Source organism: Oncorhynchus nerka, linkage group LG11 (assembly GCF_034236695.1).
Source record: "Oncorhynchus nerka isolate Pitt River linkage group LG11, Oner_Uvic_2.0, whole genome shotgun sequence".
Taxonomy (NCBI): Eukaryota; Metazoa; Chordata; class Actinopteri; order Salmoniformes; family Salmonidae; genus Oncorhynchus; species Oncorhynchus nerka.
Genome location: NC_088406.1, coordinates 65,735,676 through 65,877,660, shown reverse-complemented (window position 1 = coordinate 65,877,660; position 141,985 = coordinate 65,735,676). Strand labels below are relative to the sequence as shown.

General features: G+C 43.9%; 10 protein-coding genes, 1 long non-coding RNA gene and 1 pseudogene across 19 annotated transcripts in view; 6 read left to right on the top strand and 6 right to left on the bottom strand.

Moving 5' to 3' along the window:
* LOC115137543 (vacuolar protein sorting-associated protein 37C-like) overlaps positions 1 to 1,983 on the bottom strand; it is a 10,899-nt gene extending 8,916 nt beyond the window's left edge. Inside the window, exon 1 of one of the 3 annotated variants that reach the window (XM_065024785.1) lies at positions 1,820 to 1,983. The gene's annotated coding sequence lies outside the window, so the exon portion shown is untranslated. Of the gene's footprint in view, positions 1 to 1,535; positions 1,779 to 1,819 lie in introns of those variants that run through there. The other 2 variants (XM_065024783.1, XM_065024784.1) reach the window with 2 other exon arrangements.
* Positions 1,984 to 2,313: 330 nt separating this feature from the next.
* Positions 2,314 to 9,385, bottom strand: si:dkey-9i23.16 (uncharacterized protein LOC571915 homolog). The gene is made up of 6 exons (XM_065024782.1): positions 9,234 to 9,385; positions 5,610 to 5,691; positions 5,096 to 5,209; positions 3,270 to 3,326; positions 2,806 to 2,976; positions 2,314 to 2,645 (listed from the first exon to the last, which is right to left on the bottom strand). Exons 2-6 carry the CDS (start codon positions 5,688 to 5,690, stop codon positions 2,520 to 2,522), a joined length of 549 nt encoding a protein of 182 aa, XP_064880854.1. The 5' UTR covers position 5,691; positions 9,234 to 9,385; the 3' UTR covers positions 2,314 to 2,519.
* An 84-nt stretch (positions 9,386 to 9,469) lies between these two features.
* On the top strand, positions 9,470 to 18,420 carry tmem176 (transmembrane protein 176). The gene is made up of 7 exons (XM_029673645.2): positions 9,470 to 9,597; positions 9,774 to 9,914; positions 10,350 to 10,460; positions 10,683 to 10,739; positions 14,151 to 14,321; positions 16,767 to 16,883; positions 18,059 to 18,420. Exons 2-7 carry the CDS (start codon positions 9,789 to 9,791, stop codon positions 18,116 to 18,118), a joined length of 642 nt encoding a protein of 213 aa, XP_029529505.1. The 5' UTR covers positions 9,470 to 9,597; positions 9,774 to 9,788; the 3' UTR covers positions 18,119 to 18,420.
* Positions 18,421 to 19,839: 1,419 nt separating this feature from the next.
* Positions 19,840 to 22,335, top strand: LOC115137721 (L-asparaginase-like). Its single transcript, XM_029674045.2, has 6 exons — positions 19,840 to 20,310; positions 20,440 to 20,535; positions 20,646 to 20,806; positions 20,949 to 21,028; positions 21,218 to 21,380; positions 22,048 to 22,335. Exons 4-6 carry the CDS (start codon positions 20,994 to 20,996, stop codon positions 22,198 to 22,200), a joined length of 351 nt encoding a protein of 116 aa, XP_029529905.2. The 5' UTR covers positions 19,840 to 20,310; positions 20,440 to 20,535; positions 20,646 to 20,806; positions 20,949 to 20,993; the 3' UTR covers positions 22,201 to 22,335.
* A 1,467-nt stretch (positions 22,336 to 23,802) lies between these two features.
* Positions 23,803 to 26,158, top strand: tmem109 (transmembrane protein 109). The gene is made up of 3 exons (XM_065024780.1): positions 23,803 to 24,266; positions 24,484 to 24,586; positions 25,382 to 26,158. Exons 1-3 carry the CDS (start codon positions 24,066 to 24,068, stop codon positions 25,759 to 25,761), a joined length of 684 nt encoding a protein of 227 aa, XP_064880852.1. The 5' UTR covers positions 23,803 to 24,065; the 3' UTR covers positions 25,762 to 26,158.
* A 17,171-nt stretch (positions 26,159 to 43,329) lies between these two features.
* On the top strand, positions 43,330 to 52,036 carry LOC115137357 (pre-mRNA-processing factor 19-like). Of its 3 annotated transcripts, XM_029673642.2 has the most exons (17): positions 43,330 to 43,556; positions 43,710 to 43,775; positions 43,877 to 44,026; positions 44,244 to 44,320; positions 44,413 to 44,554; positions 44,868 to 44,938; positions 45,170 to 45,238; positions 45,441 to 45,482; positions 45,731 to 45,805; positions 45,996 to 46,071; positions 46,302 to 46,411; positions 46,564 to 46,719; positions 46,858 to 46,927; positions 47,566 to 47,739; positions 50,332 to 50,414; positions 50,762 to 50,867; positions 51,132 to 52,036. In XM_029673642.2, exons 3-17 carry the CDS (start codon positions 43,981 to 43,983, stop codon positions 51,227 to 51,229), a joined length of 1,395 nt encoding a protein of 464 aa, XP_029529502.1. In that variant the 5' UTR covers positions 43,330 to 43,556; positions 43,710 to 43,775; positions 43,877 to 43,980; the 3' UTR covers positions 51,230 to 52,036. The 3 variants fall into 3 exon arrangements, with proteins under 3 accessions (XP_029529502.1, XP_029529500.1, XP_029529501.1); XM_029673640.2 differs by lacking the exon at positions 43,710 to 43,775; XM_029673641.2 differs by having other exon boundaries at positions 43,330 to 43,775.
* Positions 52,037 to 54,948: 2,912 nt separating this feature from the next.
* Positions 54,949 to 59,939, top strand: LOC135559570 (V-type proton ATPase 116 kDa subunit a 3-like). The gene is made up of 5 exons (XM_065024779.1): positions 54,949 to 55,161; positions 58,363 to 58,485; positions 59,127 to 59,205; positions 59,451 to 59,599; positions 59,850 to 59,939. The coding sequence occupies exons 3-5, from the start codon at positions 59,190 to 59,192 to the stop codon at positions 59,913 to 59,915; spliced, it is 231 nt and encodes a 76-aa protein (XP_064880851.1). The 5' UTR covers positions 54,949 to 55,161; positions 58,363 to 58,485; positions 59,127 to 59,189; the 3' UTR covers positions 59,916 to 59,939.
* Positions 59,940 to 64,312: 4,373 nt separating this feature from the next.
* LOC115137542 (V-type proton ATPase 116 kDa subunit a 2-like) lies at positions 64,313 to 78,079 on the top strand (annotated as a pseudogene).
* kdm2aa (lysine (K)-specific demethylase 2Aa) lies at positions 77,172 to 103,794 on the bottom strand. 4 transcript variants are annotated; one of them, XM_065024775.1, is made up of 21 exons: positions 103,627 to 103,794; positions 95,224 to 95,362; positions 94,931 to 95,009; positions 94,746 to 94,792; positions 91,630 to 91,808; positions 89,510 to 89,616; positions 89,253 to 89,346; positions 88,967 to 89,120; positions 88,676 to 88,791; positions 88,391 to 88,517; positions 86,756 to 86,985; positions 86,492 to 86,569; positions 84,083 to 84,334; positions 83,590 to 83,724; positions 83,216 to 83,299; positions 82,298 to 82,330; positions 80,968 to 82,136; positions 80,078 to 80,241; positions 79,774 to 79,920; positions 79,293 to 79,508; positions 77,172 to 79,115 (listed from the first exon to the last, which is right to left on the bottom strand). In XM_065024775.1, the coding sequence occupies exons 1-21, from the start codon at positions 103,777 to 103,779 to the stop codon at positions 78,934 to 78,936; spliced, it is 3,885 nt and encodes a 1,294-aa protein (XP_064880847.1). In that variant the 5' UTR covers positions 103,780 to 103,794; the 3' UTR covers positions 77,172 to 78,933. The 4 variants fall into 4 exon arrangements, with proteins under 4 accessions (XP_064880847.1, XP_029529497.2, XP_064880848.1 ...); XM_029673637.2 differs by lacking the exon at positions 103,627 to 103,794 and adding an exon at positions 102,248 to 103,249; XM_065024776.1 differs by lacking the exon at positions 103,627 to 103,794 and adding an exon at positions 96,509 to 96,866.
* Positions 103,795 to 105,299: 1,505 nt separating this feature from the next.
* On the bottom strand, positions 105,300 to 111,561 carry LOC115137355 (syntaxin-3-like). Of its 2 annotated transcripts, none has more exons than XM_029673639.2 (10): positions 111,481 to 111,561; positions 109,090 to 109,164; positions 108,907 to 109,006; positions 108,380 to 108,454; positions 108,076 to 108,146; positions 107,796 to 107,904; positions 107,224 to 107,297; positions 106,595 to 106,729; positions 106,365 to 106,475; positions 105,300 to 105,808 (listed from the first exon to the last, which is right to left on the bottom strand). In XM_029673639.2, exons 2-10 carry the CDS (start codon positions 109,108 to 109,110, stop codon positions 105,731 to 105,733), a joined length of 774 nt encoding a protein of 257 aa, XP_029529499.1. In that variant the 5' UTR covers positions 109,111 to 109,164; positions 111,481 to 111,561; the 3' UTR covers positions 105,300 to 105,730. The 2 variants fall into 2 exon arrangements, with proteins under 2 accessions (XP_029529499.1, XP_029529498.1); XM_029673638.2 differs by lacking the exon at positions 111,481 to 111,561 and adding an exon at positions 109,794 to 110,120.
* Positions 111,562 to 114,738: 3,177 nt separating this feature from the next.
* On the bottom strand, positions 114,739 to 130,172 carry LOC115137353 (GTP-binding nuclear protein Ran-like). The gene is made up of 7 exons (XM_029673636.2): positions 129,940 to 130,172; positions 128,225 to 128,283; positions 120,283 to 120,367; positions 119,646 to 119,771; positions 119,252 to 119,439; positions 116,462 to 116,632; positions 114,739 to 115,070 (listed from the first exon to the last, which is right to left on the bottom strand). Exons 2-7 carry the CDS (start codon positions 128,249 to 128,251, stop codon positions 115,026 to 115,028), a joined length of 642 nt encoding a protein of 213 aa, XP_029529496.1. The 5' UTR covers positions 128,252 to 128,283; positions 129,940 to 130,172; the 3' UTR covers positions 114,739 to 115,025.
* Positions 130,173 to 139,797: 9,625 nt separating this feature from the next.
* LOC115137720 (uncharacterized) lies at positions 139,798 to 140,158 on the bottom strand. Its single transcript, XR_003864847.2, has 2 exons — positions 140,125 to 140,158; positions 139,798 to 140,019 (listed from the first exon to the last, which is right to left on the bottom strand). It is a non-coding gene; the product is annotated as an uncharacterized LOC115137720 (long non-coding RNA).
* Positions 140,159 to 141,985: the final 1,827 nt, after the last annotated feature.

The window sequence follows — 141,985 nt, the reverse complement described above, 5'->3', positions numbered from 1 at the left end:
CTGAACATAGATCATTTGAGAATTTGTTTTACTTGAAACTGACAGGATACAAAATAGATCCACACAAAATGATAAATGAACAGGCAGGCTGATCAAATATTAAATGGGAAATCATTTTCTAGACTATAATCTAGCGTTATCATACAAGACAGAATTGACAGTTATATGTGAGCACTAACATAGCATTGTTCCGCCATGATACTACATACTAGATCTGGGAGATGGGGACACAAATCCATATCGCAATACATTGCCTGAATTGATGCGATAACGATGAATAGAACAATAAGTTTATAACATTGTGCACCACAGTTTTTATTTAAAACTATCCTTTCAACTACTACTAGTTCAATGATTGTAGCCATCAATTGTCCCATTATATTCAGCCATATTAGCAAACGTATGTAATTTCTAATTTCACATTCCTCTAGAATAGGCTACTTATCGTAATGAACGGTATCAGCAAAATGCCTGCGATAAGTGATCGGTACGGTCGGTGTTAAAATGTGATATGTCTCCGATTATTGGCCGAGGTCTACTACATACATTTTAGGCTTTGATAAACCAGACTCGAGCTAAATTCCGATCAGGCCTAAATTACTTCAGTTGCTTGCTATCTTGGCTACATCATTGCCAAGTCATTAAACATGGGCCACATTCAGTAGGCAAACGTTGTGGAACGTTGCAGTTAGAAATATCAATAGATCTATTCATTTTTTAAAAATTTTAGTCATTTTGCAGATGCTCTTATCCAGAGAGACTTACAATTATCTTAAGATAGTTAGCTTGAGACAACACACCACAGTCATAGTAAGTACATTTTCCCCTCAATAAAGTAGTTATAAAACAAAGTCAGTGCTAGTAGAAAAAGACTATTGCAGGGAATTGTTTTCTTATTTAAGATACTCTTGATGAGGTAGGGTTTCAAATAAATTTACAGAAAATGGGCAGGGACTCCGCTGTCCTGACATTAGGGGGAAGCTTGTTCCACCAGTGTGGTCCCAGGACAGAGAGAGCTTTGACTGGGCTGAGTGGGAGCTGACCCCCTGTTGATATCTGTCGTCGGGGTTCCTTATTCTACATGTCAGAGAGGCATGTTTGTAACGTTCCACAACATTGTGCCCTGCTGAACGAACCCTAGCTATCTTGATTGATGGCTTGCCATCAGCTAACCAACACTAATACTGTTGTCAACCAGCTATAGTTAGCCACAGCACGCAGACTGGCTATCACATTATAAAGCAAGTTAGCGGGCAAAATTAATTACATTATGCTGCTAGCAAATCAAGAAATTCGTTGCGACACGGCACACAACATTGACGGGCATCAACCTATGTATGGATGACGTAAAACGGGCACGGGATCCCTGACCCCAATATACAAACAAGGCAATCTGGTTGAGTGAAAATAGCCGGTAAAAGAAGAATCCAACGTAATTTTACGGGCTGGCTAGCCTTAACGGGTTGTTCAAGTTCCGTGTAGAGATGACAACAACAATCGTTATGATCACATTCAATGAAAGGCACTCTTGCTACCGTCAACTTTGAGGAAAGCCCACCGTTCGCGATCTCCAAATCCTCAAAAAATAAACGTCATTCGATCGTGTTGCTTGGCGTCGGGTACAGCAGTAGTCCAACAATAATTTCTTCAATATCTGTTCGACGATAATCCTCAAAATGGATTAAAGAATAGCTATGTTTTATCAGCAATATTTGGAAAGTTTCACTTCACACTACCAGAAACCGCTGCCATTTTTGGAATTACCCATTTTCTGCTTCCGTGTGGGGGTTAGTAAATGCAGTGTCAATAATTGAATTACCTTTCTAACTAAAGAAAATGAAAATATATTGTGATCAAGTTGCTGCTTTCACAAGAGAAATGTTCATTTCTTGAACCTGAAAGCAAATCTTTAGATAGCATGAACAGTTTTCTTTGACAGTTGATCCACTTCTTCCACAATGGTTTCATCCAGCGCGCATCTGATTTGAAGGGAAACCCACCCCTACGTGACACGATTATTCCATGAATGCGAGCAGGGACAGGCCGACAGGGAGGTACCCAGTAAAGTACACGAAGTCTGGTTGGAAAAAGTGGAACATTATGTCAATGGCCAATATCTGTCATCATGACTCTCACTATAAACGCTTACTAATAAAACATATTGGCAGCATTATATGTATCCAAAAGTAATGACTAACCACAAGTGAAACAGTACGGAAAGAATATGTTTTCCTGATATTTATAGGTTATTATGGAAAGCCAGCTTACACTGAACACACAACACTTAATCTAAATAAGCATCAGAAGTCCACAGAGTTTATACAAATTATTTTATTAGGTTTATCAAAAAATGGTAAGCCTGTAAAGCTGGAAAGGAATAAACAAACCCATGAAAAACATGAACTTGAACAAGTTAAAGGAAATGTGGTCACTGATAAAAATATGATAAAACAGATTAATATTTTACTAAAATAGGTTTTTCAACTAGCATCAATTGGTTAATCAGTTTGACTAATTGATCAATTGATCATTCGGCACAGTCCCACTCTGAGTCCCTTGAGTGCGGACAAAGAGAGGAGAGAGTGGAGGATAAGAGCCCCCAGGTCATAAACGATGAGTAGGACTGTGACACTCCTGAAGAACCCCTGGGACCGAGAAAAAGACAAGGAAGGATAAACAACAACACACAAAAAACACAGTGCCACACACAATACAGGGCACTAAAATAGCATAGCGGCAAACAAGACAAACTGTCCACAGACACACCCACACTCATCAACCACCCACCCACAAATCAGTCCTTACCTCCAGGTACTCTCCTGGGCACTTTTGTGCAGCCCCTGCATACAGGTCGATGCTTGGCAGAGTGCAGGGTTCAGCAGTGCCCTGGACGGAGTGTAGGGAGACGCTGTACATACACAGAGCCAGTAGGCCCGCCAACAGGCTGGCCACGTTAGTGTAGGCACAGCCCGTCAGCTGGGGAGAAAGACACAACATGGAAGATAAAGTAAGTAGAGACCCCAAAGATGAAACTGTTCCTAAGAGAAAAAAGGTATTGGACCTAAATGTTGCTATATAATGGATGTATCTTCTCATGCACGTAATAGGGTATATACATTGCACAGTAGCCCATGGGCAACATGTTCAGCCCAATATGTGGACTACTGTACAGGTAGACCCAGGTGGACATTTGAATAATGGAATCGATTACACCCGTTTAGAGCAGTGTATATTCCAATGCAACACTGTTGACTGTTGTAATGTCTTACTAGCTGTCTGCTGGGAGACTTCTCACAGGCGAAGGCGAACGACCCTGCAGTCACAAACTTTAAAAGAAAGTAGAAACAATATATGTTGTTTCAATTGCTACAGATGTGAAAAAAGAAAACCAAACCCTCCAATGATGCACACAATATAACATATAGCCTATGCATATAAACAGAAGCCAGAGGAAGCTTGGCACCTTAATTGGGGAGGACGGGTTCATGGTAATGGCTGGAGCAGAATTGGTAGAATGGTATCAAATATATCAAACACATGGTCACCCTTCAATGTTGTGATGCAAAAATAACCACGACTCTGTGAAACATAAGATATTACAGTTTTTAACGTCCCGTTAGTAGGATAGTCTTGATCGTATATCATCCATTTTGTTTTCCAATGATTGCACGTTGGCAAATAGAACAGATGGTAGTGGGGGTTTACTCACTCGCCTACGAATTCACAGAAGGCAGCCTGACCTCCGCCCCGTTTTTCTTTGTCTGTTCTTCACGCAAATGACGGGGATTTGGGCTCATTCCCGAGGAAGCAGTATATCCTTTGCATTGGACTCGTTAAAGAAAAAATCTTTGCCCAGTTTGAGGTGAGTAATCGCTGTTCTGATGTCCAGAAGTTATTTTCGGTCATAAGAGATGGTAGCAGCAACATTATGTACAAAATAAGTTCAAATATAAGTTATAAGCAATGCGCAAAAAATGAACAAAATAGCACAGTTGGTTAGGAGGCCGTAAAACAGCAACCCTCCGGGCGCCATTCAAAGCTGTCATCAAGGCAAAGGGTGGCTACTTTTAAGAATCTCAAATATAAAAAATATTTTGATTTGTTTGACACTTTTTTGGACACTGCATGATTCCCTATGTGTTATTTTATAGTTTCGTCATTGTGTCACTTCTAATCCAAAGTGCTGGAGTACAGAGCCAAAACAACAACAAAAACATGTCACCGCCCCAATACTTTTGGAGCTCACTGTATTGCCTAGTTAAATAAAGGTTCAATAAAATAAATGTAAAAACGTATGTAAAACCACAATTGACACATCAATCCCTTTGCTTCAATTTAAGCTATTATATAAATACTTGCTACAAAATGAATGCTCAATACAGTATATGGGGCATTGAACAGTCAGCCTTGTTCAGATTCTGCCACGAGGAAACAGAATCAATAGAATATATTTTCTGGTACTGTCCATCGTGGCTCACTTTTTTAATCAGGTCCAGGAATGGTTGTTATGTCATAATATCAGGGTTCAGATGGAACTACAAAATGTATTGTTATGGAATCTGAAAAAAAAACGATCAGTCAATGGGAAATATCATTATACTCTTGAGTAAAGTATGTATTTTTAGGGCAATATCGGTAGAAATGTAACAAATAGATAGGTTCAGGACCCTCGTAAGACCCTCATAGTCAAATGGAGCGATGTATTGCAAAAGAAAATAGCAAAATGGCATTATACTGAGAAAGATGGGTTAATCTGTGGATATCGGAGGGTTGGAGTTAAGATCAGAATAAATGGTGGATTGGCCAATGTGGGTGGAATATGTGTATCATTTTTCAACGACAGGTACTGTAAATGTGAGTGAAATAGCTTTAAGTAGCAGTAGAACTATTGTTGTCCACTAGTTTACTCCAATTAGAGTAGAGATGGTATGGCAAGGGGGAAAAAGTATAGAGAAAAATAAAACAACATGGTTTCCATGTCTTTGATGCCATTCCATTTGCTCTGTTCCAGACATTATTATGAACTGTCTTCCCCTCAGCAGCCTCCTGTGACAGAAACAAAGTTATTCATGGCTTTATTAAATTAGGATCTTACCAGGAAGCCAATAAATAAAGGGAGCATAAGTTGTAGTTTGGGTAAGCCAATGTCCATGTAGTACAGAGGCACAGCCAACAGCACCTGGAATAGACCCAGCAGTATCGACACCACCTGGTGGAGAAAAGAGAGAACTGCATCTAAAGGAACTGTGACGATGATTACATAACTCAGCTCTGTGATCCGATTCTAGCCTTCTCCCAGCTCCATTCATTCTTGCTCATGAGAAATGACTAGTGCAAAAAGTATGATGAGGACAATCGGTTCTTCTAGCCCTTGCTTTCACCAGTCCAATGTGTTTAAGTCCATGAGGAGGAAGTGAGCAAGTGCGTACTCCGTGGAGCAAGTGTCTGATGCATGATGACAAGAAAGATATATGAATTCCACTATTCAAAGACAATTGAATGGTACAATAAGGAGGGAAAGAGCAGTCTGGTAGATGTATTGACTATCTATATGTATGAGTGTTTAGTAATCATTCAATTCATGTCCATTACTCATTCAATTCTCTTACCGCTACAACCTCTGGGTCAAACTTGATGAAGAGGCGATGTAGTTTAGGACCACCTGTTCCTGACTCAGTGGATGACATCATCCTGAATTAAAGGGTTTGGTCCAGGAGAGAGGAGAGGAAAGAGAAAAGAGAGAGAAAAAAATGAAGAGGAGAGAAGAGAAAGGAGAGAGGAGAGGAAACATGCTTATCAGAATCAATCACAAAATGTAACCAATGCAAGGCCCAAAGAATTGTACATTGACTCTGTACCGGTACCCCGCCCTGTATATAGTCTCGCTATTGTTATTTTACTGTTGCTCTTTAATTACTTGTTACTTTTATTTCTTCTTCTTATCTGTATTTCTTAAAACTGCATTGGTGGTTAGGGGCTCGTAAAGTAACAATTTCACTGTATGGTCTACGACCTGTTGTATTTGGCGCATGTGACTAATAACATTTGATTTGATTTGACAAACACAAAATGTAATCACAGGCACTGGAACACAGATAAACGGTAGAATGTATGTTTGCAATTTTGGGTTCTCAAAGGTTTGATTGATGATTCACAGAGAGTTCTATGCTTCCAGCAGGATATTTGAACTCTGCTTAAATAAAGGGATACTTCGGGATTTTGGCAACGAGTACCTCTATTGATTGATTTAATTTATTTGACAATTTGTCAAATCAATACATACATACGGGCACTCCAGCTGGTGACGCCTCCACATACAATTTAAGAAAATCATCCAGGATAACACAATAAAGCTTAACAGCCTATTTCCAACGTGGTCCTTTTGAAGAGGTAAAGGGGAAGTGGGAATACAACAAGGTTAGGCAGCAATTGTAATGACAACAGACAATGACAGACACAATTGTAATGACTACAGACAATGACAGACACAATTGTTGTTTGTTTCACAACATCCGATAATTAATGACATTTCCGTTCCAAATATATGGACAGGTACATCTTCCTACACACACACACACACACACACACACACACAAAGACAATCACAATATAATTAACAACACTTTTGAGACATGCTACTATTTAGCCATTTTTTCCAGTGAGAACTTGAAACTACCTATGGAGGTTATACGTTTCCAATTCTTTGGAAGATTATTCCAAAGAATGGCAGCCGAGTATAAAAATGTTTCGTTCCCCATACCACTATTACATCTAAAAGGAACAGTGTCAGTTTCACTCCTTCTCGTTGAATAGCTATGGTTATCCCTTACTAAGTTAAAGTAGTTACATAAGTATCTGGGGACCAGACTGTGGACAATCTGATGTACAAGACACCATTTTCTCTGAGCGACTCTCTCCTCCACTTTTAAGCCGTCGAAGGCTTTCAAAGAGGGAAGAGTCGAGATGCTGGAAAGTTTAAGAATCATCCTGACTCATTTAGTTCTGAGATGCCTGCAATGTATTTTGCGATATCTTGGGGGCACTACTGTAACAGGAAGAGCATGCATAGTCGAAGTGTCACTGAACAAGAGCCCCTGCCAATGTCCCCATTGCATTCTTATCCAGATATTTGGAGGTTCTAGCCAGGAATCTAATTTTATGGTTCACTTCGGCGATAACATTTTGTGCCATGCTCTCTCCCCTTTTAGATCTAGCACACATCCAAGATACTTAACAGAGTATTTTGCTGCGACTACATGTCACCTACTTCCACCTTAAAATCTGGGGATTTCCTAAGTTTCACTTTGTACCCAAACAACATGGACTCTGTTTTTCCAAGGTGAAGTGACAGCTTATTGTCATATAGCCATTTACTGAGGGCTTTCTCAGCCACATTTTTTGTCTTTGTGCGAAACCAACAGTGCAGAATCTTCTGCATGTAGGAAAAGGTCACAGGTATGCAATAGAAATAAAAGTGGACCCAGTACCCTCCCTTGGGGTACTCTGCAGTTCAAGATTTTGGGTTTAGACAGGGTCTCATCCACATCCACCATCTGTTTTCTTTCTTGCAGGTAAGAGCTGACTCATTTTACTGCTAAGTTGTTAAAGTCCATGGCTCTTAGTTTGATTAACAGAATCTCATGATTCACTGTATCGAACGCCTTTTGGAGATCTAACATGACCATAACACAAAATGTCCCTCCGTCTACTTCCTTCCTTATGTCGTGAGTCAGATATAGTAGGCAGGTGTCAGTCGAATGGGATTTCATAAAGCCAGATTGGAGCTCATAGAATAGGTTATGTAAAGAAATATAACTGTCAATTTGCTTGAACATAATCTTTTCCATGACCTCCGAATAAAGCCCACATGATTGAGAGAGGCCGATAGTTTCCATGATCTAACTTATTCCCTTTTTTTAAATACAGGAATGACCCTTGCAAATTTTAGTCCACTGGGAAAACAGCCTAGTTCAATAGACAGATTCACAATGTGAGTTACACAGGGGGTGATAATTACCGCAGCATCCTATAGAAATATAGGATATAGCACAGTTGACTCAGACACCTTTTCAAATAAAAATTCACCTTCATGAATCCCCTGCTGTGAGTCAAACATCTGGACCTGACTCTCCCCATAGCAACCTTCCTCGAATGTCCAAGCTAAGATGATCTACTTCACCAGAGTCATTGCCAAAACCCCAAAGTATCCCTTTAAGCATGTGCATGTTTATGTTGAGCTGTAACTGCAAGAGGGGCGAGGTTCATTTGACCTAGCAAGGACTTGGATTGTGGTGATGAGTGGTGTGAATGACTGGATGAGAGAGAGAGAGAGAGAGAGAGAGAGAGAGAGAGAGACAGGAGGAGAGAGAAAAGAAGAGGGAGGGAGGGAGGGAGGGAGGGAGGGAGGGAGAAGGTGGAGAGGGAAAGAAGCATGGAGGGAGGGGGAGAGAGAGTCCAAGAGAGAATAAGAGAAAAAAGGAGAGGGGAGAGAGGCAGGGAGGGGGGGGGGCTGAGAGAGAGAATGAAAACCACATGTCTGAGTTGGCCTAGTCCCTATTGGATATAGTGGAATGTTGCTGCTAGATGAAAAACAGATGTGCACAGTGGGCTTGGGGAGAGACGGGGTGGGGGGAGATGTATTACAATGAAATCAAGATATGGGGGCATGGGAACATTTTATTTCCAGACCAGCTTCACCAAACATTATTCTAGAGCGTAGAACGCTGTTCAAACACAGACCTCACTGCATGCACTATGCACTCTACTGTATTCGAAGTGGGGAAGGGTTTGCTTGTTTAGGCCAAGCAAACGAAATAAGAGGAGGGGAGAGAGGGAAGAAAACAAAACAGGGGAAAGAGCAATGAACTACGGTACATTAACACGGTCCAGCCGACTGGTCTGAACTGTATTGACGCAACATGAAGTTCAAGGACAAGTGAATGTGAGGGGGGCTTGGGCAGAGCACCATGCACACATATCCGCCATAATAGAAAGATAGTCTTCTTTTATTTATTTAATTAGCCTACATTTTATTAAACCTTTATTTAAAGATACAGGTCAGTTAAAAACAAATCTAGAACGCCTATTTACCATTCTTATTTCTCAACCATCTTGTTCTGTTGCCTACACATCAGGACTAAACTGCCATGTTCTCTCGATTCCCCCTGAAGATCAGCGCAACTTCATCCACCATTTACGTAAATTCATCAGATATTTTTTTTAAACGGACTTACCTTGAGGAAAACGGCCCCTGTTGTATGCACACGGTCCTTTATTTTGTTGCAAAATGACCGTGTAGGTCCAGGCTGTCACAAAAACTCGGATCAACTCGGAATGTTTATATTGACTATTGTATCACTGTCTACCAAGACGAGGGGGTGACAGTGGGCTAGGGGTGGAGGCTTCGCACCAGTGAAAGTAAGCTAATCCTACTCATGTTTCGTTCGTGCCAAGAACGGGCGGAGACACAAAAAGTTAAGGGAACGGACTCGGACTGGCTATGTTGCGAAATCAATTTTTCTAATTCGTGGATTCGGCAACAAGAAGTTGAGTTTGTGGAATTAGGCATACTAGTGATTTTGTATCTGAAAGGAAAAGGTAAGATGCGTCGATTATCCTAATAGGTATTTTGATTGTTTAACGGTACACCCTGCGAGGTTTCACTATTGTTGTAAAATTAATCATCATTTAAATAAAAGTGTTGGTAAAGTGAATCTCTTTAATAGCATAACAATTGAACACACATTGCGTGTGTCCTTTTCCTGTACCCCCAGTGCCAGAGCGCAAGGATGGCTGTGTCGGTCTCAAGGGACCTGTCAGTGAGCGTGACCACGGACATCAACTCGGATAAACTGACCGACAAACAGCAGGCTCTGCGCGAGAGCATCCAGAAAGGCGAGCCGAAGGCTTTGGGGGTGAGCGTCAGATGTCAAAGACTATTTTTACTTATTTTTTTATAGATGGAGATGCTACAATAGGGGGTGGTTATTATTGCATGTTGTGTTCAGCCCTGTGCATTTAGTGTCCTGTTTTTTTCTTTTTTCTCATTATGTTTGACTGATGCGTTTAAGAATGAAATATGTATTTTGTACATGACTCATTATATTTACTGTCTCTATAAAGATGTCAGACATTGATTTGTGGTGAACGCCTGGAACCTAATGTGTTTGTGTCAATAAGACAATCATATTATAAAACCCTTTTTACATCAGCAGTTCCCACAAAGTGCATTTACAGTAAACCGGCCTGTGTGTGTGTGCTTGCATCTGTCTGTGTGTGTGATTGTGTGTGTTCTTTCTATCTATCTATCTATCTATCTATCTATCTATCTATCTATCTATCTGTGTCAGGTGTCCCAGATAATGATTGGGTTGATGGTGATGTCCTACTCCATCCCCCTCCTCTCCACTGAGTTCACAGAGGTCGTGACCTTTGGGGTGCCATGGTGGAGTGGCCTATCGGTAACCTAGTAACCTAGTAACCTAACCATCACTCATACTCACTCTCTGTACTGAATAGTTACATAAGTTATTCTATCAAATTTGTTATTGTGATTACCATTTTTTTTTAAGTGTTGCCATTCAATTTCATTATTGTTTTAACAGCTAATGCACTAATTATTTTAATCATTGTTTATGATATTTGATTGACAATTGGGAGTTGTTTATATCTGCTGTGTCTAGTTCATAGCAGCAGGAGTCGTTGCCATAGTGATGGAGAAACACAGCAGTATGAAATCGGTGAGTATGAATACCACCACACGGACACTAGTGATCTCATAACCCGCAATCCCCATGGTTATATCCGCGGGCCGTCCAGGTTTAGGGCAATGATGTATATAAACTCTGGATGGCTAATTCTATGTATTGGCCAATGAGAGGCTTTGAAGCCACTGGTCGGCAATATTAGCACTCCCCAGAAAATCTGTCCTCCATAGAGAGAAATAGTAATGGCGTCTTTTTGTAGGCACTAACTCCGCCATGGTTCATTGGACAAAGCCTATGGGGAAAATGAATGGCGTTTTTGTAGAGTTTTTTGTTTTAAACCTCTTAAGGGTTGCAGCCTTTTTTTCCAATTTCCACCTAAAATGAAATCGAATTGCCTGTAGCTCAGGACCTGAAGCAAGTATATGCATATTCTTGATACTTTTTGAATGTAAACACTTTGAAGTTTGTGGCAATATGAAATGAATGTAGGAGAATATAACACATTAGATCTGGTAAAAGATCATAGAAATAAAAAGTCAAGTCAGTTAAGAACAAATTCTTATTTTACAATGAAAGCGTACCACGGCCAAACCCTCCCCTAACCCGGATGACGCTGAGCCAATTGTGCGCCGCCCTATGGGACTCCCGATCACAGCCGGGTGTGATACAGCCCGGGATCGAACCAGGGTCTGTAATGACGCCTCTAGCACTGAGATGCAGTGCCTTAGACCGCTGCACAACTCGGGAGCCTAACATTACCTTACATAACTATAGAGAACATACAAAAATCCTATGGCAATAAAACATTTAAGTTTACACACTGCCAGAAATGTCATACATGATGGATCATTAGCTTCCCTACAGAAAAGACAGCAGGTGTGGGGTGTGTCAAACTGTAGAACCCAGTTCCTACATTTGAATATACAAATGGATGTTATCAAACAAAACTATCAAACAAAACTTTTATGGGACCCTTAGGATGACAAATCAGAAAAGATTACTGAGTGTAACTACATTATTTACCTTCAGAGGTGAATGTATCAAACCAGTTGCCATGATAAAAAGTGTTTTGTTGTTGTGCACTATCCTCAAACAATAGCATGGTCTTTTTTCACTGTAATAGCTACTGCAAATTGTACACTGCGGTTAGATTAACAATAAGACATGTCTATGTCCTGGAAAGTTGGCTGTTGTTTAAAACGTGATTCTAGTCACATTATTGCATATTGAGCAACAACTGTCCCGATTTAGGGACACCGATCCCATAGAGGTTAAACGCCCAAAATAAGGTTTGTAGTAAACACAGGCTTAGGAGATCTTATACGTTTAGTTCTATGAGATAATCTTCATCAGCTAACATCACCTTTTGTGAATTTTGAAGAATTTATGTAATTAAAAAAAGCACATTAAGCACTTCATAATAAAGGCTTCCTAATTCATAAAGGTCATGTTAACTGACTCCTATCATCTCATAGAACAAAACTTATAAGATCTCCTAAGCCTGTGTTAACCTTTGACCTTATTGTCGGTGTTCATTTTTCGCATAGGGATGGCTGAATGAACCAGCGGTAACTCATTTCCGGGTTTTAGGGCTACAAGCTGGCGCGTTCTATAGGATTGAATGGAATTCGACATTATTTCATTTAAATGTTTCAAGGACAAAATTGGATGTATTTAAGTATTTTTGTTGTTTTAGTGGGGACAGTAACATTAATACTTTCGAAAAATTATTCTTTAAGGAAAATGTTTTTAGATATTGCTTTATTTGTATGTTTAGCTCATATCGTATCATTTAAAAGTATGCATTAAGGTGTCTGTAATAGAATAAACATGGCAATAGCTTCCAAAATATATATTTTTTTACAATGGTGTTGTGGTGCCAAGATGGAGGCACGGTGGGTTCAAAACAGTGCCCCCTATCATCTAGTGTTTATATATACATCATTGGTTTAGGGTTATAAAATATTATGCAAATGCAGGGCGGGTAGGTGGCAGTTGGGTTGAATGAAGAGAAAATAATACATACAAAAATCTATACATGTATCATTGTTGTGCAATTTATATCTAGGTCTATAGACTACATTTAGGGGTTTCTTTCATGTTTTTGGCATTAGTGAGAAAGCCTAAACTTTGGGGCCTAACTTTACGCGCGCCAAATAGCCTACACGCCAAACGCTTTTGAGAACACACATCGAACCACTGAGGCAAAATGGACAATACTGGAGTTTAATTCAATAAGAAAAATCTGCGAAATAGAGAGTTGAAAATACAGAGACGGGAGGGCCATAAAGGTAATGTTGGGAAAGATTTGGTGAAGTGGTAAAAGAGGATGATAACAGTGCATATATTATGTGTGAAGATTACGAATCGCTATACGACAGTCACAAGATGGGGACTTCAAATAGGCATGTGACACGTCAAGGGAACTGTAGCCTACTGTTCAGGTGGGTTTAATTGAAACTGAAATCTGGTACACTAACCTCTCACATAGCCTTAATATTAACTCCTGCAGAATTAAGCATTTCTAGGGTAAAATTATACACCAAATGTACATTTTGACTCGGGAACAGGAGTAGAGAAATATGATTTATTTCAGAATCTTGAGAGGATGTGAATATGCACAGTTAGGGACCGGCTGTAGAGCTGCGATCTATCAGCGTCATAAAATCTGATAGTATTTCAACCACATAAATACGCAATCCAAGCCAAACTCAAATCTTATCAGAAACATGTTGGGCCATTTTCACAGCTTTCAATTTCCTTACAACTGGTCAAACAGATTCTGGTGAGCAAGGGTTTATTTCGTTTTCTAGGAAACATATAATGACAGAAGGGAAGCTGCATGTATCCAATAATAGACAAGTTGACTCACAAATAGCTCAATTATAAGCAGAAACATATCTAAAATAGGCCACAAAAAAATCCAGCACCCCCTGTCAAAAACATTCTGCCATCTCTGACTCTAGCCTACAGCGCATTTATTTATTTATTTGTGGGTCGGGTGCCGAGCCTCAGATTTTCACTTTATCACACACACACACACACACACACACACACACACACACACACACACACACACACACACACACACACACACACACACACACACACACACACACACACACACACACACACACAACACATTCTAAAAATGTACACTATAATCAATGAGGTCTGGCCCCTGACTCCCACCCCTATCAATTCAATTCAAGGGGATTTATTGACATGGGAAACATGTGTTAACATTGCCAAAGCATTTGAGGTAGATAATATACAGAAGTGAAATAAACTAAAATTAACAGCAAACATGACACATACAGAAGTTTCAAAACAATAAAGACATTACAAATGTCATATTACGTATATATACAGTGTTGTAACGATGTACACATCTCTTCCTCCCTCTCTCTCTCTCTCTCTTTCTCTCTCCCTCTGTCCCTCTAGCTGGGTGTGTGTATGGTGGTGACACTGGTGGCCATTTTGGTTTCTCTCCTGGCCCTCATCATCTACTTCATTGATCTCCACAACAACCCAGAGGCACCGTGTAACCACCCCCTGGTCCCCGCAATGCACGACAGGCAGGAGTATGAATGTAACCACCAGCACTATGCCACTGTTAGTACCTCTTTCATCATTGGTCTGTTTGTGTGTGTGTGTGTGTGTGTGTGTGTGTGTGTCGCCAGTATCCAGTATCAGTCAAAAGTTTGGACACACCTACTCATTCAAGGGTTTTTCTTTATTTTTACTATTTTCTACATTGTAGAATAATAGTGAAGACATCAAAACTATGAAATCACACATATGGATTCATGTAGTAACCAAACAAGTGTTAAACAAATCAAAATATATTTGAGATTCTTCAAAGTAGCCACCCTTTTCCTTGTTGACAGCTTTGCACACTCTTGGCATTCTCTCAACCAACTTCATGAGGTGAGCCTTGTTAAAAGTTAATTTGCAGAATTTCTTTCCTTCTTAAAGTGTTTGAGCCAATCAGTTGTGTTGTGATAAGGTAGGATTGGTATACAGAAGATAGCTCTATTTGGTAAAAGACCAATTCCATATTATGGCAAGAACAGCTCAAATAAGCAAAGAGAAACAACATTCCATCATTACTTTAAGACAAGGTCAGTCAATACAGAACATTTCTTCAAGTTCAGTCGCAAAAACCATCATGCGCTATGAAGAAATTGGCTCTCATGAGGACCGCCACAGGAAAGGAAGACTCAGAGTTACCTCTGCTACAGAGGTAATAAAAAGAAGAGACTTGTTTCAGTCAGGAAGTTAAAGCTTAAAGCTTGGTCGCAAATGGGTCTTGCAAATGGAAAGTGACCCCAAGCATACTTCCAAAGTTGTGGCAAAATGGCTTCTGGACAACAAAGTCAAGGTATTGGAGTGGCCATCACAAAGCCCTGACCTCAATTACACCAGCTCTGTGAGGAAGAATGGGCTAAAATTCACCCAAATTTATTGTGGGAAGGTTGTGGAAGGCTACCCGAAACGTTTGACCCAAGTTAAACAATTTAAAGGCAATGATAGCTACCAAATACTAATTGAGTGTATGTAAACTTCTGACCCACTGGGAATGTGATTAAATAAATAAAAGCTGAAATAAATCACTCTACTATTATTCTGACATTTCACATTCTTAAAATAAAGTGGTGATCCTAACTGACCTAAGATAGGGAATTTCTACTAGTATTAAATGTCAGGAATTGTGAAAAACTGAATTTAAATGTATTTGTCTAAGGTGTATGTAAACTTCCGACTTCAACTGTATATACTGTATTCTATTCTACTGTATCTTAGTCTATGCCGCTCTGACATTGCTCATCCATATATTTATATATATATTCTTAATTCCATTCCTTTACTTAGATTTGTGTGTATTGGATATATGTTGTGAAATTTTTAGATATTACTTGTTAGATATTACTGCACTGTTGTACTAGAAACACAAGCATTTCGCTACACCCGCAATAACATCTGCTAAACACATGTATGTGACCAATAATATTTGATTTGATGTGATGGTCGAATGTTTGCAAAGAAAACACTATTAAAGAACATCAATAAGAAGAAGAGACTTGCTTGGGCCAAGAAACACGAGCAATGGACATTATACCGGTTGAAATCTGTCCTTTGGTCTGATGATTCCAAATTTGAGATTTTTGGTTCCAACCGCCTTGTCTTTGTGAGACGCAGAGTAGGTGAACAAATGATCTCCACGTGTGTGGTTCCCACAGTGAAGCATGGAGGAGGAGGTGTGATGGTGCTTTGCGGGTGACACTGTCTGTGATTTATTTAGAATTCAAGGCACACTTACCCAGCATGGCTACCACAGCATTCACACAGGTTTGCGCTTAGTGGGACTATCATTTGTTTTTCAACAGGACAATGACCCAACAAACCTCCAGGCTGTGTAACGGCAATTTGACCAAGAAGGAGAGTGATGGAATGCTGCATCAGATGACCTGACCTCCACAATCACCTGACCTCAACCCAATTGAGATGGTTTGGGATGAGTTGGACTGCAGAGTGAAGGAAAAGCAGCCAACATGTGCTCAGCATATGTGGGAACTCCTTCAAGACTGTTGGAAAAGCATTCCTAATGAAGCTGGTTGAGAGAATGCCAACAGTGTGCAAAGCTGTTATCAAGGCAAAAAGGGTGGCTACGTTGAAGAATCTAGAATATAAAATATATTTGGATTTGTTTAACCCTTTTTTGGTTACTAGATGATTCCATATGTGTTATTGCATAGTTTTGATGTCTTCACTATTATTCTACAATGTAGAAAATAGTAAAAAATAAAGAAAAACCCTTGAATGAGTAGGTGTGTCCAAACGTTTAATTGGTACTGTATGTTGTTACCCCAATGTGTTTGTAATGCATCATGTCTATGACTCATTGAGAAATTATATTTAATCTGAAATGATAAATCTCTCATATTCAAATGATCTGTTTCGTCACAATGCAATGTTACAAACGATGTGTGACAAATGTTCTTACAAATTACTTGCTGTCAGTTTAACTTTAGCTCTCTCTCTCTCTCTTTATCTCAGGTGTTCAGTTATGGAGTAAAGTCGTCCCTCCTTCTCTTTACCATCATCCAGATCACCATCTCCTCAACGCTCTCTTACATCCTGTACAAAAAGAGGAGGAGTTTCGGACCATACTCAGTAAGACAGACAGGAAAATACATTAAAGGGGAACTTTAGTATTTGATTCAATTAACAGTTGTAGATTACAAGATTACCATGTACATTATATATTTAGTATTTATTAGGATCCCCATTCTGCAGCTACTCTTCCTGAGGTCCAAACAGGGTTTAAACAATTACATCACAGTAAAACACAACAGCCTACATCATAAATAAAACAATACATCATAAAATACATTATTACTCTATTATTGCAAATGTACAATATAAAGTCCACACTACCACAACATTCCAATGTGTATGTGTGTGTGTAGATTACAGATTGCAGTGTCTCCTGGCCCATAGACTACTTTCCGGGTTAGGAACCATCGAACCATCTCGGCCGTCATTGTAAATAAGAATTTGTTAGTAACTGACTTGCCTAGTTAAATAAAGGTTGAATAAAATAAAATGTAAAAAATGGTAAAATACTTCCCCTTTAATATTTAGTTGATCACTGTAATATTCGTTATTATCTGGGGTATTATTGCTGAATTACCATGATCATATTCATCACAGGATGTGGTGGGAATAGATAGTTACATTTTTTAACTTGGATTTATTTGCGGGTATGTTCAGTCTAAATGTTATTATTATATGTCTATTGTTTATGATCACAACATATGTTTGCCATATTGAAAACAAGAGTGCTGGCAATGAGGAATAATATTTCAAGACAGAATCCAAACAAAATGAAAGGGGGATAAAAACAACGGATATTTTTTCAGAGAGATTTTTACCGTACAAATAAAATATTTACAAGATTGTGTAAATACACAGAGGATGCCACAGGGCAGGCAATAGAGTAGTGACAATAGAGTAGTGACAATAGAGTAGTGACAATAGAGTAGTGGCAATAGAGTAGTGGCAATAGAGTAGTGGCAATAGAGTAGTGGCAATAGAGTAGTGACAATGGAGTAGTGGCAATAGAGTAGTGGCAATATAGTAGTGGCAATAGAGTAGTGGCAATAGAGTAGTGGCAATAGAGTAGTGACAATAGAGTAGTGGCAATAGAGTAGTGGCAATAGAGTAGTGGCAATAGAGTAGTGCTGTGGAATTTACCGCCAGGGACACCTGAAGTCAATGTAAAATGTTCCTTCACATTAGTTAATCTATTTTTTTACTCTCCCTTTTTCTTTCTTTCTCTCTTCCAGTCTCTCAATCAAGATGTTCCCTCGACTCCCATACTGGTCACTGCCCCCGACTTCAACTGACCAATAACAGCTGCAGAAAGACTTTAACTGACCAATCACATCTACAGACAGATTTCCACCAATTCCCCTGTTATGATACTGATGATTTGTCCGCCACTGATGGTTTGTTTAAGTTTCTACCATTGTGGCTTTATGTTAAGTCTTTGAATGTGTAACGTGAAGCTGTGGAATTGATTTGGATGTGATTCCATAGTATGCAGTGTTTTACTACCATGCAGTGTTAAATAATGGTTTCATTGTCCCTAAATTCCTCATTTGTTTTGTATATTATCACCTAAATAAAATCAATTTTATCAAAAATACTGTTCTTCAAAATGCATTTGTAAAATGACCTCCATCTGTTCTGATATTATGTCCCGTTCGTCTTCTCTCCGGATAGTCAGGACAAAGTGTTCTCTCTCTCTCTAGAACACAAGTAAGCCTTGTCCGAGCCAGAACGGCCCATAGGGGCTGGAGCCTATCGCCAGTTTCTGCAGCGTGCGGCACCGTGATGTACAAGTACACCTCATGGACAGGACGCTAGAATGCCTAGAATGACAGAACAACATGAAGAAGGTTTAGTCAGCAATGTCATCAAAAATGTCCTCTTAAGATTCTCCAGGAAGTGTTTCTGTAACTAGGTTTTGGATGTGCTCTGGGAGCCAGATGGAACCTCCAGTGAATGGATGGAACTGAATGGAACCATTTGGAACAGTTGACTTCATTTTGGTTGGCTCCCATGTACAGTACACTTCCTAGTATCGTTCGAATCAAAGCCTTTTCTCCCATTCTAGGCACTAGGCCAGAGAGATTCCACTCTCGTCTCTATCCATTCGAAACACACACACAGACACACACACACAATGTGACTGGGCCGTCCAGCTGCCGACCTCCTGACCTCCCTCATCTCTTCCTGTTCTGTTCCCTCACAGTCTCTTCTTTCAGAGACATGGAATGTGGCCCAAATGGCACCCTATTCCCTATATAGTGCACTACTGGTCAAAAGTAGTGCACTGTATAGGGTATAGGGTGCCATTTGGGAGGGGGCAGGGTTACAGGGTAGTGGAGTGGCTGAGCCGTTCACTGCTTTGATGGAGTCTGACTCCAGATTATTCAAAAAACTCTTTGTTTTGTTTCTCTCTGGCCCCCTCTTCCATTCCATCCCACACTCTCCCTCCCACACACAATCCACCCCTCTCTTTTTCCATCCACCCTTCCTCGCCTCCTTTTTTTCTATATCCTTCTTTCTCGCTCTTTACATTTACTTATTCACTGCATTATTACATTTGTTTTTTTTATTTAAGAGGGACAAATATTAAAAGCTCTTCATATATAAATATACATTATTATTTTCTCTCCCTCCCTCTTTTTCCCTCTCTCTGAACATATCCCTGGTATCAGAAGGGAAGACGTCTTTATTTGTAATTTGAGTAGCCTAGTTACATATCTCTGTTCTTTCTGCCAAGGAATTTTCAGTACACGGAAGACCACTGTCCAACGGCCACAAATATCCCATTGCTTTCACTGACAATTGACAGCAACAGGGTGAACTTTTGTTTTCTTGCCTAAACAACCCAAGATCTTTACAAATAGTGAATTGAATCTACTGTATCTGGTCGAAGAACAAGTGTATGCACATTTGTCATTTTGCGCCACCAAAATAGGTTTGTATTTAGATCAATATATGGCTTTGCTACCACCTAGTGGACATGACCAGTTGTAAAACAAAAGCAACAAAATAACCTGGCCATTCATCGCGCGCGCCCTCCAACGGTTGTGTTGGTTTGTTGACAAGCTCTAATACCTTGATGAGCAAACTAGTTTGCTTACATGAACTAACTGATAAATGTTTGTAAAGTAACGTGATACTATAGAAAGGTAGTAAGCTACTTTAGTTAGTTCACCACTTCAATGTGCAGGAGAGAGAAGATAGCTAAGTGCTGCAATTAGCTAGCTACCTGAACTTGATGTGCTAGCTACTAGTAACGTTAGCAGAGTAGCTAGATAGCTCGGTAGCTTTGATATTTGACCCATTCTGTGTTTATCGTAACACACACCACATGCTCTTTGTCACAGCTATGGAGAAAACCCAAGCTAGGGATCTCAGCCTAAAACCGATCGTGATTGCAGGCCCTGTGATCAGGGACAAGAAGTTTCTGCAATGGCTGGGCAAGGTCCTAGAGCTCAGCTGGCTGCGGAACAAGGACATAGAGGCAAGGCCATATGAGTTCACCAATAATTTGGATAGACCCATTTGTCCATTTATCAGTGATGTTACACCTGACTTGCACACCTACTCCATGATGATAAATACCTGGTTCAACTCTTTGTGTTTCCTTCAGGAGCGCAAGGGACTGTTGGGAGAGTTGCTTCCCTCCTTCGCTAACGGAGCTGTCGAGAGCAACGACTTCCTCTCCCTCCAGGAGATCCTAGAAAATGTCTGCAGTAGTGTGTGTGTGTGTGTGTCTGTGTTTTCTTTATTTGGGTACAGTTTCTTCTCTCTCACACACACACTTGTCTTGCATATATACCCCCCCCCCCCCCCCAGATGGATGTGAACTGTGGGGACTATGACGGCACCAAACCACTGCTGAAGGCCTGTGAGATCGGTAACCTGGACATGGTCAAGTACCTGCTGGCCAAAGGAGCCTCGCAGCATTTGAAAGACCGCTTCGGAAACACACCCCTACGCCTGGCCATTATCAACAGGTAGCCCACTAACCCTGCTCTGCTTTGTCAAAGCGTCGTTGTAAGTAGCCTACCTGGAATAAGTCTAGAAGTGGACTAATAAAGCAACATTGAAAGCACACACACTAAAGCCAGATAATGGTGGCTCACATTTGCATGTCAGGCATTATGACGTCATCAAGTTCCTGAGAATGAGGCGTCACTGGCTATGCCCTCAGTGAGGATCGGCGTGGAGCTGCTGCAGTGAGTAACTCCTTATTCATTAACATGAACCATTTTGAGTCATGCTTTCATTATTCAAAAATAAGATGCCACTCTTGTTATAGAAATATTGACCCATGTCTCTCTCTCCCCCTCCTCCCATTTCCCTCCCTCTCCCACCGCTCCCTCTCCCACCTCCCTCCCTCTCCCACCCCCCTCCCTTCCTCTCAGGACGGTGGCCAAGAAAGACTACCAGCTGCTTCATGCCTGGGCGCTGTCTGGAGTGGACATGGACTCTAAGGACTACAATGGACGCACGGCCATGCACCTGGCTGTCAAGATGAGGGACACAGTCATGGTCCGTAGGCTGCTGGAGTATGGGGCAACCCCGCTGGTAAGAACCAGGGTCATATTCATTAGTGAAAAATGCAGCAAAACTCTGAGCAACTGAAAAAACGAAAATAAGCATTTCTTATTGGACAAGTTCAGATAGCCCCTCCCAGTTCCTCAAAATTTCGACCCGTTTTCTTCCATTTCGTGCCTAGTGAATACAGCCCCTGATCTACCAAATGGGTTAGACGGAAGGGGAGATGTGAGGTATAAGAAGCCGTGGGGGCAGTATGGGGCCACCCTCTGGTAAGAACCAGGGTCATGTTCACTCACTTGACACTAAACGGAAGCAAACAGGCTGAAACAGGGAGGTACTATCTCAACTTGTCCTTTAAGAAACACGTTTTCCGTTGCACAATGTTTTGAAAGGTTTTGCTACAGTGCGACCCTGCTCATCTCAGGGTGGAGTAGGAGAGATAAAAGAGGTAGTAGTTTAATTCACCAAAGTAGCAACTGGGCCGTTATGCCACCTAAGTGTTTTTACTCTACAGTTAGAGTTTCAGCAGCATCCTCAACCAACCACCACTACATCTGACAATTGAAATGAATGTCCTTTTTCCAAATTCACCTTTGAAGTCCGATCCACTCCCCCACCTTACCTCACCTCTCTTCTCGTGTCCTTCCCTCTCCTGCCCTTCCTCCTCTCTTTCCTCTCCTCCCCTCCCACCCAGGAGATAGATATCTGGGGCCAGACTCCGGTAGACGAGGCCCGTAAAGGTAACATGTTGAGGATCATGCTGGCGTTCCACCCCCTCTTCACTGAGCAGCTCACCACCAAGCTGGCCTACCTGACCTGCAAGGCCCAAGCCCAGAGGAACAAGTAATGGAAGAAGACCCTGAAATGTGTCCCAAAGGGCACTCTATTGCCTATGTAGTGCACTACTTTTGACCAGGGCCATAGGGAATAAAATAAACACCGGGGCCCACGATAACACTTTAATAAATCAACTTTAATTTGACTTATTTTGTTCAGACTTTTATTTGAGCTATTTTGTGTATGATATATAGGCCTAGCTCTACTACATATTTTTAATTGGTCGAGCAAATAGACAACAACAGGAGATGAGGGTATGAAAATAAAGGTTGGTATAAAATAAAATACATTTGGGGCCGTCAACTGCCAAACGTTGTCGAACGTTGCAGATAGAAATGACATGACCAGAGCTAATGTGAATCCTTATGATTCATGTCAGAGGAGCATGTCTGTTCTACATGGCCTATTTCAATCGGGAACGTTCTAAAACGTTGCGACCTGCAGGGTAAGCTATTTAATGTCCACTTGACAGTAGGTGGCGAGCGTGCCCTGCTTCCTTTTTTCTACCAGGGGGGCGGGTTTTACGGCGTCTACGTTTCAGGAATTCCATCCAGTCTACGCAAACCCTCATTTAAATTGTCAATAGAAGGCTAGGGAAAGTTAACTCGATTTTAGCCTGATCGAAGAAAAATAAACAGTGGTGTGAAGAAGATAATGAGGGAATAATAGATCAATATATTAGTAATCAGTTGTATTATTGTATTGCAGTGTATACAGATGGTTCAAAGGATACGATGAATAGGAAGACGGGAGCAAGTGTATTTATTCTTGAGTTCGATGTTAATCTATGCAAGTCTAACAAATGGTTTGTATATTCAACAGAAATGTTTGCGATAATTGTTGGATTGCAATGGATAGAGGAGGTGCAACCAAGAAGAGTAGTAATATGTTCGAACTCTGCATCGGTTTTGTGTAGTTTAAGATCTGGAAAGTCAGAACGCGATGATTTATGGTTAGAAGTAATGATGCAGTTATTGGGATTACAAAGAAATTACATTGACATTTAGTTCGGTTGGATTCCGGCCCATGCAGGAGTTTATGGAAATAATATAGTAGATATAACAGCAAAAGGAGCGGTGAAAAGCACTATTGTGGATATACAGGTGCAGTTGGGTAGAGGAGATATTTAAAACATTCATTCGAAAAAATGGGTTAGATTGCTGGCAGAGACAATGGGATGAAAGTAGGAAGGGCAGACATTTTTATAGTACAAGGACATCTTTACGGGAGATAGTGTCATTGAATGAGAACAGAAGGGGGGGAAATGAGATTAGGGCATACGGGATTGAATTCATCTTTGAAATTGATAGGAAACATGGTACTAGAATGTGCAATGGCTGGAAACGGTTGAACATGTATTACTATTTTGTGAAATGTGTGTAGAAAGGGAAAGGTTGTTTGACAGGGTCAGAGGTTGGACGGGAGTGGGTGGCATTTTGGGTGGGGATGATGGGAGTGGTGAGGTTTGCACGGAGTTATTTTATTTGATTAGAAATCCAGGGTTAGTCAAGAGAATATACTGTAGTGGTATAGATAGGTCGTCACACTCCAGTACAGTAGGTGGCGGTGTATGCACTTGTCAGTTGATTGCGATTTGCCAATAAAACTTAAAGATGAAGAAGGGCAACGCAACTACTGTAGTACATTTTGTGTTGGCCTGCCTACTTTCTATATCCTGGAAACTGTAGTTAGACTGTTTTTTCTTCTTTCCATATGTAAGACATAGGCTACACTGTAGCCAATATGTTTCTGTCTGTAGAGTGACCAGTTTAGATTGTTGTAGCATATGGTTATGCAGTGAAACCATATTCAACTAAATCTAAAGACGTTGGATGTTTTTTTAATCTTTCGACTTTACATAAGGCATCTGAAACAATGAAAGTGTGTTTCGTCTTGTGTGTGCTGAGCACCGTGGTAGTTTCTTGTTCGGGAGAATATAGTCGCTTCGAGAAGTCATTTAACTATTCCCCGGGAATGATGCAAGTCCTCCGGGAGACGCTCACGGATTTGTCCCAGGAGGCGCACAGTTACCTGGTCCACCTTGTTGGGGCGCGGTCTGTTGAAACTGCACAGAAGGTGAGGCACAAAGAATATCCTGCTCTAAATTCAATTTAACAGTAGTATGTATCATAAAATCTTAGTCTAATGATGTCAGTTCTTCTATCGAATTAGGTAGGTGCGAGTAGCAACAAGTCGGCCTGTACGGGAACCCTTGCTTGTTTTATTTCCGTATTTAGGGACTCATGTGTTTGCCTCAAACAGAACCCTATATCAACTCTCTCTCTCTCGTCAGTGTTTCTTTCGGTTGGTCAAGTATCTGGCTGCGGTAGCGGCCAGTGGCGCGAATGTGGTTATGAAGTACCTCACCCAGTTCCTGAGGGCAGCAGGAGTTGATGGTAAACACCTGCTCTAGGATCATTCATTATTCATCATTATAATAGTAAAGGCAACACTGATGCTAAATCAGCACTCCTATGCCCACTTTATGAATACTAGGCCCAGAAAGCTAATGCAACACTCCAGTCAGTCACCGATACTGTTCCCAGAGAGCTAAAGCATGTCATGTGCAGACTTTTGTTTCAGCCCAGCACTAACACACCTAATCAATGTCTTGATGGGCAGTTGACTAGTTGGATCTGGTGTGTTAGAGCTGGGCTGGAGCAAAAAAAAACTGTACAACCTGTAGCTCTCCAGGACCAGGGCTGATAACCAGTGCACCATTCAATAATGGGACAGACAGTTGTCAATACAAAAATAATAATTTCAAGTAAATCATTCTTATGTCATCTGTTGATTGATCCCATATTGTGCAACATCTCAACACACAACCCATGTCCAGTACTAGACACACTCACGTTGTAATTTGCTGTAATTGTTCTCTGTAGACACACACACACACACAACACAACTGGATGAACGTCTGACCTGCTAAGGGAGCCCTTTATCCACTGACAGACATGCCCTGGATTAGGTGTGTGTGCCAGAAGAGCAAACCTTTTTTTCCACAATGCCAAAAGTAACCTACTAGGCTTTGTGACTATAACCTACCGGTACAATAATTACATAGCAACACACTGCTAAGACTTATGTTTTTGCCACATCTTAGAATGGAGACAAGGAAGCATTTTTAATAATACTAGGCTAGAAAATGCACTAATATCATGTTGTATCTCTCTCTTTCTCTCCTCCAGTTCAAATGCCTGTTAACAGTATCACCCCAGATGCTGTGGTCTATATCGGTCAGTGGCTTCTGCTGGCTTTCATTGGCTACTGGCTGCTGTCCCTGGCCTTCCGCTTGGTGGCATCCACTTTGAGGCGGGTCCTGTGGCTACTGAAGCTGGGTGTGGTTTTAGGACTGTTTGGCCTGATCCTAAGTGACCGCAGCGCTGAAACAGAGACTACGGCGCTGCGATTGGCCGGTCTGGTGAGCGTCTGCGTCCTACTGGGTATAGGGCATTCTGGCACCGGCGGTGACAAAACCGACCTGGAGGATCAAGTGAGGGTGCTAGAGAGACAAGTGAGAGAAATGGAGAGGAGGAGGAGGAGTGAGGGATGGATGGATGGGAATTGAAAGGCCTTGTTTTGAACATAATCTAGGTCTAGGATCGTAATCATGACATTGTACATAACGTTTTGTTTGCAAATGTTTTGGTATCGTTTTGCATAATAAAGCATTTGCCTTTTTTCTTAAAGATCCTATAGTTATGTTGTGTGTGAAACAGAACTGACAGCTGATTAGTTTGTTTTCAAGGAGACAGACAATGTCATTTCTGTTTATTAAGGTGGATATGTGCATTTCCCACGGACTATTCTGCTATAAATGCTATTGATATTTGTAGAATAGAAACATTCCATAAGGTCTGACGATATGGCGTTGGAAATCATTTCCTTCCTCACTCCTCCAGTTATGGTGGCACACAACACAAACAAATTCTCTAATAAAACAAATACATACTTCCTATTACCTACATTACAGATCTGTCCATTCCTTTAAAGTGTGTGTGTGTGTGTCATGGGATGAGACGGTGAGAAAAGCAGTTCTGGAAAAACGTTTTAAAAGTGACTCCAAGAGCTTGAGCAAGTGGCATCTGACCTTCTCCAATTGAGATTCTCCCCTTGACCAACTAGGGCCAGGAGTTTTTCCAGTTCTGGTTACATGGTCTGGAAATGCCCTGTCCCTGAATATAATCATGTAGAATTAATTTTCCTCACCCCTTGACCTGACCAGGGGTACATTCATTAGGAACCTAAAGGAAGTAACCAGGTTCAAACGGGTAGGGACTAACTGAATTTGTCCACAAAATACATGTTTCCATTGCAAAACTGTTTGCTTCATTGTGCACTTATGAATACACCCCCAAGACAATCTCCCTTTGGTAGAGGAGATGAAGGCACCGGGTGCGTTTGCGTGGTGAGGCTTAAGCAAACGACTAGACGAAATCCGAGGAGTGAAATCGGGGGAGGAGCAACTGCGACAGCCAAAAGTTGGACACGTGGTTTTACAACAAATAGCAGTGTGCCATTGTTATAAAAGTATTTCTTTGTCTCCAACTCTCATATCACACAATCATAATTTGTAATCAAATGTGTGTACTTTGTACAAACAATGAGAGAGACATATCACATTAATTTTGTATATATCCACTGTATATATAAATCGAGGCAAAGTTGGTTCCTGTTTCAGTCATGTCTTTGGTCATGTTCGTGTGGGTGAAACAAAAACAGCCTAATGATTGGTGGACAATAGAGCCTCCCGCAATGCAGGTGATGGGTGAAGTCGGTGAAGAGCAACTGCAGAAACGTGCAGTCAAAACTTCACGACCTTTGATCACATGATTTTTGTAAAGTTCACGCAGTCAACATGTCGGCACGAGTGGGATCATTTGTATCCCCATAATTCAACGCACTTTGAAAGGTGACCAACGGCGGTCACCGACTTGACAAAAGTGATCCGCTCGAATGCGTCCCACTGTCTGTAAAACCTTCAGGAGTGCATCATTATATAAAAGACATTAAATATGATAAATAGGATTTTATGCAGACGATACAACATCTTAATAAAATAGAACCCTCCCAATGTATTAATAAGCTGCCTAAAAGTTATTTAACTCTACAAACCCTGTTGAAACGACAGTAGTTTCATATGTAGTACTAAAATGGTGCACCATGCATATAATAACAAACAGCTATACTTTGGCATGGAAAGGCATTTCTGTTCATATTTGCATATATACTGTATACACTGTTTAAATATACACAACAGGAAGTAGCTACCGGCAATTAGCTACCTACCCGACAGGCGGAGAGGTTTGCTTGGTCTATCTTGAGTGGATGATGAGTTTTCCTAGTGGCTTCTGATTGTATGATTAGGTGTGATGTGGGTTCTGATTGGATAATGAAAATCGAAGGAAAAAAATGATTCCAAGAAGGTTCTTCAGCTGTCTCCATTTTTGGTTCCAGGTAGAGCCCTGAAAGGCAGTTATCGGTTGTGCTCCTCTCCTCAGACGTTGCTGACGAATGCCAGTTCTCACAACTCTTGGATAGCTATTTTACGTATCAGCTAACCATATGTTATAGCTATCGGGTGCCCGGCGGCAGAGTCGATGACGTGCCGCGCAACTATTGGTTGATTGCATGCAACGTCTCAGCAGGGGAACACGACCAGAGTGTTTGATCGATACCATCTTCACCTTTGAGTTTGAAAAAAGACACGTTACAAAAATGTAAGGCCACACCATAGAGATAGAGGACTCATCTTTGTATATGTGCCATTCGAGCATCCGTGACAGCATGGGCTGCGCCATTGAGGCAATTCCATTTTGAAGTAGTCAGTTCTATTCTTCACGATTGGCTGAATTGCAAACAGGCCCCATGGTTTAACAGGGGTAATCTAAATACGGCCTTGTAGAAGGTACAATACAATGTCTTATGTCAGAAAAATAACAGTGGATAGGTGATCTGAGGGGCAATGTCGTCTAGCTCACAGCTACATCAACAACATACTGCTTCCTCTCCAACCCATATAACAGTCACTGAGCCGTACCGGCCCGGAGCCGTGGCTACATTAACCGATTGGACCGATTCTACAGGAAGTTGGCGGGGGAGTTTTTTCCTGTGTCCATGTTGAACAGGAAGGCTCCGTCTGTGGAGTGCAGAGCGTCAGAGGCGGGCGGGGAGACGGGCACGATGGGGGAGGAGGGAGGAACAATGTCAGAGGGTGTGCGTATATGTGTGTGAGAGGGTGTGTGTGTGTGTATGAGAGGGTGAGTGAGGACTGACCTAGGGTGGTGGACGGGCAAGGAGGGGGATCAGCTGGAAACATGTTCTCCACCTCCTTCCCGGAGTGGGCGCTGTACATCACTGGAGCATACCCCTCACACACACACCCTTTCTGCAGAGGGCTGTACATGGAACACAAAAGGGTTCTACCTGAAACCAAAAAGGGCTCTCGTATAGGGACCTTCGAAGAACCCTTTTGGAACCCATTTTTCTAAGAGTGTAGAGTAGGGTAGAATAGAGTAGAGAAGAGTATAAAGCCCTACCATCGGAGGAGCCCCAGGATTGTCCTGTGGCTGGTTGGGCGGGAGGCAACTCCACTGTGGGGGCTGAAGCACTGAAACAAAACACTGTCACACACTTCTCTTCCTTGTTTCTTCTCCTGAGGATTTCCACACCTGACAGGAGGACTACGAGGGTTTCCTAACAAGAACCATACCAGACACTGATATAATGAACAGAAGGAGAGAGAGAGATACAGTGGGGCAAAAAAAGTATTTAGTTAGCCACCAATTGTGCAAGTTCTCCCACTTAAAAAGATGAGAGAGGCCTGTAATTTTCATCATAGGTACACTTCAACTATGACTATGATAAATTCATTAAAAATCCTACAATGTGATTTTCTGGATTTTTTTTCTAATTTTGTCTGTCATAGTTGAAGTGTACCTATGATGAAAATTACAGGCCTCTCTCATCTTTTTAAGTGGGAGAACTTGCACAATTGGTGGCTGACTAAATACTTCTTTGCCCCACTGTATACACACATCGCTATCGACTCCAATTACATACAAAACACAAGGCATGCAAAAACCAACACACCACAGTATGTAGTTAAATGAGTAATAATAAATTGTTCATATACCATGATAGAACGTCTGCAATAACCACAGAAAAACACGTCACGTTATCACCGTTCAACTACAGAACAGGCATCACCGTAACAATGTCATTACTATGGTAGTACAGCATGGGAGACGAGGGGAGACAGATTAGAGGGGGGAACCTAAAGGCAACTTCTACAAGGGATTTGTCCAAAATGGCACCATATTCCCAAGTGAACTCGTTTTGACCAGAGACCTACAGAATAGCGAGAATCGGGTGCCATTTGGTAGCCAAGCCACAATCTAACTATCCCTCACCGGGACACCAGGCCCAGGGGACACCCCTCCTCAGGGCATGTTGTAGCTGTCGGGCAACAGAAGCAGACACTGGCGGGGATACCGAGCAGGAGGAGGGCCAGGAGGGGTTTGCCTGCTTCATTCTCATGTTTGTCTGGAGGGGGATGGGGAGGCGACGGAGGGAGGTGGAGAGGAGAAAGAGGGAGGCGAGGGAGTTCATTTGGGAGACATTGCAGAGCAATAAGGGGAACAGGAGGGGGTCATTATCAGATGACATGTGTTTCACTCTTAGCATGTTGTGTTCTATCCCCCCTCACCCCACCCCCTTCCTTCCCACAGCTTACTGAGCAGCCCTGTCGTCCTACAAATATCCAACTAATTAGTGACAGACAGGTGTCCCAATGGCACCCTATTCCCCAATGGGCCCGGGTTAAAAGTAGTGCACTATATAGGGAATAGGGTGCCATTTGGAACAAAGGGCCGGTAAACCAACCCGCTGGGAAGGGATCCTGATGCTGTGTCTATTTCCATGACGTACTCACACTTCAACATGACCTAACAGAGGTAATTGAATTATATACAGCCAACACATATACAGCCAACACATATACAGCCAACACATATACAGCCTACACATATACAGCCAACACATATACAGCCTACACATATACAGCCTACACATATACAGCCTACACATATACAGCCAACACGACTTCTCTATGCAGCACCAGATTGTATCTCTGACTACTTACAAGGTGTTACTACTATGTAATAAGCATACTTGGATATTTATGGTCTATGTTTTGACCAGAGCCCAGTGTACTAAATAGGGTGTTTATTAGATACGCTGCGGCTACTGTTAATTATCTATCCTGTTTGCCTAGTCACTTTACCCCTACCTATACGTACAGTGCGTTCGGAAAATATTCAGACCATTTTACTTTTTCCACATTTTGTTACGTTACAGTCTTAGTCTAAAAATGATTCAATTGTCCCCCCATCAATCTACACACAATTCCCTATAATGACAAAGCAAAACAGCTTATTTGAAATTTGTGCAATTTTTTAATTTTTATTATTATTTTTTTTTACAAATATCTGAAATATCAGATTTACATAAGTATTCAGACCCTTTACTCAGTACTTTGTTGAAACACCTTTAGCAGCAATTACAGCCTTAAGTCTTCTTGGGTATGATGCTACATGCTTGGCACACCTGTATTTGGGGAGTTTCTCCCATTCTTCTCTGCAGATCCTCTCAAGCTCTGTCAGATTGGATGGGGAGCATCGCTGCACAGCTATTTTCAGGTCTCTCCAGAGATGTTCGATCGGATTCATGTCCGGGCTCTGGCTGGGCCACTCAAGGACATTCAGAGACTTGTCTCGAGCTACTGCGTTGTATTTGCTGTGTGCTTAGGGTCATTGTCATTGTTGGAGGTGAACCTTAGCCCCAGTGAGGTCTTGAGCACACGGTTGCAGGTTTTCATTAAGGAATTCTCTCTGTACTTTACTCTGTTCATCTTTCCTTCGATCCTGACTAGCCTCCCAGTCTCTGCCGCTGAAAAACATCCCCACAGCATGATGCTGCCACCACCATGCTTCACTGTAGGGATGGTGCCAGGTTTCCTCCAGATGTGACTCTTGGCATTCAGGCCAAAGAGTTCAATCTTGGTTTCATCAGACCAGAGAATCTTGTTTCTCAAAGTCTGAGAGTCCTTTCGGTGCCTTTTGGCAAACTCCAAGCCCGATGTCATATGCCTTTTACTGAAAAGTGGCTTCTGTTGTCAGCGATTAGATGAATGGATAAGGCGGAGTCAGGCGCAGGACACAGGTATGAGTAGTAATCCGAATTTACGGCAGAACTTTGTCGGAAGTCCTGACATCTGGCTTGCCACTCTACCATAAAGGCCTGATTGGTGGAGTGCTGCTGAGATGGTTGTCCTTCCGGAAGGTTCTCCCATCTCCACAGAGAAACTCTGGAGCTTTGTCAGAGTGACCATCGAGTTCTTGGTCACCTTCGCAACCAAGGACCTTCTCCCCTGATTGCTCAGTTTGGCCGGGCATTCAGCTCTAGGAAGAGTCTTGGTGGTTCCAAACTTCTTCCATTTAAGAACGGAGTCCACTGTGTTCTTGGGGACCTTCAATGTTGAAGACATGTTTTGGTACCCTTCCCCAGATCTGTGCCTCGACACAATATTGTCTCGGAGCTCTACGGACAATTCCTTCGACCTCATGGCCTAGTTTTTGCTCTGACATGCACTTTCAACTGTGAGACCTTAAATATACAAGTGTGTGCCTTTGCAAATCATGTCCAATCAATTTAATTTACTACAGGTGTACTCCAATCAAGTTGTAGAAACATCTCAAGGATGGTCAATGGAATCAGGATGCACCTGAGCTCAATTTCAAGTCTCATAGCAAAGGGTCTGAATACCTATGTAAATAAGGTATTTCTGTTTTTAATTTTTAATACATTTACAAAAATTAGCAAAAACCTGTTTTCGCATTGACATCATGGGGTTTTGTGTGTAAATTAATAAGAATTTTTATTTATTTAATCAATTTTAGACTAATGCTGTAACTGTTACATCTGCCCCTGTCTTTTTTAATGATTTGTGATGCAGACAGCGTCTGTGCAAACCAAGGAATGGAGTGAAGTGGTATCCCCCCCAACACGCACAAGGGAATTTGTGATTCAGAAGAAGTGAGTATGACAGTTGAGACTAACAACCCAGCAGTAAACAACTACAGGTGAAAATTCGAGTGACAACTCAACTTGAGCACAGCAAAGCAGACCCCACACGAAATGGGTTAAAATCGTTAACCCTAGTATAGCCAGTAGCATCTGTCCAGTGCACACGCTTTTGAAAAAAGTGATACCCAGATACCTGGGCTATATGATGTGAGACATTTGTGTAACTTTGATTTGAACTAATCCCTTTTTTCAATCCGGGATTCAGTAGAAGTGAGTGACACATAGCTAACTAACAACGTATGGCAACACAGCGAAATCACAACCTCTGAGTGTGGCAAAGCTAAGCAGTTAAACTCAATTACTTACACACACAACCCCTCACAATCACACTTGTGAGTTCCATACTGACATTTACATTACATTGACATTTAAGTCATTTAGCAGACGCTCTTATCCAGAGCGACTTACAAATTGGACGATGGAGACCACCCTGTCCCTCGTGTCCTTCAGCGTGTAGTAGCCCATGTCCAAGGTGTTGACCTACTGGATGCTGATCTTGGTGGAAAGGGTCTTGACCCGGTTCAAGTAGTCTGGGAGATCCTGGGCAACCACTGCCCCATCATGCACCAGGGTGACGTTGGCATTGACGCCTGAGAAAGAGAGCGTGGCGTCGGCCCGTTTGATGCCCTCCAATGAGATGTAGTAAAATTGGAAAACACTAAACAAACAACAACACAAAGAAGTATCTATCCAAAATGGAGATGTCTGGGTAAACCACTTCTCCAATCTTTTTGGCTCTATAACAAAGAATAAAGAGCAAAAACATATACATGATCAAATACAAATCTTAGAATCAACTAATAAATACTACCAGATGCCCACTGGATTCTCCAATTACCTTGAATGAGCTACAGGACAAAATAAAAACCCTCCAATACAAAAAGGGATGTGGTGTTGATGGTATCCTTAATGAAATGATCAAATATACAGACAACAAATTCCATTTGGCTATACTAAAACTCTTTAACATCATCCTTAGCTCTGGCATTTAATTTATTTTATTTTTATTTCACCTTTATTTAACCAGGTAGGCTAGTTGAGAACAAGTTCTCATTTGCAACTGCAACCTGGCCAAGATAAAGCGTAGCAATTCGACACATACAACAACACAGAGTTACACATGGAATCTTCCCCAATATTTGGAACCAAGGACTGATCACCCCAATCCACAAAAGTGGAGACAAATTTGACCACAATAACTACAGTGGGATATGCGTCAACAGCAACCTTGGTAAAATCCTCTGCATTATCATTAACAGCAGACCCGTACATTTACTCAATGAAAACAATGTACTGAGCAATTGTCAAATTGGCTTTTTACCAAATTACCGTACAACAGACCATGTATTCACCCTGCACACCCTAATTGACAACCAAACAAACCAAAACAAATGCAAAGTCTTCTCATGCTTTGTTGATTTAAAAAAGCCTTCGACTCAATTTGGCATGAGGGTCTGCTATACAAATTGATGGAAAGGGGTGTTGGGGATAAAACATACGACATAAAATCCATGTACACAAACAACAAGTGTGTGGTTAAAATTGGCAAAAAACACACACATTTCTTCCCACAGGGCTGTGGGGTGAGACAGGGATGCAGCTTAAGCCCCACCCTCTTCAACAAATATATCAACAAATTGGTGTGGGCATTAGAAAAGTCTGCAGCACCCGGCCTCACCCTACTAGAATCTGAAGTCAAATGTCTACTGTTTGATGATGATCTGGTGCTTCTGTCGCCAACCAAGGAGGGCCTACAGCAGCACCTAGATATTCTGCACAGATTCTGCCAGACCTGGGCCCTGCCAGTAAATCTCAGTAAGACCAAAATAATGGTGTTCCAAAAAAGGTCCAGTTGCCAGAACCACAAATACAAATTCCATCTAGACACCATTGTCCTAGAGCACACAAAAAATGATACATACCTTGGCCTAAACATCAGCGCCACAGGTAACTTCCACAAAGCTGTGAACGATCTGAGAGACAAGGCAAGAAGGGCATTTTATGCCATCAAAAGGAACATAAAATTCAACATACCAATTAGGATCTGGCTAAAAATACTTGAATCAGTCATAGAGCCCATCGCCCTTTATGGTTGTGAGGTCTAGGATCCGCTCACCAACCAAGACTTCACAAAATGGGACAAACACAAAATTGAGACTCTGCATGCAGAATTCTGCAAAAATATCCTCCGTGTACAACGTAGAACACCAAATAATGCATGCAGAGCAGAATTAAGCCGATACCCACTAATGATCAAAATCCAGAAAAGAGACGTTAAATTCTACAACCACCTAAGAGGAAGGGATTCCCAAACCTTCCATAACAAAGCCATCACTGTTCCTACAGAATGCACCAATTTGAGTCGCTCTGGATGAACCTGGAGAAGAGTCCCCTAAGCATGCTGGTCATGGGGCTCTGTTCACAAACACAAACACACCCCACAGAGCCCCAGGACAGCAGCACAATTAGACCCAACCAAATCATGAGAAAACAAAAAGATAATTACTTGACACATTGGAAAGAAGCAACAAAAAAAACAGAAAACTAGAATGCTATTTGGCCCTAAACAGAGAGTACATAGTGGCAGAATACCTGACCACTGTGACTGACCCAAACTTAAGGAAAGCTTTGACTATGTACAGACTCAGTGAGCATAGCCTTGCTATTGAGAAAGGCCGCCGTAGGCAGACATGGCTCTCAAGAGAAGACAGGCTATGTGCACACTGCCCACAAAATGAGGTGGAAACTGAGCTGCACTTCCTAACCTCCTGCCCAATGTATGACCATATTAGAGACACATATTTCCCTCAGGTTACACAGACCCACAAAGAATTTGAAAACAAATCCAATTTTGATAAACTCCCATATCTACTGGGTGAAATTCCACAGTGTGCCATCACAGCAGCAGGATTTGTGACCTGTTGCCACAAGAAAAGGGCAACCAGTGAAGAACAAAAACCCTTTTATGGGGCCTCCCGGGTGGCGCTGTGCCATCAGAGACTCTGGGATCGTGCCCAGGCTCTGTCGTAACCGGCCGCGACCGGGAGGTCCGCGGGGCGACGCACAATTGGCCTAGCGTCGTCCGGGTTAGGGAGGGCTTGGTCGGTAGGGATGTCCTTGTCTCATCGCGCACCAGCGACTCCTGTGGCGGGCCGGGCGCAGTGCACGCTAACCAACGTTGCCAGGTGCACAGCGTTTCCTCCGACACATTGGTGCGGCTGGCTTCTGGGTTGGATGCGAGCTGTGTTAAGAACCAGTGTGGCTTGGTTGGATTGTGTATCGGAGGACGCATGGCTTTCAACCTTCGTCTCTCCCGAGCCCGTACGGGAGTTGTAGCGATGAGACAAGATAGTAGCTACTAAAACAATTGGATACCACGAAATTGGGGAGAAAAAGTTTTAAAAATTGCTTATTTATTTTCCCTTGTGTACTTTACCCATTTGTACATTGTTACAACACTGTATATATATATATATATAAAATATGACATTTGTAATGTCTTTATTGTTATATCCTTCCTGTTTGGCCCTGTCCGGGGGTGTCCTCGGATGGGGCCACAGTGTTTCCTGACCCCTCCTGTCTCAGCCTCCAGTGTTTATGCTGCAGTAGTTTATGTGTCGGGGGGCTAGGGTCAGTTTGTTATATCTGGAGTACTTCTCCTGTCTTATTCGGTGTCCTGTGTGAATTTAAGTGTGCTCTCTCTCTCTTTCTTTCTCTCTGAGGACCTGAGCCCTAGGACCATGCCTCAGGACTACCTGACATGATGACTCCTTGCTGTCCCCAGTCCACCTGGCCGTGCTGCTGCTCCAGTTTCAACTGTTCTGCCTTATTATTTTTGGACCATGCTGGTCATTTATGAACATTTGAACATCTTGGCCATGTTCTGTTATAATCTCCACCCGGCACAGCCAGAAGAGGACTGGCCACCCCACATAGCCTGGTTCCTCTCTAGGTTTCTTCCTAGGTTTTGGCCTTTCTAGGGAGTTTTTCCTAGCCACCGTGCTTCTACACCTGCATTGCTTGCTGTTTGGGGTTTTAGGCTGGGTTTCTGTACAGCACTTTGAGATATCAGTTGATGTACGAAGGGCTATATAAATAAATTTGATTTGATTTTGATTTGAAACTTCTGTATGTGTAATGTTTACTGTTCATTTTTATTGTTTATTTCACTTTTGTATATTATCTACCTCACTTGCTTTGGCAATGTTAACACATGTTTCCCATGCAAATACATCCCCTTGAATTGAATTGATCCTTTCCCGCCACGCACTTCGTGTACACACGTCTGGCTGGAGGGGAGTGGAAAAAGAGAGAAGGAGAGATAGAAAGAGTAAAAGATGGCGCTAGCGAACGAGCTGCGCTTCGTTTCATTTGACCTTTTTTCAATTAACATTTCTTTATACATATCCATAAAAATGATGCCAGCTGATTCATGATTTCGACCGGCTGAGAAACACCTTTCTGTCTGGTCCGGTCCCGACACGTTCATTACTATGGGACAGCAGGAGATCGAATTTGAATATCGAAACAATGTTGCAGACAGACAGCGAGGTTTATACAAATCTCCGCTGTTGAAAACAAAATGTTAGTCTAAAACAAATGTGAGATAATGTCTAAGATTCTTTTTGTAGAGGAGATCAAGTTTATAACTTCCCTGCCTGGGCTGATGAGACAGTGGATTGCACAGTCAGATGGAACAGAGTCAGTAGGCATTTAAACGTCATAGATTTAGCCGGTGGTAACTTGTGAAATAGACACCGGTTGGAATGCGATTTTAACCAATCAGCATTCAGGATTAGACCCATCCGTTTTATAATAGTATATAGTTAGTAGATAGAAAACAAGAATTCATGTTGAATCAGAGAAAAGGAGGGAGAGAAAGAAAGGAGGAGGGGGGTACATGATGGGGCGGGTGTGAGAGAGGAGGTGGAAAGAGAGAGAGGGGTGAGTGAGAGAAAAAGAGATAAAAAGGCCAAGGCAAAAAAGGTTCTGTACACTAACCGACAACAACAAAGGGTAATAATTAAAGAGATAGCCGTAGTCCCAGAGTCAGATGAACTCGTGGATACCATTTTTATGTCTCTGTGTCCAGTATGAAGGAAGTCTAGATGTAGTTTCACGAGCCAATGCTAACTAGCTTTAGAGCCTACTAGCTGTTCCCATAGACTTCCAGTCATTGGCACACGCTAGTTAGCAATTGCTCTAGCACTAGTTAGAAACTTCCTTCAAACTTAAGCAGAGACATTAATATGCTCATGCACGAGTTCATCTGACTCTGGGGAAGTAGACGAAGGGCCTCATTGCCAAAACCCAGAAATACCCCTTTAAATAACTTGCAAAGCGCTCACTGGTTACGGACACTTTGAGCGAGGAGATCTCCTTGTTCCAGTAGTCACTCTGGACATAGGTCACTCACTTGGTCCAGATACCAGCTCCTGTCGGTTCCTGTCCCAGACACCTTTCCCCTGGCGGTCCAGGCCCCATGGTTCCAGTACAGGATTTTCTTCAGGGGCTGTGCAGCGGGTGTGAACTCCAGCTTCTCAGCACTCTTCGGGAGGTAGATCTTCAGCTGACGCCCGTGGGACAGACGCTTGTGCAGGTTGGGCACCAGGTAGCCATCTGAGAAAAAGAGAGAGAGAGAAAAAGAGATGGGGTTGGAGAGAGAGAAAGAGGATGAATAGGGATGAGAGCAAAAGAGGGGAGGGGGATGGAGAGAGAATAGAGAGAATAGAGAGTGAGAATAGAGAGAGAGAGAAAGAGAAAGAAATGGGGTTGGAGAGAGAGGGAGGGGAGGGAGGGGAGGGAGGGAGAAAGAGGAAGAATAGGGATGAGAGTGAAAGAGGGGAGGGGGATGGACAGAGAGAATAGAGAGAGAGAAAGAGGGAGTGAGGAAGTGGAGATTAACATTACCTGAAGAGGTAAATACGGATAATGTAGATTCAAACCCTTTTAAACAACTTTTATCAACAAATCCTTGACATCTGCTGACTTGGGTCTTTGTCCCAAATTGCATCTTATCTGATCTTATCTTATCACTATGGGTCCTGGTCAAAAGTAGTGCCCTAGATAGGGAATAGGGAGTCATTAGTGATGGGCCCTAGGTTTCTGCTGTTGACTAATGCAGTTGGTGGTGTAGGAAGGTGTGGTGCAGGAGCTATAACAGGTACAATAATGTTGGCGTAGTACTAGCAGCAGCAGGCCCTACTTACAAGATAGTTCCCTTTTAAACATTCATCTTGAAATGTCAACCAAATCCTCCTCCGGGATTCAATTTGTTCATCAATGCGTTTTCACACGTTTTTGTTTCTTCGTGACCTGTCAATGTGGTGTAGTGGTGACACTCCTGGCTCGCAACACACATGCAACTCCTGGCTGGGTTAAAATCATTGTCATTCTTTCCAGCTTTCTCCACTCTCCAACCCCTTTGTAATTTCTAAACTGTCTTTTCTTTCTTAAAAAGAATAGGGAACACAAAGTAAGCACCAACTCACCCACACTGAGAGCCCAGCAGGATCCAAACACTCCACATCATCTGTATTGGCATAAACATAGGCCCATACAAGAAATACGATCAATTATATTATGAACAGCTTGTGAGGGGTATAAGACAGACAAACAACAAATAATAAACAACAAATTAACTAAATAAACAAACGCCCCAATTTACAGTGACACTGATAATGTATACTGTACAACTACACCAAAAATGTCTTCGATGCAATTTAAATAATCACAACAAAAGGGGTGACACAGTCAATCAAGCAGGGGTAGCGCATGTTAGGACAGTTTCACACGGTATGGTCTTGGCTTAACCCTTTTGGTACTGGAGCGAGGAGACTTGAGACTGAGGTTGCATCCCAAATGGCACCGATTCCTATATAGTGCACTACTTTTGACCTTGGCTCTGGTCAAAAGTAGTCCATTTGATAGAGAATCGGGTGCCATTTTGGCCGCAGCCTGTCCAGACTAAATGCGGTCTCTAGTAGGTCAGGAGAAGATGTGAAAGGCAGTGAAAGAGAACAGGGATGGGCAACTGGAGGCCCGCGGCCCCCCTCGGATCAATCCCCCCCCAATTTTTTAAATCGTAATCAGTAAACTTCATGGAACACAAAGAGCGACTGCCTCAGGATCGATTTTCGCCTAAAATGACATACCTAAATCTAATTACCTGTAACTCAGGCCCTGAAGCAAGGATATGCATATTCTTGGTACCATTTGAAAGGAAACACTTTGAAGTTTGTGGAAATGTGAAAGGAATGTATGAGAATAACACAATATATATGGTAAAAGATAATAAAAATAAAACAACCGTTCTTTTGTATTTTTTTGGTACCATCATCTTTGAAATGCAATAGAAAGGCCATAATATATTATTCCAGCCCAGCTGCAATTTAGATTTTGGCCACTAGATGGCAGCAGTGTATGTGCAAAGTTTACGACGGATCCAATGAACCATTGCATTTCTGTTCAAACTTTTGTATCAAGACTGCCCAAATGTGCCTAATTTGTTTATTAATAACTTTTCATGTTCAAAACTGTATTTCACTGTAATAGCTACTGTAAATTGGACAGTGCAGTTAGATTTAACAAGAATTTAAGCTTTCTGCCAATATCAGATATGTCTATGTCCTGGGAAATGTTCTTGTTACTTACAACCTCATGCTAATCGCATTAGCCTACGTTAACTCAACCGTCCCGTGGAAGGGACACTTATCCCGAATACGTTTTTAATAGAAAATGACTCAAGTAAAAGTAAAAGTCACCCAGTAAAAATATTACTTGAGTAAAAGTATTTGGTTTTAAATGTACTTAAGTACCAAAAGTAAATGGAATTGCTAAAATGTACTTAAGTATCAAAAGTAAATGGACAAGTATAAACCATATCAAATTCCTTATATTAAGCAAACCAGACGGCATGGTATTCTTGTTTTCAAAATGTATGGATAGCCAGGGGCACGCTCCAACACAGACACAATTTACAAACAAAGCATTTGTGTTTAGTGAGTCCGCCAGATGACCAGAGATGTTCTCTTGATAAGTGTGTGAATTGGACCATTTTCCTGTCAAAATGTAACAAGTACTTTTGGATACCAGGGAAAATGTATGGAGTAAAAAGTACATTATTTTCTTTAGGAATGTAGTAAAGTAAAAGTTGTGAAAAAGTATAAATAGCAAAGTAAAGTAGAAAGACAGGGAATTGTTACTAGGATTAAATATCAGGAATTGTGAAAAACTGAGTTTAAATGTATTTGGCTAAGGTGTATGTAAACTTCCGACTTCAACTGTATATCCGCCTCACTCTCAAATAGAGTAGTACTGCTAGGTTTTACACAGTCAAATATAACAAATTACTAATTTTTACAAAGAACTATACAAATGAAACATTTGTGACAATATTTAAAAAATGTTTTACAAAAATAGTGTATGCAAAACATTTACATTTGACATTTTAGTCATTTAGCAGAGGCTCTTATCCAGAGTGACTTACAGTAAGTGCATTAATCTTAAAATAGCTATGTGAGACAACCACATATCACAGTAAAATATACAGGATATGAACATTCCATTCCAGCAAAACATTGTATATATAGCGTTTTTCATACACATCTATGAATTGTTAACCTGAGAACAATAATATAATAAACACACATGAAGGTACCCATAATCAAGAATGTCTGATGAAACAACACAAAATGTGAAAAATTGGTGGATCTAGCATTTTGGAAATAACCTCTCAAAATGTCCACACTATGAGGTTGGAATAATACTGTGAAAATGATAACAATGCCCTTTTCAGTGTAAGAGCTATTTGAAAAGACAGCCTGAAATGTCAGCCTGTTTTGGTGGGATGGAGTTTTGGCCTGCCTTGTGACATCACCAGGCGGCAAATTAGTTCATAGACCAATAAGAAAGGTATTTTAACTAATCCCAGATTACTAAACCCTCCACCTCCAAATCGATCCCGCTCCAGAGTACAGGACTCAGTGTAACGCTCATTCCTTCGACAATAAACCCGAATCCGACCATCGCCCCTGGTGAGACGAAACTGTGACTCGTCAGGGAAGAGCACTTTTTGCCAGTCCTGTCTGGTCCAGCGACGGTGGGTTTGTGCCCATAGGCAACGTTGTTGCCGGTGATGTCTGATGAGGACCTGCCTTACAACAGGCCTACAAGCCCTCAGTCCAGCCTCTCTCAGCCTATTGCGGACAATCTGAGCACTGATGGAGGGATTGTGTGTTCCTGGTGTAACTCAGGCAGTTGTTGTTGCCATCCTCTACCTGTCCCGCAGGTGTGATGTTCGGATGTACCGATCCTGTGCAGGTGTTGTTACACATGGTCTGCCACTGCGAGGACGATCAGCTGTTCGTCCTGTCTCCCTGTAGCACTGTCTTAGGCGTCTCACAGTACGGACATTGCAATTTATTGCTCTGGCCACGTCTGCAATCCTCCTGCCTCATTTCAGCATGTCTAAGGCACGTTCACACAGATGAGCAGGGACCCTGGGCATCTTTCTTTTGGTGTTTTTCAGAGTCAGTAGAAAGGTATCCTAAGTTTTCATAACTGTGACCTTAATTGTCTACCGTCTGTAAGCTGTTAGTGTCTTAGCGACCGTTCCACAGGTGCATGTTCATTAATTGTTTATGGTTCATTGAACAAGCATGGGAAACAGTGTTTAAACCCTTTACAATAAAGATCTGTGAAGTTATTTGGATTTTTACGAATTATCTTTGAAAGACGGGATCCTGAAAAAGGGACGTTTCTTTTTTTGCTGAGTTTGTGTTAATTGAAGATTGGACCCGAGGTTTCTTTGTCCTAGTTTAATCTTTTTTAGTACGTACAGTCGTGGCCAAAAGTTGAGAATGACACAAATATACATTTTCACAAAGTCTGCTGCCTCAGTTTGTATGATGGCAATTTGCATATACTCCAGAATGTTATGAAGAGTGATCAGATGAATTGCAATTATTTGCAAAGTCCCTCTTTGCCATGCAAAGGAACTGAATCCCACAAAAACATTTCCACTGCTGATTGAGTTTGAATAACAGACTTGAAGCTTCAAAAGGAGGGGGGTGCTTGGAATCATTGTTCTTCCTCTGTCAAACATGGTTACCTGCAAGGAAACACGTGCCGTCATCATTGCTTTGCACAAAAAAAGGGCTTCACAGGCAAGGATATTGCTGCCAGTAAGATTGCACCTAAATCAACCATTTATCGGATCATCAAGAACTTCAAGGAAAGCGGTTCAATTGTTGTGAAGAAGGCTGCAGGGCGACCCAGAAAGTCCAGCAAGCGCCAGGACTGTCTTCTAAAGTTGATTCTCGAGGTCGACCTATTATGATTTTTCAACGCCGATACCAATTATTGGAGGACCAAAAAAGCCGATACCGATTAATCGGACGATTTAATAAAAAAAAAAAAAAATTGTAATAATGACATTTACAACAATACTGAATTAACACTTATTTTAACTTAATATAAAACATCAATAACATCAATTTAGCCTTAAATAAATAATGAAACATGTTCAATTTGGTTTAAATAATGCAAAAACAAAGTGTTGGAGATGAAGGTGTCAGTGTAATAGTCCGGTGGCCATTTGATTAATTGTTCAGCAGTCTAATGGCTTGGGGAAGCAGTCTAATGGCTTAGAAGCTGTTAAGGAGCCTTTTGGTCTTAGACTTGCCACGCGGTATCAGAGAAAACACTGGGTACTGTGTGTCCTTAGTCCCCTCCTGCACTCCCTGTTCATCACGACTGCGTGGCAATAACTTCACATTTTGATGACCATATAGGATTTAGGCTATCTCTTGTTGGTCCTTGTTATCCGGGATCTTTGGGGTGCCCTTACCCCCAGTTAAGTTGACATTCAAAATGGTTAAGGTTTAGGGTACGAGCGTCCCAATGATTCTGAAAAGCACTATAGTTTGTTGGGGACCTCAGACTAGGGGCGGGGTCGGAGGACTCATGCTATCCCAGCATGCAATAGTCGGAGCTGCACCCGAAACGCGCAGCCGCGGACCAACGTGCGTGAATACGGAAAGAAAAATTAATAAATGAAAATTTAATTTAGCCGGATTATTATTGTATTACAACCAACACAAAAAGAAGCAACATTTGGATCCGAACATTCATTTATCTGTACTGATACGGTGATCTTGGAGGGAACGAACGATCGAGGGTTTAGCTAGCTACTGAAAATGTCCCTGGTTTGTGCAAGTAAGTTCGAATGAATGAATGAGTCGAGTTGCCCTTCCGGAACGTTAGCGGTACACAGACCGAAAATATCACGTATGTTTGTGTATAATAATGTCTCTAGAACCTTCCCTTATTATTGTCACCATATGCATGTTATGCATTTCAATTATCAAGCAACCCGTTTCAAACATTGTGGATCAGCTTGACATCGGTGTTATATCTGCAAAGTACAGTTAAACGGTAATGTGTCCTTCCATCTTCTGACTAGAGTTGCGTTTTCCGTATTTATATTGTAATTGCGGGCATGCACATTTACCCCTCTCGCTCTACGGTCCATCCAGTATCAAATGAGGTCCCGGAGCACCCGTGCGTGTCGCCGGTGTCCAACCAGGTGTTCGAGCGGCGGTTGATTGAGAAGTACATAGCTGAGAATGGAACAGACCCTATGAATGGGCAGCCTCTGTCAGAGGAACAGCTGATAGACATTAAAGGTGAGGGATACATGGAAGGAGAGTGTGTTCAGATCTGATGCTGAGCTGAAGTCAACACAGTAAGGGTAATCCATATTATTTGACTTCCAACTATTCCTGCATGGTGCCTGGTCATTTCTAGGCTAGAGTGTATTCTGCCACTTCAACGACAATGGTGACCCCACTAGTCAGGGGATATCTCACTACATTAAGCTATCTTTGTCTCCTCCTGCCTCAGTCTCTCACCCCATCAGACCCAAAGCTCCCTCATCCACTAGCATCCCAGCCATCCTCAAAGCTCTGCAGGACGAGTGGGTGAGTCCATGTTTACTCGGCTACACTCCCCTTCGCTGTGTCTGAACTGAGACACACACACACACTCTTCTAAAACGGTCTCTCTCTCTTAGGATGCGGTGATGCTCCACAGTTTCACCTTGAGGCAGCAGCTGCAGACAACGCGTCAAGAACTAAGCCACGCCCTCTACCAGCACGACGCCGCCTGCAGGGTCATCGCCCGTCTCACCAAGGAGGTCACTGCCGCCAGAGAGGGTGAGAGATATATACATACGCACTCACACACATTATGCACTTGTGTACACACACACACACACACATTATGCACTTATATACACACACGCTTGTGTACACACGCATTATGCACTTATATACACACACATGCTTGTACACTCAACACATGATTATACATTCTAACACACACACACAGTATTATAGACAGACACACAGGCAAGCATACTTGCACACACTCTTATGTTAATCTGGAAACAGCTTTGGATGTTAGTGGCCATGGGGCGTCACTTCTCATTTCTCCTCTGCTATGTTTTACCCTTCTCTCTCCCCGTAGCTCTGGCCACTCTGAAGCCACAGGCAGGATTGGTGGTGGCTCAGGCAGTCGCTTCCCAGCCCCATGTCACGGTCAGTGATAGGCTCAAAGCCCTCAGTCAATATTTTTAAATTGAGAGTTAACTGGTTCGCATGAGCTCAAAGTCTGTTTCTTGATTGAAGTCTTCGGTCTAAGTGAGACCTGTAAAGTTGTAGTATCTATATGTTCATAAAAATGAGTTTTAACAGCTGACGCAAATACACGTTTTCTAAAAAGGAATGTACAATTCTCGTTTGTTATTGATTCTGTGTTTCATCTCGCAGGCTGGAGGTGCAGGAGAGCCCATGGAGGTCAGTGAGCAGGTGGGAATGATACCAGAGATCATACAGAAGGTAAGAGATGTCCTCACATACATTCACATCCACAGTACAAGAGGAATGATTACCACCCTGTTATACTAGACTATCATGTGCGTTCATTGCAAATAGTACCATTTAAGGCCGCGGTGTATCAAACCTTGAAATAACCAATCAACCATGCTGTCACACTACACAGCACAGTGTCCTATACTAAGATGCCCACCTCTCTCCACAGCTGCAAGACAAGGCCACTGTCCTGACCACGGAGAGAAAGAAGGTAACTATTCAAACGCCAAAGAAGTCCCTATCAAGCAACCTCCCTGTTGTTATTCATAGATGAACCTACCTAATGTCAAACCAGTTGTCAGCTTAGTATAGGCTATGGGCTGTCTCCCCAATGGAGTACAATGGCTCCCTACATAGGGCACTACTTTTGAACGGGGGCCATAGGGTGACATTTGGGACATGGCCATGCTAGGATATATTTTTGTCCACACTTCACCTCTACCGTCTCTCTTCCCACAGAGAGGAAAGACAGTTCCAGAAGAGCTGGTCCGAACGGAGGACCTCAGCAAGTACAGACAAGTCGCTACCCATGCTGTGAGTACGTGTGTGTGTGTGTGACCTCTAGCTATGGCTGGTGTTGGAACACTTTATTCTTCAAACCTTGGGCAAGTTCAGAAAGGTTCCTCCCTGTTTCAGATCATTTTTCTTCCATTTCATTCCTACTGAACACAGCCCTAAATTATGTTTATGTATCTGTCTCTCTCTCTGTGTGTCTGTCTGTCAGGGTCTCCACAGTGCCAGTGTGCCTGGGATCCTGTCTCTGGACCTGTGTCCCTCCGACACCAACAAAGTGCTCACTGGTGAGACACACACACACACAGTCTACGGGCCATTGTAGATATACACACACATTGTTTCTGTGTGAATTCCATCAAAATGCTTCCTCCCTTCCTTGAGGAAACAAAAAATACTATGGCACACCCTACATTTCCTATATAGTGCACTGCTCTTGACCAGAAGGCTGATGTTTGGGATGCAGACCCTGGCCTGACCCAGATACAACTCCTAACCTCTCTGTCTCCCTCTACAGGCGGGGCTGATAAGAACGTGGTGGTGTTTGATAAGAAGGAGGAGCAGATCATCGCAACCCTGAAAGGACATACCAAGAAGGTCACCTCTGTCATCTACCACCCCTCTCAGGTGAGACACACACACCTTTCCTTTACTCTCCATTGACATAGTCCGCAGCAATGTCTTGCACTGGAATTACTCTGTAACTCTAATATCCCTTACCTCAACAATTTCTCTCTCTCCCCTTTCCCTCTCTGCGCACTCTCCTCCACTCCCTCCAGTCGGTAGTGTTCTCAGCCTCTCCAGACAGCACTATCCGCGTGTGGTCCGTTACCGGGGGCAACTGTGTCCAGGTGGTGCGGGCTCACGAGGCGAGCGTCACCGGGCTCTCCCTCCACGCCACCGGAGACTACCTGCTCAGCTCCTCCGAGGATCAGGTAACACACACACCCACACAAAACATATGTACACACACATGGATTTGGATGTCAAGAACATTATGTAAAGACTATTTTTATCTACTGTCTCCCCCTCTTTCTCTACTTTTTATCGCTTCCCTTTTCTCTCTCCATCAGTACTGGGCCTTCTCTGACATCCAAACAGGTCGTGTTCTCACCAAGGTCACTGATGAGGCTGCAGGATGTGGTGAGTGCTTCTCTCTCCCGCTCTTTATTATTTTTATTGAGGAGATAGGAGTAAGTAAGTAGCCTTGTCCAAGCCAGAACAGCCCATAGGGAAGGAGCATATATCCTGTTTCTGTGGTGTGAGGCAGCTTGATGTATAGGTACATCCCCTAGACAGGACACTAGTCTACCACAGGGTGAGAGGGGGGAGTGAGAGGGCAGTGGACTGGATTCGAACCATGGCGATTGTGGCAGCTCTAATCGCTGGACCACACCGTTGGACCTCTCTCTTTGTCTTTCCAGACATTTTATTGACCACATGTTGCTAGGGACAAGACATTTTATTGACCACATGTTGCTAGGGACAAGACGTTTTATTGATCACATGTTGCTAGGGACAAGACGTTTTATTGATCACATGTTGCTAGGGGCAAGACATTTTATTTACCACATGTTGCTAGGGACCAGCTTCCTCTAATTGTCTGTCAGTATCCAAAAGTAGCATTTCCTAACTGTGGGGTCAGCCCACCAAATAATTTCCCACATATCAAGCCCTTTAAATGCCAGGTTGTCTTTCCTATGTAAATAGATAGACAAAAAACAATAACATTTCATCAATCCCCCCCCCCCATGTTCTTTACACGTCCTGTACCCCTCCAGCTCTGACCTGTGCCCAGTTCCACCCTGACGGTCTGATCTTCGGGACGGGGACGGCCGACTCTCAGATCAAGATCTGGGACCTGAAGGAGCGCACCAACGTGGCCAACTTCCCCGGCCACATCGGCCCTGTCACCTCCATCGCCTTCTCTGAGAACGGATACTACCTGGCTACAGGTGAGATTGCTGTGTGTTTGTGAGAGAGAGGACTCTCTCTGTGTATGTGTGAGCGCACACGTGAGAGAGAAGATTAGCTTTGTGTGTGTGTCAGTCTCTGTTACACTCTCTGTGAGTGAGTGACTGTGTGTGAAGTTGTCTTTATTCCTTTGTGTAAACACTGTTAGACATTATTGCTCACCTCCAGTGGTGATTTTAGCATGTAAATCTTGGTGGGGCAAACTCCCCCTAATGTTTTGGGATGCAGGCCAGAGAAGCCACAAAACAATACATTAATTGCACTTTTACGGTGACAAAATCTGCCCACAAAACGGCTAGGGCCTGCATAAATCTCTCTCAACAGCTGAGCTTTCTGTTCAGCACCATGGAGTGAATCCTTACCACCGCTACACCTGTCTATTAGCAGAGCCTTGTCTGGCAGCAAAACTGCCTTTAAAAAAGCAAAAACATAACTGATATGACTGACTTGCTTAAACAAATGTGGTTACTACTGACAATTGAGATGTCCAAACTATGGCATAAGGGGACGACGAGCGGATAAGAGGCCATCCGTAATTTTGATTAAGACATTAATGAGCGAGCTAGGATGGACGTAGTCAATATAACTGTTTGTTCAGCACTTCTGAAATGTACACATGACAGAATTCAGAACATGGGCCGTTCTTAGTGTTCTCCCTGTACACCAAGTCAGAACCGTAGGATAAATAAAGGGGGCATATAAGCAGACAATGCCATTTCTTACAATATTCAATTACATTTCTCTAAAACAGGCTATAGGCTACAGGTGCACCAACAAGTCAGAACAGTAGGCTAAGTTAGGGATCAGATTATTAAGGTGAGGCACATGGGCTACTAATAGCTTACTACACAACATACACTTAGTATTACTTTTTTGTCTACAGTATACATATCTCCCTGGAATATTACATCATTTATGCGGCAGCATACAATACATCTTTGGACTCAACTTGTTGAGCTGTGCTCACTTGAACAGGACGGTGGCACGGTGTTCCTTTTTGTGGGAAAACTTTCTCATTAAAGTCTAGCATTCTCTTGATTTATGGTGCTTTCGAGACACCTGGGAACTCTGGGGGGGGAAAAGTTTAATCATGACGTCAGTGGTCTTCAGGTCGGAGCTTTATAAAGAGTTCCCGACTTGGAATTCTGAGTTGGATGACCTTTCAAAACATATTTTACCAGGCAGAGCTCTTTAAAAAAAAAAAATCCCCCCAGAACTCCCAGTTGTCTTGATCTCACTGAAGTTTGGCAGAAGTCTTGCTGTATTGACAGCATAGCCAATGTATTCAACCTTTTCTGGCTCATGGCCATGTGAATGTTTGTCCTTTCAAGCTTGGAAAAGAGACTTTAAACCCAGACTTGGACCACACACCCACTCCACTGAATAGCAGGATAGTGATTCCAAACCACTCATTGTTGAATTTGCAACTTGTTGTGTAATGTTTATGTCCAATGGCCCATGAGCATCGATACGTTTTGTCTATGATTTCCCTTCATTTGACAGGCATTGAAAAGGATTTGCCAGTAGATTGTCGACTTGATTCATAATGACGACTGCTTGTCTATCTTGTTAGCTAAGATTTTGAAAGTATGATGTTGACATGATCAGTCATATCAAAGCTACGGTAGATTTAACATCATTTTATCAGTGGCCAATGACCTTGAGCCTTCTTGGATGGGCACTTATAATGTAAATCTATGGCAGTACCCAAGGGGCTTGAATTTTCAAGCTCTCCCTGTAGATTTTGTGCTGACGTTGTGTCCCCATGAGTGACAGAACACTGAGCCAATTGTGAATAAAAATATGTATGATCACAAGTCAAAGAACTACAAATCCTATAGCCTATCCCATCTTGTGTTGCAAAACTGCATGTAAAGAGCTGAGTTGAAAGATACATTTTTAGAAGCGCTGCACACAGGCATAAAAGTCTACTGAAGTGAGACTTTGCCCTTGTTTCTTGGTTATTTACATTGTTTAAATTCACAGGCTAGGTTGTTTTTTTTAATGTTCGAGTTTCAACTGCTCGGTAATAGAGGACAATGCATCTACTAGTCAGACTCTCAATGGCACAAACATGACTTGAGTCACGTTACCATGGCAACCTCCACCTTAAAGGGGCAGGTGAACATTTATGTATCATCTGTGATATTTTGGTTAAAAGACTCTGGTCACAAATAAAATGTAACAATATACCACTACTTCTTACTAGTCCTACATTTGATTGTTTTTTAGAAACATTACAAAGCATGCTCATCTTTTTTTCATGTTTTGTTGGTGTAATTATTGTGAACCCAAATATTTTGGCTGGTTAAATAAAATCTAGTGGCTGGTAGATCATTTTTTTAATCTACTTGACACAGTGGTTGTTCCACTGGTGGATAGGATAAATCTTCTCACCCCCCTCCCCCTTAAAAGACCTAGATGCACTATTGTAAAGTGGCTGTTCCACTGGATGTCATAAGGTGAAAGTACCAATTTGTAAGTCGCTCTGGATAAGAGCGTCTGCTAAATGACTTAAATGTAAGGTAAATGTAAATGTTTGGCCCTGCTCACCTCCTCTCTCATGTCTCCAGGTGCACAGGACAGCTCAGTGAAGCTCTGGGATCTGAGGAAGCTGAAAAATTTCAAAACCATCACCCTGGACAACAACTATGAGGTAAGTAGTGCACGTCTGTAATGACCTCTATTCCCTACACTACTTTTGGCCAGAGCCAAGTGCACAATCTAAGAAATCCGCTGCTATTTGAGAGACAGTCGTTGTAGACTGGACATTCAGAAGCTAGTCGTGCTACAATCTAGCCTGGTCCCACATCAGTTTGTGCTCTTGCCATCTCCATTTCCGTCACTGGCATGAAAATTCCATAAGGAGTTTGCAAGAGAACAGAAGCCGACTGGCACCCAGGCTAGCAACGGTCTGCTCTGTATGAATACTGTAATCTCCTGTTACTGAACTACCCTGTAAATTTAGATAAATGATACGTGAGTCTCTTTCCTCTCCCTCAGGTGAAGTCCCTGGTGTTTGACCAGAGTGGGACGTACCTGGCTGTGGGTGGCACTGACATCAGGGTCTACATCTGTAAGCAGTGGTCCGAGGTCCTCAACTTCACAGGTAAGAGAATGCACTGTGTGTGTCATACTGCTAGAGATGCAATGGCGAAGTGGTGATGAGTTAGCTTGGGACAGAAACAGTGGTCTAGAGGTGGGTCTTCAAAGTGCCTGGCTGGATGACGATAATAGCAAGTGTGTATATATTAGATGACTTAAATGTAATGTAATGTAGTTTATCAGCACCTCCCCAACTTTATTCGGTGTGCGTCAACTCATGCTTTTGAGTTGATTTCAAGTCAAAACATTTTTGTTTTTCTTTACCCAGAACACACTGGGGTGGTGACAGGCGTGGCCTTTGGGGAGCACGCCCAGTTCCTCACCTCCACTGGAATGGACAGGAGCCTCAAGTTCTACAGCCTGTAACAACACGGATCATATGAGCAGAGTGATGGATGTCTCTGATTGGCTGGCCTCTCTGAGGTCACGCTGAGGATGTATGCATGGAAAGAGACTTTGGCTGTGTCCCAAATGGCACCCTAGGGAAAAGGATTCCATCTGGGGGGGGACAGACCCTGCAGCAGTTGATCAGAAGGGACATGAGGCTTGATTGGATAATAAACTGAGGCTAGAATGTTAGAATGATTTTTAACTGATATGCTCTTAATAATAAGGATCGGACCCTCTTTTTCAATTTTCGCCTAAAATTACATCCCTAAATCTAACTACCTGTAGTTCAGGAACTGAAGCAAGGATATGCATATTCTTGAAACCATTTGAAAGGAAACACTTTTGAAGTTTATGGAAATGTGAAATTAATGTAGGAGAATATAACACATTAGATTGACAAAAGAATACAAAAAAAAACATCAGCTCTGAAATGCAAGAGAAAGGCTACAATGTATTATTACAGTTCAGGTGCAATTTAGATTTTGGAGTGTATGTGCAAAGTTTTAGACTGATCCAATGAACCATTGCATGTTCAAAATGTTTATGAAGTCTGCCCAAATGTGTCTAGTTGGTCTATTGATACATTTTCAGTACATAACTGTGCACTCTCCTAAAACAATAGCATGGTATTCTTAGCTACTGTAAATTGGACAGTGCAGTTAGATTAACAACCTGCCCAGGGGCTGCAGTTGAAAATTAGCTGGCTGGCTAAAACCGGCACTTATACTGAAACATTGATTAATGTGCACTGTCCCTGTAAAAATAAATAAATTCAAACAAGAATTCAAGCTTTCTGCCCATATCAGATATGTCTTTGTCCTGGGAAATGTTGTTGTTACTTACAAACTCATGCTAATCGCATTAGCGCGTCCGTCCCGTTGGGGGGGGGGATCAATCCCGTAGAGGTTTTAACAATGGTGAAACAGAGCATATCAGTTTGGATTCCAGGCTACTAGAATGCACCCAAAATATGTCATACAACAATCCTATTGTATATGGCTCATACTATGTTATTGTTGTATTTTACCTTTAACTAAATCAAAGTTTATTTGTCACGTGCGCTGAATACAACAGGTGTAGACCTTACAGTGAAATGCTTACTTACAGGCTCTAACCAATAGTGTGAAAAAAAAGTGTATGTGTAGGTAGGTAAGTAAGTAAAGAAATAAAACCGTAAAACAACATTGGAAAATAAGAGTAGCAAGGCTACAGACACCTGTTAGTCAGGCTTTTTTTATTTAATTTTTTATTTTACTAGGCAAGTCAGTTAAGAACAAATTCTTATTTTCAATGACTGCCTAGGAACAGTGGGTTAACTGCCTGTTCAGGGGCAGAACGACTGATTTGTACCTTGTCAGCTCCGGGGATTCGATCTAGCAACCTTTCGGTTATTGGCCCAACACTCTAACCACTGGGCTGAGAGCCATGGTGTGTGTCCCAAATGACACCCTATTGCCTATAATAGTGCTGCACTACTTTGAAAGGGGCCCTGGTCAAAGGTTGTACACGATAAAGGGAATAGGGTCATTTGGGACGCAAGCATTGACTGAATCACACCAAGAGCCATACAAGCATATTGTAGACCATGTCCTTTCATCAATGTGTATATAGTACCTTGTAAGACCACCCATACCACACACACAAGGGAGCACAAACACAGAGGTGACTTCAGAGTGAACATTGTTGTTGTAGATATATACACTGCTCAAAACAATAAAGGGAACACTAAAATAACACATCCTAGATCTGAATGAATGAAATATTCTTATTAAATACTTTTTTCTTTACATAGTTGAATGTGCTGACAACAAAATCACACAAAAATGATCAATGGAAATCAAATTTATCAACCCATGGAGGTCTGCATTTGTAGTGACACTCAAAATTAAAGTGGAAAACCACACTACAGGCTGATCCAACTTTGATGTAATGTCCTTAAAATAAGTCAAAATGAGGCTCAATAGTGTGTGTGGCCTCCACGTGCCTGTATGACCTCCCTACAACGCCTGGGCATGCTCCTGATGAGGTGCGGATGGTCTCCTGAGGGATCTCCTCCCAAACCTGGACTAAAGCATCCGCCAACTCCTGGACAGTCTGTGGTGCAACGTGGCGTTGGTGGATGGAGCGAGACATGATGTCCCAGATGTGCTCAATTGGATTCAGGTCTGGGGAACGGGCGGGCCAGTCCATAGAATCAATGCCTTCCTCTTGCAGGAACTGCTGACACACTCCAGCCATATGAGGTCTAGCATTGTCTTGCATTAGGAGGAACTCAGAGCCAACCGCACCAGCATATGGTCTCACAAGGGGTCTGAGGATCTCATCTCGGTACCTAATGGCAGTCAGGCTACCTCTGGCGAGCACATGGAGGGCTGTGCGGCCCCCCAAAGAAATGCCACCCCACACCATGACTGACCCACCGCCAAACCGGTCATGCTGGAGGATGTTGCAGACAGCAGAACGTTCTCCACGGCGTCTAAAGACTGTCACGTCTGTCACATGCTCAGTGTGAACCTGCTTTCATCTGTGAAGAGCACAGGGCGCCAGTGGCGAATTTGCCAATCTTGGTGTTCTCTGGCAAATGCCAAACGTCCTGCACGGTGTTGGGCTGTAAGCACAACCCCCACCTGTGGACGTCGGGCCCTCATACCACCCTCATGGAGTCTGTTTCTGACCGTTTGAGCAGACACATGCACATTTCTGGCCTGCTGGAGGTCATTTTGCAGGGCTCTGGCAGTGCTCCTCGAACAAAGGCGGAGGTAGCGGTCCTGCTGCTGGGTTGTTGCCTCCTCCACATCTCCTGATGTACTGGCCTGTCTCCTGGTAGCGCCTCCATGCTCTGGACACTACGCTGACAGACACAGCAAACCTTCTTGCCACAGCTCGCATTGATGTGCCATCCTGGATGAGCTGCACTACCTGAGCCACTTGTGTGGGTTGTAGACTCCGTCTCATGCTACCACTAGAGTGAAAGCACCGCCAGCATTCAAAAGTGACCAAAACATCAGCCAGGAAGCATAGGAACTGAGAAGTGGTCTGTGGTTACCAGCTGCAGAACCACTCCTTTATTGGGGGTGTCTTGCTAATTGCCTATAATTTCCACCTGTTGTCTATTCCATTTGCACAACAGCATATGAAATCTATTGTCAATCAGTGTTGCTTCCTAAGTGGACAGTTTGATTTCACAGAAGTGTTCCCTTCATTTTTTTGAGCAGTGTATATATTTTTGAAACTCAGTGCCATCTTATTTTGATTAATATCGTAACAGTATCAGAATGTGGTCTTAGTCTTCACAGCTTGTGGATTTCATGTTGATTTCATGCCTTCTATTCTCCATTTCCGTGTTTAAAAAAACCGATCCATTATGTTTATTGTACAATGTGAATGATTTTGATTAGTTGGTAAGTGATGTCATTGATTTGATGAAATTCTAATATATTTGTACATTTTTAAACCCTCGGTTCCATTTCACTGTTTTTTTCCTTATCTTTATTTCCTTATCCTATTGTCCTTCATTTCTCTCTTCATGAAATGCCTGTTTTATGCATTTTTCTTTTACAGATCTTTTGCCAGGTGAAGACTTTGTTTGTTTTTTGGATCATCAATCAATAAACATAAAAATAATCCAATCCGCTCTCATTGTGTGGTCTGTTACATGCTTATTACACATGCCCTCTTGAGTTTGAGAGTGGAACAGTGTGACACAGAAGAAAGACAAAGGAAAAAAACGACCTCAAATAGTTTCAGCCATCTTAACTTCGTTATCTAACGTGCATCTGTACTGTAGTCCCTTTGTTTACATCTCTGCAGAGTGCACGTTGCACCATCCCAATTGCTAGAGGGAGAAATGCTGGGATAACGTGCCCTACGGCTAACAGATCGCTATCCGGCGAGCTAGCTAGATAACGGTAAATTACAGAAGTTAGCTAGCTAGCTAGATAACGGTAAATTACAGAAGTTCATTTTCGTTTCACGTAGCTAGCTATCACCCTACGATGAAGACATGTCGATGAAATGATGATGAAATGGTCAACCATCTCTATTTGACGGGCATGTGTACAGTTATGCTAGCCAACGTCAGATAGTTTCTCTTTACTAGCTAGGTTATTGCTAGGTGTTTTGATGCTGATGACAGCTAGCCAGCTTAGCGTCTCCAACAGCAACGAATCGGGACATTGCTGCATGGCTCAAAAGAGAGTAGTTAGCGAAATTGCCTTGAGTAATTGTATCCTCCTAGCATCGTATCCCAGCAAGCTATGCTGAATCCGGTTAAACTTAAACTAGCTCATCACTGGCCCTAGGATTTCAGAGCTCTAGAGTCTAGTCCCAGCTTTGATGCACATGCCCTGTCTCTGCCATCTAGATGGTAGCAAGGTGAACAGGCCATGGCTCGGGTGGCTGAGGTCCTTGATGATCTTCTTGGCCTTCCTGTGACACCGGGTGCTGTAGATGTCCTGGAGGGCAGGCAGTGCGCCCCAGCTTCTGGAGAGCCCTGCTGTTGTGGGCGGTGCAATTGCTGTACCAGGCGGTGATGTAGCCCTACAGGATGCACTCACTGGTGCATCTGTAGAAGTTTATGAGGGCCTTAGGGGCCAAACCTAATTCCTTCAGCCTCCTGATGTTGAAGAGGCACTGTGCGCCTTCTTCACTACGCTATCTGTGTGAAGGGACTATATCAAATCAAATTGTGTTTGTCACATACGCCGAACACACCAGGTGTAGACTTGACCGTGAAATGCTTAATTAAGAACCCTTTCCCAACAATGCAGAGTTAAAAATAAAGAAAATCACCACACAAAAAAAGTAGTAAAACAATAAATAACAATAAACTCGGCTATATACAAGGAGTACCTGTACAAGTCAATGTGCAGGGGTACGAGGTAGTTAAGGTAATATGTACATGTAGGTAGGGGTAAAAGTGACTAGGCAGGATAGATAATAAAGTGTAGTAGCAGCGTATGTGAAGAATGTTAAAGTGTGTGCGTGTGTTTTGTGTGTGTGAGCATATGTAAGTGTGCGTGTGTGTGTTGGAGTGTCAGTATATGTATATGTGAGTGTGTGGGTAGAGTCCAGTGAGTGGGCATAGAGTCAATGATAGTGGAAAAAAGGGTAAATTAAATTCCAGGTAGTCATTTGATTAACTGTTCAGCAGTCTTATGGCTTGGGGGTAGAAGCTTTACAGGATCCTTTTGGTCCCACACTTGCTGTGCAGTAGCAGAGAGAACAGTCTATAGCTTCGGTGGCTGATTTGTTTGACAATTTCACAGGCATTCCTCTGGATGGCAGGGAGCTTGGCCCCAGTGATGTACTGGGCCATCCGCACTAGCCTCTGTAGCGCCTTGCGGTCTGATGCCAAGCAGTTGCCATACCAAGCTGTGATGCAGCCAGTCAAGATGCTCTCAGTTGTAGAGCTGTAGAGCTTGTTGAGGATCTAAGGGCCCATGCCATTTCAGGTTGTCAGTGACATGAACACAGAGGAACTTGAAACTTTTGACCCTCTCCACTGCGGCCTGTCAATGTGGATGGAGGCGTCCTCTCTCTGCTGTCTCCTGTAGTCCACGATCAGCTCCTTTGTTGTGTTGAGGGAGAGGTTATTTTCCTGGCACCACTCCGACCAGGGCTCTCACCTCCTCCCTGAAGGCTGCCTCGTCGCTGTTGGTAGTCAGACCTACCACTGTTGTGTCGTCAGCAAACTTGATGATTGAGTTGGAGATATGCGCCACGCAGTCATGGGTGAACAGGGAGTACAGGAGAGAGCTGAGCACGCACCCCTGTGGGGCCCCTGTGTTGAGGATCAGCATGGCGGAGGTGTAGTTTCCGACAGTCAGGAAGTCCAGGACCCAGTTGCACAGGGAGGGCTTCAGACCCAGGGCCCTGAGCTTAGTGATGAGCTTGGAGGGCACTATGGCGTTGAAAGCAGAGCTGTAGTCGATGAACAGCATTCTTACATAGGTATTTCTCATGCCCAGGTGGGATAGGGCACTGTGCAGAGCAATGGCGATTGTATCGTTCGTGGATCTGATATGCAAATTGTAGTGGGTCTAGGGTGGCATGATCCTTGGTGATATGATCCTTGACTAGCCTCTCAAAGCACTTCATGATGACAGAAGTGAGTTCTACGGGGAGATAGTCATTTAGTTCAGTCACCTTTGCTTTCTTGGGTACGGGAACAATGGTGGCCATCTTGACGCAAGTAGGGACAACAGGCTGGGATATGGAGAGATGGAATATGTCCGTAAACACTCCAGCCAGCTGGTCTGCACATGCTCTGAAGACACGGCTTGGGATGCCGTCCGGCTGTCAGCCTTGCGAGGGTTTACACGCTAAACGACTTACTCACGTCGTCCACAGGGAACGATAGCACACAGTCCTCGTGAGCGTCCATCACTATTTAATACAGCCTATGTATCTTTGCTTTGTCTCCCTCTATGTAGGTCTGAATACTTCATTATAACAATGTAATTAGATGCTAACTAGCTACTATTTATATTAGTAGTGATAGTACTTCCATATATACTAAAGTGTACTGCAGCTCTCTGATTTCCTTTTCTTATTTGCAGTACATACTGACTTTGATTTAGGTTTGAGTGACTGTAGTATTTTATCAGTCTCTCGCTCTCTCTCCCCTCCTCTCTCTCTCTCTCTCTCATTACCATCTCTCAATCACATGGGGTAGTATCCTGTTCTCTTCCCCTCGTCCTAAACTCATTTACTGTCAGGCCATCTGTCCCGGAGTCACATATCGAGAACTGAACTTTTCTGTGTTCAGTAGCTCGCTACACCTATCCCTCCTTTCTCTCCATCTTTCCATCCTTCTCTTGATGCTTACAATGCTCTCCGGACTGTCTGTATTAGCTTTCATTTCTTTACATTTTATTTACCGTTGTTTAACCCACCAGCTAGGTCAAATTGAGAAGAAACACCTTTTCTTTTTAGCCTGGTCCCAGATCTGTTTGTGCTCTTGCGAACTCCACTGCTGTCAGTGTCAAGCCAAACATTGACACTCATGCTATTCTCTTTTTACAATAATGAATCTATCTGAAATTTTGAACAGGTCATTTATAATATCTTTTAAAAGTTGATTGTTTATTTGACACTCATTTCTACAGGTCGCCGTGGGCACGTTCTTTCGGAGCGAGGAGGTGTGTCTTGTGCAGCTCTTTCTCCAATCGGGGTCAGCCTACAACTGCGCCAGCGAGCTTGGAGAGCTGGGTCTGGTCGAATTCAGAGATGTGAGTTGTTCCCTTTGACATTTTAGTATTGAACATCTATTGTAATGCTGATAATAGACTAATTAGACAATAAGCTTACTTGGCTCATAAATGTATAATTCAAGTCCATACCATAGATATCCTATTAAATTACTAGAGGGCCTATGCCATCAATCCTCAAAGTTCTAGAATGGGGTGAAAATGGCAGCCATTGTGGTCAGGGAGAAATCCAAGCCAGTCCAATTGGAATGAATGGTAGTAAATGCATAGGTGATGCATTTCCTGCTTCTACTTAAGGCACGTAGAATAACATAAATTGTCTAAGTCCTAGCATTAACTGATTTCAGCCAGTGTATGGCTGTGGATGGACTGCATTATTTGAACGGAGTGTTGGCATATTGTCAGTTAATTTGAAAAAACAATGGAATCATTCCTCTTAGACTGTATGGTTAGCTAGCTAACAAACATACAGGGCAGATAATCTTCACATTCATTGTTTTACACAATTATCTTATTACATCACTGGCAAACTATGGTTGGCCAATGCCCTTACCAACATGGCTGACCGTTTAATCTGTCATAAGAAGCTTCACATTCATTCTAGTATTCTAATTCCTAATTCTTCTCCTCTTCCTCCTTCTCCTCCGTCCTCTCCACTCCAGTTGAAACCCAATGTCAACTCGTTCCAGAGGAAGTTTGTGAACGAGGTGCGGCGCTGTGAGGAGATGGAGAAGTCCTTCAGTGAGTCTCTGACCTCTGACCTTCACACCATACGATCAGAGAGCACTCTCATATGGGATATTCATCAAGCCTCCTCTACACATCCTCTTTGATAATCTGCATCTGATATCCACTTGCTCCCTCATTCCTCTTCCACTCTCCTTTTCTGCACATCTTCTATTCCTTCGCCATCCCTCCATCGGTTCATCATCCCTTCGTTCATCTCCCCACCTCACCTTTCCTTCTCTTCACCCCCCTCTCCCCAGCGTACCTGGAGCAGGAGATCGGCCGGTCCCTGTTCCCCCCGCTGGCGGGTCCTCTCCCCACCCCCAGCCCTGTGCCCTCCGCTCCCCAGCCCAGAGAACTCATGGCCATCGAGGAGGAGAGCGAGAGGCTGGCCAGGGAGCTACGAGAGGTGAAGACGGGGAGGTAGAGAAGCGAGGAGGGGGGAGGAAACGGGAGAGGAGTGAGGGGGAGAGGAAACGGGAGAGGAGTTGAGGGGAAGAGAAGAGGGAAAGATACTGAGAAGGGGAGAGGCACTGTTTTTGCAATTTACACTACGAGACCATATACAACTGTATTCCAGGCTGTTTGTATTCCTTTCATTGTCTGGGCTATTCATACTCTGACCACTGTTCTGCTGTGCTGCTGTCTGATTGGTCCAGGTGTCCAGGAACAGAGACAGCCTGATGAACCAGCTGATCCAGCTCAGCCAATACAGAGGGTTTTAGATCCAGACACAGTCCCTCACAGTCTCACAGGTATGAACTACAGATCCCACCATGGTCTCTAACCACCTCACAGCTATGAACTACAGACCGCAGCATGGTCTCTAACCACCTCACAGGTATGAACTACAGATCCCGGCATGGTCTCAAACCACCTCACAGGTATGAACTACATATCCTAGTATTCTCTCTGCTGCTCTGGGGTCGGCCATTGTTGCACTCACACGCTCTTGGAATTATGAGTTTCCAATGTCAAAAACAATTCAAGTAAACCTCTTAAGTTATTTTCAAACGGGATGGGCTAAGTTTCCTAGGAACTCATGAACACAGCAGATGTGTATGGAAAAGCATGGATTTCTTTAGCTGAAGCTTTCGTTCCCCTTTCATTCTGATGAAGGCCATTGACGGCCGAAACATCAGGATTTTACCTCGAATTAGATAAAGGATAAAGATTTGAATTTTAAGCGAGTGTTGCACCTATTCCTTCCAAACGTTCTTATAATTTTTGGTTGCACTTAGTCTCTCATTGGTTGAGCGCCTTGTACTTAGTCTCATTGGTTGAGCACCTTGACTTAGTCTCTCATTGGTTGAGCGCCTTCTACTATCTCCCTCTCCCATCAGGCTCCGCCTCCCTCTTCTCTGGAGACTGCTGCCTTACTGGACAACAGACAAGACATCAGGCTGAGGTGACATATATATCAGAGGAGGCTGGCGGGATGAGCTATAGGAGGACAGGCTCATTGTAAAGACTGGAATGGAATTAATTGAACGGAATCAAACATATGGAAACCACGTTTGACTCCGTTCCTTGAGTTCCATTCCAGCCATTACAATGAGTCCGTCCTCATATAGCTCTTCCCACCAGCCTTCTCTGATATCAATGGCTTCATTGTCAATGGCTGCGTCTCAAGTAGCACCCTGTTTCCTATACAGTGGTCTGGCTCTGGTCACAAGTAATGCACTATAAAGGCAATTGGGGGCCATAGGGTGCCATTTAGGAAGAACACAATATCAATGGACTTTCCCTACTGGCATGACAAGCAGCTGTCATATAGTTTGCATTGCAATATATAAAAGAGAATATGTGATAAGCAATAGTGGTTGCGTCCCAAGTGGCATCCTATTCCCTAAGGGCCCTGGTCAAAACAAGTACACTATATACTGGGGCGGCAGGTAGTCTAGTGGTTAGAGCGTTGGACTAGTAACTGAAAGGTTGCTAGATCGAATCCCTAAGCTGACAAGTAACTGTTGGACTAGTAACCGAAAGGTTGCTAGATCGAATCCCTGAGCTGACAAGGTAAAAATCTGTCGTTCTGCCCCTGAACAAGGTAGTTAACCCACTGTTCCCAGTTTTTAAAATTTTTAATTTCACCTTTATTTAACCAGGTAGGCTAGTTGAGAACAAGTTCTCATTTGCAACTGCGACCTGGCCAAGATAAAGCATAGCAATTCGACACATACAACAACACAGAGTTACACATGGAATAAACATAACATAGTCAATAATACAGTAGAACAAAAGAAAACAAAAATTCTATATACAGAGAGTGCAAATGAGGTAAGATAAGGGAGTTAAGGCAATAAATAGGCCATGGTGGCGAAGTAATTACAATATTTGCAATTAAACATTGGAATGGTAGATGTGCAGAAGATGAATGTGCAAGTAGGGATACTGGGGTGCAAAGGAGCAAGATAAATAAATAAATACAGTATGGGGATGAGGTAGGTAGATAGATGGGCTGTTTACAGATGGGCTATGTACAGGTGCAGTGATCTGTGGGCTGCTCTGACAGCTGGTTCTGTTATAGTGACCAGTGAGCTGAGAAAAGGCGGGGCTTTACCTAGCAGAGACTTGTAGATAACCTGTAGCCAGTGGGTTTGGCGACGAGTATGAAGCGAGGGCCAACCAACGAGAGCGTACAGGTCGCAATGATGGGTAGTGTGAGGCTGTGGTGACAAAACGGATGGCACTGTGATAGACTGCATCCATTTGTTGAGTAGAGTGTTTGAGGCTATTTTATACATGACATCACCGAAGTCGAGGATCGGTAGGATGGCCAGTTTTACGAGGGTATGTTTTGCAGCATGAGTGAAGGATGCTTTGTTGCGATATAGGAAGCCGATTCTAGATTTAATTTTGGATTGGAGATGCTTAATGTGAGTCTGGAAGGAGAGTTTGCAGTCTAACCAGACACCTAGGTATTTGTAGTTGTCCCCGTATTTAAGTCAGAGCCGTCCAGAGTAGTGATGCTGGACGGGCGAGCAGGTGCGGGCAGTGATCGATTGAATAGCATGCATTTAGTTTTACTTGCGTTTAAGAGCAGTTGGAGGCCACGGAAGGAGAGTTGCATGGCATTGAAGCTCGTCTGGAAGTTAGTTAACACAGTGTCCAAAGAGGGGCCAGAAGTATACAGAATGGCGTCATCTGCGTAGAGGTGGATCAGAGAATCACCAGTAGCAAGAGCAACATCATTGATGTATACAGAGAAGAGAGTTGGCCCGAGAATTGAACCCTGTTGCACCTCCATAGAGACTGCCAGAGGTCCGGACAACAGGCCCCCCGATTTGACACACTGAACTCTATCAGAGAAGTAGTTGGTAAACCAGGCGAGACAATCATTTGAGAAACCAAGGCTGTCGAGTCTGCCAATAAGAATGTGGTGATTGACAGAGTCGAAAGTCTTGGCCAGGTCGATGAATACGGCTGCACAGTAATGTCTCTTATCGATGGCGGTTATGTTGGAAAAGTTGCATATCACGGGGGCTATTCGATGTTAATGCAGAACGCCACAGGATGTTTTTGTGCTGGTCAAGGGCAGACAGGTCTGGAGTGAATATCCAGATATATCCTATATCTGTTCCTAGTTCAATTTTTTTTTTTGAATGGGGCATGCTTATTTAAGATGGTGAGGAAGGCACTTTTAAAGAATAGCCAGGCATCATCTACTGATGGGGTGAGGCCAATGTCATTCCAGGATAGGTCGATTAGAAAGGCCTGCTCGCAGAAGTGTTTTAGGGAGCGTTTGACAGGGATGAGGGGTGGTCGTTTGGTCGCAGACCCATTACGGATGCAGGCAATGAGGCAGTGATCGCTGAGATCTTGATTGAAAACAGCCGAGGTGTATTTGAAGGGTGAGTTAGTTAGGATGACATCTACGAGGGTGCCCGTGTGTATGGATTTGGGGTTGTACCTGGTAGGTTCATTGATCATTTGTGTGAGATTGAGGGCATCAAGCTTAGATTGTAGGATGGCCGGGGTGTCCCAGTTTAGGTCACCTAGTAGCACGAGCTCAGAAAATAGATGGGGGGCAATCAATTCACATATGGTATCGAGGGCACAGCTGGGGGCAGAGGGAGGTCTATAGCAAGCGGCAACAGTGAGAGACTTGTTTCTGGAAAGGTGAATTTTTAGAATTAGAAGCTCAAATTGTTTGGGTACAGACTTGGATAGCAATACAGAACTCTGCAGGCAGTAGATTACAACACCGCCCCCTTTGGCAGTTCTATCTTGGCGGAAAATGTTATAGTTAGCAATGGAGATTTCAGGGTTTTTGGTGGTTTTCCTAAGCCAGGATTCAGACACGGCTAAGACATCCGGGTTGGCAGAGTGTGCTAAAGCAGTGAGTAAAACAAACTTAGGGAGCAGGCTTCTAATGTTCACATGCATGAAACCAAGGCTTTTGTGGTTACAGAAGTCAACAAATGAAAGCACCTGGGGAGTGGGAGTGGAGCTAGGCACTACAGGACCTGGATTAACCTCTACATCACCAGAGGAACAGATGAGGATGAGGATACGGCTAAAGGCTATACGAACTGGGTGTCTAGCACGTTCGGAACAGAGCGTAAAAGGAGCAGGTTTCTGGGCATGATAGCATAGATTCAAGGCATAATGTACAGACAAAGGTAAGGTAGGATGTGAGTACATTGGAGGTAAACCTAGGCATTGAGTAATGATGAGAGAGATATAGTCTCTAGAGACGTTTAAACCAGGTGATGTCATCGCATATGTAGAAGGTGGAACAACATGGTTGGTTAAGGTTGGTGACGGTATGCCGTCATTGTAAATAAGAATGAGTTCTTAACTGACTTGCCTAGTTAAATAAAAGGTTACATATAGTGAATAGGGTGCCATTTGGAACACTACCAGTCAAGAGGAGAAAAAATGAAAGATATTTGGTCACACTTTATTTTGATAGTCCGGATTTTCAATCTGTAGATGGTCATACTATCAACAAACTATCAGTTGATGAGCAACTGCTTGCTAAGGTTAGGTTAAGGGTTAAAGTTAGGGTTAGAGTAAGGGTTAAGGTTAGGTTTAGAATAAGGGTTAGAAGATAGCTGGTTGAAATGTTACTGATAGTCTGTAGACAGATGGACTATCCAAATGAGGTGTTACCTGATATATTCCCTCACTTGTCTTCTTCCGCCTCCTTCCCAGTTTTGTGTCTGGCGTGGTCCACCCGTGGAAGGTTCCGTCGTTTGAGCGGCTGCTATGGCGAGGGTGCCGCGGTTACATCATCGTCGACTTCAGGGAGATGGACGAGAGGCTGGAGAGTCCTGAAACGGTAAGAAATGAAAGGGGGGAGATAAGACGGAGGAATGCAAGGAGGGAAGGAAATAAGGAATAAAGATGGACGAGTAAAGGAAATATTGTTGGAGGATCATATTATTATGAGTGTTCCGTTATGAAGATTGGATGTATTTCCCTTGCCTGACAATAAGCAAAAATATGTTTCCCCCCCCCTTCTAAATCCCACTTCCTTACTTAATTCTTTGCGATCAATCACAGGGCGAGATGGTCCAGTGGACAGTCTTCCTCATCTCTTTCTGGGGCGAACAGATTGGACAGAAAGTCAAGAAGATCTGTGATTGGTTAGTGAGAGCAGGTCCAAAGCTTATAACAATTTTCAGTTCCATGTTGTTGGAATGTTGAATTTATTGTCTAATCTAATGATTCTTGGTGTCCTTTTTTTTCTTACCCCTTCTCTATCTTTCTCTCTTTCTTTCCTCGCTTTCTTCTTCTGTCCCTCTCTCAGTTTCCACACCCACACCTTTGACTACCCAGAGGACACGATGGAGAGAGAAGATTCTGCACGGGCTGCAGGGAAGGATAGTAGACATCAAAACGGTAAGAAAAGAGAGATTGAGAGAGAGAGATGGACAGAGACTAACAAGATCATTTTGAGCTGGAACTGTCATTATCTCTCAGTTTTCCATGTCTCCGTCAGTCGTCAACAATGTTGGGTGGATATCAGGCTACACCTGCTCTATCTGTTCTACTTCTATGGCACCACCCAGGTTTGTTAACCCCTTTCTTCTCTCCATGATTTATTTCAGGTCTCCCAGACAGGAGGTTCTGCCCCAGTGGAAGGTGTTCTGTCCATATCACTAGAATGGTTCTCGTTCTATTTCTATGAATTCTATGTATTCTGTGTTTATTAAATCCCTTCCTTCCCTCCATGGTTTCCCTCAGGTCCTCTCCCAGACGGAAACACTACCTGCAGCAGCTGTTGTGTCGCTCGGTGGCCCTGCTGCCCCAGTGGAAGGTGCGGGTCCAGAAGTGTAAGGCTGTCCAGGCCGTGCTCAACCTCTGCAGCCCCTCCGTCACTGACAAGTGTCTGAACACTGAGGCCTGGTGTCCCGTCAGCAAGCTGCAGAGCGCCCTGATAGAGGGAACGGTGAGAGAGGAGGAGGAGGGAGGGGAGGAGATAGAGAAGCCACCAGTTGCCCCTCCCTACTCTCTCTTTCTCTTTCTTTTGTAGGCCCTCGGATCAATTTCTAAAAACATTTCTTTTTTTAGGAACTCAGTCAGGGTCTCAACTTACTGTTGCGAGTTAGAATAGTAGAATAGTAGATTATACAAGGTGCAATTTCTAAATTTGGTTATGCATCCGCAGTTTTTCTCTTCTTATTTCAGTCACTGACAGTCACTCAATTATTCATGTCAGCTCATAATTTTGACTGCATACCGACTGGGCACGCAGGGCACTTGCCCAGGGGCCCTGACTTCAAGGGGGCCCACATAGATTTTGTTTGTCCCTCTCACTCAGATATATTAAGTCATGTCATAAGTCATGTCAAAATGTGCAGAATTGCACAAAAATTGCTTAAAACTGCACAAATGTATCTCCACTCCATTGCAAAATGGGTAGAATTGCATGAAATCGGTTATAGAATTGCTACATTTTCTCTAAACCCCATGGCAAAATTTGTAAAATTGCAGAAAACTTGCTTTAAAACTGCAACATTTGCTAAATGTGTAGAACTCTCCACTGTCAAAATCAAATCTCGCTTAGGGCCCACAAAAGGCTAGGGCCAGCCGTGACTACTGGTAAAATGTTTTTAGTTAAGATAATTAAGTATACTGACCAAAAATATGTGTGGGTCCCAATTTTCATGAGCTGAAATAAAAAATTCCAGAAATGTTCGATACACACAAAAATCGTATTTCTCGAAAATTGGTTTATATCCCTGTTAGTGAGCATTTCTCATTGCCAAGATAATCCATCCACCTACCAGGTGTGGCATATCAAGAAGATTATTAAATAGCATGATAATTACACAGGTGCACCTTGTGCTGGGGACAATAAAAGACCACTCTTAAATGTGCAGATTTGTCACACAACACAATGCCACAGATGTCTCAAGTTTTGAGGGAGCGTGCAATTGGCATGCTGACTATAGGAATGTCCAGCACAGCTGTTGCCAGAGAATTTAATGTTAATTTCTCTACCATAAGCCGCCTCCAATGTGCTCATCGTCCTCACCAGGGTCTTGACCTGACTGCAGTTTGGCATTGTAACTGACTCCAGCGTGAAAATGCTCAACTTCGATGGCCACTGGCACGCTGGGGAAGTGTGGTCTTCACGGATGAATCCCGGTGGCATCGTGTGCGAGAGCAATTTGCTGATGTCAACGTTGTGAACAGAGTGCCCCATGTTGGCGGTGGGGTTATGGTATGGGAAGGCATAAGCTACGGACAACAAACACAATTGCATTTTACAAATGGTTATTTGAATGCACAGAGATACCATGACGAGATCCTGAGACCCATTGTCGTGCCATTCATCCTCCTTCATCACCTCATGTTTCAGCATGATAATGCATGGCCCCATGTTGCAAGGATCTGTACACAATTCCTGGAAGCTGAAAATGTTGACCCCGCTGAACCTGGTGCTAGAGGGGTTACCCAGCTGGATGTTGAATGTTTGAAGGGGTAAGGGACTATAAAACGTTTGGGAACCACTGCTTTAGGCAATAACAGGTATAATTCTCTCTCTCTCCCCCAGTGGAGGAGAGAGAAGAACGATAGTGGTGTGGACTCGTTCTATAACTGCCTCCCGGACCCAAGCACCCCTCCTCCCACCCTCTTCCACACCAACTCCTTCACAGCCGGCTTCCAGAGCATCGTAGACGCATACGGTGTTGCCAGATACAGAGAGGTCAACCCAGGTATACACACACACACCAGCAAACAAAACAGGCATCCCCCAACTCTGTCAACCCTAACTCTTTCTCTGTATGATTTTTGTGTTTGTCCCTCCTGTGTCTCCGTCCGTAGCGGTGTACACCATTATCACCTTCCCCTTCCTGTTTGCGGTGATGTTTGGGGACGTGGGCCACGGCCTCCTCATGACCATGGCCGCTCTCTGGATGGTGCTGCAGGAGAGAGACCTCAAACTCAGGACCAACGACAACGAGGTACACACACCTTTACCACTCTCCTCGTGAATGGTACTACAGGAGAAAGACCAGAGGACTGGAGCTGATGCTAGAGCCTCTTCCCGGGAAGAGGAAATGAGTGAAATGTGTGTTGGAAAATAAAGTATTTCAACTGGCCCAGCGACACACTGTACCCCTCTTGACCTCATCCAATTGAAGAGCATCTCCCCCTGTCCCAGATCTGCCAGATGGTCGGTATCTGATTCTGCTGATGGGTCTTTTCTCTATCTACACCGGAGCTGTGTACAACAAGTGTTTCAGTAGAGGCCTCAGCCCCTTCCCCTCGGGATGGCGCCTGCAACCTATGTTCCAACACTACAACTGGAGGTAAATGGATACACACACCTACAGTACCAGTCAAAAGTTTGGACACACCAACTCATTCCAGGGGTTTTCTTTACTTGTACTATTTTCTACATTGTGGAATAATAGTGACGACGTCAGAACGATGACATTACACATATGAAATCATGTAGTAACCAAAAAAAGTGTTAAACAAATCAAACTATATTTTATATTAGAAGTAGCCACCCTTTGCCTTGATGACAGCTTTGCACACTCTTGGCATTCTCTCAACCAGTTTCATGAGGTAGTCACCTGGAATGCACTTCAATTAACGTGTGCCTTGTTAAAAGTTAATTTGTGGAATTTCTTTCCTTAATGCGTTTGAGCCCATCAGTTGTGTTGTGACATGGTAGGGGTGGTATACAGAAGATAGTCCTATTTGGTAAAAGACCAAGTCAATATTATGGCAAGAACAGCTTAAGAAAGCAAAGAAAAACGACAGTCCATCATAACTTTAAAGCATGAAGGTCGGCCAATCCGGAAAATTTGAAGAACTTTGAAAGTTTCTTGAAGTGCAGTCGCAAAAACCATCAAGCGCTATGATGAAACTGGCTCTCATGAGGACCGCCACAGGAAAGGAAGACCCAGAGTTACCTCTGCTGCAGAGGATAATTTGAGTTACCAGCCTCAGAAATTGCAGCCCAAATAAATGCTTCAGAGTTCAAGTAACAGACACATTTCAACATCAACTGTTCAGAGGAGACTGTGAATCAGGCCTTAATGGTCAAATTGCTGCAAAGAAACCACTACTAAAGGACACCAATAAGAAGAAGAGACTTGCTTGGACCAAGAAGCACTAGCAATGGACATTAGACCGGTGGAAATCTGTCCTTTGGTCTGATGAGTCCAAGTTATAGATTTTTGGTTCCAACAGCCGTGTCTTTGTGAGACGCAGAGTAGGTGAACGAATGATCTCTGCATATGTGGTTCCCACTGTGAAGCATGTGGGGGTGCTTTGCTGGTGACACTGTCTGTGATTTATTAAGAATTCAAGGCACACTTAACCAGCATGGCGACCACATCAGTGATATGTCATTCCATCTGGTTTACACTTAGTCCCACTATCATTTGTTTTTCAAAAGGACAATGATGCAAAACACACCTCCAGGCTGTGTAAGGGTTATTTGACCAAGAAGGAGAGTGACGTGGTGCTGCATCAGATGATCTGGCCTCCACAATCACCCGACCTCAACCCAATTGAGATGGTTTGGGATGAGTTGGACCGCAAGGTGAAGGAAAAGCAGCCAACAAGTGCTCAGCATATGTGGGAACTCCTTCAAGACTGTTGGAAAAGCATTTCTCATCAAGATGGTAGACAGAATGCCAAGAGTAAAGCTGTCATCAAGGCAAAGGGTGGCTACTTTGAAGAATCCAAAATCTAAATAGATTTTTTATTTTTTTAACACTTTTTTAAGTTACTACATGATTCTATATGTGTTATTTCATAGAAAAACCATTGAATGAGTAGGCGTGTCCAAAGTTTTGACTGGTACTGTATGCATACACACACACACTAATATTGTCCTCTCCATCCTGTGTGAGTGATGAGACTCTGAGGGAGAACCAGTATCTTACTCTGGACCCAAACGTGACCGGATTGTTCCAGGGACCCTATCCATTTGGCATCGACCCGGTAACTAACTCTAAACTACATCCATCCATCTTTTGATCTGTATCAGTTTTGTCTATTTTCCCATTCAATGTCTTTGTTCCATACTGAATGAGCTGGCACTGGAAACTCCCATGCAACATGTAAGTCGCTCTGGATAAGAGCGTCTGCTAAATGACTTAAATGTAAATGTATCTAAGTTCTCTTCTACGCAGCTTTGGAGTGAGTAGGCTCTGGAAACAGTGATGCTCAGTGATCAATGCTTTTCAGGAGTGAGTCAAATGAAAACATGGTGTTTTTAATTCTTAAAATTTAACTAGGCAAGTCAGTTAAGAACAAATTATTATTTTCAATGACGGCCTAGGAACAGTGGGTTAACTGCCTTGTTCAGGGGCAGAACGACAGATTTTTACCTTGTCAGCTCAGGGATTCGATCTTGCAACCTTTCGGTTACTAGTCCAACGCTTTAACCACTAGGCCACCTGCCGCCCCAAATTGCATTAACGTTACGCAATTCCATTTCCTTTTATTGCACTACAATGGCAATTACTAGCAGGCTCAGGCCTATAACTGTACAAATATGTTAGGTACTGTGCTGCTTTAAACAAGACATGAAAAGAGAAACCAACTAAACGTAAAGAAACGTTCGTGTTTGCGGAATACTTGAATTCGACACATTCCAAAACAGTGTCTGTTGTGCTCTGTTTTCTGACCTTTGACCTGTAGATCTGGCGGCTGGCCAACAACCACCTGACGTTCCTGAACTCATACAAGATGAAGATGTCCGTTATCATCGGGGTCGTCCACATGACTTTCGGAGTCTGCCTCTCCTTTTTCAACTACATGTACGAGACACACACACACACACTACAACCATACTGTAACAATCATCTGTGATTTGCATATAGTCTACATCTTCCAACCCTACACTGAATTGAGTTTGTATTATAATGAACCCACTCTTTTCCAAGGAGATCTTAGTTACACATCTGATCAAAAAGTCATGTTCTTTGTCTCTCTCCCTCCAGTCACTTGAACCAGCTGAGCAGTGTGTTCCTGGTACTGATCCCAGAGCTGTTTGTTCATGCAGTGTCTGTTTGGCTACCTGGTCTTCATGGTGGTGTTGAAGTGGCTGGCGTTCAGCCCCCAGGACTCAGACCGGGCCCCCAGCATCCTCATACACTTCATAGATATGTTCCTGTTCACTGAGAATGAGGATAATCCGCCCCTCTACCGCGGACAGGTGAGGAGCACGCGCACACGTGTGCCGGCAGACAGACATGCGCACGCTCACACGTGATTGTGGATAGGTGAGCATAGCTGTCCTGTCCGTCTAGCTGCATTAAACTCTAGCAATGGACAACTTTAATGAATGTCTGTTTCTCCTCTATCCCGCCCTCTTTCTCGCTACCCCCCCCACTCCCCTCTCTAGATGATAGTCCAGAGGGTCCTGGTGGTGGTAGCTCTGGCGTCAGTGCCTGTCCTGTTACTAGGGAAACCATCTCTACTACAACCACAGGAGAAGAGCCAACACCATAGGGGTAAGGGTGTGTTTGAGAGAGAGCGGGAGACAGACTGAAAGAGACAGGGTCTGGAAGTGAGTAACTACATTTTTGCAAGTAAGCAAAGGAGTCTGACAGCGTTTGTAACATATGCAAACAGTTATGTTTGTGTGTGTGTGATTGAGACATGAAGTCTGTTTACTCTACTGAGTCATCGGTTCTATAGCTCAGCCCTCTACTGTAAATTATAGATGCCACGTGTGTGTGTGTGTGTGTGTATGAGACAGGGAGAAGAGCGACGGACACCAGCTCCATCAACGCACTGCAAGGAGGAAGGAGGACCCAGAGAGGAGGAGGAGGTGAGGAGGGAGAGGGAGGGGTAGAAAGTAGGACGGTTCATGTGAGGAAACTGGGTCGTGTAAATTAATTTAAACCGTAGCAAAAGGTTTTTCAACTGAAAACGAAAATGTGTGTTTCTTATTGGACGAGGTAGTCCCTCCTGGTTTCGATCAGTTTTTTTGTTGTTGTATTTGTTTGGTGTCTATTGAATATGGACCAGGGCTAAGTGTTGATTTGGGATTCTGGTTTAAACCCTTTCTCTCCTCCCCTGCAGGAGTTTGATACAGCGGATGTGTTCATGCACCAGGCCATCCACACTATAGAGTACTGTCTAGGCTGCATCTCCAACACAGCTTCCTATCTACGACTGTGGGCCCTCAGCCTCGCACATGCACGTGAGTCACACACACACACACACACTGGCACAGACAGGCCACACAGACCCAAACATCTAACACACACACACAGAGAAACAAAAATTGAAGTCTCCTACTTTATCTACACACGTCTCAATTGTTTTTCAAATCCATCCTTTGTGGCACTGATCTGAAAGAACTGACCAGGTGAAAGCGAGACTAATGATGAGCTTCCATCACATGGTTTTCTTTCACCTGTCAAGTATTTTCTAATCAGAATAGATGAAGAGCAGGAGACAAGGAGAAGACGAAGGTTGTTTGTTGTAAACAGGAAACCCTTCGTCTATCACCTTTAAGCAATCGAAAGAGAGCCCACATTCTATTCCCAAGTTGACCCCAAATGTGAACGATGTCAACATAACACTGCAGCTCATTGACATACAGAATGTTCTGGTTGTGTCCAAAACTAAAAGGCTATCGGGATGCTATTTTGAATGCAATATCCAATATAACATAAGTACCTATAACTCCTGACCCACTGATGGTGCCTTCAGAAATTATTCAGACCCCTTGACTCTTTCCACATTTTGTTACATTACAGCCTTATTCTATAATGGATTACATCAGTTTTTTTCCCCCATCATCAATCTACACACAATACCCCATAATTACAAAGCAAAAACAGGTTTTTAGAAATATTCAGACCCTTTACTCAGTACTTTGTTGAAGCACCTTTGGCAGCGATTACAGCATTGAGTCGTCTTGGGTATGACGCTTCAAGCTTGGCACCCCTGTATTTGGGGTGTTTCTCCCATTCTTCTCTGGAGATCCTCTCAGGCTCTGTCAGGTTGGATGGGGAGCATTGCTGCACAGCTATTTTCAAGTCTCTCCAGAGATGTTCGATCGGGTTCAAGTCTGGGCTCTGGCTGGGCCACTCAAGGACATTCAGAGACTTGTCCCGAAGCCACTCTTGCGTTGTCTTGGCTGTGTGCTTAGGGTCATTGTCCTGTTGGAAGGTGAACCTTGGCCACAGTCTGAGGAACTGAAGCAGGTTTTCATCAAGGATCTCTCTGTACTTTACTCTGTTCATCTTTCCCTCAATCCTGACTAGTCTCCCAGTCCCTGCCGCTGAAAAACATCCCCACAGCATGATGCTGCCACCACCATGCTTCACCGTAGGGAGGGTTCCAGTTTCCTCCAGATGTGACGATTGGCATTCAGGCCAAAGACTTCCATCTTGGTTTCATCAGACCACAGAATCTTGCTTCTCATGGTCCGAGAGTCTTTAGATGCTTGTTTCAAATGTATTTATATAACCCTTCGTACATCAGCTGATATCTCAGAGTGCTGAGCAATGCAAACGGCAAGCAATGCAGGTGTTGGCTAGGAAAAACTCCCTAGATAGGCCAAAACCTAGGAAGAAACCTAGAGAGGAACCAGGCTATGAGGGGTGGCCAGTCCTCTTCTGGCTGTGGCGGGTGGAGATTATAACAGAACATGGCCAAGATGTTCAAATGTTCATAAATGACCAGCATGGTCAAATAATAATAATCACAGTAGTTGTCGAGGGTGCAGCAAGTCAACACCTCAGGAGTAAATGTCAGTTGGCTTTTCATAGCCGATCATTAAAAGTCTCTCTACCACTCCTGCTGTCTCTAGAGAGTTGAAAACAGCAGGTCTGGGACAGGTAGCACGTCCGGTGAACAGGTCAGGATTCCATAGCCGCAGGCAGAACAGTTGAAATTGGAGCAGCAGCACGGCCAGGTGGACTGGGGACAGCAAGGAGTCATCATGCCAGGTAGTCCTGAGGCATGGTCCTAGGGCTCAGGTCCTCCGAGAGAGAGAAAGAGAGAATTAGAGAGAGCATACTTAAATTCACACAGGACACCAGATAAGACAGGAGAAGTACTCCAGATATAACAAACTGACCCTAGCCCCCCCGACACATAAACTACTGCAGCATACATACTGGAGGCTGAGACAGGAGGGGTCAGGAGACACTGTGGCCCCATCCGATGACACCCCCGGACAGGGCCAAACAGGAAGGATATAACCCCACCCACTTTCCCAAAGCACAGCCCCCACACCACTAGAGGGATATCTTCAACCACCAACTTACCATCCGGAGAAAAGGCAGAGTATAGCCCACAAAGATCTCCGCCACGGCACAACCCAAGGGTGGGGGGGGGGGTGGGGGCGCCAACCCGGACAGGAAGATCACCTCAGTGACGCACCCCTCCTAGGGACGGCATGAAAGAGTACCAGTAAGCCAGTGACTCAGCCCCTGTAATAGGGTTTGAGGCAGAGAATCCCAGTGGAAAGAGGGGAACCGGCCAGGCAGAGACAGCAAGGGCGGTTCGTTGCTCCAGAGCCTTTCTGTTCACCTTCACACTCCTGGGCCAGACTACACTCAATCATATGACCCACTGAAGAAATGAGTCTTCAGTAAAGACTTAAAAGTTGAGACCGAGTTTGCGTCTCTGCGTCTCACAAACTCCAAGTGGCTGTCATGTGCCTTTTACTGAGGGCTGGTTTCTGTCTTGCCACTCTACCATAAAGGCCTGATTGGTGGAGTGGTGCAGAGATGGTTGTCCTTCTGGACGGTTCTCCCATCTCCACAGAGGAACTCTAAAGCTCTGTCAGAGTGACCATTAGGTTATTGATCACCTCCCTGAAACACGACCAATGGACATTAGACCGGTGGAAATCTGTCCTTTGGTCTGATGAGTCCCAGGTTTGAGATTTTTGGTTCCAACCGCTGTGTTTGTGAGACGCAGTGTAGGTGAACGGATGATCTCAGCATGTGTGATTCCCACTGTGAAGCATGGAGGTGGTGGTGCGATGGTGTTTTGCTGGTGACATGGTCAGTGATTTATTTAGAATTCAAGACACACTTAACCAGCATGGCTACCACAGCATTCTGCAGCAATTTGCGTTTAGTGGGATTAGCATTTGTTTTTGAACAGGACAATGACCCCAAACACACCTCAAGGGCTATTTGACCAAGGAGAGTGATGGTGCTGCATCAGATGATCTGGCCTCCACAATCACCCGACCTCAACCCAATTGAGATGGTTTGGGATGAGTTGGACCGCAAGGTGAAGGAAAAGCAACCAACAAGTGCCCAGTAAGTGCTCAGCATATGTGGGAACTCCTTCAAGACGCTTCGAAAAGCATTTCTCATGAAGAGAGAGAATGCCATGTGTGCAAAGCTGTCATCAGGGCAAAGGGTGGCTACTTTGAAGAATCTAAAATATATTTTGATTTAACACTTTTTGGGTTACTACATGATTCCATGTGTTAAATTTCCTAGTTTGTCTTCACTGTAGAAAATAGTAAAAATAAAGAAAAACCCTTGAATGAGCAGGTGTCCAAACTTTTGACTGGTACTCTATATAAAAAAGAGCCCACATGTATTTGTATGCTTTTTGCATACTGGTTCTTTCAAGACAACGGAGAACTTTGAAAAAAAAACGAGATCAAATCATGTGAGCTTCAGAAGCTCTAGAAAGATGACAGAGTTTCCGTCCTGGAATTCTGACTTGGATGAATATTCAAAACAATTTTTCAGTCTAAGCTAGTTTTTTTCCGAGTTCCCAGTTGTCTCGAACGCACTGAAGTCAGAGATTTCAGAGTTCCCAGTTGCTTTGAACACGGCATAATACCAGTTGTGTGTGTGTGTTGCAGAGCTGTCGGAGGTGCTATGGGTGATGGTGATACGCATCAGCCTGTCGTGGCAGGGCTACATGGGATCTGTAGTTCTAGCCGTCATCTTTTCCTTCTTTGCCACACTCACCGTCTCCGTCCTGCTCGTCATGGAGGGGCTGTCCGCCTTCCTGCACGCGCTCAGATTGCACTGGTGGGTCACAATGTGTTCCATTTCTCTTGGGCAACGGTATGTGAATGACCTATCGATGTCTTCCATCTCTCACCCTCACACAGGCGTACAAACACATGAAATAATGCACACACAACCAGTGGATTTGTATCCCACGCCCAACACAACACACACGGGGATGTATGAAACGTCTCAGCCCGAAGTGTCGCAGAATTGTGAACCGTGTCGGTGGCGCGGACTGGTAAGACGCTTCGGGAGCGCAGTCACGTGTGCTAGCAAAGCAGAGGTCCTTGGTTCGAGCCTCAGCGCGAGTCATGTCAGGAGGAAGTGGTAGTCGCTGAATAAGCAGCGTGACGTCCTTTACACCACTCCATTCTCCATCCCTAATATTCCCATCGTCTTTCTTCCATGGGTGGAGTTGCAGAATAAGCAGCGTGATGTCCTTTACACCACTCCATTCTCCATCCATAATATTCCCATCGTCTTTCTTCCCAGGGTGGAGTTGCAGCGTGATGTCCTTTACACCACTCCATTCTCCATCCCTAATATTCCCATCGTCTTTCTTCCCAGGGTGGAGTTGCAGAATAAGCAGCGTGACGTCCTTTACACCACTCCATTCTCCATCCATAATATTCCCATCGTCTTTCTTCCCAGGGTGGAGTTGCAGCGTGACGTCCTTTACACCACTCCATTCTCCATCCCTAATATTCCCATCGTCTTTCTTCCCAGGGTGGAGTTGCAGAATAAGCAGCGTGACGTCCTTTACACCACTCCATTCTCCATCCCTAATATTCCCATTGTCTTTCTTCCCAGGGTGGAGGACCAGAATAAGTTCTACAGTGGAACGGGATACAAGCTCAACACTTTCTCCTTCTCCTCCAACCTGAACCCTCTATAGGACATTGTTACAGAGGAAGTACTCTACCTACATAGATATTTACCCAACAGAAGCATGTATGAAGTTGTTTTATATACCGCTTTCAAATAATAAGAAGAGACTTGCTTGGACCAAGAAACACGAGCAATGGACATTAGACCGGTGGAAATCTGTCCTTTGGTCTGATGAGTCCCAAGTGTGAGATTTTTGGTTCCAACTGCTGTGTTTGTGAGACGCAGTGTAGGTGAACGGATGATCTCAGCATGTGTGATTCCCACTGTGAAGCATGGAGGTGGTGGTGTGATGGTGTTTTGCTGGTGACATGGTCAGTGATTTATTTAGAATTCAAGATACACTTAACCAACCTACCACAGCATTCTACAGCGATATCCCATCTGGTTTGTGCTTAGTGGGACTATCATTTGTTTTTCAACAGGACAATGACCCAACACACCTCCAGGCTGTGTAAGGGTTTTATTATTTATTTGTTTAACACATTTTTGGTTACTACATGATTCCATGTGTCACATCTTCACTATTATTCTATATTGTAGAAAATAGTAAAAATTAAGAAAAACCCTTGAATGAGTAGGTGTGTCCAAACTTTTGACTGGCACTGTACTTGGCAACTGACCTCAACATAATTTCAATCAAGACGTGCACACACACTATTCATTTCAGATTTTTGTTTTAATTTTTTTTCTTTCTTGTAAAAACCACAAAATAAAACATTTCAGAAAATAATTATATAATTGATTGCAATGCTACAGGCACATTACAGTCCCATTGAGCAACTGCAGTAGGGCAACCAAAACAATTCACCAAGATCACGTCCCAAATAGTACCCTATTCCCTATATACTTTTCAAAAGTAAGTGCACTATATTGGGTCTAGGGTGACATTTGCGACGCACCCAACCCAAGAGCCCCCGGTTCAACATTGTTAACAATAAAATTATAGGGGACAGAGACTGAGGGAGGAACAAAACATTACACCTGTAAAAAGACTGACAGAAGGGAAAGACGTTAAAATGACAGGAGGAAAATAGTCGGTCAAATGAGGGAATTCAAAGAAGCAAAGTTAAGACCTGTAGTGGCTGGTAGTCAGAAATGGAGTCAAGTAAAACTGAAGAGAAACAACGTATTCGTCCCAAATAGCACCCTATTCCATATATAGAGTACTACCTTTGACCAGGGCTCTGTAGTAGTGCACTATGAGGAACAGGGTTCCGTTTTGGATGTAACCAATGAGAGATACAGTACGTTTTTTATCCAACAAAACTCATGGCTGTAAGCGTATGGAACAGAGGTGAGGATGGCGCGAAAAGAAGAGCTGAGACAATGAGAGCCGAAATGGGGGGGGTTCCAGGAACGTGTTGGCACCCGTTTGCATTTCATCATCATCACCACCCCCTCGGTGCTTCCGAGTCCCGACGGCTCGGTTTCCCCAAGGAGTCCGTGGAAGTGTTGGACAGTGTGGCATAGAGTCTGGACCTAGTGGGACACACCAGTCATGTCTGGGTCTTCCCCAGTCCCCTTCCGAAACCTAAACCCTGATTCACTCCACTTCATGTAGACCATGTTGCACAAAAACCCACATTCAATCCATAGGGTTCCCATTTTCTTTGTTCAACCTTTTTTCTCCCCAATTTCGTGGTATCCAATTGGTAGTTTACAGTCTTGTCTCATCGCTGCAACTCCCGTACGGACTCGGGAGAGGCGAAGGTCGTGCGTCCTCAGAAACACAACCCAACCAAGCCGCACTGCTTCTCGACACAATGCCCGCTTAACCCGGAAGCCAGCCGCACCAATGTGTCGGAGGAAACACCGTACACCTGGCAACCGTGTCAGCGTGCATTGTGCCCGGCCCGCCACAGGAGTCGCTAGTGCGTGATGGGACAAGGACATCATGGCCGGCCAAACCCTCCCCTAACCCGGACGACGCTGGGACAATTTTGCGCCGCCTCATGGGTCTCCCGGTTACGTCCAGCTGCGACTGAGCCTGGACTTGAACCAGAATCTCTAGTGGCACAGCTAGCACTGCGATGCAGTGCCTTAGACCACTGCACCACTCGGGAGGCCCAGGGTTCCCATTTTCAGCCCTGTTGCGTGAACAACACTAGCAAGTGTCTCTGTGCTATCCATATCATTCCTAACCCTCCTAATAAACATGATGCTGCAACAGCACATTCTCCCCTCTCCTTACACCATCCCTCCATCCTCCCCTCCCCTCTCCTCATCCTCCCCTCTCATCCCAAGTGAGGAGTGGGAACGTCTTTTCACTTTTGTTTTTAGCTCGCCCTCCTTTTTTTGGGGGCGTTTGTTCTCCTTTTCGGGGGAGGGGTGTTGGCTGCTCCCCATCTCTCCCCCTGCCTGGCTGGCTGGCACGGGGTCTCTACGTGCCCCTTGCGTAGGGGTAAGAACGTGGTGAGTTTTACGATATCCTCTGAATGAGTTTCTCCTCCGTCATACAGAACAGGACGCAGTGAGAGAGGTCCGAGATGAAGCCCTCACAGCCCCGCAGCGTCACACCTTTGCAGCCCCGCAGGTCCAGCAGCGCCAGGCCAGACGCCCTCTTCAGGTACGCCAGACAGCCGTCCGTCAGCTTGTTACAGCCTGGGGGAGGAGGGGGAAGGAGGGCTGAGACAGAGGTGTACAACCTGTATGAGGGAAATGAGTGCCTGTGTGTGTGTGTGTACTTGCGAGGCTGATCTCAGCCATTGCAAATTCACATGTGGGTTGTGTGTACCTTCAAGGTTCATCTCTATGCATTCCATGGGTGTGCGTGCCTACCTGCGAGGTTGATCTCCATGAGCGTGTTGCGTGTGTTTGTGCCGGCGGCGGTGAGCAGGCAGATGGACTGGTCCGTGAGGTCCCTGCAGTGGGCCAGGTCCAGCCGCTCTAGCAGGGGCATGTGACGGAGAATCAGCCTCAGGGTGGAGTCACTGATGTCCAGGCCGGCTAGACGCAGCGCCACACAGCCACGCAGCCGAGACCGACTGTCACAGCCTGCAGGGAGAGAGGGGTTAGATGCGTTCAGTACCGTCACACACCCACCCCATTCAATATAAAATACTTACTCACCAAACCCAACCACCTAAAAACGCTAGATTCATTCATCATAGGGGAGGTGAAGCAGCTACATAATTCCTCAAACTACTATAGTCAAACACACACGGCACCAGTGGCCTGCTGCAGTCATAACGGCCTGTAGGAAAAGGAGAGAGGTTTAACTCCCAACACCCCTGTTAGTCAGTCAGTATTGACGAGTGACCTGGTGGTATGACCAGGTCCCTGATCTGGGTGTCTTTGACCCCCTCTGCCCAGCGCAGGTCCAGGGTACGGAGGCACGGCAGGCTGGGGGTGGACAGGGCTGACATGGACGACCAGGAGCAACCTGCTATCATCAACTCCTTCAGACCTGAGAGAAGAGACGGGGGGGGTAGAGAGAGAGGATGGAGAAGGTTTTAATTCAACTTGTGATGGTAAGGTGTGTGTGTGTAGACTGTTGGTGTGTCTGTGCAGTAGTTTATATATATATATATATATATATATATATATGTGTGTGTGTGTCCTACCTGGCAGGCGGTGTATGAGCAGGGTGATCTGTTTCTTGGACACGGGGGTCCAGGAAAGGTCCAGGGAGGTGGGCTGGCGTTTGATGATGCCCTGCACGGCCTGGGAGGAGAGGGAGGGACACCGCGATACATCCACACCACTCCACAGACGCTTGTCACAACTCCTACAGAGAGGAGGGAGAGGGAAGAGAGGGGTACAGAAACGAGGATAGTTAGGATGAGGATGTCAGATAAAAGGAGGTTTCCTGGTTCTGTTTCAACGCAGCTTTAGTATTTTTCATCCATTAAAAATGACATGATTGTCTCCTGTCTCTGGTGTAAAAACCACACGCGCCGTGGAGAAGCCCCACAGAAAGTGCCCTTTGGTCCACAGAATAAGGAGAGTGTCATGTGCCATTTTAAAAAGGAAGAAAATATCCCAAAGCTGCGTTGAACCAGAAACAGGAAATAAACTCCTTTGTCTATAGAAACAATAAGCAGGGCTGGTAATTGCCAGGGACCTCACGATATGATCGCAATATTTAGGTGCCGATACGATATGGACTGCGATTCTATAAGTAACGCGATTGGATAGGGTCATTTTATTGCGATTCGATGTTCCAAACATATTGCTCACCATATAGATGTCTGTTGAAGAGACAACAGAGCCACGAGAAAGCAGTTTGGATCAGTCATGGAAATAAAGTGCTGAAAACAAATTGGCTCCATATTTAAAAAGATGGAGAACAAGCCAACTAGCAGAAAATATTGCGATATTGTTAATAATATATTTCGCCAAAAATAATATCCCAATATGCAACTGTGTAGATTTCCCCCCCCAATCACTAACAAGCCATGCTTATGGCTGTGAATTGGAATCTAATTAGACAGACAGACATTGTGTGACTCACCATTTGTACCAGGCCTTACAGACAGCCATACAGCTAACCAGCTCGGCTCGGCTCAGGTAACGGAACACCGCCACCCACACCTCCTTCTCCCCTCCTTTCTCGTTTCCTACATCCTTGAAGGAGGGAAGCGACAGGAGCGAGGAAGGAGAGTGGGAGGAGTGGGGAGGAGGGGTGGGGGAGGCCGAGGAGTCAGAGTAGGAATGAGAGGCAGTGTCCCTCTCTCTTTCCCTGTCTGCTGTGTCGCCGTGGGGATTGTTGATACGGTGACGAGGCGGCCGGCCGACTGGATTCTTGGCGGGCTGGGCCAGGCCGTTGCCGGCGGCGACCGTGCCGTTTTTGTGCCGCGTCTTCCCGAGGGTTTTATGCTGGACGTAACCTGGACCGCCGCCGTGGGTTCTGGGAGACATGGCGGCCTCCAGCTTGGGCACGATGGAGCCGGGGTGGCGTTTGGCCCTGGGGGGGCGCTGTAGGGTCACTGTCAGGTATGAGCCGTTTAGGAGGTCGTCGTTAAGGTCAGACACCAGGAGGACGGGAGGCTCTGGTTCAGAGTCTGACCTGTTCTCATCGTCTTCCTCATCCTCGTCTTCATCCGCTACGTCCTCATCCTCCCCCTCCAGGTCCCGGGCCGAGCTGTCTTCCTCATCATCGTCTTCCTCATCGTCGTCCGTTCTCCTCCTCCTGCGGCGTTGCCGGTGGTGATGCTGCCGATCTTCCTCGCTGTCGTCATCTTCCTCGTCGTCATCATCATCATCATCCTCTGACTCGTCCCTGCGTCTCTGCATCCTGGTGCCTCCCCGGAGGCGCACTCTCCCGCCCCTCTCCCTACGCCCCCCCTCTCTATCCCCTCGGCCCGCCCCTAGCCCTCCTCTGCCGCGCCTCATCTTCAGGGAGGAGTGAGGGGCAAGCCCACTCCCGCGGCCTGCCCCTCCTCTGTGGGAGGAGCCTCTCCAAATGCCCCGCCTCCCAGTCCCATAGCCTCTCCGAGAGGCGGAGCCACTGCCGCGAGGGCGTGGCCCGGACATCTTCTGTCCCGCGCCGCCTCCTCCACCCCTAGAACCTTCATCGTCATCGTCATCATCGCTGCCCGAGTCGTCGTCGTCTCGGCTGTGACCACGGCGACGGTAGATCTTGGCGATGCGGCCGTCGAGATACGAAGAAGACTTGCGTTTCTGGAAGGAAGGAGGGAGAAATGAGAAAATGAAAGAGGGCAGAGGAAAGGAGCAAGGAAAGGAGAGAGGAAAGGAGAGGGAGCGAAGTATCCTTTAGGGAAAGGGTGAAAAACTGTCTTCAGTTTAATTGAACACATTTTTTTATTGGCTGCCATACTTACCGCGTGTAACATTTTATTCTTGTCCTCCTTCACCTGAAATCAAAAAAAGAAAAACATCAATGCAACAGAAATTCACTGTTCATTGAATACTGTAACATTTCTGTTGACATAATGCCTGCTGCACTGAAGACAGACAAGCACATTCACATCACAAGCTGCTGTTTCTCTCGCTCAACCTCCACATGCACTGGGCTTTTGTTCAGGCTACAAACACTTTCTGCTCCACAAATACCGTCTCGCAAATACATGGACTAGACCTAGGTTCAAATAGTTGAAGTCTTGAGTCTGCCTGGAGTGCCAGACTTTTCTATTAGTCCATTAAGCCAGGCAAGCTGAAAACCAGCACAGATAAAGTATCTGATATCAACTCTAAAGCAAAGGTTTCTACATTCAGACAGTATTTGTGGAGCCCAAAGCCCCACGTTTACCCCAGCCCCTCCCCACGTCAGTCAGAGCAGTGATAGGTGAGTGATGATGAGGTAACGGGCGGGGGGGAAGGACGGTGGCGGCGGTAGGCCTCTCACCCTCTTCCTACGCCCGCTTGCCCATCTCCCCGCCCGCTTGAGGCCGTACTGCTCTAGTAGTAGCTGCCCAGGGGAGGGAAGGGGCGCCTCTCAGAGAACCAGGAGGAGGGGGGGTTGGGAACCAGCCCTGGGTATAGCAGTATCGCCCTGCCCCAGCCCTCGTCCCCCAACCCAGGAGCAGAGCCTGGCTCCATGGAGACCCCTAGAGGCCCCTGGGTGGAGGAGAGGGCGGTGGCGGAGAGGGGGCTCACGCCAGCGCCGAGGCCAACGGACGCCCCACTGTCATCATCATCGGTGCCCGAAGACTGACACAGCACAGGGAGAGAGTCACGGCCGTTAGCTAGCCGGGACACAGTGTGTGTGTGTGTGTGTGTGTAGATAGAGGAGGGTCTACCTCAGTGTCTGTGATTCCCAGAACACATTTGGGACACTCCCAGCAGCTGGGCAGATCTGTATTCACCACACCATCCCCTGTTACCTAGAGAGACAGAGAGGTAGAGAGACAGAGGTAGAGAGACAGAGAGAGCAAGAGAGAGGTGGTCAGAGAAGTGTAGAGCATTTTGTTTGAGAACCAACAGAGAGATCAAGGGACAGTTTAACCTCCATCTGTACTGATGTCAGACAACAACAAAAAGTGATGTGTGTTTTAATGCCGATTTGATTGTGAGACCTCTGGTGAGTAAGATTTCAAACATGCATTTATTACATATGGGAAATCAAGCTGAAACTTGAAGGTAGGGTATAGTTTGAGGAGAGTGTCGGGGTTACCTTGAGGCAGGCGGGGTGGGCTATCTGGGCACAGTTGGAACACTCCATGAGGGTGAGGGCGAAGACTGGCCCCTCTCCTCCCTCCTGGTTCCCCTCTGCACAGATCTCACACACCACTGACAGGGGCAGACCCGGCTGGGGGAGAGAACGGGAGGAGTTAATATACTGACAGACTAGTATATTCTGTCAGAATGACTCAAACACACACACACACACACACACACTATACTAGCTGGGAAGAAGAGATACAGTAAGGACCCAGGCATCAAAGGCAAGCAGTAAGTGATACACACAGCTGGCAAAGAGAGGGAGACAGTGACAATGCTTCTACTGTTCGGGTGAAACATCTCACACACATCCAAACACACACACATGGACCCGACCCCCCCCCCGCTCGCTCTCTCTCACACACACACACACAAACAAACCACTCCCTCGCTCACACACCATCCTACTCGCTCTCACACACACACACACAGACGCTCGCTCTCACCGCCAGACACTGTCGGAGCACGCAGGTTTGTTTGAGTTTCCCCGGCCCGCCGAACTTCTTCATGTCCCTGCAGAAGTTACAGTCCCCGCACTCCGTCCTGACACACGCCTCGCAGCGCTTACACCGCACGCGCCGCCGCCGCAGCACAGACATGGAGGAGGCGGGCTTCTGGGGTCGCGGGGTCACCACCGTGGCAGACAGCTTGGGACGAGCCACCGGGGGAGGAGGGGGAGGGGGCTGGTACCACGACGGCTGGAAGGGTGGGGACGAGAATTATTGGGATAAAGGTGAATTCAAAATTTAAAAAAATGTTTACATTTTTTTTTTAAATCAATGGGGGAGACGAAGGCAACAGTCCAACACTGGGCTTAATCTGTCTGGAAAAGCATCCCTCTGTGGATTAAATCACCCTTGGATTTAAGAGTCAGAAAAGTACATGGATTTAAAGAGAGGTATATAGCAGTCTAAGAATGTGGCATGACTTGCACTCCATCTTATGACAATGTACAGTATGTGTGTGTGTGTGTGTGACACTTGCCTATATGGACAGGGCTACAGGTTTCTTACAGAACAACTATTCAAAGCAACAGTTTGAACATGATGGAAAAATGATTCAACCAAAGTTGAAGACAACACAAGATGGAATCCCAACATTTAAACTTGACGTTTACTGTAATCTAGATACTTAAAGTAACATTGGAATTTCAATGCACTTTTATGTGAAGAGACTTCAACTATAAAAATGTTTAAAAAAACGTCATTTTTTGAGCTCTCCTAGTTGTGCCGTTGAGGAACTAGAGCAAGCGGACTTGTAGTTGATTTGTTCGGGAACACAGCCCTGCACCGGGCGCCGTCACACGATTACTGTTGTGGTTCACGCTATCCAAAAACATCTCAATTAGAAACCGCAGTCTGGGTCAGGTGGGCATCATTTGAAAGCGTATTCTATTGCCAACATGACTCGCTACGTTCTAAAATACGATCTTGAAGCCTTAAGCTTTCACAGGACTTTTCAGAGAAACAGATTGGAATTTTGGTGAGCATAGAACAGAGTCAGGAGTGTGTGTTCCACAACAAAACAAACAGGCTCATTCTGTTCAGAACAGGGTATGCCGCCGTGTCCCCGTGTGACCTCGTCACTGTGTCCACATGAGTTTTACGATGCGGAAATCTTGCTTGTACGACATCAAAGCGGTATTTGTTGTCATCCTCAACCTTTCCATCGTTCAAAATACATCAGAGTCCTTTACAGCATTTCCCCCAGTCAGACATCAAAAAACATGCAAAAGGTGGCCCAATTAGCGGGAGGGACGAGGGGCATCTTCTTGTGGCGTGTGGTGCTCAAGTTCAGAAAACGGCTGTCAGTCAAAACCCGTCCGGCGCTGTGAAGCAGACAGACTGAGCTCCGACGTCAGATACATCAGGTTACTTTACAGCCACTGCGTCCCAATTAAGGCACTTCTTGTTAACGCGAAATGACACAACGACAAGGTTCCGGTTGAACAAAGTTTACTATACCGTATGAACACACTGCCAGGTAGCCATTACACTCAAGGCTCAGTCCATCAACAACGAGACTCCCTGCGCAGGCGCACTCTGACTGAGTGATAGCCCCGTAATCACAGAAACATGGGGATACTTAAAACATGGACTTAACACTTATTGCTGCCCAAACCTGCCAATCTGATCCCATATATGGGTAGGAGTGTAAAGGGCCAATGTGAGCATGTGACTGAATGCGGTGTCTCTCCTCCTCACCCTCTTGGGCCACTTGACGATGGGTAGGAGTGTAAAGGGCCAATGTGAGCATGTGACTGAATGTGTGTGTCTCCTCCTCACCCTCTTGGGCCACTTGACGATGGGTAGGAGTGTAAAGGGCCAATGTGAGCATGTGACTGAATGCGGTGTGTCTCCTCCTCACCCTCTTGGGCTACTTGACGATGGGTAGGAGTGTAAAGGGCCAATGTGAGCATGTGACTGAATGCGGTGTGTCTCCTCCTCACCCTCTTGGGCCACTTGACGATGGGTAGGAGTGTAAAGGGCCAATGTGAGCATGTGACTGAATGCGGTGTGTCTCCTCCTCACCCTCTTGGGCCACTTGACGATGGGTAGAAGTGTAAAGGGCCAATATGAGCATGTGACTGAATGCGGTACGTCTCCTCACCCTCTTGGGCCACTTGACGATGGGTAGGAGTGTAAAGGGCCAATGTGAGCATGTGACTGAATGCGTGTGTCTCCTCCTCACCCTCTTGGGCCACTTGACGATGGGTAGGAGTGTAAAGGGCCAATGTGAGCATGTGACTGAATGCGGTGTGTCTCCTCCTCACCCTCTTGGGCCACTTGACAATGGGTAGGAGTGTAAAGGGCCAATGTGAGCATGTGACTGAATGCGGTGTGTCTCCTCCTCACCCTCTTGGGCCACTTGACGATGGGCGTGCCAGTGTAGGACAGTTTGGGGATGTCATTAGCGTGCTCCTTCAGCAGGGCCTTACAGAGGACAAGAGAAGGTTAGTACATGAAAACACACACACAAAACCGTTATAATATACCCCATTTAGCAGACGGTTTTATCCACAGTGACTTAGTCTGTCATACGTATGCATCCACTTTGATATGAGGATATTTCATTCTGTCAGACACACACATCCCTCCCTCCCTCCCTCCCTCCCTCACCCGGATGTCGTGCAGCAGAGCGGGAGCATCGTGTATGCCAGCCGGGACACAGTTCTTCTGGGAGGGCAGCGACTCCAACTTCCCCAGCAGGTTCCACAGCCCCTCCAACTCAAAGGGCGTGAGGTGAACCTTCACCCCGGCAAAGCCCGGGGTCGAGGGAGCCTCCTCTTCATCCTCCTCCTGGGTGTGCCCGTTGACTGACTCACAGGTGGAGGGGTCTCTGGTAAGACCTGGCGGGAGGGCGGGGCGGAGAGATTAAGAGGTAGAGTTGGAAAGAGAAAAGAAAATGCAGGGTTTGTAATCTAACGAAATACAGAGAACGCACGTCTCAAGTTATAGATCTCCTGCTGTCATTGAGAACAGAGAGAGAGGGGGTGAGAACAGAGAGAGAGGGGGTGAGAACAGAGAGAGAGGGGTGAGAACAGAGAGAGAGGGCAGAGGGGGTGAGAACAGAGAGGGTGAGAACAGAGAGGGTGAGAACAGAGAGGGTGAGAACAGAGAGAGAGGGCAGAGGGGTGAGAACAGAGAGAGAGGGCAGAGGGGGTGAGAACAGAGAGAGAGAGGGCAGAGGGGGTGAGAACAGAGAGAGAGAGGGCAGAGGGGGTGAGAACAGAGAGAGAGAGGGCAGAGGGGGTGAGAACAGAGAGAGAGAGGGCAGAGGGGTGAGAACAGAGAGAGAGAGGGCAGAGGGGGTGAGAACAGAGAGAGAGAGGGCAGAGGGGTGAGAACAGAGAGAGAGAGGGCAGAGGGGTGAGAACAGAGAGAGAGGGCAGAGGGGTGAGAACAGAGAGAGAGAGGGCAGAGGGGGTGAGAACAGAGAGAGAGAGGGCAGAGGGGGTGAGAACAGAGAGAGAGAGGGCAGAGGGGTGAGAACAGAGAGAGAGAGGGCAGAGGGGGTGAGAACAGAGAGAGAGAGGGCAGAGGGGGTGAGAACAGAGAGAGAGAGGGCAGAGGGGGTGAGAACAGAGAGAGAGAGGGCAGAGGGGGTGAGAACAGAGAGAGAGAGGGCAGAGGGGGTGAGAACAGAGAGAGAGAGGGCAGAGGGGTGAGAACAGAGAGAGAGAGGGCAGAGGGGTGAGAACAGAGAGAGAGGGCAGAGGGGGTGAGAACAGAGAGAGAGAGGGCAGAGGGGTGAGAACAGAGAGAGAGAGGGCAGAGGGGGTGAGAACAGAGAGAGAGAGGGCAGAGGGGTGAGAACAGAGAGAGAGAGGGCAGAGGGGTGAGAACAGAGAGAGAGAGGGCAGAGGGGGTGAGAACAGAGAGAGAGGGCAGAGGGGGTGAGAACAGAGAGAGAGAGGGCAGAGGGGGTGAGAACAGAGAGAGGGCAGAGGGGTGAGAACAGAGAGAGGGCAGAGGGGGTGAGAACAGAGAGAGGGCAGAGGGGGTGAGAACAGAGAGAGGGCAGAGGGGGTGAGAACAGAGAGAGGGCAGAGAGGGTGAGAACAGAGAGAGGGCAGAGGGGATGAGAACAGAGAGATGGTGAGAGAACAGAGAGGGTGAGAACAGAGAGAGCAGAGGGGATGAGAACAGAGAGAGCAGAGGGGATGAGAACAGAGAGAGGGCAGAGGGGGTGAGAACAGAGAGACAAGAGACAAAGAGGGGGTAGTGATAGATGGTAGTGTTGTTGGCACTGACCGATGCCCAGGGAGTGTTTCTGGAAGTCAGGCGTGAGGTAGGAGGTGTTGGTCAGACTGAAGAGGTATCTCTCCAGCACGTACCAACACATCTCATAATAGAACGGGTAACGGAACTTGGCTGGTACCTGCAGAGACACCAAGTTCAACTTTCAACTTATTAGTAACTTCCAATACATACATTGGAACGTCTCTTCTACGAGTGGTCAGGAACAAAAAAAAGATTCAGTACATTTAGGAGAAAGAGAGATGAAAGAGAGAGTGTGTGTGTGTGTATGTCTCCCACCCGTGTCCTGTCCTCGATGCTGTAGATGTTGAGTTGCATGGGGATGTTGAAGCTGTGGAGGAAGTTTCCCCCAAACACCAGGGTGTCCACTGGAGTGTAGACAGCGTGGATCCAACCTGACAGGACACAAACAAAGGTAACCATTAAAAACAGGAACACTAAGTTTAAACGGTTAAATATCTGTGTGTGTTTATTATGGATCCCCATTAGCTACTCTTCCTGGAGTCCAGCGAAATTAAGGCAGTTGTACAATCCATTCACACCAGATTTCACAACATATTAAGTGGGTACCTGAGGGGATCATGAAGGTATAGCCCTGCTTCAGCTCGATCCTCTGACAGTCCTGGGCCTTGTCTCCCAGGAAGATGTCTCCCTGTTTCCCCGACAACACCCAGTCCTCATATAGCTCCAGGTTCTGAGGCGTGGGCGGGATCAGCCAGAACACCTGACAGGAAGTAAGCGCTCAAGAGGTAAGAAGTGAGAGGACACCAGAGTCACTCTTATTCGAGTCCCAAATAGAACGGGTCGAGACTCGAGTCCGAGTCGAACATTGTAAGATCAAGTAGTCCGTTGTTACCTTGCCTCCCCGCAGTATGTGGTACCAGACCGATGAACCGCCGAAGTCTATGTGGAAGTCCGTGTAGCAGCCCTGCACACTCATTAGACAGTACCTGGAACAGAGGAGGAGAGAAAGAGGGAAGGAGAATGCAGGTGATGAGGGGGAGGGTCGCACTTCGGGGTCCTGCATATCTGTGATGGAGTTGACGGGGCCTACGGACCATGGTCAGGTTGTGCACTATATAGGGTGCCATTTGGGACACAGATGAGCCTTACTTCTGCACTTTGGGGTACTGCATGTCTGTGATGGAGTTGGTGGAGTCTCTCTGTCTCTCCTTCAGGTGCCGAGGCCACATGTTGTCCACCCAGTCTATGATGTCCACCTGATAGGGTACAAAGGAGGCGGTAAGAACAGACAGGAGGGTGTGTGCTGATGTGTGTGTGTGTGTGTGTCTCCCCGCGCGCGTCTCAGACTGGCCAACGTGGGCCTCCGGACCAGGTCGGTCAGCTTGCTGTGTGAGCGTGTATGTATGTATGCATGCATCTCAGACTGACCGATGCAGGCCTCTGGACCAGGTCCGTCAGCTTGGTGTGTGTGTGTGTATATGTGCGCGTATGTACAGTGCCTTGCGAAAGTATTCGGCCCCCTTGAACTTTGCAACCTTTTGCCACATTTCAGGCTTCAAACAAAGATATAAAACTGTATTTTTTTGTGAAGAATCAACAACAAGTGGGACACAATCATGAAGTGGAACGACATTTATTGGATATTTCAAACTTTTTTAACAAATCAAAAACTGAAAAATTGGGCGTGCAAAATTATTCAGCCCCTTTACTTTCAGTGCAGCAAACTCTCTCCAGAAGTTCAGTGAGGATCTCTGAATGATCCAATGTTGACCTAAATGACTAATGATGATAAATACAATCCACCTGTGTGTAATCAAGTCTCCGTATAAATGCACCTGCACTGTGATAGTCTCAGAGGTCCGTTAAAAGCGCAGAGAGCATCATGAAGAACAAGGAACACACCAGGCAGGTCCGAGATACTGTTGTGAAGAAGTTTAAAGCGGATTTGGATACAAAAAGATTTCCCAAGCTTTAAACATCCCAAGGAGCACTGTGCAAGCGATAATATTGAAATGGAAGGAGTATCAGACCACTGCAAATCTACCAAGACCTGGCCGTCCCTCTAAACTTTCAGCTCATACAAGAGAAGACTGATCAGAGATGCAGCCAAGAGGCCCATGATCACTCTGGATGAACTGCAGAGATCTACAGCTGAGGTGGGAGACTCTGTCCATAGGACAACAATCAGTCGTATATTGCACAAATCTGGCCTTTATGGAAGAGTGGCAAGAAGAAAGCCATTTCTTAAAGATATCAATAAAAAGTGTATTTTAAAGTTTGCCACAAGCCACCTGGGAGACACACCAAACATGTGGAAGAAGGTGCTCTGGTCAGATGAAACCAAAATTGAACTTTTTGGCAACAATGCAAAACGTTATGTTTGGCGTAAAAGCAACACAGCTCATCACCCTGAACACACCATCCCCACTGTCAAACATGGTGGTGGCAGCATCATGGTTTGGGCCTGCTTTTCTTCAGCAGGGACAGGGAAGATGGTTAAAATTGATGGGAAGATGGATGGAGCCAAATACAGGACCATTCTGGAAGAAAACCTGATGGAGTCTGCAAAAGACCTGAGACTGGGACGGAGATTTGTCTTCCAACAAGACAATGATCCAAAACATAAAGCAAAATCTACAATGGAATGGTTCAAAAATAAACATATCCAGGTGTTAGAATGGCCAAGTCAAAGTCCAGACCTGAATCCAATCGAGAATCTGTGGAATGAACTGAAAACTGCTGTTCACAAATGCTCTCCATCCAACCTCACTGAGCTCGAGCTGTTTTGCAAGGAGGAATGGGAAAAAAATTCAGTCTCTCGATGTGCAAAACTGATAGAGACATACCCCAAGCGACTTACAGCTGTAATCGCAGCAAAAGGTGGCGCTACAAAGTATTAACTTAAGGGGGCTGAATAATTTTGCACGCCTAATTTTTCAGTTTTTGATTTGTTAAAAAAGTTAGAAATATCCAATAAATGTCGTTCCAGTTCATGATTGTGTCCCACTTGTTGATTCTTCACAAAAAAAATACAGTTTTATATCTTTATGTTTGAAGCCTGAAGTGTGGCAAAAGGTCGCAAAGTTCAAGGGGACCGAAAACTTTCGCAAGGCACTGTATGTATGTATGTATGCATGCATGCATGCATGCATCTCAGACTGACCGATGATGCAGGCCTCTGGACCAGGTCCATCAGCTTGGTGTGTGTATGTATGTATGTATGTATGTATATATGTATGCATGCATGTATGTCTGTCTGTCAGACTGACCGATGCAGGCCTCTGGACCAGGTTCTCCAGCTTGGTGTGGCTAAACTCCAGGCTGATGACGTTGTAGAGTTTGTCCCTCTGGGAGGGGGGCGTCTCGTAGTAACGTCTCCACTGGGCCATAGACATCTCTATACCCTTCTGAGTACTGACATCCATCACATCCATCATACGCCTGCTGCCTGGGGGAGGCAAGGAAGGGGAGAGGGGTACAGACAGAGAGGTGATACGGTGAGGGAGGAACAAAGGAGAGAGACAGAAAAGGTGAGAGGAGGAAAAGGGAAGGTAAGAGAGTATTTGGTATTCTATTGGGATCCCCATTAATTGTTGCTGAAGCTACTCTTCCAGAACATGAAACATGACATAAGAACATCAAGACAAGAACAGCTCAAGGACTGAACTACACCAATTAAAATGGGAACAAAAAAAAAGGTCCTACTGACAGTTACCCACACATCATTATATGTAAGGCGCTTTCGAAAATTATTCAGGCACGCTGCCTTTTCCCACATTTTGTTACATTACAGCCTTATTCTAAAAATGGATTAAATAAATACAAATCTCAATCTACACACAATACTCCATAATGGCAAGCAAAAACTGTTTTTTAAAAACATTTTCCATTGATCATCTTTGAGATGTTTCTACAACCTGATTGGATTCCACCTGTGGTAAATTCCATTGATTTGGAAAGGCACACGTCTATTTAAGGTCCCACAATTGACACAGCATGTCAGAGCAAAAATCAAGCCATGAGGTTGAAAGAATTATCTGTAGAGCTCTGAGACAGGATTGCGTCGAGGCACAGATCTGGGGAAGGGTACCAAAACATTTCTGCAGCATTGCAGGTCCTCAAGAATACATTGGCCTCCATCATTCTTAAACGGAAGAAGTTTGGAACCACCAAGACTCTTCCTGGAGCTTGCCACCCGGCCAACTGACCAATCGGAGCCTTGGTCAGGGAGGTGACCAAGAACCTGATGGTCACTCTGAAAGAGCTCCAGAATTCCTCTGTGGAGATGGGAGAACCTTCCAGAAGGGCAACCATCTCTGCACCACTCCACCAATCAGGCCTTTATGGTAGAGTGGCCAGATGGAAACCACTCCTCAGTAAAAGGCACATGACAGCCTGCTTGGAGTTTGCCAAAGGGCACCTAAAGGACTCTCAGACCATGAGAAATAAGATTCTCTGGTCTGATGAAACCAAGACTGAACTCTTGGCCTGAATGCCAACCTGGAGGTAACCTGGCACCATCCCTACAGTGAAGCATGGTGGTGACAGCATCATGCTGTGGGTATGTTTTTCAGCAGCAGGCAGGGACTGGGAGACTGGTCAGGATCAAGGCAAAGATGAGCAAAGTGCAGAGAGATCCTTTTTATTTTTAATATTTACCCCCTTTTCGCCCCAATTTTGTGGTATCCAATGGTTAGTATCCAATTGTCTCATCGCTACAACTCCCGTACGGGCTCGGGAGAGACGAAGGTCGAAAGTCATGCGTCCTCCGATACACAACCCAACCAAGCCGCACTGCTTCTTAACACAGCACGCATCCAACCTGGAAGCCAGCCGCACCAATGTGTCGGAGGAAACACTGTGCACCTGGCAACCTTGGTTAGCGTGCACTGCGCCCGGCCCGCCACAGGAGTCCATGGTGCGCAATGAGAAAAGGATATCCCTACCGGCCAAACCCTCCCTAACCCGGACGACGCTAGGCCAATTGTGCGTCGCCCCACGGACCTCCCGGTCGCAGCCAATTGCGACAGAGCCTGGCGCGAACCCTGAGTCTCTGGTGGCCCTTAACCACTGCGCCACCCGGGAGGCCACAGAGAGATCCTTGATGAAAACCTGCTACAGAGTGCTCAGGTCCTCAGACTGGGGTGAAGGTTCACCTTCCAACAGGACAACGACCCTTAACACACAACCAAGACAACTCAAGAGTGGCTTCAGGACAAGTCTCTGAATGTCCTTGAGTGACCCGATCGAACATCTCTCCAGAGACTTGAAAATAGCTGTGCAGAGACGCTCCCCATCCAACCTGACAGAGCTTGAGAGGATCTGCAGAGAAGAATGGGAGAAACTCCCTAAATACAGGTGTGCCAAGCTTGTAGCGTCATACCCAACAAGACTAGAGGCTGTAAACGCTGCCAAAGGTGCTTCAACAAAGTACTGAGTAAAGGGTCTGAATGTATATATATTTTTTGTTTGTTTGTTTTGTTTTTTGCAAAAATGTCCAAAAACCTGTTTTTGCTTTGTAAATATGGGTTATTGTGTTTAGATTGATGAAAAAAAACACAATAGTTTAATCCATTTTAGAATAAGGCTGTAACATGACAAAATGTGGAAGTGAAGGGGTCTGAATACTTTGAATGCCGTGTACATAATAATCAGTTAATTTGGTCAGATGGGGAGAGGCAATGTTTTGTGAGGTGTTGTTTTGAAGCTCATTTTTTGCGGTTTGCTTGAGTCATTTGAGATGGAAGGGTGTTCCATATGATAACGGCTCTATAGAATACTGTGTGTTGCCTTGAATCCGTTCTTGATTTGGGGACTGTGAAGAGCCCCCTGGTGGCATGTCTGGTGGGTAAGCATGCCTATCAGAGCTATATGTAACTTGATTTGGGGACTGTGAAGAGCCCCCTGGTGGCATGTCTGGTGGGTAAGCATGCCTATCAGAGCTATATGTAACGTGATTATACAGACTATTTGGAAATTACCACAATATTTCTCATAAAAACAAGAATTGATGCAGTCAAACCTCTCCTGTACTTTGAGCCAAGAGAGACTAACATGCATACTGTTGATATTAGCCCTCTTGTGTGCATTGAAGGGCAACACTTGCAGCTCTGTTCTGGGCCAGCTGCAGCTTTTCTAGGTCCTTCTTTACAGCACTTCATATCACCGGGCAATACGGTCAAGATCAGATCAAACTGGAGCCTGCCGGGCTTGTTTGGTCGACTGTGGTGTTAACAATGCGAGCGAGGGAAGGAGAGAAGTAAAGGAGATGTAAATGAGGGAGTGTTATGATGGAGAAAGAGAGAGATAGAGTGAAGTGGGTTAAGGAGAGGAACTGGAAAAGGGAAGAGGCGTGTTTGGATAGAAGCACTGGAGGGAATCTTACCGACAAATATCTTGACGTCGTTCACACTGAAGTCTGGATCTGGCATCCTTTAGAGAGCACGACAAACCAGGGTTACATATCACTCAGACTTACAAACTCAACGCAAGTTCAGCTATTCTAATCGCCCCAGAGAGAATACAGTGAATGTGTTTCCAACAGAGTAGAGGGGGGAAAGCAGGACGTACTTGATGCCCAGTCCGTCTGGCTTCTCAAAGATGATCGGGTCCCTCAACCCACCTCTTTGGATGTACTCAAACGTGAGGTCTGGAAAAACAAACTACAATAAGCCATAAACTAAACAGGAATCCTCAAAGCTACTCAAGTTGGTAAGCAAGGCCCAAATGAGACCCTATTCCCTTCCCTATAGTGCACTACTACTGTCAGAAGTGCATTTCATATAGGGAATAGGGTGCAATTTCAGACACAGACAATGTCTCAAACCCTCCGTCATTCTACTGGAATGACACCAAACACTGACCTTTCCCCTCCATGCGTTTGACCCTGTCCGAGGTGAACCTCTCGCTCGTCAGCTTCTCCTCCAGGTCAAAGGTCCTCTTCCCCTCGATCTCGTCGTCCGAGATCCCATCGTCATGGTAGCGCCGCCGCGTGCCCGACCGCTGGAGAGAGGGGGAAAGAGGAAGAGGGATGAGGAATGTGAGGAGGAAGAAGGAAAAGGATTAAGGAACATATTTACCTCAATGTGTTCAGCAGCTGTATACCCTTCAAATCCCATTGCACAATTTTAGGGTATTTACAGTATTTCTGTAATAGTTAGGTTTAATACTTGTCCCAGGTTCTTTAAGGTATTTCAGTAACATGTAATGCTACCTAACGACCGCAGCGTTTGGCTGTTTAAACAACGCTCCCACACACAGTACATGACCTGCTCCTCCCTCCTACAAAAAGTCTCTGTATTACAACACACACTGGGGCAAGGAGGAAAGAACATACCCACACAAACCCATATCAACACAGAACACACAATACATTGATGTTCAGGCCAGGGTATCAATTCTCTCTAATGTAGCCTATCATTAATCTCCCTCACACTGACTCTCCCTTCTCTCAGGGATGGGGGGATAAAGAGGAAGAAAGGGGGAGGGGGGGTACCTGTAGACCTTTCTACCCAGTGCTTCCATTCTCCCTGCTCAATATTGTCCCCCATCCCCACTACTTAATCACCAGCTCTATCTATCAACTGGAGGCTTGATGCTTCATTGATGGTGGTGTAGCGCTCATGTGATTTCAGAGTTTGCAAAACAAATGGCCATTGGATTGATGCAAATAATCATGATATCATTCCGCCAGAAAGGCAGAGGCTACTTTTTAGACAACATTTAACTGAGGTTTTTTGGGAAAGCCTTTCCGTCTACCAGCTGACGGTTATCATTAGCATGATCGCTAACAGCTACACAAAGTGGACCAGGAAGTGGACCAAGGTTGCCATAGCAATGCACCAGCTGACCCAGAGAGGGGGTCCAGCAGCCCAGAGCTCAGGGACAACAATAAGAGGTGTCTGAGAATGCACTTTCTCCGCCAGTCTCACACACCTCTAAAATATCCTCAGCCAGCCCTGAACACACACACACATGCACCTCCTTGCAAACACCACACAATGTGAAACAACCTCACTGTACTGTCCACCAGTCAGCCACAAGCCAATGACACTATACAGCGAGACATTAAACAGCACTAGTATCCACCGCTGTAGCAGCCAAATCAGTGCCATGAGATGCAGAATGAGGCACCAGGACCAGCCCTACCTCCAACATCTCACTGCAATCCTCCTTGGCTCCGGGTGGCCCAGCCCTTCAAGAAGACAACCCTGTCCCAGTAAATTCAAAATCCATTATCCATCTGTAAGCCAGGGTTGACGAGAGATCTTTGTTCCATTCAGGTGGTTTGGTATAGGAGAAGGACACAACGGCATTGCAGCGAGTGGTGTAACGCAGTGCGCCAGTCGGGTCTGTGCTCCCCTGGGCCGCTGCCCAGTACAGTGGACAGTGGCTCGCGTACCAAATGGCTCTCTAGATAGTGCACTGTGTAGGGTGCCATTTGACACACAAGCATACCGTCTCTCAGTGACGCACTACGTTGCTACAGCACCCGGCGGAACCAACCACCTTTAACTGAGACATCACACAGACCAGCTGCTGGTCATGCACACCGCAGTTACCAGCTCCACCTAGTATTCCCAAGGCGGGAATTCTGCTTGTGTGACAACAGACTCTAGAGAGAGAAACTGTCTGGATTGGAGCACCATGCCAGGGACATGGGAGCGGGAGGGAGTGGATCCATCTGGGAGACGCCTTGGCTGGGGAACGACGGACAGCCAGCGCCTCCCGGCCGCCCACTCACTCACACAGCTACTCAAGAAACAATAGACGACCCGGAGCAGCACAATCGCGCCACGACGCCTGAGCAACTAGAGTGGGTAAGGGCACACGACAGATGCAGTATCTAACCGCATTGTCCATGTTTATTATCAAAGATCGTCGCCAAGAGACGGTGGGTCTCGGAGCCAGTACCAGCAGGGTTACAGATGTTCTCTCTCCCTCCCTCGCTGTAGCAATCCAGTATCCTCTCCATCATATTTATCTTGCCCCTTCCCTCTCCTGCAGTGCACCTTGGGGAATACTGTGGGATGGAGACTCTACACACCTCGCACCTTCAGCGTCACCATTCCATCCCTCCTCCTCCTCCTCTCTTTATCTTTCTTCCTCCTCCTTTCTTCTCACATCCCTGGCGTACTGCAGCAGCATCTCTCCTTCATTCACCATCCTCCGCTCCCCCTCTCCTTTTCAGAGAGAAAGAGGCCCGCGGTCTATTCAGCTCTGTCATTCTTCCGCCTCTGCAGTGCCCCCCCCCAATCTCTCCCCATCCGTGTTTTCCGCATTTCTGCTCACATGGCCAGTCAGACAGCCAGCCTCTCCAGTAACTTCTCCTCTTGCTTCACACAGAGCAGACAGCTTGCTCTCGCCACAGTGTCCTCTCCACTCACACCCCTCCCTCAAATCCTCTTCTCTCGTTTCATCACTGGCACTGTTGTATTGCAATATGCCTTCTGGAGATGCATGGCTCAAAGAACAGGCAAAGAAAAATAACTCCCTCACAGACCAGAGACTAAGAGATGTAGACCTGACCACCACTGCCTAAATCTCAGCCTATTCATAATTGATAAGACATTATCTCTGCATGACGCTGCCTGGCTACTGCTCTGAGGGACACGTTCTGCTTCTGCTCCTACAAACGTGACTATCATTCAAAACTCAACTTTAACAAATCACAACACACACACACACCTCCATTGTACAATATAAACATCAGGTTTATGGTCCATTGCCTAGCAACAGCCTTTTTTTCTTTCACCTCACCTGTAAATATCCAGATTCTACAGTCAGGTAGACTGCAGACCCTAGTCACCCTACTAAACAGGTTCAAATTCTCTCAACATGCAGAAAAATAAAGAACTCACCCCAAACACATCAATCAATAATCTTATCTGACCCTCAATCAAAAATGTACCATGTAGCCTCCCGGGTGGCGCTGTGGTCTAAGGCACTGCATTGCAGTATTAGCTGTGCCACCAGAGATACCGGGTTCGAGGCCATGCACTGTCACAGCCGGCCGCGACCGGGAGGCCCGTGGGGCGGCGTAGAATTGGCCGCCAGGTGTTTCCTCTGACACATTGGTGCGGCTGGCTTCCGAGTTGGATGGGCATTGTGTCAAGAAGCAGTGTGGCTGGGTTGTGTTTCTGAGGACACATGGCTCTCGACCTTCATCTCTCCCGAGTCCGTACGGGAGTTGCAGAGATGAGACAAGACTAACTACTACCAATTGGACACCATGAAATTGGGGAGGTACCATGTAACAAAATGTACAATATTCCTTTCCAAGGATTTAGCTAGCTCTCACACTAATCCCAGCCATAGCCCAACCTAACCCCGTGTTAGGAGTTCATCTCCGCCTATGTCTCCCTCCAGTCCCTCGACTTCTTGGCACTGACGGAAACATGGATCACCACAGACAACACTGCTACTCCTACTGCTCTCTCTTCGTCTGCCCACGTGTTCTCGCACACCCCGAGAGCTTCTGGTCAGCGGGGTGGTGGCACCGGGATCCTCATCTCTCCCAAGTGGTCATTCTCTCTTTCTCCCCTTACCCATCTGTCTATCGCCTCCTTTGAATTCCATGCTGTCACAGTTACCAGCCCTTTCAAGCTTAACATCCTTATCATTTATCGCCCTCCAGGTTCCCTCGGAGAGTTCATCAATGAGCTTGATGCCTTGATAAGCTCCTTTCCTGAGGACGGCTCACCTCTCACAGTTCTGGGCGACTTTAACCTCCCCACGCCTACCTTTGACTCATTCCTCTCTGCCTCCTTCTTTCCACTCCTCTCCTCTTTTGACCTCACCCTCTCACCTTCCCCCCTACTCACAAGGCAGGAAATACGCTCGACCTCATCTTTACTAGATGCTGTTCTTCCACTAACCTCGTTGCAACTCCCCTCCAAGTCTCCGACCACTACCTTGTATCCTTTTCCCTCTCGCTCTCATCCAACACTTCCCACACTGCCCCTACTCGGATGGTATCGCGCCGTCCCAACCTTCGCTCTCTCTCCCCCGCTACTCTCTCCTCTTCCATCCTATCATCTCTTCCCTCTGCTCAAACCTTCTCCAACCTATCTCCTGATTCTGCCTCCTCAACCCTCCTCTCCTCCCTTTCTGCATCCTTTGACTCTCTATGTCCCCTATCCTCCAGGCCGGCTCGGTCCTCCCCTCCCGCTCCGTGGCTCGACGACTCATTGCGAGCTCACAGAACAGGGCTCCGGGCAGCCGAGCGGAAATGGAGGAAAACTCGCCTCCCTGCGGACCTGACATCCTTTCACTCCCTCCTCTCTACATTTTCCTCTTCTCTCTCTGCTGCTAAAGCCACTTTCTACCACTCTAAATTCCAAGCATCTGCCTCTAACCCTAGGAAGCTCTTTGCAACCTTCTCCTCCCTCCTGAATCCTCCTCCCCTCCCCCCTCCTCCCTCCCTGCAGATGACTTCGTCAACCATTTTGAAAAAGAAGGTCGACGACATCCGATCCTCGTTTGCTAAGTCAAACGACACCGCTGGTTCTGCTCACACTGCCCTACCCTGTGCTCTGACCTCTTTCTCCCCTCTCTCTCCAGATGAAATCTCGCGTCTTGTGACGGCCGGCCGCCCTACAACCTGCCCGCTTGACCCTATCCCCTCCTCTCTTCTCCAGACCATTTCCGGAGACCTCCTCCCTTACCTCACCTCGCTCATCAACTCATCCCTGACCGCTGGCTACGTCCCTTCCGTCTTCAAGAGAGCGAGAGTTGCACCCCTTCTGAAAAAACCTACACTCGATCCCTCCGATGTCAACAACTACAGACCAGTATCCCTTCTTTCTTTTCTCTCCAAAACTCTTGAACGTGCCGTCCTTGGCCAGCTCTCCCGCTATCTCTCTCAGAATGACCTTCTTGATCCAAATCAGTCAGGTTTCAAGACTAGTCATTCAACTGAGACTGCTCTTCTCTGTATCACGGAGGCGCTCCGCACTGCTAAAGCTAACTCTCTCTCCTCTGCTCTCATCCTTCTAGACCTATCGGCTGCCTTCGATACTGTGAACCATCAGATCCTCCTCTCCACCCTCTCCGAGTTGGGCATCTCCGGCGCGGCCCACGCTTGGATTGCGTCCTACCTGACAGGTCGCTCCTACCAGGTGGCGTGGCGAGAATCCGTCTCCACACCACGTGCTCTCACCACTGGTGTCCCCCAGGGCTCTGTTCTAGGCCCTCTCCTATTCTCGCTATACACCAAGTCACTTGGCTCTGTCATAACCTCACATGGTCTCTCCTATCATTGCTATGCAGACGACACACAATTAATCTTCTCCTTTCCCCCTTCTGATGACCAGGTGGCGAATCGCATCTCTGCATGTCTGGCAGACATATCCGTGTGGATGACGGATCACCACCTCAAGCTGAACCTCGGCAAGACGGAGCTGCTCTTCCTCCCGGGGAAGGACTGCCCGTTCCATGATCTCGCCATCACGGTTGACAACTCCATTGTGTCCTCCTCCCAGAGCGCTAAGAACCTTGGCGTGATCCTGGACAACACCCTGTCGTTCTCAACTAACATCAAGGCGGTGGCCCGTTCCTGTAGGTTCATGCTCTACAACATCCGCAGAGTACGACCCTGCCTCACACAGGAAGCGGCGCAGGTCCTAATCCAGGCACTTGTCATCTCCCGTCTGGATTACTGCAACTCGCTGTTGGCTGGGCTCCCTGCCTGTGCCATTAAACCCCTACAACTCATCCAGAACGCCGCAGCCCGTCTGGTGTTCAACCTTCCCAAGTTCTCTCACGTCACCCCGCTCCTCCGCTCCCTCCACTGGCTTCCAGTTGAAGCTCGCATCCGCTACAAGACCATGGTGCTTGCCTACGGAGCTGTGAGGGGAACGGCACCTCAGTACCTCCAGGCTCTGATCAGGCCCTACACCCAAACAAGGGCACTGCGTTCATCCACCTCTGGCCTGCTCGCCTCCCTACCACTGAGGAAGTACAGTTCCCGCTCAGCCCAGTCAAAACTGTTCGCTGCTCTGGCCCCCCAATGGTGGAACAAACTCCCTCACGACGCCAGGACAGCGGAGTCAATCACCACCTTCCGGAGACACCTGAAACCCCACCTCTTTAAGGAATACCTAGGATAGGATAAAGTAATCCCTCTCACCCCCTCCCCTGAAAAGATTTAGATGCACTACTGTTCCACTGGAGGTCATAAGGTGAATGCACCAATTTGTAAGTCGCTCTGGATAAGAGCGTCTGCTAAATGACTTAAATGTAAATGTGTTCACTCCTCCAGGCATGGTTGATCCGGTCCTCTTTAACTACTCTTCCGCTCTGTTTGCTTTTACAATGTTTTGGAGCGACTGTGTCATGATGCACATTGTGGCACTGTTTAACCCCCAAGCGATGAACTCATGAACCTGGCTCGTCTTAGAAATGCACCATATTCCATTTATAAGGCACTACTTTTGACCAAAGTGCCTTGTTTATCATATTTTCTCAAGTTACAGTCAACAATCTAGACTACATGACAGCCATCAAGCAAGACAAATCGGAGACATCAGCTTCTCAGCTATTTGGTATTGGAAATAAATTGTTACTTAGGGGGAAAAACACAAGTTATTCTCATAACCTAAACTATGAGGTACAAGTCTTGGTGCAAGTCATGGAATTGAACCGCAGACTAGTAACATAACTCACTTCCTCTGTCTTTATAATTCCAACATCTCAATCCATATGGACAGTTTTAGAACACACTAAAATATTAAAATGTCCATACTACGCCAATTCCAATATAGTTAGTAACTAGCGGTAGTCCATGCCATTTCAGATACTTTAGACGTTTATGGTGATGAACTAACGTTTAGCGATGGATTTTTACCACAGACGTTGAAATAACCCTGGGCCAACTAGTTTACTTACCAGCCGCTTGCTGAATCTTGGTCGACGCTTATCTTCCATGTTTTATGACTGTCACTTGAGACAGTGGACTGCTTTGGTAGGCGGTTCGCCGATACACGTGGGTACCTGACTGCGCTGTCAAGCAGCTGAACACTACAACTAGCTCGTGATTGGAAATGTAGCTTAACTTATCTATTTATTTCTAGTGGTGTGCTATTTATGTCCACAATAAAAAAAAAGCCTTTCAAATCTGACAAACTAAATCTAAAATACAGTCCGCAACGTAGCCAAGTTAATACATTTTGATTTTACTAAAACCACCGTATAAAACAAAGTACGAGCGTTTACACATTGCAACGTTATGTTATTTAAAGCTAACGGCAGATAATTACCACTAGGACATAGCTAGTGAAATAGTAAAGTAGAGGCTAGCATCTTTGGCTAGCTATGCCCCACCAAAGGGAAGCATTGTTGTCGATCACCAAAACAAAACCCTACCGAGAGAATGGGATTAGCTAGCAAGCTTTAGTTTGTTGATAGCGCCAATATTGCATCTGGGATTGTAGTGTGGTTCATTATGTAAGGGTTAGCGTGTTATAGCTAGCGTTAGCTATAGAGTACCTTACTAATGATACAATTTAGACACTTGTCTGGCTAGTTTTAGGGGGTGAGGGGGGTTACCAGTCCTGGGTTATTTGCGGCATGTAGTTCAAACACTTTCTTATTATGCTGAACAAACTGTTCGCTGAACTAAAACGAACGTTAAGTTTAAAATGCAACAGCAGACAGCGAGCAATCTATTTCCAAAGGAACTTTCCGCTTTTGTCTTTTGGAAAACTCCAATCAACCAAAGAGTTTAGAAAATCCTTAAAACCTGGTCATATTAAATGACATGACGTTCTGTTAAAATCGACAGAGAACGCTGGTTTATTAAATCGCAGTTTTATGTATAATATCCGATAAAGACGGCGGTCAGCCATCCGCCGCCATTTTCATCTCCTCACAAAACAACACTAGTTTCTCAAGACCCGCCTACAACAATAAAATCGTCCAACGAGAGCAAAGCCGGCGAGGCGCTAAATGGTCGGTAATTATGTCACTCAGAAATACATTTTGTCGATAACGATTGAACACACGTAAAACAAAGTAATACCGACACGTGAATGACCAATTAAATTGCGAGTTATTTGACGAATCGAACTCCAATTGGCAACCATTTTGCTACTATCTTCAAAGGAGAATAATAATTGGCCAACATACAAAAAGGGTCAATAAAGCAGCCAATGAACTACCACGCAATTCAGACATCGTGTTTCCCAACTCAACCTCCTTACAATAATTGCCAGACCTGCCATATAACTTATAAACCCATAAAATTAAAATGTATTTCCGTTACACACCACCATGATTGAGTAGGCCTGTTCAAGGACGGTCGACGGGGCCAGTCTGCCTCCTGGCTTCTGCTGTGTCTTGACTCCCGGAGCTTTGCATTGCCGAGACACGTTTTCTGGGTAGCTACTTTGGTCTTGGTTTGCCACAGCAAAGCCGCCCATTCATGGCAGTTGTAATCCGGAAGCGGCTGTCTATTGGTCCCACAGTTGGGTGGATGGCAACAATTGGAGGATTTGGCCTGCCAATTAAGCAATATACAGACGGTGAGAGATGTCAAAGGCAATTCGTTTTGTTGTATTCCTATTTTTCAAAACAGTTTAAAGTAGTTGAATAATGAAAACTTACTAATAAAAACACTTGGCAAACGGCGATTCTTTTTTATTTTTATTATTTGTCAGCAGACGGGAAAAGCTACAAAAAACTGAAACCTGGCCTTACATTTAGTTCAGATAACATTTTCCATATAAATGCCTACAACATCACTACAAATGTATGTGACTGAAGACACAAACAGACACAGACATATTGGCTATTCACTTGATACTGCTTGCTTGCATCACAACAAAAATACTATCCTATCTATTATTAGAGGGGGTAGAGAGCAATGGCTTATATAAATAAACCCTGGACTGCTGATGCTATGTATTGGCCACCGGTCGGCCATATTGGCACTCCCTAGAAGGAGTAGTCCTCCATAGTATTTCAAAGACAAAATTACATATATTTAAGTTTTTTTTTGTAGTGGGGACAGTAACGTTAGTACTATCCCCATTTAAAAAAAAATGTTTAGGCCACATAATAGAATTTAAAAGTATGCATTAAAGCGTCTAATAGAATAAACGTGTCAAAACGAATGTAGACATTAACAAATGCATTTCTATAGCTTCCAAAATCTTTTAACCATTGAGGAGGATTACCAAGATGGCTGCACGTTGGCTTCAATACAGGGTTTATACACATCATTTGTAGAGAGAGTGCAGGTGACAGTTTTATGACACAGGCATGATCCCTGGTGGTACATGCATTGACACACATGTAGGATAAAAATGACACGAGTGCAATATTAAGCAGTAACTTCAACACGCAATAATAACATAAAAACGTGCCATTTTGGGGTCATTTTGATTACTAGCTGTCAATAGGGCAGTGAATCATTGTTTTATCATATTCATTTGTTTACCAATATCTTTAGGTTACTTGACATGATTACACAGTGTTATCGTTGAAACTGTCCTTGGCTTAGATTATTAAGGAGCCACACTACCAAAGCTAATTGACACAAATCCTTGAAGTGGGAAAAGGAGCTGTGGGTAGAAGCATGCCTGAAAAGAGGAACGAGAGAGAGAGGGGAAAAGAGGGAGAGAGAGAGAAAGACAGAGAAAAAGACAAAAGAAAAGAGGGAGAGAGAGAGAGAGTGTGTGAGAGAGAGAGAGAGAGAGAGAGGGAGAGAGAGAGAGAAAGACAGAGAAAAAGACAAAAGGAAAGAGGGAGAGAGAAGACGAAAGGGTGGAAGGCCTCAAGCAAGACTGAAGTGTGTCTCCTCTGAGTAGCGCTGTATGCATCTCTTGACAGACAGAGTGACCACTGTTGATCCATCCACCCAGGTTAAACTGGGGGTAATCTGGGACACTCCTCTTCAACTTCCCGAGGCCAGAGTCATAAGTGATTATCATGTTAAGAGGCCAATAATACAGCCTAAGTCTACATCCCAAAGGGCACCCTATTTCCTATATACTACAAGGGGAATAGGGTGCCATGTGGGACACACCTAAGAATAACCTGGATCTAACGTGATCTAATCTGGTTCCGTATTCATAAAGCATCTCAGAGTAGGAGTGCTCATCTAGGATCCTGACCCGCCTGTCCATGTAATCTTATTCATTGTGATCTAAAATGTTCAACTGATCCCAGATCTGTACTCATACTCTGAAAGGCTTTATAAATCCAGGCCCTGATCAAACTTGACAGGGACGGGAATGGCGTTTGCAAGAGTACAAAGAGATCTGTGACCAGGGTAACATCCTTCTGGATCAATACATGATTTAAAAGTTTAAGTTTGGAGTTTTGAACACCTCTCAGTTTCACAACAAGTTTTCCCCCAGACGGTATTTCCTATTTGATAAAGCTGTAGAGGAAGGACCCTCCGATGACACAGAGAATGACACAGCAGCACATGATCATCATCTGCTTCTAAAGGGCAGAAGAAGGAAAGGAAGAGGCAAAGAAAGCCAGAGGATGCGAGAGAGCAAGAGAAAACGGAGGAGGAAGAGGAGGAATAAATACAAAGAAACAATGAAGGGAAGGGAGAGAAGAAAGAGAACAAGAAAAAACTCAGAAAAACAAAAGGAAAGATTGACCTGACCACAGAGAGAAATCATAACCCACAATAAATATTTAGAGACTCAATGTGGCATTGCAAGTTCTGAAGCTTTTAAGAGATTCTTTGCATCAGTGAGAATGCTGAACCCCCTGTAGCAAGACAGTATATTTAGTGTATGTCCCAAATGGCACCCTTTTCCCTGTATAGTGCAGTACTTTCAGGGTAACAGGGTGCCATTTGTGACGAAGCCAATGTATCCCTTCTCCTGTATGGACCAAGGTGATAGATAATAGGTCTAGGGTCCGGACTGAAGTGGACCTATAAACATTGCAGTCATATAAATAGAATGACCTATTATGGCATCATTGACCTGAATGTGGACGGCCATTCTACTCATTCTAATTCTATGGTTTCAGCCCCACTCACCCTACGGGCCTCCTGCTGAAATTTGGCTGCTTTCTTGGTGTCGGCAACAGCCCGCTCTACGAAGCCCACCGATTGGTCCATGTTGCTCTCAATCTTGTCAATCATACCGCCCTTTGAAGGGAGTGGGCGGAGTGTTGGGAGAAGCATACACAAACAGCGGTTAAAAGCAGTGCACTACGTAGGGAATAGGGTGCCATTTGGGATGCACACTAAAAGGAGTGAAGGGTTACCTGGTTCTCCACCAGCATAGCAATGTCCACGAACATGTCATGAAGCTCTTTGATGCTGCTCTCCAGCCTCACAATATCTTTATGCCGCGCCTCGATCTCATTCAACGCCTGCTTCGATATACCCGACTCCATGATCTACAAAACACATACGAGAAGATATACACAAAGGTTTAACACCCACACTAGGAGAGGATATACACAAAGGTTTAACACCCACACTAGGAGAGGATATACACAATGGTTTAACACCCACACTAGGAGAGGATATACACAAAGGTTTAACACCCACACTAGGAGAGGATATACACAATGGTTTAACACCCACACTAGGAGAGGATATACACAAAGGTTTAACACCCACACTAGGAGAGGATATACACAATGGTTTAACACCCACACTAGGAGAGGATATACACAAAGGTTTAACACCCACACTAGGAGAGGATATACACAACGGTTTAACACCCACACTGGGAGAGGATGTACACAAAGGTTTAACACCCACACTAGGAGAGGATGTACACAACGGTTTAACATACACACTCACAAGCATTCTCGCTTGAACACACACACACACACATTCTCACTTGTACACATGCACACATACGCGCGAACACACACAGAATTACCCCTGCGGTGAAGACGGCTGCGTTCCCTCCTTCCAACATCTCCTCCAGCTCCTCGTCGGTCGTTGTTTTTCCCGCTGTGGAGTGGAGAGTTTACAGAAAGGGGTTAATAACATGTTTGAAAGGCTTAATAGCAAGTTAACATATAACAGGCCCTTAATGCTGGCATAGAATATACTAATACACACCATCAACAGCAGATCTGGGTTTCAAATACTTTATCTGTGTCTGTCTGAGCTTGTCTGGCTTAATAAACCAGAAAAGAAAAGTGACAAAACTGCAACCCTGCCCAACTCCAGGCAGATGCAAGCAAACACTCAAAATATTGGGAAAGGATTCTCCAAGTATTTGAACTGGTAAAGAGCATTGTATTGGTTTGAGTCTGTCTGTGTGGTAGGCTGAAACATGCACTTCCGTCTACGACTTAATGTAACTTTGGACCTGGATTTTGTTGCTGACAATTGACTTGTCCAGGAACAAAAAACCCTGGCCCTAGTTATACCAGGTATCGTGTCTCTACTACTGGTTAGGACTTGGTTATCACATGGTTATGAAGGTTCATAGACGTCACTCACTGATCTCCAGCTGCCGGGCAATGCGGCCTTTGCTCTTGTCTCTAAAATCTGTCTGAGCCTCGTTGTACTTGGTCATCACCTCCACAAACTTCTTGGCCAGAATGGCATGCTGGGAAAAGGTGGAGGTGGGTACAGAGGTTGTTATGGTAAACTAGTGGGGATGGAACCCAGAGCCTCCAACCCCGGTCTCCAACAAGAAAAATGACAGGGACATGATTGACATGCAAACCGATAAGAGTTAAGGGTACGGTTGAGGTTAGTTCGTTTTTTTAAGGGTTACCTGGGACTTCCGGATCCTCGTGTCTGCTGACGACCGTTCCTCTGTGTTCGTCTCAAGTTGCTTCTCGATACCTGCCAGGGAAGGGAACATGCAACCGTTACCGTGACTACGGCCACCGACAACAACACAAAATGACTATGGCATCGGAGTCCACAGCGTTCAAAAACACTTTATCTTGACAGGAAAACTACGTTTCTACAATTTGATGACTGTCGTGCTGGTCGTCAGAAAACGTTTGGTCGTCAGAAAGAGTGTGGGGTCAGATATGGTGCGTCTACTATTTAAAGGGTCAAGAAGGACTGACTCTTTAGTTTGTTGCGAGCGGTGCCGGCTGCTTTCTTGATGTCGTTGGTGACTGCCTCCAAATCATCCTGCGTCTCTGGTGAGCACAGAGAAAGAGAGAGAGGAAAAAAGAGTGATTGTAACATACAAGTATCAACAAGCCACAAAGATGAACCATGTGGAATGGGAAAGAAAGTGGGCGGGGGGCAGAGAGAGAGAGAGAGAGAGAGAGAGGGGGCAGAGAGAGAGAGAGAGAGAGAGAGAGAGAGAGGGGCAGAGAGAGAGAGAGGGAGAGAGAGGGAGAGAGAGAGAGAGAGAGAGAGAGAGAGAGAGAGAGAGAGAGAGAGAGAGAGAGAGCAGAGAGAGAGAGAGAGCAGAGAGAGAGAGAGAGAGAGAGAGAGAGAGAGAGCAGAGAGAGAGAGAGGGGGCAGAGAGAGAGAGAGAGAGAGGGCAGAGAGAGAGAGAGAGAGAGGGCAGAGAGAGGGCAGAGAGAGAGAGAGAGAGAGAGAGGGGGGCAGAGAGAGAGAGGGATTGAATGATGATGTTTACTCTGCTCTGGCGTAGGAGCGGAGAGGATGGTCGAGTACAGCTTCTTTGCTTGCGCCACACTCTCATCTATCTTGTCGATGCTGCTGCGAATCTCCTCAATCTGAGACCGAGAGAGGCAATGATGACACACTGGTGAACACACACACGCGCGCACACAAACATCAGGAGTATGGTCAGAAATACCTGGGCGAAGAAGTCATCCATAAAGGCTTGGTTCTCCACTGGAATCTCCACATCATCCCCAGCCACATCACTTTTCTGTTCCGACACACAGACAGACAGAGTTGCTGTGGTAGTGTGTTTGTGGTGAGATAATCACATTCACAGGCTTTTTAGCGGTTCTTACATCAGTGTTTTGACGCCACTATAAAGTACATTTTTTAACCAGACACAATGAGGATTGCAGCGCACACAAGCTACAATGAATAGCCTACATCGATGACATTGAGACCTTGGAAGAGGTGCAGGAAATTAGAAAACAATTCTTCCTTAATCAACCCTTCTGATCCCCTTTCTGTATCCACCCCACTCCATTTGTAACGCACGACCAATAAACAAGTGTACAGCCTGAATATCATCACACCCCAATTAGGCCTACCTACTTCCTAGATTAAATTAATGCTCTAATGTTAATTAGCCCAATGTACAACTAGGCTATTTCCGCTTTTCTAGGCCTGATGGGAATGGGATCAAACAGTTGGTCTAACGTTATGGCCAAACCGCTCATCCGGACCAACCGCATCTAGTGCGCAAAAACAAACGAGTAAATATGATACGTCCCCCATCCCTATTATATAATTATATATGATTGGCAACGGTTATATGTTAAGCTAATAGCAAGCAAGTCTATGAAAACATGAACAAGTGTATAAAAAGACGTAGCTTACCGCCTTCAACTGTTCCAATCGGTCTTTCATCTTCAAAACTGTGTTGTCACTGTCACAATCTCTAAACTATCAAAAAGCGTTATTCTAATCTACAACCGCTAATTAAAAGGTTACCAAATTAGAAAATTACAATTTATTAGCCTACTGATTCATCCAGTGACCTGCCCGAAAATAAGTTTCAAAGTTAATTGTAAAAATATTTAGTAGGGTAAATGCTCATTAGAATATAGTCATCAAATTAAAAAAGAACTATCTTTTTTTTTTTTACAAAATGTCTGTTCAATATGGCTGCAGCAGCGTCTCCAACCTGTAGTTTTACTAAGCCTATCCTCTCAAGGAGGATTAGAGCAACAGTTGTGCAGAGGGCGATTAATCTCTCTCTCTCTCTCTGATCAATGGCATGCGTAAAAACGCATGCAAAGTAAATATCACGCACGATTTCTGTTTTGGGCACACTACCCAAACAGGGCACCGAATGGAAAGGTAATAGGTTCAATTCTAAATCTGTAAAGTCAACCCAGTGGGTTGTCCATCTATAAATAAGAAGAGGCTGTATTTGAATTGTTATTTCTTGACCCCCATCTGCTTTCTAAAAATAGCTAAATAAGGCCAGGTCAACTAAATAAAGTGATGCAATGATTATTGATTTTTGAAGATATTTTTTGTATTCCTTTTTTTATTTGCTAATTTAAAAAAAAAAGCATAATGTTTCATAGTACAAACACGTGAAGCAGCATTTTTTATCGACACCATTCCTCCTGAAAATACATTAGGTCACACTTTTCTGACAATAGGTCTAGATAGGATTCTCAAATGCAATGCGTCTAGAAGTTTCTAACACTATCAGTTGCTTCCTTAAATCTTACTTTAGGCTCACTTGACTGCTCATCTGTCATCTACTCTAAATGATAAACCTCTCACTCCCCTTTTCCACCACCCCCTCTTCTTCTCCTCCTTCATTCATTTCCTCTCTTTCGTCAGGTTTGAAGGCACACAGAAAGTCATTGATTTGGTTGCACTGCCAATCATTCCATTGAGAGATAAAATGAAAAAAGTGAGTTTTATCCATTATTAATGCCTTTTAGAGAGTATTGAGACATATACGTAGCCTTGTCCAAGCCAGAACGGCATGAGCCTATCTACTGTAGCGTGAGGCTTTTGATGAAGAGTTCAAAACAAGTACACCCACTGGACACTAGTCTATCACAGGGTCTTACTCCCAATCATTTTCTTTAATGCGGAGTGACAAGCAGAGAGGAATCTGGCCCCTTTTGGTATGACTCGACCTGGGATCAAACCCCCAACCTTCCAAGCTCAGGACAGTCACTCTAACCACATGGCCACTGAGCTGGATAATACAAAACCTGTGGGATCTGTCATACTTTAAATCAAAAACCTCCCACTCCCTTTTCCACAAATAGTTAACCCAATTCTGAATACATCAGCACACTGGATTTGGTGCAGCTGGTAGCCAAGCTGTTAAGAGCGTAGGTTCAAATCCCAAATCTGCCCTTGAACAAGGGACTTAGCCCTAATTACTCCTGTACGTCGCTCAGGATAAGAGCATCTGCTAAATGACTAAAAGGTCAAATCAAAACAACAGAGTGAGAGAGAGATATATATCTTCAGTTGAGAGAATCTACATCAGTCACTGTGGTGTTAAGATGATGAGGGCAGGCTACTGTACCTGTGGAGTTTAGGCCATTGAGCACCATGGCAGACGGCCCGAGTAGCATCATGGGATCTTCACTTCTCTTCAGCTGTTGGGAAAATAGGAGACCGGGAGTTACGATCTGTGGGGGCACGCGACCGGCACACAATGTGAAATACAGAGAACGCGGAGACAAACGAGAAAGCAAACAGAAAGAGGTGGAATAACGTTGGAAAAGAGGTGCATTTTCTCATTACAGAACCAAACCTTTGGGTTTTACCCTGGTGTGTGTAAATGTCACCGCCTTTTTCCTCTATTCTTGCTTCTTCTCCTTGCCTCAGATGCTCTCTTTCACTCAGCTCTGCCTCCTTGTATACCTATTCCATACCTCCATCCTAATCTCCCATGTATTAACTATTCTCTGATGTCTCAACCTCTTACACATAAAAGGTTGCAAACCCCCGGGGTTTGTCTTGACACTATGTGCGATCCCTGGGTACAGTTGCAGCCTGATATATTGTCACCCTTCACTCCAGTCTTTTTTTTTTTACTTCTCCAGTTGAAAAAACGAAATTCCAAGTAGACCTACAGTGATGTATGACCAAATTAGGCATTCAAAGAAAATAACACCCTCCCTACAACCAAACATGGGAGTTTTTTTGATAATACTGTGGGGCTGCTTTGCTGCCTCTGGTACTGGGGGCCTTGAACATGTGCAAGGCATCATGAAATCAGCAGATTATCAAGGAGTTTTGGAGTGCAGTGTTCAACCCTTCCCTCCCTTCGAAGGTCGTGGGTATCCAGCAGGACAACAACCCCAAGAACACATAAAGAAGCACCCAAGAATGGTTCAAGAAGAAACACTGGCAAAGAGTCCAGATCTGAGTCCCGTCAAAAACCTAAGGCGAGATCTGAAAACAGCAGTTGGTCAAAGGCAACCATCAAACATTGAAGAATTGGGAGCAATTTACAGCTGAAGAATGGGCAAAGTTGCCAGTAGAAAAGTACAGCAAGCTCATTGAGAGCTGCAATTAGTGGCAGTTATGCTGACCAAATGCTGTGCAACCAAGTACTAGTACTGGGTGCTAATCATTTTGTCAATAGTTATATTTTCTAAAATTGTATTTGGTTCTGCAATGTGGAAATTCAAATAACCAGGTGTGGAGTTATTTTCAATTTCAATTTTTTTTTAGTCAGAATTATGAATTATTTAAGAAAGGTGCAAGGGTACCAATATCCTGTCTGCTGGTTGTTTCTGAAGAGAACAACTTGTCAAGACAACTTTTCATGATAGAACACAACATGTGGAGAAAAATACCTACAGTGCCTTCAGAAAGTATTCACATCCCTTGACTTTTTACACATTTTGTTGTGTTACAGCCTGAATTTAAAATGGATTTAAATTGAGATTGTGTCACTGGCCTACACACAACACCCGATAATGTCAACTCGGAATTATATTTGAGAAATGTTTACAAATTAATGAAAAAAAGAAAAGCTGAAATGTCTTGAGTCAGTAAGTTTTCAACGCCATTGTTATGACAAGCCTAAATAAGTTGAGTAAAAATGTGCTTAACATGTTACATTCCATGGAGTCACTGTGTTTAACATGATTTGAATGACTACCTCATCTCTGTACTCCACACATACAGATAATTGTAAGGTCCCTTAGTAGAGCAATGAATTTCAAACACAGATTCAACCAAAAAGACCATTGAGGTTTTCCAAAGCCTCGTAAAAGGGCACCTTTTGGCAGATCGATAAAAAATAAAAAAGCAGACATTGAATATATCCCTTTGAACATGGTGACGTTCACTGGAGGCTGCTGAGGGGAGGAAGGCGCATAATAATGTCTGGAAAGGAGCCACATGGATTGGTATCAAACATATGGAAACCATGTGCCTGATGCATTTGATACCATTCCACAGATTCTGCTCCAACCATCATCACAAGACCGTCCTCCCCACTTTGAATGGTGGGTCAATACACTCAGTCACTACAAAGATACAGGTATCCTTCCTAACTCAGTTCCCGGAGAGGAAGGAAACCACTCAGGGATTTCACCATGAGGCCGACGGGGACTTTTCAAAACAGTTAAGAGTTGAATGTCTGTGATAGACTAACATTGCAGTTACTCCACAAAACTAACCTAAATGACAGAGTGAAAAGGAAGAATGCACAGAATAAAAATATTCCAAAACATGCATCCTTTTGCAATGCACTAAATTAAAATTGAAAAAAAAATGTGGCTAAGAAATTAACTTTATTTCCTAAATACAAAGCGTTATGTTTGAGACAAATCCAACGCCACTTAGTACCACTCTTCATATTTACAAGCATTGTCATCGGCAAGGACTAGAGTTGTTTTTAGGATAAAACTATATGGAATGGACCTAAGCACAGGTAAAATCCTAGAGGAAAACCTGGTTGTCTGCTGTCCGACAGACACCGGGAGACAAATCCACCTTTCATCAGGGCAATAACCAAAAAAAAAAAGAGGCCAAATATACACTGGTTGCTTACCAAGACGACATTGAATGTTCTTGAGTGGTCTAGTTAGTTGACTTAAATCCACTTAAATCTATGTCAAGACCTACAATTGGCTGTCTAGGAATGATCAACAACCAACTTGACAGAGATTGAAGAATTTAAATAACAAATGTGCAAATATTGTACAATCCAGGTGTGCAAAGCTCTTAGACTTACACTTATCAGTCTTTCTGGGTAATCACTGCCAAAGGTGATTCTAACATGCATTGACTCAGGGGTGTGAACACTTTTGTAAAAAATAAATATATATTTTTTAAAGAAAAAATTGTCACTTTGTAATTACGGGGTATTGTAATTTTTTAAAATTTATTGAACCTTTATTTAACTAGGCAAGTCTTATTTACAATGATGGCCTACACCGGCCAAACCCTTGACGCTGGGCCAATTGTGCGCCGCCCTATGGGACTCCCAAACATTGTCGGTTGTGATACAGGGATGCGTGTAGATGGGTTTTTGTTGTTGATTTAACCCATTTTCAAGTCAGGCTGCAACACAACATGTGGAATAAGTCAAGATGTACGAAAACCTTCTGAAGGCACTGTACAAATGGATTATTGTACACATGTATTTACTATTCAACTTCATGTACATGAATTATCAATCCCTGTCATCCACACCAGAGCCACCTCTGTAGAATAAAAGGCTGTCAAACATCAACAAGGTAGACCCAGAAGCAAGTGAAATGTGATTTTTGCTGAATTCCATTCACACGCCGATTCTGTTCACATGGATTGACACAGCAGCTAGTTTGTATTCAAATACTTTTTATTTAGTGTGATTTCATATCACCCTTAGTCAGTATAGTACAGCGAGCGTACAAAGTCTTTCATTTGTATGCGTGTGTGAGTAATGCCTACTTTGAGCAGTCTAAACTTCTACTCCTGTTGGTCTCTACTGAACTCTTCACGCAACCAGACACACATTCTCAGTTTGAAACACACAAAAAAAAACATTGGGGGAAGGCTTTTACAATTAAAAAGGTCAGCAATAGGGCACGCTCCCAGAAGACTGGAGGCCAGCGAGGTCACAGGTTAAAGGTCGTCGTCTTCATCTGGAAGCCCTGTTTCTGCGGCAATCTGGAGGCGTGAGGAAAAATTGTTTATTCATTATTTTTATCACCTGTAAAACGAAATAGTTGTTTGCAAGTTCCTGATGTAAATAAAAACAATGAAAATAAATAACACCTCGAACACTGACCCAGCGTGTGTGTACGGTGTATAGCGTGTGTGTACGGTGTATAGCGTGTGTGTACGGTGTATAGCGTGTGTGTACGGTGTATAGCGTGTGTGTACGGTGGATAGCGTGTGTGTACGGTGTATAGCGTGTGTGACTTCTGCATGTGTGTGTCTTCTGCCTGTGTGTACGGTGTATAGCGTGTGTGACTTCTGCCTGTGTGTGTCTTCTGCTTGTGTGTACGGTGTATAGCGTGTGTGTACGGTGTATAGCGTGTGTGACTTCTGCATGTGTGTGACTTCTGCATGTGTGTACGGTGTATAGCGTGTGTGTACGGTGTATAGCGTGTGTGACTTCTGCCTGTGTGTGTCTTCTGCCTGTGTGTACGGTGTATAGCGTGTGTGACATCTGCATGTGTGTACGGTGTATAGCGTGTGTGACATATGCATGTGTGTACGGTGTATAGCGTGTGTGACATATGCGTGTGTGTACAGTGTATAGTGTGTGTGACATCTGCATGTGTGTACGGTGTATAGCGTGTGTGACATATGCGTGTGTGTACGGTGTATAGCGTTTGTCTTCTGCCTGTGTGTACGGTGTATAGCGTGTGTACGGTGTATAGCGTGTGTGACTTCTGCATGTGTGTGTCTTCTGCCTGTGTGTGTCTTCTGCCTGTGTGTACGGTGTATAGCGTGTGTGACTTCTGCCTGTGTGTACGTTGTATAGCGTGTGTGACTTCTGCCTGTGTGTACGGTGTATAGCGTGTGTGACTTCTGCCTGTGTGTACGGTGTATAGCGTGTGTGACTTCTGCCTGTGTGTACGGTGTATAGCGTGTGTGACTTCTGCCTGTGTGTACGGTGTATAGCGTGTGTGACTTCTGCCTGTGTGTACAGTGTATAGCGTGTGTGACTTCTGCTTGTGTGTACAGTGTATAGCGTGTGTGTACGGTGTATAGCGTGTGTGACTTCTGCATGTGTGTGTCTTCTGCCTGTGTGTACGGTGTATAGCGTGTGTGTACGGTGTATAGCGTGTGTGTACGGTGTATAGCGTGTGTGTACGGTGTATAGCGTGTGTGACTTCTGCCTGTGTGTACGGTGTATAGCGTGTGTGTACGGTGTATAGCGTGTGTGACTTCTGCATGTGTGTGTCTTCTGCCTGTGTGTACGGTGTATAGCGTGTGTGTACGGTGTATAGCGTGTGTGACTTCTGCATGTGTGTGTCTTCTGCCTGTGTGTACGGTGTATAGCGTGTGTGACTTCTGCATGTGTGTGTCTTCTGCATGTGTGTATGCACCTTAAGGTCGTTCTCGTACTGCGCAGCCAGGGAGGCATCCATGACGACTTCTGGGGGGGCGAGGGCTGGCATCTCCACAAACTCTAGGTTGGGGTCTCCTACCAGCTTCCTGGCCAGCCACAGGAAGGGCTTCTCAAAGTTGTAGTTACTCTTGGCTGAGATGTCATAGTACTGATGGGGAGGTGGAGTGTGTCAGTCAATTAGGTATGGTCTTCTCTATCCAGGCTCTCTCTCGCCCTCTCATTCACACACACAAGTCAAAGGTTTATAAACACCTACTCATTCAAGGGTTTTTCTTTATTTGTACTTTTTTTCAACAATTTAGAGTAGTGAATACATCAAAACTATGAAATAACACATATGGAATCATGCAGTAACCAAACAATTATATTTTACATTCTTCAACATAGCCACTCTTTTCCTTGATGACAGCTTGGCACACTCTTGGTATTCTCTCAACCAGCTTTATGAGGAAGTCACCTGGATGGCTTTTGCAACAGTCTTGAAGGAGTTCCCACATATTCTGAGCACTCGTTGGCTGCTTTTCCTTCACTCTGCAGTCCAACTCATACCAAACCATCTCAATTGGGTTGAGGTCAGGTGATTGTGATCTGCTTTGCTTATTTGAGCGGTTCTTGCCATAATATGGTATTCCACATACCACACCTAGCTTGTCACAACACATCTGATTGGCTCAAATGCATTAAGGAAAATAATTCCACAAATTAACAAGGCACACCTGTTAATTGAAATGCATTCCAGGTGGCTATCTCATGAAGCTGGTGTGCAAAGTTGTCAAAAAGGCAAAGAGTGGCTACTTTGAAGAATCTCAAATATAAAATACTTTTTTGGTTACTACATGATTCCATGTGTGTAATTTCATTGTAGTGATCTCTTCACTATTATTCTACAATGTAGAACATAGTAAAAAATAAAGAAAAACCCTTGAATGAGATGGTGTCCAAACTATCTAATCAAATCTATTTTGGCTAATTAAATGCTATTTTAGCTCTCCCACCTAAAAAAAGGAACCAAGGAAGGGAGAAACACTGCAGACACCGCACTCCAGCTGAGGCATACAGTTGAAGTCAGAAGTTTACATACACCTTATCCAAATACATTTAAACTCAGTTTCACAATTCCTGACATTTAAGCCTAGTAAAAATGCCCTGTCTTAGGTCCGTCAGGACCACCACTTTATTTTAAGAATGTGAAATGTCAGAATAATGATTTATTTCAGCTAATTTCTTACATCACATTCCCAGTGGGTCAGAAGTTTACATGCAGTCTATTAGTATTCAGTAGCATTGTCTTTAAAATTGATTAAGTTGGGTCAAACGTTTTGGGTAGCCTTCCACAAGCTTCCCACAATAAATTGGGGGAATTTTGGCCCATTCCTCCTGACAGAGCTGGTGTAACTGAGTCAGGTTTGTTTGCCTGCTTGCTCGCACACACCTTTTCAGGTCTGTCCACAAATTTTATATGGGATTGAGGTCAGGGCTTTGTGATGGCCACTCCAATACCTTGACCACGTTGCCCTTATGCCATTTTGACGCAACTTTGGAAGTATGCTTGGGGTCATTGTACATTAGGAAGACCCATTTGCAACCAAGCTTTAACTTCCAGACTGATGTCTTGAGATGTTGCTTCAATATACCCACATAATTTTCCTTCCTTATGACGCCATCTATTTTGTGAAGTGTACCAGTCCCTCCTGCAGCAAAGCACCCCCACAAAATGATACTGCCACCCCCGTGCTCCACGGTTGGGTTGGTGTTCTTCGGCTTGCAAGTCTCCTCCTTTTTCCTCCAAACATAATGATGGTCATTATGGCCAAACAGTTCTATTTGTGTTTCATCAGACCCGAGGACATTTCTCCAAAAAGTACGGTCTTTGTCCCCATGTGCAGTTGAATACCGTAGTCTGGCTTTTTTAATGGCGGTTTTGGAGCAGTGGCTTCTTCCTTGCTGAGTGGCCTTTCAGATTATGTTGATATAGGGCTCGTTTTACTGTGGACATAGATACTTTTGTACCCGTTTCCTCCAGCATCTTCACAAGGTCCTTTGCTGTTATTCTGGGATTGATTTGCACTTTTCACACCAAAGTACGTTCATCTCTAGGAGACAGAACGCATCTCCTTCCTGAGGGGTATGTTGGCTGTGTGGTCCCATGGTGTTTATATTTGCGTACTATTGTTTGTACAGATGAACATGGTACCTTCAGGCGTTTGGAAATTGCTCCCAAGGATGAACCAGACTTGTGAAGGTCTACAATTGTTTTTCTGAGGTCTTTACTGATTTATTTTGATTTTCCCATAACGTCATGCAAAGAGGCACTGAGTTTGAAGGTAGGCCTTGAAATACATCCACAGGTATACCTCCAATTGAGTCAAATAATGTACATTTCCCTATCAGAAGCTTCTAAAGCCTCAACATAATTTTCTGGAATTTTCCAAGCTGTTTAAAGGCAGTCAACTTAGTGTATGTAAACTTCTGACCCACTGGAATTGTGATACAGTGACTTATAAGTGAAATAATCTGTCTGTAAACAATTGTTGGAAAAATGACTTGTGTCATGCAAAGTTGACGTCCTAACCGACTTGCCAAAACTATAGTTTGTTAACAAAAAATGTGTGGAGTGGTTAAAAAGCGAGTTTTAATGACTCCAAACTAAGTGTATGTAAACTTCCGACTTCAACTGTATATACTTGTAGAGACAGTGTTTTTTTTTTACCTGTCAACTAACACACCTATCTTAACATGTGCGTCGGGCTGGCGTTGCCACAGTTACCTGAAGGTTCTTCTTGCGGTGGAACACGATGCTCTTGGCTTTGACCTTCCTGTCCTTGATGTCCACCTTGTTTCCGCACAGGACTATGGGTATGTTCTCGCAGACGCGCACCAGGTCGCGGTGCCAGTTGGGCACGTTCTTGTAGGTGACGCGAGATGTGACGTCGAACATGATGATCGCACACTGGGCTGGAGAGAGATAGGGGAGAGAAGAGTGGAAGGGGGAGAGTAATCGAGTGTATCAGATAATCGTTAAATATGTGGAGTCCGTATCCATCCAAGTCATTTTGCACCAGAGGGTAAGATTGTGTAGAGATCTGAGGACAGGATGTGACCTACTCTGTTTCTACTACAATACAACACACGGACATGTGACCCACGGAAATGTGACGTACCCTGTATGTAGTAGCCATCTCTGAGCCCCCCAAACTTCTCCTGGCCGGCTGTGTCCCAGACATTGTACTTGATGGTCCCTCGAGTGGTGTGGAAGACCAAGGGGTGCACCTCTACTCCCAGAGTCGCTACAGGGGGAAGAGAAGGGTGAGCAAGGGGCAGGTCAGCCATGGTTCAGGGATCTAGAATAGTTTATACTCTTTTATGGATTGCCTTTTTCTTTTCGATCACGCTACCCACCTAGATAAAGTTAGCCACAATAAATTGTAATTCGTAACATAGAAGTATTGGAAATTACATATATGAATTGTAATTCATGACATATCATGCAAAATGGATGAGGGACATCCACAAATAAATGTCCTTCCCTTAACATAGCCTACCAAAGGGAAGGAGACAAATGTGCATTTACTATGTTACGTTTACCCCAGAGTCCAGGTTGAAAAACAATGAAGTATCCAAGACAGTCAGAAACGGTTTTCCACGTTGGCTAGCTAAATTCATGTGTTTCTGCGCATCATTGCGTCTTTTTAAGTCTACAATTATAAAGTTTGCCTGCAAACTAAGTTTCCCTCAGGAGAGAATTAAGTCTGATTATTGATTGAAGGTATGTATATTGAAGGACTCTAAGAAACTCACCAACGTATTTCTTTTCAAACTCTCCCGTTAAATGCCTCTTCACGAAGGTGGTTTTTCCTGTGCCTCCATCTCCGCACAACACTAGCTGAAACACGGGTAGTAATTAAAAGAACACATTGGACAAAAGGAATAGCAACTAAACACCAATGTAGTACTGGTTATTGCTAGACGAAGGAACAATTCCAAACCAAAGTGTGCATCCCAAATGACACCTATATACAGTGGCAAGAAAAAGTATGTGAACCCTTTGGAATTACCTGAATTTCTGCATAAATTGGTCATAAAATTGGATCTGCTCTTCATCTAAGTCACAAAAATAGACAAACACATTTCTGCTGAACTAATAAACAATTATATGTTTTCATGTCTTTATTGAACACACCGTGTAAACATTCACAGTGCATGGTGGGAAAAGTATGTGAACCCTTGGATTTAATAACTGGTTGACCATCCTGTGGCAGCAATAACCGCAACCAAACATTTTCTGTAGTTGCGTATCAGACCTGCACAATGGTCAGGAGGAATTTTGGACCATTCCTCTTTACAAAACTTTTTCAGTTCAGCAATATTCTTGGGATGTCTGGTGTGAACCACTCGAGGTCATGCCACAGCATCTCAATCCGGTTGAGGTCAGGACTATGACTGGGTCACTCCAGAAGGCGTATTTTCTTCTGTTGATTTATTTCTGTGTTTTGGGTCGTTGTCCTGTTGCATCACCCAACTTCTGTTGCGCTTCAATTGGCGGACAGAGCCTTACATTCTCCTACAAAATGTCTTGATAAACATGGGAATTCCTTTTTCCGTCGATGATAGCAAGCTGTCCAAGCCCTGAGGTAGCAAAGCAGCCCCAAACCATGATGCTCCCTCCACCATATTTTACAGTTGGGATGAGGTGTTGATGTTGTTGTGGAGTGCCTTTTTTTCTCCAGACAGTGTTATGTATTCCTTCCTTCCAAACAACTGAACTTTAGTTTCAGCTGTCCACAGAATATTTTGCCAGTAGCGCCGTGGAACATCCAGGTGCTCTTTTGCAAACTTGCAGCAATGTTTTTTTCTGGACAGCAGTGGCTTCTTCCGTGGTGTCCTCCCATGAAAACCATTCTTGTTTAGTGTTTTAAGTATCGTAGACTCGTCAACACAGATGTTAGCATAGTAGAAAGAGGAGGAAGGGAAGCGCTAGTAAGGTACACAATAGTACATTTTGGTAGATAGAAGGTGCTCTTTGGTAAAAAGGGTAAATTGGTTATCAAAAAGAAAGGAGGACCAAGGCACTCTTCATATAATTAATTAAAATGCCTTTATTAGTATGGTTCAATAGAAACAAAGTTGTTGTTTTTTTAAACGACGCGTTTCAGCTGCATGGCCTTCATCAGGGAGTACAAAAAAAAGAATACAATGTCCTCTTTTGAACAGCTTTTCCAATTAGCCCTAATTGGAAGAGTGAGTGGTTGCAAAATTGATTAGACACCTAGTAAGCAATACTATACACATTAAAAGGTGAAATACTGTAGCTATGTTATCATAAAAATACAACAAGCTAGAAGTATCAGAACACTTAGAAAGGTAGTTCTAAATAATGAATTTAATACAAAGATTGACCTGTTTCTACATCTGAAGGCCTGGTACAAGCAAAACATCTCTCCAACTACAGACGCCAGTGTCTTAGGTCAGGCAGTTTCTGTTCCCTCAAAAAGACCTTTTAAGCCCAAGTCCACTTTTTGTCCCATCGCCCAGAATGCCACACTAAACACATTTGCCAAGAAAGTGAAATTTGATGTGGAGAATCTGTTTAAGGGTAAAATTGACTCCAACCAAACATGATGTAATCTTTCTAAGACAGAGAGTGATGCAGTTGAATCATTGTCCAAAAATGAACGGATTGTGGTTAAAAAAGCAGACAAAGGTGGTGCTACAGTAGTGTGGAGTAAATTAGACAATGATGAATTCTACCAATCTCTTACCTTCAACCCTACTGAGGACCTAAAAACTGAAGTGAAAGGGATCCTCACAGATTCTAAGGAGAATGGCTACATTTCAGACAATGAGTTCAAATTTCTTTTCAATGGCAGTCCGCGTATGGCTTCTTTTAACCTTCCAAAAGTCCACAAAAATCTTGTAAATCCCCCAGCAGACCAGTCATTAGTGGTAATGAAAGTCTGACAGAACCCATCTCTAAGTACATTGATTACTTTATTAAGACTTTTCTGACGTCACTCACAGCCCATCTTCAAGATACCACAGATGTGTTGAACAAAATTAAAGAATTGAACAATATTGGTACAGCTTCCTTTTTAGTCACCATGGATGTGGAGTCTCTATACACCACCATTGAACATGAATGAACAAGGTTTGGCAGCTATGCACCATTTCTTGAGTACCCGACCTGAAACTGAGATGCCTCCTACAGAATTCATTGTCTCACTGACTTGAATGGACTCTTATTCATAACATCTTTATCTTTCAGGATCGTATTTTTAACAGGTTAAAGGATGTGCCATGGGAGCTACAGCCCTTCCTACGTTGGTTTGAACTTGAGTAAATGACTTCATTTTGGATCCTTCTAATAACCATTTCTTTGACCGGATTATGTGGTGGGGACGCTATATTGAGGATGTTTGCCTGTTTTGGTCCGGCTCAGAAGATGAACTTATTTCCTTCCACCAATACCTTAACAGCATTAACCCTAACGTCAAACTAACTATGGAGTACAGCAAGGATAACATTCATTAACCCTCACATCAAACTAACTATGGAGTACAGCAAGGATAACATTCATTAACCCTAACATCAAACTAACTATGGAGTACAGCAAGGATAACATTCATTAACCCTCACATCAAACTAACTATGTAGTACAGCAAGGATAACATTCATTAACCCTCACATCAAACTAACTATGGAGTACAGCAAGGATAACATTCATTAACCCTAACATCAAACTAACTATGGAGTACAGCAAGGATAACATTCATTAACCCTCACATCAAACTAACTATGGAGAACAGCAAGGATAACATTCATTAACCCTCACATCAAACTATGGAGAACAGCAAGGATAACATTCATTAACCCTCACATCAAACTAACTATGGAGTACAGCAAGGATAACATTCATTAACCCTCACATCAAACTAACTATGGAGAACAGCAAGGATAACATTCATTAACCCTCACATCAAACTAACTATGGAGTACAGCAAGGACAACATTCATTAACCCTAACATCAAACTAACTATGGAGTACAGCAAGGATAACATTCATTAACCCTCACATCAAACTAACTATGGAGAACAGCAAGGATAACATTCATTAACCCTCACATCAAACTATGGAGAACAGCAAGGATAACATTCATTAACCCTCACATCAAACTATGGAGAACAGCAAGGATAACATTCATTAACCCTCACATCAAACTAACTATGGAGAACAGCAAGGATAACATTCATTAACCCTCACATCAAACTAACTATGGAGAACAGCAAGGATAACATTCATTAACCCTCACATCAAACTAACTATGGAGAACAGCAAGGATAACATTCATTAACCCTCACATCAAACTAACTATGGAGAACAGCAAGGATAACATTCATTAACCCTCACATCAAACTACCTATGGAGAACAGCAAGGATAACATTCATTAACCCTCACATCAAACTAACTATGGAGAACAGCAAGGATAACATTCATTAACCCTCACGTCAAACTAACTATGGAGAACAGCAAGGATAACATTCATTAACCCTCACATCAAACTACCTATGGAGAACAGCAAGGATAACATTCATTAACCCTCACATCAAACTAACTATGGAGTACAGCAAGGATAACATTCATTAACCCTAACATCAAACTAACTATGGAGTACAGCAAGGATAACATTCATTAACCCTCACATTAAACTAACTATGGAGAACAGCAAGGATAACATTCATTAACCCTCACATCAAACTATGGAGAACAGCAAGGATAACATTCATTAACCCTCACATCAAACTACCTATGGAGTAGAGCAAGGATAACATTCATTAACCCTCACATCAAACTACCTATGGAGTACAGCAAGGATAACATTCATTAACCCTCACATCAAACTAACTTTGTAGTACAGCAAGGATAACATTCATTAACCCTCACATCAAACTAACTATGGAGTACAGCAAGGATAACATTCATTAACCCTCACATCAAACTAACTATGGAGTACAGCAAGGATAACATTCATTAACCCTCACATCAAACTAACTATGGAGAACAGCAAGGATAACATTCATTAACCCTCACATCAAACTATGGAGAACAGCAAGGATAACATTCATTAACCCTCACATCAAACTAACTATGGAGAACAGCAAGGATAACATTCATTAACCCTCACATCAAACTAACTATGGAGAACAGCAAGGATAACATTCATTAACCCTCACGTCAAACTAACTATGGAGAACAGCAAGGATAACATTCATTAACCCTCACATCAAACTACCTATGGAGAACAGCAAGGATAACATTCATTAACCCTCACATCAAACTAACTATGGAGTACAGCAAGGATAACATTCATTAACCCTAACATCAAACTAACTATGGAGTACAGCAAGGATAACATTCATTAACCCTCACATCAAACTAACTATGGAGAACAGCAAGGATAACATTCATTAACCCTCACATCAAACTATGGAGAACAGCAAGGATAACATTCATTAACCCTCACATCAAACTAACTATGGAGAACAGCAAGGATAACATTCATTAACCCTCACATCAAACTAACTATGGAGAACAGCAAGGATAACATTCATTAACCCTCACATCAAACTAACTATGGAGAACAGCAAGGATAACATTCATTAACCCTCACGTCAAACTAACTATGGAGAACAGCAAGGATAACATTCATTAACCCTCACATCAAACTACCTATGGAGAACAGCAAGGATAACATTCATTAACCCTCACATCAAACTAACTATGGAGTACAGCAAGGATAACATTCATTAACCCTAACATCAAACTAACTATGGAGTACAGCAAGGATAACATTCATTAACCCTCACATCAAACTAACTATGGAGAACAGCAAGGATAACATTCATTAACCCTCACATCAAACTATGGAGAACAGCAAGGATAACATTCATTAACCCTCACATCAAACTATGGAGAACAGCAAGGATAACATTCATTAACCCTCACATCAAACTAACTATGGAGAACAGCAAGGATAACATTCATTAACCCTCACATCAAACTAACTATGGAGAACAGCAAGGATAACATTCATTAACCCTCACGTCAAACTATGGAGAACAGCAAGGATAACATTCATTAACCCTCACATCAAACTACCTATGGAGAACAGCAAGGATAACATTCATTAACCCTCACATCAAACTAACTATGGAGAACAGCAAGGATAACATTCATTAACCCTCACATCAAACTAACTATGGAGAACAGCAAGGATAACATTCATTAACCCTCACGTCAAACTAACTATGGAGAACAGCAAGGATAACATTCATTAACCCTCACATCAAACTACCTATGGAGAACAGCAAGGATAACATTCATTAACCCTCACATCAAACTAACTATGGAGTACAGCAAGGATAACATTCATTAACCCTAACATCAAACTAACTATGGAGTACAGCAAGGATAACATTCATTAACCCTCACATCAAACTAACTATGGAGAACAGCAAGGATAACATTCATTAACCCTCACATCAAACTATGGAGAACAGCAAGGATAACATTCATTAACCCTCACATCAAACTATGGAGAACAGCAAGGATAACATTCATTAACCCTCACATCAAACTAACTATGGAGAACAGCAAGGATAACATTCATTAACCCTCACATCAAACTAACTATGGAGAACAGCAAGGATAACATTCATTAACCCTCACATCAAACTAACTATGGAGAACAGCAAGGATAACATTCATTAACCCTCACATCAAACTACCTATGGAGAACAGCAAGGATAACATTCATTAACCCTCACATCAAACTACCTATGGAGTACAGTAAGGATAACATTAATTTTTTGGACCTCGACATTAGTGAAAATGACAAAGGTTGTTTGCACACATCAATCTTTAGGAAGCCTACAGATGGGAATACCATTCTGAGGGCAGACAGCTTTCACCCCAAAAGGCCTAAAAGAGAATATTCCATAAGGCCAATTCTAAAGAGTCCGCAGAATTTGCGATCAGGAAACAGACTACAGTGTCAAATCTGCTGAATTGGAGAATCGCTTCTTGAATCGGGGCTACAGCGTTCAGGTCCTGAAAGATGTCGGTATAAGGGCTGGATTACTTGACAGAGAGAACTTGTTGCGAAGGGGAGTGCCTCGTGATACATCAGAGAGTGCGTTTGATTTTTTATTACAAAATACAGCACTGAAGCAAAGAACATTAAAAGAATCATTAAAAATAATTGGGGAATCATACAAAGTGATACGCTACTACGCCAAGTCCTTCCCGAGCCACTAGTCATAAGCTTTAAGAGATGTCCGACCCTAAATGACAAATTAGTCCACAGTTATCTTCCGGGTGACTCTCAAAAAAAACTTAGCTTGACCACAAACCCAAGGGCTCTTTTAAATGTAACCATTGCAACCATTGCAGAAACATTGCACAGAAGAAGTATTTTGTTGACACAGCTTCCAAAATTGAGTTTTAAGTCAAGCATTTCATTAACTGCAAAACCACTCATGTCATCTATAGATTGGAATGTCCACAGTGCAAGGTGTTCTACATTGGACGGACAAAGAGACACCTTCAAGACCGCTTTGCAGAACACAAGTATGCCATACGGGTAGGCAATGAAGACTACCCCATGGCAAGGCACTAGAAGTCCTTACACCATGGCAACCCTGGCTCCCTACAAGCTATGGGTATTGATCATATTCCGGCCTCTATTAGAAAAGGGGACCGTCTTAAACAGTTAAACCAAAGGGAAAGTTTTTGGATTTACAAACTACAAGCCACTAAATACCCTGGTTTAAATGAAGATATGGATTTCGCACCCTTCCTGTAGGGTCGTGATAGGTCCATTTGCTGTCATCTAGTGGACATTTTGCTCAATTGCCCTCAGCTATGTTTAGACTGTTGTTGTTGTTCATGTTTTTCTGTGTTCTTGTGTACTATGGAATATATTGTTTTCTTATTCTTGACACTTCTCCCAGTCACATTTAAGGTTAGAACTACCTTTCTAAGTGTTCTGATACTTCTAGCTTGGAGTTGTATTTTTATGATAACATAGCTACAGTATTTCACCTTTTAATGTGTATAGTATTGCTTACTAGGTGTCTAATCAATTTTGCTACTACTCCCTCTTCCAATTAGGGCTAATTGGAAAAGCTGTTCAAAAGAGGACATTGTATTCTTTTTTTTTTGTACTCCCTGATGAAGGCCATGCAGCCGAAACGCGTCGGTTTAAAAAAAAACTTAGTTTCTATTGAACATGCCATACCAATAAAGGCATTTGAATTAATTATATGAAGAGTGCCTTGGTCCTCCTTTCTTTTTGATGACAGATGTTAGCATGTTCCAGAGATTTCTGTAAGTCTTTAGCTAACACTCAAGGATTCTTCCTAACCTCATTAAGCATTCTGCGCTGTGCTCTTGCAGTCATCTTTGTAGGACGGCCATTCCTAGGGAAAGTAGCAACAGTGCTGAACTTTCTCTATTTATAGACAATTTGTCCAACCATGGATTGATGAATATCAAGGCTTTTAGGGATACTTTTGTAACCCTTTCCAGCTTTATCCAAGTAATCAATTATTAATATTAGGTCTTCTGAGATCTCTTTTCTTCAATCAGGCAATGCTTAATGGGGCCAAAGCCCTATGGGCCCTAGTCAAAAGTTGTGCACTATATAGGGAATAGGGTGCCATAAGACACAGTCAAAGACTCACCTTAAATTGTACATCTGGTTCTGCCATAGCAGTATGTTCTCTGTGTTGGTGATTATACGCTGAAATAACAAGAGGAGAAAAACAGGTTAATAATGGGCAATGTTTGTGTCCCAAATGGCACCCTTTCAACTTTACAGAGCACTACTTTTGACAAGAGACCAGAGCTCTGCTCAAAATACAGTATCAATCATCAATAGAAGAAGCCACAAGAGGTGCTGCTGGTGTGATGTGTCTTCAGAACAATACCTGCCAAAAGTGACTAGGCTGAAAACCCAGCCTGGTCTCAGACTACACGTAACATAGTAAAAATAAATCCAGGACACTCACATTAGTGTGATATGTTATGTTTGGCATGGTTAATAAGACAAAGTTACTTAAGGCAAACACGAAAGGAGGTTGGTTGGTCGGGGTGGATGGGTAGGCGCATAACATAAAAGTCTAGCAACCCAAAAGTTGAGCTTTCGAATCTCATCGCGGACAAATTTAGCATTTTAGGAAACACTTTCTACTTTGCATGTTATATATAGTTAAACCTTACACCTAAACTTAACCCTGACCATAAACCCCTAACCTAACTAATGTTAGCCATCTAACTAACGTTAGCCACAATACATTGCAATTTGTAGGATATACGTATTGCAAAATGACATATACAAATTGTAATTTATAACATATGATGCGAAATGGATGACGGACATCCACAAATTAATTTACTTCCCTTACGAAATGTAACATATCCTACCACAGGGAAGGAGACAAATGTACATTTACTATGTTACGTCTACGCCAGAGTCCAGGTTGAAAAACAATGACGAGTATCCAAGACAGTCAGAAACTGCTTTTCCAATAGAAATCCCAGATGACGCTTTTAGGCGATGTCATGGCGACGTTGGCTAGCTAAACTCACGTGCAGAAACACGTCATCGTGTCTTTTTGTCAACAATTATAGTTCACATAGAGAATATACTTCACAAAAATATAAAGGCAACATGCAAGAATGTCAACGATTTTCATATAAGTAAATCAGTCAATGTTTATAACACCTTGACCCCACCAATACATAAATTTAGATTGACGTGTGGATTTGTCTTTATACGAATACAAATGTTGTCGATATTTAGAAAATATCCATTATATCTACCGTTTCAATTACATGTTGCAATTACTTTATTTGCGACATTGCGTTGTCGAATAAACCTGGGCCAATGGAAACCTGCCTAATGGAAGTGATCCAACTGTACACACCGTATTGATGCAGTTATAGCGTGCTATAGTATCAGCACATGTGCAATGCAATTGGAAGTCCAGTCAACCCCCATATTTAACGAGATACAGCACTTTTTCCATGAGGCTTCGCGTTACACATGGTCCAGTAGCTAATCATTTATTTGTACGAAAATATACCAATTTTTTTTTTTTTAAAAGAGTGTTGCATTTACAACTCTATATGGACACACTGAAATTGCAGCTCGAGTGTAACAAGTTGATATGCTAGCTCTCTAGCTCGCGCCACTGGGAACCAATGTCTTCCTACTATGCTAACAAGCTATCAAACGTTAGCTAGGTAATATTAGACATCTAAACTTTGTTTAGGACGAGGCATGTGTCAATACAATAACTCTAATCCCTGTATTCAGATATTTGAATATATGTCTGTGTTTTGACATGGCAGAGTAAATGGATCATATTTTCTAAACTCTTAAATCCACACTTACCCCCACGGTGTCGGATGGAATAACTAGCTAGGCGCTAAAGGTGCTTTGGGCCTTCAAGCACCTTCGACGAATTTGGTTAATGTATGTGACGTTTTTTGGTTGTTGCCTGTATCACGTGATCTCTGACATGGTTGCGAGAAAAGGTTGTTGAGTTTAAAAAAAATCAAAGACATTACAATATGAATATAGAAACTGCTTCTCCAATAGACCGGTTGGTTTGTTTAGCAACAAAACTGACAGGTGCACGACTATGGGGCAAAACAGACGGGGTTGGGTTAGATTGAGGACAACATGTAAACTACACCGAGTGAGTGTACAAAACATCCGGAACACCTCTTCCGATTACAGACTATCCAGGTGAAAGCTATGATCCCTTATTGATGTCACCTGTTAAATCCACTTCAATCAGTGTAGATGAAAGGAAGGAGGGCAGGTTAAACATGGATTGTGTATGTGTGCCATTCAGAGTGTGAATGTGCAATAGAAAATATTTAAGTGTCTTTGAACAGGGTATGGTAGTAGGTGCCAGGCACACTGGTTTGAGTATGTCAAGAACTGCAATGCTACTGGATTTTCACACTCAAACAGCTTCCTGTGTGTATTGAGAACGCTCCACCACCCGAAGGACATCCAGCCAATTTGACACAACTGTGGGAATTATTGGAGTCAACATCGGCCAACATCTCTGTGGAAAGCTTTTGACACCTTGTAGAGTCCATGCCCAATGAATTGAGGCTGTTCTGAGGGCAAAGGAGGTCAAACTCATAAGGAAGGTGTTCCTAATATTTTGTACACTATATTCAATGAGCACTGGTCTCTCAAATACATCATTATTTTTTGAAAAAAATACATTTTTATTTAACCAGGTTGGAAAGTTGAGAACAAGTTCTCATTTACAACGGCGACCTGGCCAAGATAAAGCAAAGCGGTGCAACATAAACAACAACAGAGTTACACAAGGGATAAACAAACGTACAGTCAAGTAGAGCTACTGGGGGCAAAAAAATAAATAACAGTATTGGGATGAGGTAGTTGGGTGTGCTATTTACAGATGGCCGGTGTACAGGTACAGTGATCGGTAAGCTGCTCTGACAGCTGATGCTTAAAGTTAGTGAGGGAGATTATGTCTCCAGCTTCAGTAATTTTTGCAATTAATTCCAGTCATTGGCAGCAGAGAACTGGAAGGAAAGGCGGCCAAACGAGGTGTTGGCTTTGGGGAGATATACCTGCTGGAGCGTGTGCTACGGGTGGGTGTTGCTATAGTGACCAGTGAGCTGAGATAAGGTGGGGCTTTACCTAGTGTCAGGATTCACCTAGGGGTCATGATTTGGGGCTGTACAAATGTTTGATGTATTAGAATAATTGATTATGCTTATGTTAAATGCATAGAAGGGGAGGGGTTATAAGACCCCTCCCTCCTTACATTTATAGGGTCCTAGACTACAGATTTACAATATATATATTCATTATATCGTATTAGATTTGTTCCACAGTTGTTTGTTCTCTCTCTTTCTCTCTCTCTCTCATAAAGAAGACCCCTCTTAGAAATGTGTGACTGAGAAAAAACTCTGCAGGGAAGTGTGGGAGATAAGAGACTAGTCATACATTCCATAATAAATCAACTTTGGGGAGTGGACATTTTAGATATCACTGAAACTGTATGTTTGTATAGCTATGGATGCAGGGTTTTGGTCTCAAGAGTAAAAAGGTAATGACGTAGTCAGTGACAACACAACACGGGACTTCGGTTCAATAAAACAACTTGAGACCTTTTGTTTGATGCAGAACCTACTCGAAAACATGCGTGCTATGTTCCTGATTGTCAACTTCTGTCTGAAATTGGATTAATAAAAGTTTTTGAATTATTTAATTAAAGATATTGTCATAATGCTAATTTCACCAATGATTGACAAGGACGAAGTAGGAACGAACCCTAACATTTGGCGAGCTTGCCAGGAGTGTCACCCCGGTTGGTAGAGATTCCACACCATGTTGCCAGAGCTCAAAATTAAATAAGGTAAGCAGACACCCGTTTTATCTAAGTCTGTAATTAAATGGCATTTACTGGTGTGGTTTCCCTCTAACAAGTAAGCGGCACATCACTCAATCTAAATTATAGACATACGCATTGAATATGACATCGTTAGATTTTAGTTTGGAGAAATTACGTATCAGACTATGGGTGAAATGCATGATGTCAATATAGGATGAATGAAATTAAAGTTTGAAGATTTTAATTGTATTTGTTAGAGACAATTCAGAGCGACAATTGTCCGGTTTTCATATTATTTGTTATTTGGGTTGTAACACTCGCGCCAATTCTAGTTATTTTTTATTTTGTGGAGTTTATTTTGTAGAAGTACCCAATGAATGAGTTGAGTTGGTTATGAAAGGTGCGTTTGTATGTTTTTCATTGTTTGTCTGTGGATTATGGCGGGAGTTATTGGGTAATGGTCCAATGGTGGAATAAAAATGTAGAAATTATTTGAATAAAAGTTGAACGTATTTGTTGGTGACACTTTCCTACCATAGGACAGTATTGGTAACATTTTCATTAAAAAAGGTACTGTGTATCACCACCAGAGGGCACTGGTGTATACCATATTGCTGTTACTCTAGACAATTAAGATAAAACATTAGAAATTAAAGTCGTTTGGCATGCGGGTTTCTTTGTGAGGCCCGTGTGGGAATTATATTTGAGTTTAGTAGAACCAATTACTATAGTCTGGATTAAGTGAGACTGCATTCCTAATTCTACTCTCAACCACTGTTATTTAACACACTGAAAGGAGATAGAGGAATTTTTATAGGCATATTCATACACATTACACCCACTTTAGGATACCCATATAGAGGTTAGAGGACACATTACACGCAGGCTCTCTAAATAAAAAAACGGAGCATCATGGCACAGTCAAATCAGAATGAGGAGATTGGAGCAATGAAGCCTGTCACGCCTGTTGAATATATGCAAAATAAGTTTCCTGCTGTGGAATTTACAGACACTTAAGAAATGGCATGTATGGACTGAGATGGCGGGAGAAAGTAGATATCCAATAGCTGGTTCATTCAACAAGACTAGTTTGGATTTAGTCAAGGAGATCATTCAGACGGGAAGAATGGACAAGGAGAAGGGGATGAAGATGAAGTGCCCTTGTATCAGAAACTGTGATGGGGATGATGGTGCTGGACGGAAAAGGAGGCACAGTTGTTTCTACAGGCTCACCACAGCCTGCAGCTCCCCCACAGTCATATCTGTCACATCTGTGAACCTGGTGCCTGAAGGGTATGTGCTTTTCACCACTCAACATTATGGTGACCACAAACATGGACTGGGAGAGGAGGTGGGCCCGCCAGAGCCCTTCGTGAATGGAACAACACTCAATGCTGGACCTGTGGGCAGTTGGGGCATGTGAGTTTGCAATGGGGAAAATGGAAGAGGTTACGGCAGAGGAAAGTTTAGGCCTGAAAGAGGACACTTTGCTAATGACAGAGGACAGCCATGGCCAATGGGAAATCAGAACACCAACAGTTCTCATTTCCCTCGGGAGTCAACAATGAAGGTGCCCGACTCCCCTGCTCCATTATGAATTCATTGATGGAGGAGAAGAGCCAATGGTTACTCTTAAATGTCAATGGACATGACCTACCATTTCTAATAGACACTGGAGCTCCCTGTTCCTGTTTAGACAAACCTGGACAAGTTGTTTGGGCTTCCCTGAGCAAATCATCAGTAACAGTAACAGGACATCTGGACAGCCCAGGAATGTGTACCGGACATAGACTTACCGGACAAAGACTTGTTTGATGTACCTCTGCTTGACTCTGACATGGTGCTGTTCGTTGATGGTTCTGCCTATATAGATCAAAGCACAGGGTAGACGCATGTAGGATTATCTGAAGTAGATGTGATATTGAGGTTATACGGCCCCTTCCAGACCATTTATCAGCGCAACAGACAGATTTATTAGCTCTGACCACAGCTTGTGAATTGGGGGAAGGTCTTTACTGGCTACTCAGACTAGCAAGAGAGTTTACTACCACTGGCACTCCTATTAAAAACACCTTTTGTTGAACAGTTGTTTGAAGCTATGTGAAAACCTAACACATTGGCTATTGTTAAGGTTGAGACACACACGGGCTGGTGTGATAATGCTAGAATTGGTAACGGCATAGCTGATGAGGCGGCCAAATTGTCTGTTTTCCCTTTGTCAAACACATGCATTTGTATTTTTTTTAAAGTCGTTTGTATCATTTGAAACTACTGTTCTTGAGAAACAGCAGCAGGCTTGATATATCTTTTGTATGGCATGTCCTGTGTACCAACTACAATGTACAACGGCCAATGAACACCCCAGGGGTGAGACCTATGACCGACAGATAGACATAACTGAGACCTAGTGTGACCATCTTGAGTACATGAAGGAACTACCTTCTGTTGTAAATTTTCTCCACACTAGGAAAGCAGCAGAACCAATCCCAGGTGAAGACCCTGAGCAGCTACCCATAAACGTTGGAGAATGAGTGAAACCCGGGGTCCAAAAGCGAAAATGGAACCAACCACGATGGATGGGTGTGTTCCAGGTAACCGTGGTAACGCCAACGGTCCTGCGGGCAACGGAGCGGTCCGGCTGGCATCATCTCTCCCACTGCAAGCACCTCCCAGAGTGGTGCTTGCATGGGTGAGCGACTGGAGGGAGGGAAAGCAGGGCCCCGAGAACATCTGAAGGAGGAAGGAAGGTCCCGAGACAAAGGACAGAAGAACCAACAAGGTTCAGCCACAGAACCTGAAGAGTCCTCAGATGTCGAGGAAACCATCATACACACACTATGGTTGGTGAAACAAGGAAATTGCAACCATGGAAACACATGCAGGGTATTTATTGCTCTCCAAATCTTACCCGTTCCCTTGGTGGACGGGGATGTGGAAAATAATACATGGGTGAAGGCAGTGACATACATAGGATTACAGGGGAGGGGGAACACATCTGGCACACGGGTCATTATTTTCCAGAAACCCACCTCCACAGCATTTCGGTGGGGAACCCAGGCAGTACCAATTGGAAAGAATGATTTTGGATGTAGATTATTACTCCATTTTATGAAAAGGAACAATACTAGGTCTCGACAAAGAAAAAGCAATTATACTATTCTGATGTTGGTCAAAGGAGGAAGGAAGCAGCATGGGAAGTTGTAGTAATGGGTATATGGATTCATAATTTGACATACTCCATGCAGTCCCTTACTAATTTGATAAAACAAGGTTTTACTCAGTTGTCACTAAATGTGCAGAATTTGAAGGCAGTAGTGACCAGAGATGAAATGGCACATATTGGCTAAAGACAGGTCCCTTGGAATAAACGATGAGGATTACTGTGTCATGTTACTTCCTGACTCCTCTGACAACATGACAGCTAATATTAATGATCTGGCTAAGTTAGTAGGTGCTCTGTGAAAAGCTGACAACCCCATCTTTGACCAAATTGGACACTGGTTTAATGGTGTATTTGGAAACGTGATGGGTAAGGTAATGATGTCCAGGTCTGCCATGATTGTTCCGCTCCTGGTAGGACTACTGTGTTTTGCTTTTGATTTATGTATAATAAAGTGCTTGGCTAGAAAGACTGTTGAACATTTGGGGATTATGGGACACATGTATGTTGGGGTGGTCACAAGAAGGGAGCAAACTTACCTCTAATGTGGTAGAGCGAAGATATGGGAGATACTAGAGCTTGTCATAAATATATGGGTCAATTGAGAGAAGAGTATAGTGATAGGAGAAACTATGCTAAAGGGGATTTTAGTGTGTTAGACTTAGAGTAACAGGTGACAGGTGTAAACATTTCCAGGATAGGGGAAGGCATGGGAGCACCTTTTGGATGGATGTGGGCATGCAGTGACAAGGGGTATCTCACTCCCCCCATCCGGGAGGTATCAGAAATGTACATGTTAAGAATTCTGGTCACCGATCTTTTCAATGAAACGGGTAAAACCAACTCTGGGGTACTGAAGTGTGCCAAATGACTCATCCCAGACAATCAGGAAGCCTATGGTCATGTCCTACACCCGGGTGAGATTTTTGGTATGTCAATCATACCCTCCTGGGGTGTGGCTGTACTAGGAAAGTGGGTAAACAATTTAACCTACTCTTTACAGGCCCATATGAATTTAACGGTCTGAGAATTTGGCCAACTCATTAGATGTCCAAAATCTGAAAGCAGTCGTCAGCCGCCATGAGTTGTCTTTTGGCGAAGGAAGGAGGACACTGTAACGTACTAGGTATTATTGGTCCTGAAAATTGTTATGCTCCTCCCTGACTCTTAAGAATATGACTGAAATTATCGATAAGATTGCTGATCTTAGTGAAACTCTCTCAAAATCTGAAAAATCTGTTTTTGACTGATACTTAAAGGGAATTAGCCACAATTTCACATTATTATTCCAACCTCATAGTGTGGAAATATATATAAAATACAGGATAATAAATTGTTTTACTGCACTAGGCCTTTAAAAGAAGGCACTGCATTTCAGTGTAAGATGCATCACTACAGTCCCTGGTTTGAATCCAGGCTGTGATTGGGAATTCCATAGGGCTGTGCACAATTGGCCCAGTGCTGTCTGGGTTTGGCCGGAGTAGGCCATCATTGTAAATAAGTTGTTCTTAACTGACATGCCTAGTTAAATAAAGGTAAAATACAAATAGTCAACCCTGCACCTTAGAGGCTGCTGCCCTATGTACATAGACATGGAATCACTGGTCACTTTAATGATGTTTACATACTGATCTACTCATTTGATATGTATATACTGTACATTCTAATCAATTCCACTCCGACATTGCTCAACCTAATATTTGTTTCTTAATTCCATTCTTTTACTTTGCGATTGGTGTGTCGTTAGATACTACTGCACTGTTGGAGCTAGCAACACAAGCATTTCACTACACCCGCAATAACATCTTCTAAATATGTGACGACCACAACTTTATTTGATTTGTCTGTGTGGACGCACACGAGCCAGCCAGCCTTTATTGTACAATAAAGAACGTATCTCCTCGTTGTAACAATAGCTATGTTACCATTAACTTGTCCTGTGATTCTGTTGACATCGACGAATATGTATTCAATGCAAACGTTCTAATAAATTGGCGACAGCCTGTAAGCCCCTCCCACCTGCAGTGCCTTCAGAAAGTATTCACACCCTTTGAAATTGTGGTACAGTCTGAATTTTGAATTGATTCAATTCAGATTTTGTGTCACTAGGCTACACAATACCGCATAGCATCTAAGTGGAATGATGTTTTATTATTATTATTATTTTTTACAAATGAATACAAAATGAAAAGCTGAAATGACTTGAGTCAATAAGTATTCAACCCATTTGTTATGGCAAGCCTAAGTAAGTTCAGGAGTAAAAATGTACTTGACAAGTCACACAATACGTTGCATGGACTCACTCTGTGTGCAATAATAGTGTTTAATATGACTACCTGTAAGGTTCCTCAGTCGAGCAGTGAATTTCAAACACAGACTCAACCACAAAGACCAGGAAGGTTTTCCAATGCCTCGTAAAGAAGGGTACCTTTTGGTATTAAATATAACTAGGCAAGTCAGTTAAATCTTTGGGCTGAGATCCCGCTAACTGGATCGATATGACAACAGCCAGTGAAAGTGCAGGGCGCCAAATTCAAAACAACAGAAATCCCATAATTAAAATTCCTCAAACATACAAGTATTTTACACCATTTTAAAGATACACTTCTTGTTAATCCCACCACAGTGTCCGATTTCAAAAAGGCTTTACGACAAAAGTAAACCAAACGATTATGTTAGGTCAGAGCCAAGTCACAGAAAAACACAGCTATTTTTCCAGCCAAAAAGAGGAGTCACAAAAAGCAGAAATATAGATAAATTAATCACTACCCTTTGATGATCTTCATCAGATGACACTCATATGACTTCATGTTACACAATACATGTATGTTTTGTTTGATAAAGTTCATATTTATATCAAACAATCTCAGTATACATTGGCGCGTTACGTTCAGTAGTTCCAAAACAGCCGGTGATTTTGCAGAGAGCCACATCAATTTACAGAAATACTCATAACAAATATTGATAAAAGATACAACTATTATGCACGGAATTATAGATACGCTTCTCCTTAATGCAACCACTGTGTCAGATTTCAAAAAGCTTTACCGAAAAAGCACACCATGTATAATCTGAGTACAGCACTCAGAGACCAAAACAACCCAAACAGATATCCGGCATGTTGTGTAGTCAACAGAAGTCAGAAATAACATTATAAATATTCACTTACCTTTGATGATTTTCAACAGAATGCACTCCCAGGAATCCCAGTTCCACAATACATTTTTGTTTTGTTCGATAATGTCCATCATTTATGTCCAAATACCTCCTTTTTGTTTGCGCGTTTAGCCCAGTAATCCAAATTCATGACGCGCGATCACTAGGTGCAGACAAAAAGTCAAAAAAATTCCGTTACAGTCCGTAGAAACATGTCAAACGATGTATAGAATCAATCTTTAGGATGTTTTTAACATAACTCTTCAATAAGGTTCCAACCGGAGAATTCCTTTGTCTTCAGAAATGGAACTCAAGCTAACTCTCACGTGAACGCGTGTGGCCAGCTCGTGGCTCTCTGGCAGACCTCTGACTCATTCCCCTCTCATTCGCCCCCATTTCACAGTAGAAGCATCAAACAAGGTTCTAAAGACTGACATCTAGTGGAAGCCTTAGGAAGCACAATTTTCCCCCATAGACACTGTGCATTCGATAGGGAATGAGTTGAAAAACTACAAACCTCAGATTTCCCACTTCCTGGTTGGATTTTTTCCCAGGTTTTTGTCAGCCATATGAGTTCTGTTATATTCACAGACATCATTCAAACAGTTTTAGAAACTTTGGAGTGTTTTCTATCTAAATATGCATATATTAGCAACTGGGCCTGAGTAGCAGACAGTTTACTCTGGGCACCTTATTCATCCAAGCTACTCAATACTGCCCACAGCCATAACAAGTTAAGAACAAATTCTTATTTACAATGACGACCTAGGAACAGTGGGTTAGCTGCCTTGTTCAGGGGAAGACAGATTTTTACCTTATGGCCAGTCGTGTATAGCCGTAGCGGAAATTTTGGTGAGCTTATTTGACCTTTTCTGCTGCTTTTGAGATACGGTTCAATCCCTCCTTGGGGCACTACTTGATTGAGTAAATAAACAATCACAGTACAGTAACTATTGGTCACTCTTATGTATTATTCTAATATGTATTCATTATAAAATTGTGTCAGTTATTAATGATAAACCTTTAAACTGCACTCTTCCTCCCCTCCCTCTCTCTCCCCATCTCTCTATTTTTAAGCCCCAGATGTGTCACGTTCTGACCTGTCTTTATTTTAGTTGGTCAGGGCGTGAGTTGAAGTGGCCATTCTGTTGTTTTTCTAGGTTTTGTTCTGTTGTTATATTTCTGTGTTTGGCCTAGTATGGTTCTCAATCAGAGACAGGTGTCAGTCGTTGTCTCTGATTGGGAGCCATATTTAGGTAGCCTGTTTTCTATTGTGTTTTGTGGGTGGTTGCATACTGTGTTAGTGGTTTCACCATGCAGGACTGTTTCGGTTGTTTGTACTTTTGTTATTTTGTTCAGTTGATTTATTAAATATATCATTATGGACACTTACCACGCTGCACATTGGTCTGATCCTTGCTACTCCTCCTCTGAAGAGGAATTCTGTTACAAGATGACAAAACCTACACACAGTCCAAGGGTTGCAGGTCTGCCAACTTCCTTCTGGTCACACATTGTATTCAGAGAAATATCTAATAAACCAAAGATATTGCTTTAACTGTGAAGGTACTTTATTGCAGATATTTTTCCCAAATAAAATGGAGCATACATAAAATAAACAAGTTATTACAACTGATTTACATTGTGGATAATGTGTGTGAGTGCATGTTTTATTTTCCCTTGCCAGTCCCCCATCTCTGCTTTGTCAGTCCTGATAGGCCCAGTGTATGTACTTCTGGGTGAGGCAGTGGCGGTGAAATACATGGCAGATCTGAAAGAGAGATGCACAAAGTGACAGTAAGTAAACAGCTCAACAACATATCTGTGTGTACATGTGTGGTGTGAGTGAGCATATGCAAATATAATTCTGAATGACCTGTATCCATGTGGGAATCCTCAAAAGGGGGGGGCAGATCTAAAAGACAGAGGCACAATTTTCTTAACTGACAATAATCATACAACTAAATAGACTGAATGAGTGTAAGGCCTAGATTCAATCGGATAAAGCGTTAACCGGCGAAAGCCGACTCCCGCAAAGCTGATGTTTTGGTGATGTCTGACGTGTAACTGCGTGGGATCTGTCAAATCATTGTCACAAAACTACTCCCGCCCTACTCTCCTTACCAGTTCAGAATGAGAAAGTGTAGGTTATATAGAAATAACGCAGCTCAAATTCAAAATCATTCAACTAAATAATGAGGATTTCTATCAGCCTAATCGAGGTGTAGATTGCATCTCAAATTGCTGTGTTCTAACTTGTAAACAGGGCTGCATGAGATTTCTGTTAATGCGACTCCGTGCAGCCAATGGCAATATCGGCTTTAGGTATAATGCCAGGAGCAGCTTGTGGATTTGCCAGCTCTAACACAGTTCCACCTCAGACACCGCCAGAACAACCTCTATGGGGATGTCGGCTAAAGCGGACCTGATTGAATACAGCCCCAAGTGAGGGAGAGTGTGCATGTGATAATTACCTCTATCACGCGTCGTGGCCGGTGTAGCAGATGCAGGGGCAGACGACTGCAGCTGTGAAGACTGTGGTTGAGCTAATAGGGGTGTCAGATCTAAAAGAGAGAGGAACAATTTTCTTAAGTTGAAATAATTATACAACGAAACAGAGTGATTGATTGAGTGATACCTGTGTGTGATAAATACCTGGACCACATCACACTGCTTCAGGTCTACAAGACTCTGGAAGTTCCAGCCTGCCACTCCAGGCCTGGAACAGCTTGGTGGAAAGACGGTCACACCGAGCCGGTTGGCAGATCTGAAAAATGGGCACAATATAATTTTAATGACTACACACTAACTTAAACAAAACAGACTATGGGAGGTGCACAGTAGTACATAGAGCCATGACTACATGGAACTCTATTCCACATCAAGTAACTCACGCAAGCAGTAAAATTAGATTTAAAAAACAGATCAAAATAAACCTTACGTAACAGCGGGGACTGTGAAGAGGAGACATGCACACACAAGGATTTTGTGTTGTAGACATGTGGTAGTAGAGTAGTGGCCCAAGGGCACACGCTTAATGTTTGCCAGCTCAGTAACAGGTGATGCACCTATTCCTGTTTACAGAGTGTGCCTCTCTCCCCGGTCCCACGACCTGCACGGAGAAGCACCACTGAGTCAACATGTAGCCAGAATTACACTGCTCAAAAAAATAAAGGGAACATTTAAACAACACAATGTAACTCCAAGTCAATCACACTTCTGTGAAATCAAACTGTCCACTTAGGAAGCAACAGTGATTGACAATACATTTCACATGCTGTTGTGCAAATGGAATAGACAACAGGTGGAAATTATAGGCAATTAGCAAGACACCCTCAATAAAGGAGTGGTTCTGCAGGTGGCAACCACAGACCACTTCTCCGTTCCTATGCTTCCTGGCTAATGTTTTGGTCACTTTTGAAGGCTGGCGGTGCTTTCACTCTAGTGGTAGCATGAGACGAAGTCTAAAACCCACACAAGTGGCTCAGGTAGTGCAGCTCATCCAGGATGGCACATCAATGCAAGCTGTGGCAAGAAGGTTTGCTGTGTCTGTTAACGTAGGAGACAGGCCAGTACATCCGGAGACGTGGAGGAGGCCGTAGGAGGGCAACAACCCAGCAGCAGGACCGCTACCTCCGCCTTTGTGCAAGGAGGAGCAGGAGGAGCACTGCCAGAGCCCTGCAAAATTACCTCCAGCAGGCCACAAATGTGCATGTGTCTGGTCAAACGGTCAGAAA

Bases quoted from the DNA above. Each gene is read 5' to 3' on its own strand.
- LOC115137721 (XM_029674045.2), top strand. From the start codon at position 20,994: ATGCCCTCAGTGAGGATCGGCGTGGAGCTGCTGCA. The intron at 21,029-21,217 runs GTGAGTAACTCC...CCTTCCTCTCAG, and splicing joins ATCGGCGTGGAGCTGCTGCA to GACGGTGGCCAAGAAAGACT. The intron at 21,381-22,047 runs GTAAGAACCAGG...CCTCCCACCCAG, and splicing joins AGTATGGGGCAACCCCGCTG to GAGATAGATATCTGGGGCCA.
- LOC115137355 (XM_029673638.2), bottom strand. From the start codon at position 109,823: ATGAAAGACCGATTGGAACAGTTGAAGGCG. The intron at 109,165-109,793 runs GTAAGCTACGTC...GTGTCGGAACAG, and splicing joins GATTGGAACAGTTGAAGGCG to AAAAGTGATGTGGCTGGGGA. The intron at 105,809-106,364 runs GTGAGTGGGGCT...TCTGCCCTTTAG, and splicing joins TTCAGCAGGAGGCCCGTAGG to AAGCAGATGATGATCATGTG.
- tmem176 (XM_029673645.2), top strand. From the start codon at position 9,789: ATGGCTGTGTCGGTCTCAAGGGACCTGTCAGTGAGCGTGACCACGGAC. The intron at 9,915-10,349 runs GTGAGCGTCAGA...TATCTGTGTCAG, and splicing joins GCGAGCCGAAGGCTTTGGGG to GTGTCCCAGATAATGATTGG. The intron at 10,461-10,682 runs GTAACCTAGTAA...TGCTGTGTCTAG, and splicing joins CATGGTGGAGTGGCCTATCG to TTCATAGCAGCAGGAGTCGT.
- kdm2aa (XM_065024775.1), bottom strand. From the start codon at position 103,779: ATGGGCGGCTTTGCTGTGGCAAACCAAGACCAAAGTAGCTACCCAGAA. The intron at 86,986-88,390 runs GTCAGTGCCAAC...CCCTCCCGCCAG, and splicing joins GAAACACTCCCTGGGCATCG to GTCTTACCAGAGACCCCTCC. The intron at 82,331-83,215 runs GTAGACCCTCCT...TTTTGATTTCAG, and splicing joins TGGGAATCACAGACACTGAG to GTGAAGGAGGACAAGAATAA.
- LOC115137357 (XM_029673640.2), top strand. The intron at 44,027-44,243 runs GTGAGGGATACA...CTCCTGCCTCAG, and splicing joins ACAGCTGATAGACATTAAAG to TCTCTCACCCCATCAGACCC. The intron at 46,412-46,563 runs GTGAGACACACA...CACTCCCTCCAG, and splicing joins TCATCTACCACCCCTCTCAG to TCGGTAGTGTTCTCAGCCTC.
- LOC135559570 (XM_065024779.1), top strand. The intron at 59,600-59,849 runs GTGAAGACGGGG...TGATTGGTCCAG, and splicing joins TGGCCAGGGAGCTACGAGAG to GTGTCCAGGAACAGAGACAG.
- LOC115137353 (XM_029673636.2), bottom strand. From the start codon at position 128,251: ATGGCAGAACCAGATGTACAATTTAAG. The intron at 120,368-128,224 runs GTGAGTCTTTGA...CCCGTGTTTCAG, and splicing joins AACCAGATGTACAATTTAAG to CTAGTGTTGTGCGGAGATGG. The intron at 115,071-116,461 runs GTGCATACACAC...TCACGCCTCCAG, and splicing joins AGTACGAGAACGACCTTAAG to ATTGCCGCAGAAACAGGGCT.
- si:dkey-9i23.16 (XM_065024782.1), bottom strand. From the start codon at position 5,690: ATGATGTCATCCACTGAGTCAGGAACAGGTGGTCCTAAACTACATCGC. The intron at 5,210-5,609 runs GTAAGAGAATTG...TTTCTCCACCAG, and splicing joins TTGACCCAGAGGTTGTAGCG to GTGGTGTCGATACTGCTGGG. The intron at 2,646-2,805 runs GTAAGGACTGAT...TCTCGGTCCCAG, and splicing joins GCCCAGGAGAGTACCTGGAG to GGGTTCTTCAGGAGTGTCAC.
- tmem109 (XM_065024780.1), top strand. From the start codon at position 24,066: ATGAAAGTGTGTTTCGTCTTGTGTGTGCTGAGCACCGTGGTAGTTTCT. The intron at 24,267-24,483 runs GTGAGGCACAAA...CTCTCTCGTCAG, and splicing joins CTGTTGAAACTGCACAGAAG to TGTTTCTTTCGGTTGGTCAA. The intron at 24,587-25,381 runs GTAAACACCTGC...TCTCTCCTCCAG, and splicing joins GAGGGCAGCAGGAGTTGATG to TTCAAATGCCTGTTAACAGT.